At 29.5% G+C, this 142,162-nt stretch overlaps 1 protein-coding gene across 1 annotated transcript; it reads left to right on the forward strand.

The window, feature by feature from the left end:
* Positions 1–58,060: 58,060 nt before the first annotated feature.
* Positions 58,061–109,053, forward strand: LOC129963483 (microtubule-associated protein Jupiter-like). The gene is made up of 4 exons (XM_056077893.1): positions 58,061–58,263; positions 99,828–100,129; positions 102,098–102,235; positions 107,122–109,053. Exons 1-4 carry the CDS (start codon positions 58,205–58,207, stop codon positions 107,220–107,222), a joined length of 600 nt encoding a protein of 199 aa, XP_055933868.1. The 5' UTR covers positions 58,061–58,204; the 3' UTR covers positions 107,223–109,053.
* The last annotated feature ends 33,109 nt before the right edge of the window (positions 109,054–142,162 follow it).

Consider the following 142,162-nt stretch of genomic DNA (forward strand, 5'->3'; position numbering starts at 1 on the left):
AGGTAAGCTCCTCTCGATGACGGAATGTGCTTCCCACAGGATGGGTTGTACCCTAGCCGGTGATTATTAGCCTTATTATAAAATAGTTATACAAGCATAAAAAAGTTTATGAATTACAATTTTAAAATCTTCAAGGCCTCTAATATGGCATTATCATTATTATCTATTAAATAAATTCAAATTCAAGAGTCTGTTGAAGTTCTAACAAATTGAACAATTAATAGCGACTCTTAAAAATTTTCTTTACTACATTGTTTACTATTAATTATAGAATTATTAACATCATTGTTAACAACAGAAATATACACGCTGTAAAAATAAGTATCGCATAGAGATATTTGAAAAATCTTGGTCTATTAGACAAAACATTGTTTATAAGATTTCTAACAATTATAATATCATCTAATGAGTAAGAGAAATTTAATCTTTTAATGAGTATTTTTCCCGCAAAGCACAGTGATTTCTGCTTCAAAATAATTTATCTTTATGCCGGGTTTACACTCAGCTATAAGACAACTAGTAGGCAGCGCATGCGCAGAAAGGGACTGATTTATATTTGCTACAATTTCATAAAATAAATTCAGCCAATCCATATTTGGCTATAAATTGCCGTTTTGGCATCCCTGAAAATTTCTTTTTCACAGTGTATCGTATTAAAATGATGGATATTTACACAAAATAACATGGTAAAATAAAAAAAGGTCAATATACTTAAATTTGAAAAACTATAGAAAAGAAATGACAAATAAAAAGGGAAAAAAAACCCTCGTATCTGATCAAGGAGCAAAAAATGTTGGAATTAATCTATAATAAATAATTATTTTTTTCACACGAAAGAATCCTCCAAATTCTACAATAAAACATGGTAAAATTAAAAAAAAGGTCAAGTAATCGAAGCAATAAGAAAAAAATACGATTCTATGACATGTTATCTCGTAATTACTTGCCATCGATCGAACGGCATTTTTCAGCCTTTCTACACATGTGCTGCCTACTGGCCGAGTGTAAAACCGGCATTAATATATATCTTAAAATGGAAAAAAAATGTTTCAGAATGGCCACTAGCAAATTAAGTCAATAGAGATATAAAAAATTTGCGAGTGTTTAACATGACACATTTAATTTATCAGTAAAATATTCTATCATAAACATAATTTTTTTGTCTATAGGCTTATACGATAATCACCGAAAGTATTATCTTTAACTTTATTATCTAAGGTTTTTCTTATAAATTTTACTTCAGAGCCACAAATAATAATTATTTCCAGAAAATACTTTCACAAGAAAAAGCACACAACCGAAACAGAAATTATTGTCTGCAGCAAGAATTTTCACATTAAATAATATTCTCAGAAGACAATGGCAGTCATTAAAAATCAGCACACTTTAATAACCCATTATAGAAGAGTCTCATGCAATGTATTTCGTGAGAAAACAGAATTAAAAGTTCTTCTATCGGGATCAGTACAGAAAAAAAAAAAAAAAAAAAAAAATGGAATCGCACCATTGTTTTTTCGCGCCAAGGCCAGCGCCATTTTACTGATTTGTCATCATTCTTTTAATATGAGTCTAATTTAGAATCCCCCTTTCTTTATTTTTTTCTTTTCTTCACCACATTAAAAACAACAATTGAAGATAAGATATGCATTTTGTTACAATGACCTACAGATGCACATCAGCAGCATAAAAGGAGCCGTTAAGTTATGCGTCCAGTGTACATTGAATGCCATTTTAATTGGACTGCCGAGGCTGTAATAGATGTTTACTATCTTGATGTTGTGTACAGAAGAAATTCCTTTGAATAATAGCGTGAAATTTGGCGAAGAAAAAAAATTACTCAGAAAGGCTTGTTTAATTTTTTTTTTTGTGTGTGTGTTGTTATGAATAGCAAATGATCTGAAAAGGTATTCTCTTATTTAACTATTATTTAATTAGGTTAATGGACCGTTTATAAATGGTTGTAAGAAAAACCAAAAATAATAATAATAACAAGAATTGAAAGAAATCCATTTCATTGTTTAATGATAGGATTTCATTACTCATTTATCTGTACGAATATAAAAGAAATCAAACCAATCAAAGAAGAAATATTAATAAAAGATTTAAATACTGGGGCAGGGTAAGGTGGCAGGAATATTGAACGTTTACCGTGTAATACTTTGATTTTTGTCATAATTATTTGCGGTAAAGTCCTAATTAAATGAGAAAAAAAAATTCAAGTTATAAAGAAATACACGATTTGAATAAAAAAATATAAGTAGCTTATTTTTCCATTGAAAAAAATGACAAAAATAATACAATTTTTAGAAAATGTTTCAGAACTATTAGTTAAAGATTTCCTTATTTAAAAATAAAAACATTTAATTATCATGATTATGAGGAAAGTAGATAATAAGGAGATAAGATTATAAAAAATAATAATCTTCAAATAATTATAATATTAAGAATTAGATGGGTTACACTCAGCCAGTTATAAGATTCCAGTAAGTCACGCATGCGCAGAAGGAAGATTGGGCATACGCTGAAAGAACGAACAATAGCAATTCTTGTCCCGACGGTATTAGTACGTACTTGCTACTATATAGTTTCTGAGCATGCCTGGTGTTACTGGATAGATTGTAGCTGGCTGAGTGTAAACCTTACTTTATTATTTTTCAGAGTGTTGGATGTATTTGTAATTTTAATTATAATTGCATTTATTTTATTAGTTATGTCCTCGTGTGTTTTTGTTTTCTCTGTGTTGTCTTTGTGTCTTTTTATTATCATTTAAATGTATGACAATGTATCTGGCAGCCAATTTAATGCTCGATTTGTATTATGTTCTTGGCAACGGCTGTTATGTGTTATTATTGGCTTGAGCCGCACTCTGCTGCAGACGTTTCTGTAACACTTTATTCTAAATGTGAAATTAAACGTATTTGTATTTTTAGAAGCTTTATAATTTGATCTGTAACGATTACAGAGCTTGTCAAGTGGAACATAACATAGTCAATTTAATTAATAATAAATGTCCTAATACATTAGAAATCAGTAATTAACAATACTTTAATTTATTTAGTAGTGGTTTCAGCAATTCAAAATGAGCACCACGTATAATTCTTGAAATTCGTGCTTTTGACAAAAGTATCTAAGTGGTAACTAACCTAAAAAAATTTTTAATCGATTTGCCTGCAGTTTCCTATAGGTCAGTAGCCACTGTGGAGGCCGCATGTGTTAACGCGAAATTTCTCTACTTTTAAAATATTTTTTGAGAGAAAAAATTATTTCTATTTCAATAAAACTATGTAGTTGAAAAAAACATTCTGTATCATTTTTCTTGATTCTTCAAAGAGCACTGAATTGCTCTATATTATATAGTATATATACTACGTATACTATTCTTATATTTACTAAAAGCGAGACCGCTTTAAGTTCTTAAGAATTTAATTTATTTCAAATTAAATTTTGCTGCTTGGATTTAAATTTTGCATCTCCATGTAAAACTGTCTGCTCGAGAAAAAAAAAATCGTAAAGCTAAGAATAAAGCAGATTTTATCTCTTTCCTTTTTTTTTTAAGTCCAAAAATAAATGTGAGACAGTACCAAAAAGAAATGTGGAAGCTACCATTAAAAACTGATTATAATTTTCATTTTATCTGTCGTCTGTTGTAACGAAAAAAGTACTGCGGACAATTGTGGAAGAAAAGGTCTAAAGTGGATGAGACGTGCTGGTAGTCGGGTAAAGAAAATAATGTGGGAATAAAAATTGCTTTTCGTGACGCTCCGAAGCCTCTCTTATCGTTGGATTTGGGGTGAACTATGGGTTCACTTCTTTGAATAATCCTTTTAAAAGCCATTCATTTTGTTTTTCTCGTGAAGAAGCATTTAAATCGAAAGTCTTCTTTACTTCCATCGAGGCAAGCTCAGATCTGACATTGCTTTTCTAAGGAGCTGATAACAGAGTAGTGATAACAAAAGCACTTCTTATCTTTTTGTCGAGAAATAAAAGCACTCTTTCACACAGGAACCATGGCAGGGCTTCGCACACTTTAAATAAAAGAACACTGTTCGAAAGTGAATTTAAATTTCCTTGCTTGAGTTTATATGTCTACGCAAGATACCCTGAAGGTCAATCAAATTTAATGTGTCTATTATTGCTGGAATTTGTAATATATTTCCATGTAATTTATTACATCCAAGATAATATTTAATTAATTCTAATTGAATATTCCTTTCTCAACTTTTAATTTCGAATTTCATTCACTGAATTTTTTACATTTCATTCGGAAATAATGAACATCAGAAATCAGATTAACTTATATAATTGTAACTAATATTCCTTTTTAACATCTCTTTTTAACTTTAAGAATATTACACATTCTGTATATTATTATTGTATTACATTATATATTCTCTATTGTACATTGTATATTCTCTATTACATTGTATATTAAACTATGTAAAAGGATTTATTGCAATGAATCGAATGCTGTAAAATTAATTTGTCTAACGTGTGGGCCACTATTATATTACCAATTCCCTCAGTTATTGCGGCACTGAAAAAGTTACTTACAATCTTTAAACTTAAAGAAATAATCTGCGAAAAAGTGCTATTCTGACTTGCAAAATAATTCTTCCACGTTTAGTTTCTAAGTTATATTTTTTATAACTCATTATAATAGAATATTTAATAATATTTGAAATATAGCAATCATAAAATGTTTTTTTTCCTTTCTTAGAGTAATTTAACACTCACATTACGTTAGCACGTAGAAAAATTTAAAAAGAGAGGTAATGTGATTTTTAAATCCATTATATTTAATTTAAGTGATAAAGAATATGCAAATGTTCGTCAAATTAGCGTAGTTAGTTCTTAATAAAAATCTAATACTATATTACAAGATTATGAATTGCTATGTGATACAAACTACTCTGTGCACTAATGATAATTACTAATTTTGGTATACCTAATTGCTAAAGTTGTAAATTAAAAATTAAAAATAAATAAGTTTAATTCGTTCAATAATTAATGGATGTTTATATAAAAAGAAGCGTGCATTTTGCTGCTTTCCTCAAAATATTGCGGAGAGACACTTGAACAGAGCTTTGATGCCCATAGGAATAAGTTCTACTAATATAGATTGTATCTAAATGTGTTTTAATTTGTTATTAAGTATATAATTATTAAGTATGAGTCTGTTAAATATGTGAAATAAAATTAAAATACTTCCCCTCTTACGCCTCACAAATTAGTTATAATGCAAGAATTAAATTAGCTATAATGCAAGTATTTTTTATGCTATTTTGCAGAATCAGTGATTTCTCAAAATCTATATTTTGAAGATATTTCCATTTGCATAAACTTTCCATAATTAAGTGGAATGCAGAAAATTAATTCACCTCAATGAATTGTGATTCACAAGAAAAGTTATAAAAAAATCATACAAAAAAATTCATAATTTTAATAGCACCAGTACTGAAGCCGTTTAGAAAGAATTATATTAAGTGTTTGCATGTATTTTAATCAGCGACATCTGTTGGTAAATATGTGAAGTATCTATATAAACGACAATGATTTTGGATTTTACCAATTTACTATTACTTTATTGTTATCATTTTGAAAGTTTTCCATTTATTATTATTGAGTTATTCAGTGTATAAAGACTTAATTATGGAACGCTTTAAATTGCATTTTCGACATTCATTGCTTTTTTTGTTTGATTTGAGAATATCTGCTGCCGAAGCCTATCAAACACTTTTAGCAACTTATTGTGATGCCGATCCGTCATATCCCAATTGTCGGTTTGTAAGTAAAAGTGGTGATTTCATTGTCAATGACAAAGAACGGCCTGGAGGACCAAAAAAATTCGAAAGCAATCAGTTGCAAGACTTATTGGACGAAAATCGGAAAAAGTGGTAGAAAATGATGGAAAATGTTTTGATTGATATATATTGTACCGATTTTTCTCAATAAATGCCTTTTTAAAGTGAAAAAAATTATTCAAATACAAGCAAGCACCTAATATATTGTTTTTTTATTTCTAATTACTTCATTCGGAAGTAAGAAGGAAAAATCCGATTTCATTGTAGATTATTCACAATTTATTTATTATCCTGAAATTGATTTCAACCGGTCATATCTAGAACATTTTACATAGATGTAAACAAAACAACTGAAAGGTTATTTATTTAGAATAATACAACTCCAAAAAATGTATATATATAACTTAAAGAAATTTTTTGGAAGCCTGCCCTTGTCCAAAACATATGAGCTAGACTGAACACGGTTTCTGTATGAGGCCAAATCTTGTAGGCTTACAATGCAAAAGGAAGAAAGGTGCAGACAACATTCCTACATGCATCGGGGGTACATCCTCCTCGTGACCGGAAGCCCCTGTTGACAACCCCTTTCCGGTCAGCTGTCCGCAGTGAAAGTGCTGTCAGTTTCCCGGATGTACTCAGATGTCCACCGGTGCATTAACACAATTGCCGGGACACGCAGATTAAGGTCCATTGATGCACGGGATAATGCGTAATACCCTATACAAATGGGGTGTTAAGAGAGATAATTGTCGGTTAATGCTCTGGAAAGAGGGTGATATGTCAGATTAGAACATCATCCAGTTCATCGGGGTGGGTGACGATTATTATTATTATTATTTTATTAGGGATAGAAATAGTTGAAAGGCAATAGTTATAAATTTTTCCACAAAACTGATACAGAGAATGAAAAAAATTGAGTTATTTATTTTTATTGAAACATTCACAGAAACAGATGGATCAATAGAAACTTGGATTCAGCTGTCCAGCCTGTTAGAATACTTAATTTATTTTAGATTTCGCAGCAAACTGCATTCCTATAGAAAAAGTAGAACAGATTTCTGAGCGTATGGTAGCTATTTTTGGGAATTTCAAAAGCTTTTTTAATATCTTCATCATATAAATATCTTTATTAGATTTCTAAAAACATCAATAGGATAAATTAAGAATGAATAAAATAAATCTAAATAATCAATTACAATTTGCAACATATATGTATAAGAAAAATAAAAAAATAACTCGAATTTTCATTCTCAATTGCAAGTAACTTCCCATTATCTGCGATCTTCCGTGATCAAAATCCTGTTAAAAGGCTTCAACTACAAATAAAAAAGAAGTATTTTTAACACCAAAAATACAAATGATTAACTCGTATTTCTGTAAAAATAAAAATAAAGGTGAAATAACGAATTTATAAATACAAGAATATACGGTTTATTAATAAATAAGCACAAATTTAAAAGATGGCTAAAGTTTCAACAACAAATAAAGAAGAAGTGCTTTAACAGCAAAAATAAAAATGATTAATTCATGTTTCTGTAAAAAAAAAAAAAAAAAGTGAAATAACGAATTTATAAATACAAAAATATACAGTTTAATAAGGTAAATAACAAATAATAATAATATACATTTTTTTATTATTATTTGTATGTATCTGCTCTCTACCGTAAATAAAAATTGTTCAGAAGTCTATTTTGCTAATTTTAGTACTCATTTTATTTATTTATTTATGGCCATTTTCGAATTCTTCGCGATTGAAGTTTGCTCAGTTGCACAGATAAACAACAATTAACTGTATTCTGCTCGTGTAAACAATTTTAATATTTAAATATTTTTTGAGATTTGATTGGTTAATAGTTCATTTTGAAGCCACGCGATAGCAATTTGAAATACATTTCTAAATTTTGAATTTCACTTTTAAGATGAGGGCGGTGCTTCATTTAACATCTTATTTTCAAACTTTCACAATACAATTCAAAGGTCAGGAAAATCATCTCATTAACATAGATCTTTATAAATCAGATCAAAGCTTAACGAATTTCATTTTATTGATTACAACAATTTTATACATTTCTGCCTATTGTTACGGAACTTCCTCTACTTAGTCCGTAAAGTCAACTGGTTCGATTATAGTGGGTGTATGGTGTAACACAGTCAGCAGGCCTCAATATCATATAACGACTAACATGAATTCGTGTCATCAATACTAAGACACGAATACACAAACGACAAAACACAGCCGAGACGTACTCAAACAACACACAGCAGCACACAGAACAAACAACATCCCACAAGTAGTAATCGGTAGTAAAATATATCCACAGTACACAAATCAGCCAGACAGAATACAGGAAGAGGAGAAACTCTACGTAACTATCCCCTACGGTCTCCACAAACGCCTGCTATTCTCTGCTGTCTCCTCGTTTTAGCTGTATCCTACTGCCGACTCACTATTATGCGATTGGCTATTCCACACTCGACTCGATTGCTAAAATATTTGTCTCCAAAACTTGGAGGCGTATGGTACCGATTCTGAATCCACTAATTGCTGGAGCTCCACTCAACGCTTGCGCTTCGCTGGACTGATCCAACTAATTCGTTGATGACTCACTATACGACTAAATGCACGAAGAGTGTCCGCGGCTTAGACTGCCAGCCTTTTATAGTTTCCGGAGCAGGGTGGAGAAGGTTCTCGCACAATAAAACATACCTCGGCTCCTATTGGTCCTATCGCCAAAATTCTTAATAAGTTCTAGTATCATCCATTTTGTCGCCAAATTCGTCGCCAAATAATTGACAAGGTTGTCGCCAAGCCCGGGTGTCACTGATCCGGATGTGATCGCAAAACGGTCTTTCCTACGATGACACTAAACCTGCTGGGAAACAATATTACAGATTCGTAACAATAGTATATACATTAGCATCTTCATTCATATAGGTTTTCAAAATCACCGTTTCACTAATTTCCATAAGTGCTGTTCCGAATCTGCTAATACTGAGTTCAGTTTACTTTAGCCATATTGAAGTTACATATTCATTCAACATGACAGCTATTCAGAAACTGACTTTTTAACTTTGAATCACGGGCGAATAAAATGGATATGTACCTAATGAAGCAATCTTTATTTTCAAATGGAAATTCCATATTTGTAAAAAGATGCTTCACCTTAACAGATTTGTTCTGTATCAAATTTGTATATATGGTAGATCTCGCGGTAGAGTCACCAGTCTATTATCATCAGTGTCGAAATTCATCCTATTGCAACGCCCATGATGATAAATCCTAGAGGCAGAGGCAAAAGTAAATATTTTGCGATCATAGGCAGTAGGCTTTATGAAGTCTTTCTTTTAACAAGATGGTAAATTTCGCTTCACATTTTAACACGATTAATTTATAATTTTTAAAATTTATTCGATTTTAATAACATGTGCTTGTTTTTATTCATCTATTATGTCTATAGACGGTCCATTGTCCACTTTTATAATCAATATTATTGTAGCAAATGTTCAATGTTTACAAACGCTGTAATAATGAGACATGTAAGAACCTGACCAATTATACTTGATAAAGTCTTAATATTACCCTAATATTTGATATTTCATAAAAAGGTATATTTTTTACAAATTTATTTATTTGGCAACATGGACAATAAATTTTTTTAAATCGGGATGCTTGTGGCCCTAGGAAGCTGCCTAATCTGCCTACTTGGAAATCCGTCGCTAATTAAGGGCGTAAAAAAAGTATTCACAAAAGAAAATAAGTTTGATAACTGCTTTAAAAAATGAATAATAAGCCTTGAAAGTGTGATATTGATTAGTTTGAGAAATGGAATTAAAAAAAAATCTTATATGGCGATCTTTTAAGAATTCCTGTTCTAGAACATTCTACGAAATTGCCTTTATCATTCATCCGAGGTTGCAATGCACTAAATTTTTAGTTTTACCCAATGCAATTTTCTCACAATAAGAAAAGAATCCGAGGCGTACGTTTCAGCACTCGCTCATGCAGCTGGCCTCAACGGCTCGAAAAACCTTAAATGAAGTGTGAAGTTAGAAGTATTTCGCCATCTTCTGAATGCAGTCTTCCTTTAACTAAAAAGAAATAACTCTCTGCAGGGAACAATGAAATATGAAGCGCTAATAGTAAAGTAAATGAGGCCACTGGAATTCAACGTGTCACTTCCTTCATCGGACGCATGTTGAGGAAATTTCAGAAACATCAACACGTTATACATATCATAAATCCTAAAAAAGGCAATTTCAAACCTGAAACATACTGTTTTCTTGCTAAATTTGGGCATTTGATTAAAAACGCTGCTTGAAAAAAGCAGTCGGTTAATCTCCCATTTTAATAAATTCGATATTTTTATAATCTAGTCACTTGTAAAATGCCTAGAGATTTTTATTTTTGGAATGGTATTTATTTAAACTTATGGAAGAAAGAGAAAAGAAAGGGAGAAAGAGATGAGAATATTTTATACGGTACTCTTATTATTAATATATAAATTCAAAATTACTTTATTTGTAAGATATCACAGAGAAAAATTAAAGATATTGTATATTTATTTTATATAAAAAATTTCCACTTAATATTTTCATCACAGCTATATCAAGTTTGCTAAAATACCGGTCAAAAAAGTCTTTTGTAATGATTAACAAATTATAGTTTAAAAATTCTTTTAATGAAGGTTCTGATATTTTCTAAGCTTAAATTGACAAGAAAGCTCTTTATTAACCAGACAAAATAGCAAAACACTGAATTTCTTGCTTTTTTGAACTTTAATTACTGATTTACAATATAAATAAAATTATGATTAAATTGTATATGAGACAGCAAATTTTCAGCTACATATTTGCACAACAGTTTTGTCTAGTTAAATTTGAACTTAAGATTTCTTTCTGAACCTTTTAACATCAGTGTCCAAGAATAATTAGATAACTGAGCTAGTTAATGGAGATAAATGTCATTCTGAATAGATCTGATTTGGTTTTTCTATATTTAAATTCTACTTTAAATTACAATGTCCTTCTATTCATTTCTGTCGGTTCTAGACATTTTAAAACAAGGTCGACATTTGATCCCATCTCTCCATTGTCCAAGAAGGAAGTCCGAGGGAAGTTTGATCCACGACGGCTATTTGCACGTATATATATGATGGCATCACAAATTATATCCTACGATCCTCAGACCTGGAAATCAAGATACTACCACCAGGCCACCAAAATTCTGTAAAATTAAATGGAAGAAATAGTGCATTTTTTATGGGTCCCATAAAATTTTCTTTTCATCCATTTGAAAATTCAACAAGGAAAATTCTTATATGACGAAATTGCTTATTAAATTAATAGATTGTGGCTTCAAATTAAATAAGGAGTGTCCCAAAATTAAATCAAGATTTTAATTTGCCACCATTCGTGCATTGAAGTGTTGGCAATCCTATCAAACAAGCCATTCGACTGTTAATAATTTAGGGTTAGTAAAAATTGAGAGTCACACGATAGAACAATGTGTTAAAGCAAAATTTGAATTAAAAAACGCAATTTTTTTCTTTAAATTGTAATATTTTTGTTGAATCGCAAAGTACACAGCATAGAGTTATAACACGTAGGGCAAATGGCCACCACGGATTTTCTGGTACATACGCACTCTTTTGTCTAAATTTTGCATGACCATTTTGAATAAATGTGGCTGAATTTCATTGATGCACGGTTGAATTCCCTCCTTCAGTGCACGCGAGCTTGTTGGCACAGACCTTTGACTTCAAATACTATAAAAAGAAATACAATAGTATTGAATCACACGATCTAAGGGACCAATTCCCAAATATTCGAATTGTGACCTCCAGAGTTTCAGAATTTTTGAAATATTGTTCAACAATGAAAATGTTCTATCATGTGATTTCATGCTGATGTTCTTCATGAAAATATTCTATCGTGACCAACATTTTACTGGAATGGAGGCAAATTCAAATCTTGCGTGAATTTTAGGACATTCTTTAGAACGTGTCTTAGTAACTTTTATTACCAATCAAATGTTGAACTCAGAATAATAGTATATAAAATTTCGCAATAATTAACTGAAGATCTATAGATATGGGTATGTAAGCAAATAGCACTATCATTAGAAGCTTAATTCTTAGAAAGAAATTCTAAATAAGTTGCGCAGATAAGGACATTTGAAGCCTATTTTCTATTTTTCATATTTTGAGCTATGAAATACAATAAATGTTGCTTTAATTCTTATTTGCTGCACTCCATAAAATTGCCGATGCTGCATATGAAAAGAAGAGAATCAGTATAGAAAATTTATAAGTAAATGTTCTAATACTATAGAAAAGTGTTTTAAGTTTTTGATGGCAATTATTGATAGTGATGGAAGAAAAAAATCAAGACCTTTATAGATCTTCTAAGCTTGTGCATGTTCTAGAAATATTGCAGTTTCGTTAAATCCTTGCATTAATCTATTTAATATTAAATACTAAACGTCGAATCAAACTCACATTTAGATGGGAAATTAAGCACGTTTCGTTTTCATAAAACGTACTTAGTTTCATGTTTTTAAAACGAATCGGAGTGCGTTGGTCTTCACATTAGTAAGTTTGGACTTTGGGGTTGGAGGGCTTCATTTAAAATCCATCGAAGAATTGCTGCGTAGGCGGGCCTGGTGCAGCCAAATGCCCTACTACTGGCTTGGATCAGAAGTTTGGACAGGGTGCTTGTTCATTTGTCGTTCTTAATATCTGAGCACGATCCAATGGAATGAGGTCTGTACCAAAATAGCCCTTGAATTTCTTCAAGAATGAGTCTAAATATAAGTAAAATTAAATTAGAGCAGAGTTGGAAAAAATAGTTTAACTTAAAAAAAATAATCTGCGTAAAAAATATTATTGTATCTTCTCTGAACCACGAATAAAGATTATGAAATAATCCACAAATGAGAGATTTCTCTTTTAACACCTCCATTGCCAGATCCTCAACTTCTTTCCTAATCTGGACACGATCATCAATGAGGAAATGAAAATTCCAAATCATCACTTCTTGACCGTTGAAAAACGATGCACCAAAACAAACAAACAAAAGACTACAACAAAAACGAAAGAAAAGAACCGCAGCGAAAGATGGTGATCGAAAAGATTATAATCTCTTCTCTATAGTCTACTTTATTGAGTCTAGAGAAGGATTAAGTGCCTTGATTAATATCCTTTTGGAGGAAAACCGATAGTTCAAGGTCACGGAGCCAAAGACTTGCGGGTTTCTTTAATCCTGTCCAAATAAAGTGTTCCTTGCAGAAGAAACATGCGACCTCCAGTGCTAGCTGAAGGATCATTAGTTCTGTAGAAACATGGAGTAACTAGAAGTTGTGTCCACCACTTCCGCAAACAGTTTTTCAAATTACTGGCTGTTGGAGAGAGAAGAAATAATTGAATAGAGAAACCTTTATTTATAGATAAAAGAATTTGATAAAGGTTTTTGAGAAACTATTCAAATTTATTGACGAAAAAAGAAAAATAATGATGGGTATTTCTTATTATTCCTTAAAAAGCTGATTGTTTAAAGAAACTTTGAAACGATCCGTGGAAATATTGATAGAAAAAACAGTCTTAAAGTTAACTTTGAAAGATTTTTTTTATTACAAAACAGTATTGTTAAAACTATAAACTATTGTTTTAAATGCCTTTTTAAGTTTAAAAAAACTTTCCAATATCAGAAAATAGTTTTTTATTGTTGCTTGTTTAATACTCTATGCTAACATAGTCGGACTACTTGATAGTAATCTTTTGAAGTTAGTTACTTAAACCAGTTCTTATTCTCGAACGAATAAGCTGTAAAATTGCAGGTAGTTACAACGAGTCTTAAATACTTTAAAGGGTGAAATTTTGTCTCGATTTCAATATTTGTAAGAATACTCTGTCGTTAAGCGGTTAATAGAAAAATATAAATTGTGTTATATTTTTTGCAGAAAACCGATGAGTGTCAATTTTAACGGTTTTTAAAATAATCCATTCTCTATCAAATCAAACCGGTAATCAAAGGAATCCATTTCGTCTTTTTTTCAATGAATATAAATTTAAATGTATAAATAATATGGTAGAATGATATGTATTATTTTAATATGATATATAGGGTGGTTATAATTAAACTTCCCCTATAAACAGCATCCTACAACGCAAACGGATGAACGGATTGCAAAGAAATTTGATGTATAGATAGACTATACGCGAAATGCGTTCACGGAATTTCGGAAAACATAAAAATTGCAAAAATGTCCTCCAGAGGGCACCTTTTTGGGAAAAAACATTAAATTTAACACAATAACGACCAAAACGAAATACAGAAACAATATTAACAATCCAGAACATTTTTTATTATGTTTATCGTTGTAATGATGACGGTGTCCTTTTGTGACGTTGAATGATTTAAAGAACTCCGTAACGCTTCATGTGTTAAGCATCACAACTGATCAGTTACGATCTACTGCTGAACACACTGTTCATCGATTTGAAATTTTGAAAATGAATGAGGGTGGTCACATTTAACACCTTTCCCTACATCATCCTGGACACGATTAACAAATGCTTTTCTTGTGCAATTTCGTCCTAATCTGTACTTGTTTCTGCAAACTGAAGTTTTTTTTTTTTCTTCTTTCCCGAACAGCTTACTGTTATTTCTTTCTTACCTTTACTTAATGTGGTTCGGTGACAAGGTGATCAGAAACTAGTCAATTAATGTTAATATTGACTTTGTATTCCGTTTTGGTCGTTTATTGTGTTAAAATTAGGGTTTTTCCGGAAAAAGCGCCCTCTGCTGGACATTTTAAAATATTTTTATTTATTTATTTTTCCGAAATTCCGTGAGCGCATCTCGTGTATAGTCTATATACAAAATTTCGTTTCAATCCGTTTATCCGTTCACATTGTAAGATGCTATTTATAGGGGAAGTTTAATTATAACTACCCTGTATACTTATCTGAGTTGCAGAGTAATTAATTCAATATATATCTCATAAAGATGTTTTTATGGAGTATTATATTTATTAAAACGTTTTTATTTTTATGGAATACTTTTACTTTACTAAATGAAAGTTTATCTTCAGAAAATCGATAGAATATGAAATTCGTTAGTATTCGTATTCAAGTTGTCCTCTCTAATCTTGACCAAATAGCTAATATCTTAACCTTTAAGAAACATGCATTTCCAATTGGAAATACGCTTTAAATAAAGCAAAAGATATATTTTAGGTTGCTTGAGACGACTGAAAAAATTACGAAGTCTAAATTTTAGTATAATTCCCCAATCATATTTAATCTTACATTTTGACATTATAAACAAAACAAAAAAAAAATTTCTACCACTAAAACTAACCAACTTATGAAGTTTTAAATTTTACTACTAAGCAATCGACATATCATATAATTGACATATATAAAATCATACAGTTGAGATTGAAACAAAGAACCATAGCCTCTTATAAACGGACGGCAATGCATTGTATAAGCAAAAGAGAATGCGTATAATGTGATAAATAGCACTAGTCTCTATTGATAATAAAAAAGAGTATGCGTGTATCTGAATGTCTGTTGGCCTTCTATAGGCCCAGTTTATAGAATGTTAACATATTTGATTTAGAACTATTAAATTTGTATATTGTTTGGGGGGATGAGATGCATTTCGAATAAGTATTTCAATAAATGAAAATTAGCTTTTGGTGTTTTTCTGTGATAACTTCTGACAATATTATTGCACAAAAATGAGTCTTGTTCATTTAAAATTCAACAATATACTGATTAATGTTCTTTATTGATATCAATTTCGTGTCATGAACCTTCCTCCTAAATTTTAAAATTCTCAATTTTTAATCTATTTTTTTTGCATATTATTCAGTTATATATTTCATTATTGCAATGAGATTCCATTCCTTTACATTATTTTATCGAATATTTAATTGTATAATTTGCTCCAATTGTTGGAATTAAGAATATTCTCTTTATTATCCGCTTAGTTTACTTGAAGAATAATTGGATTTTATGCTTAATAATATTTTGCTGGGTCAATCATGAACATGAAGTTATCCATCAGAGATTCAATTGAAATTAAATACAATTAATAATTCCATTGAAACAGCTGGTTGACAAAAATAGGTTAATCCTTAACAGGAAAAAATTGCACGAACCATTTATTTATTTATTTTCATCTGCAGCTTGAACTGTTTTTACATTTTTTGTAAATAAGCTTTCCAAATATTTCCATTTCCATTTTCAAAGTCTATTATGAGCTTTATGCTCATTATACCCGGATAGCAGAAATTTTCATCCCAGCCAATAGATAACAATCATTTATCATCCTATTTATTGGTCAGTTTCATTAATGAGTACACTAAACGCATTACATCCTGGAGCGCAGATTCCTTCCGAAGCCCTCAAGAAATCCATCGCGTTTTCATCATCATTTTGCCTCCGAACTCACTTCGACTATTTGTTTTTTTTGAAGTAAACATGCTGACGTGTGTGCGTTTTCGGTCCCAACTCGATACGTGAAGAAACCTGGAAACTGCGGTTAATCCTCCAGTTGTTGAAAGTCGATACCTCGCTCTTCTTTCGCGATAAGGCACGCAATGCCTCAGATGGCGAGGGTAACCCAATTAACTTACCCCGTTCATGCGGGCAGGATGTCCGCCTTGCTGAATCCCCGGGTCTTTGCACCGAAATGTACAGATTCTTAAAATCTGAAAAGTTTGCTCAGAGCTGTTTAGAAATGCTACTTCCCGTTTCCTTCGGTGATTCCACAGCAGAATTTCATTTCTTAACCACTCCGCAAAGTGCTCATAAAATAGTATGAGATAGTATGAGGTGTTTAAAACAAAATATTTTCTTTCAAATGAAAATTTGTCCTATCAAATTAAATTTATTCTATAAACTATTCTACTCGTGGGTTTTCGATTTATGCAAAAAAAAAAAAGAAAGAAAAGTAAAGAAAAGAAAGAAAGAAAGAAGTTTCAATTCACATTATCATCTGTACACTCTGGACGTAATGGGAGAAATGAATGAACCGAAAGAATTACAGGAATCTCAAATTGTACAATAAACTTTATGGGGAAATTATCTACGAATTTATGCTGCTTATACTCAGAACTGAGAAAAAGCTTGGGTAATTGTGATTGGAGTAATGAAATGCATTGCTAATTATCTGTTCCTATGTGGGCATAAAATAGTGTGAGGTGTTTCAAACAAAGTTTGTTCTATCAAATAAAAATTTGTCCTGCCAAATAAAATTTTTTCTATAAACTATTCTGTTGATGCGTTTTCGATTTATGTAAAAAGAGAGAGAGAGAGAGAGAGAGAGAGAAAGAATGGAGTTCTAATTTTCGTTATCAGTTGTATACTGTGGATGTAATGGAAGAAATGAATGAACCTACAGGATGACGGAAATCTCAATTTTACAATAAACTTTATGGGTAAATTATCTGTGGGTTTATGCCGTTTATATCCAGAACAGAGAAACATCGTGGACAACTAAAATTGGAGCAAAGAAATGCACTGCTAATTATCTATTCATATGTGGTCATGTGGTGTGAGGTATTTAAAGCAAAATTTGTTCTTTCAAATAAAAATTCGGCCTGTCATATAAAATTTATTCTCCAAATAAAATTTATACTATCCATTATTCTGATCGTGGGTTTTCGATTTATGAAAAAAATGAAGGAATTTCAATTTACATTACTATTTGTACACTCTGAACGTAATGGAAGAAATGAACGTGCAGAAAGAATTACAGAAATCTTAATTTGTACAACAAACATTATGGAGAGATTATGAATTTATACTAGATCTATAAAATAGATAAGGATATTATGGTGAGATTCTGAGTTTATACTACTTATATTCAGAACAGAGAAAGCAACGTGGTCAACGTGGATAATTGGAGTAGAAAAATGTACTGATAATTATTTGTTCATATTTAAAATGTAGCTTTAGAGTTTGTTCAGAAATGTTGATTAACAGGATGAGCTAATAATCATTTTTCACGCATATATCTGGATATTTTGAACAAATTTGTCTGAAATTTTATATATGAAAATTCCTTGTTATGCTGAATCTATTAAAAGGTGAAATATTGGATGTTGCAATTGGAAAATATGAAGATAATGGAAATATAAATTTGTCGATGACCATTGTGCGAATACAATTTACATATTTTTAAGGAAAACATTCTTTATGAATTGAATGACACTTTTTCTTTGAATTTAACTTTTATAAATTACGAGCAATTATAATAAGTTTCCGGATATTTTTTCGTCAGGCTTGAATAAAAACGTAGAGGATTGCGTAATCTTTTCAGCAAAGTAAAAATAAAAAATATTGATTCAAAAGTTAGGAAGCAACAAATTTTATAACCAGCGGGAGTGGTCTCTCTAAAACTTTCTCGCATTCTCTCTAATAAACTCGTCATGTTAGAGAACGCCTTGCATGGCACGGGAGTACAATAGTTACAAAATATTAACTTTTGGCTGGAATTTTGCATTTTTATTGGATCTATCGTGTCGTCCTTGGCGAGTTATTTGGCGATTAATCCCTGGCTTGCCGTTAATAGTATCCAAACATCGAATGTGTGCTTCAGACTCGTTTTTCTCAACCGATTTTAACTAAGACTTAACTCAAAACTGCACTTATAGTCACAAAATTTGATACCAAATTTGATATATTTAAGTCATTCTGTTGAGTTATCGTGCTTATATATTTCTGAAAATAGTAAAATCTAGAAAACAATTAATCCGTTTTTGGATTTAGCTCAAAATTTTTATAGTTGTCCACACAATAGATGTTAAATCTGTGTGTCAAATCTTAACTCTTCTCATTTTGTAGTTGTCACGTTAACGCATATTAGAATAGTCGGACAGATGAACTTCCTCTGAAGAGATTTTACTGAAAACTTGATAGAAATCTACAGATTTGATGTAAAGACCGTATAAGAAATTTCCTCCGTCTAGCTCAAAGCGTCTTTGAGTTATTTTTTCGTCACAGACAAACAGACAGACGGGCAATTTCCAAAAATGTTCCTTTTGAAATCAGGGAAGTCTAAAATCTGGAGATTCGTCAAAATAACCAGTTCGAATTTTTTGACGGTTTCTATACTTTCTCTATACTACATACACGAAAAAGTAAAAATGAGATACAAAAGAAGGCTTAAGAATGCTTTTCAGATGGGATACAGAATAAAATTAAAATCTGTGCACAAAGAAAATTGGTATGATTGTTCAAATCAGAGTAATTTTTTTCTTGTCATGAATTTAATGACATTTATGATACTTTTCCTTGATTGCAGATTGCAATTAAAGGCTCTAGTATTAGGATTAACCTCCTCCTGTGTTCCAAATAAAGTTCCTTTATAAAGCGGAGAATATAAACAACAGTTTTAGAGGCGACATGCACTCAAAATTCACACATTGTACTCTTTAAAACTAAATGTATTGACGTGTAGAAAAATGCTTACATATTCCGGTTTACCTTTCTTATGCTACCAGATTGATGATTGCATGCGAAAAATGTCTTTTTTATGGCGACATCACTACTTTTGCTCGCCACTGCTGTCACGAATCAAAATTATGAGCTGTGGCCTAAAATAGCCCTGGCATTGATTTAAAAACTACTTCAACTTAATTTATCTAAATTTATCGTAATTTATTTCGTCGATAAATATCAAAAAATTTCCTCTAAAGCAGATTCGTCGAAAATATTGATGACCTGAATATTATTATATGCCAAAGCTGGTAAGGTCGCGACTTTCAATTAAGGAACTTGTTCTGCATTTGGAATCACGGATAGAAATTTTTGTTTTGTTTATATCTCGTTATCCTCTATTCTTAACTCCCATACTATTGTATTCTTCCAGACTTATGACATTTGAAGATGAAAATTTTGCTTCTGAGCAACAGATAAGGGCTGAGATTGGTCCACAAATAAGCTTAGCTTAAAGCGTGGGACGTATACGTAAAATCGAATTAATTCGCGTTAATTTTGAGATGAAACTAAATATTCACAATTTGATTTCAGTATGTTTTGACAAATTTCCAACTCTATCATTTAAGATAAATCAAATATAAAATATCTATGAAAATGATGTGAAATCGCTGGAAAGTTGTATTACAACAAAATTTAATTTTGTAACTTGTGTATTCTTAACGGCTAGTTATTAGATAATTATTAATTAAATTTTGATTCCGCATCAGAGTAGCTATTATATTATGTAGAAGGCATTTTTATTACTTCTCCATAATTTCTTCTTAAAAACGATTATTTTTCAAATTTTTATTTCATTTTATTCTCAAGAAAAATTCTTGCTTATACATGCATTTATTATTAGCTATATGTCAACACTTAGAATATTATGCGGATCTCTTTAAAATTCTCGTGCTTCATTAGAAACAGCTAGAGATTTTTTTTTCTTCTTTTTGATGGAATAGAGAATTTTAGCATTTCTAAAAAACTATTTTTTATGTTATAAAGACTTTTCTCGTGTATTAGTGATTTGATATTCTATGTTTTCTGGGCCGCATTAAGCCCTAATGTGACCCTTATACCATACAAGCTTCGGGGCCATTCTTTCTCTTTGTTAACTTCCAAGACCAGATTTTTTTTTAAAAAATACAAACTAAATCTTTATAAAAATAATGTTTAAATATAAGTTAAAATAAAACATTTTAATTGCGTAACAACTTCAAGAGTGTCGAATCCTTCATGTATAAAAAAATATTTTAACGATATTTATGAACAAAAAAAGTTTGACATTTAAACCATCTTTGATTTTAATTTGGGCATATTCAAGTGAACTAGAAAATCTTCGGAATGCCCCGAAAGCACTCGAAGCCTCGGTCCCTCGAAACTTGTGAGGCCTCTATACAGTAATTTACTTCTTCTAGCTGATAATCCGATCTTGTATATTTTCCAATAAAAAATATTTGTTTAATATAATTATTCAGAATACAATTACTAATTAGATTTTTCTTAAATTTGAATTTCGGTTAAGAGAAAATAAGCAATCAAGATGAGATTCCTCCAAAGATAGTGGAAAATTGTTCTGAAAAAGGAAATGAACATTTTCCAAATATCTAAACTTTTTACTAGAAAACTGGGCAGAGCTGACTTTTATGATAAGAAATTAAAAATATTGTAAGGAGATATAATTAAAAATTTCTATTTCTAGAATAAAAATACAACTAAAATGAACAAGAATATTTAATATTTTTAAATGTAAATGCTTTTTTAAAAAAATATTCACTTTTATTAGAGTACTAAATCTATAGAATAATTTTTTAGATCCAAAATTCGGAAATTAAAACAGAAGATTGTAAAAACGTGAGGTACTGGAAACAACAGGAGATGTAAATTAAACTACAAAGTATATTATAAAAAAGAAATTTTCAGTCATATTCCTTGAGGAAAATTAATCAGATTATGAATATAAAATCATTTCAATTTACTTAGAGAATTTCTAGCTAGGTTCACTTTTTTAAAATTCTTGTTTTGATTGTTAAATTTTCGATGAAAAGGGAAAATATTCTTTCTTCTTTTTAGTACGCTATTTTTTTTAGGTTTTTATATTTAATAATCAAATCTACTGACAAGTTTTAGCAAAAGAAATCAAGAATTGATGGTTCCCTTAACGGTATTTATACGTATGAACTCCACATGAAATTTTCAGAACAGTTGAAAACGATTATAGTTTTAAATATTGATGAATCAAAAGGTTTTCTTTTTGAGTTATATTAGGCGACAATTATATTTTTAATGAAAACTGTTCTAAATCTTCAATATTTCTTCTCTGCTTAAATAGTATAGGCTAGAAATTAAATTAAATTGCATTAGATTAAACTAAATTTAATTTAGTAAAAAAAATCTGGCTAAATTGTTTTATATCCAAATTTAGCAACTTAAATTGCTCTACCAATTAAATTCATAGTAATTTTTTTAGCTTAAGAATCTATTTAACCTGCCCCAGAAAAGAATGTCCCTTAATAAAATTTTAATTTTTAAAAACACATTAAGAATTCTGTTTAAATAATATGCTATGTTTGAAGGGAACTAATGAACGATCTAAAAATAGAATAGTAGCTTTTTTTCGTAAACATTGACCTTTTTTAATGATATTAAAGTCTAAATCCGCTTCCTTTTCTTTCCCTCATATGTAAAATGGTAAACAGTGGATTCCATCTGCCATTGTTTTCTTAACTGTGATGCCAAACGGTAAATTTGAAAAAGAGTAATTGAATTTCGCGCACCTGCCCAGCCACGACTAAGATCGGCGTGCGCATGGCATTATCATGTGATTACAACTTGCTTTTTTAAGTCAAAAACCAATTTACAGATCTTTACTTGCCGCACAAAATCACGCTTTTCTATTGTAATCTGTATTTACGAAGTCGATGAGTCCACAGATATGTTTAAAAATAGAACAAATGGCGTTAGAAAAAAAAATAGCTATTTTGAGAAAGGGTCCATTATTATTTTTTTTTTTTTCGTGATAACTAGATCTCATCACAGATTAGAAAATCCCATTGTTGTTGAAAATGGAATCGGGGGGAAATATTCGATACAGAGTGGTGGAACTTTTCGGCTATTTTATTCTTTTTTTTATTTTGCTTATTATCTTGATGTTGCCGTTAGTACCATCAGCATAAATGGTCTTCAGTAATAGCATCATGGAAGTAATTGACATTAATTTTATGTGCATTTTCAATTCTATAAATATAAAATAATAGATGTTTTTCATTTTTATTCATCATGACAACAAGCTTAAAATAAGAAAATGAAGGTAAGTGCTAATTCGTGAATCGACCTACTGCATTGCTGGGTTTTGTTAAGTTTATATTTTCCTTAATGCTGTTTAACTTAAGCTTTGCAACTGACAGGTGATTTTACTACAGTCATTTCTGTTTAAATACTTTCCTATTCTGTCACAGCTATCTATTTAAATAATAAATATTTTAAATTTAGAAACTTTATGAGAAGAAAGATAAAATTGAACTTAAAACAGTGAATATTTATGTAAAATAAATTCTTATTTTAAAAATTTGTACTTAAAAAATATTAGCCAGTAACTATAAATAGCAAAAAAAAGTAATAATTTATATTATAAAACAACAATTTTGTTTATAAAATATGGCTAAATTGTATTTAGAATTATTGTATTTTTATCTTTTTCTTTATTTTCAGTCAGTTTTCTTAATTCTCAGTAATTTTTAATTAACAAAGCTATAACTTTATTTAAAAAAATGATTACACGAACGTTCATTTAACTCATTACGAAATACGATAATAATTGATATAAACAAGAATGAAATACATAAATAGCCATTAAAAACCCCAAATTACTCAATGAATCTTCTTTAAATTTTGTTTACAATTATTATGAATTCCAAGGTAAGTTTTAGACAAGTCTCCACGACAAATAATTAAATAGTTATTTTTTTATCGATTAAAAACTATGTTTCCATATATAAATTTTTTTTCTTCTTAGTAGTGCCCTTCTTAATGATTGAAAGTATTGACTCGAAGACAAATAAATAAATAATTAAAATCATTTTCAATAATTTATTTATTTGCTTTCTTCTCATCATGATCTGCTGTGCCACCAAAAAGTATATTCAGTGAATGGAAGGTAAATATAAATTGAATCAAGAAACAGGTGTCACACATAAAGCTTATTGAAAATAGGCTTAATATCATTGCCAGAGAAGTAGTAACTACAATGATTTACTAATGGAAATCGAAGCTCATATCTTTCAAAATAATTATCTTAAGACTCAAAAATAAGACTTTCTAATAATATCAATTCCATTTTCTACAATGTTCTTCTTAATTTTAATAATGTTTTTTAATTCAATTTGATGCATTATCAGTTACAGTACTTTTAATTATGATGTTAAAATTCAAACTCATCTCCATTAAAACATTCAGTTGCGTGATTTTGCCAATTATTAACTCCATAGTAGGATTTTTACATCTGTTTTTTATTTCGTAATATATAGTAGTAAACTAATTCAATTGAATTCATGCTTTTCAATCGTATCAAATATCAAAGTATTTTTTTTAAAAAAAAATGCATTCTGTATTAATTAGCAACCTAAAAAGTTGATAAGCTGAGCAAACAAACTGAAAGCTAAAAACGGTTGTAGCTAATAGTGAAAAGTGCAGGTCATAGAAATCGGTCTTAATACTTATTGTCGAATATGAACAGTCAAATGAAAACAAAGAGTCTTTCGAAAGTTTCAGAAGGCTTTGCAGAGAGCGTTTTTTTTTAGAGTTAATTTAACGCTTCGCTTGGCTAATTAATGGAACTGCAAAAAATTATTAGAAATTCTCGGGAAAGTATCCACATGTTACTGAAATTCAGTCTGCAGAAAGAATATGTAAAAGAAATAACGAGACAGAAATAATGTCAAACAAAACTTTTAATAAAGTTTGGACATTCACCAGATGGATGCTGGAATTTACTGTTGATATCTCTCGCAACTATTATTTCAAAAAAATGATTTTTGGATTAGCTAAAAACTCAAAAAATTACTTTTTTGGTACTACCAGTTTTATTTCCGTACAATAATTGTCGTTATTTTTGATAAAAATTCAGTTTGATGCACAATTTGTAACATTATTTTTAAAGTTATGATGAAATTCAAAGTCGTTTATCAAAACATTCGATCGCGTACTTTTGCTAATGTTAAAATTAGGATTAAAAAATCGCTCTCTTTGAACATTAACTCTAAATTAAGATTTTTATTTCATAATATTTATACTTTTTCATTTGCACGCTCAGTAATTAGTATATTGATTCAATTAAATTCATGTCTTACAGCCAGATCAAATAATAAGCGAAATTTTAAAAAAAATACATTCCGTATTAATCTTTTACTAACCTAAAAAGTTAATAATCCGAATGAAAAGCTGCTATTGAAAGACGGCTAAATATAATATATCGGATAACTTTCTAAAACTAATTGTTATGCTATTCTAAAAAATTTTTTTATCTCAAGATCAATTTAAAATCATTTTTAAGTAAAAATTTAAAAAAATTGGTAAAAAAAATGATAAAAATTTGTCTTTACGCCAGAATTTTATTAACTGACAACACTCAAGGAACCCCTCTTCAACTGTAAAATGTAGCAAATGCCGATTTCCTTCAAGCAAAGCAGAAAATGGGCATTAAAGAAGGAAAATTAAATAAGATACGAACATTGTATTAATTCTTCTATTTAACATCGTTGTACGATAATATATTGCTTTCGATTCATCTACCTTTATTTTATTTTTAAAATTTATTCATTTCATTTTTAAAATTAATTATGCAGTAGAGATGACTTGCACGCAAAAATGGAATTAAATGTGTGCGGGTATAAGCAAAATAAATGTTAAAATAAAATTGCGTAGAAATAAAATTGGTATTAGGGAAACTATTTTATTTTAATTTTTAATTCAGGTAAAAAAAAATTGTGTAATAATATGCTTGTAAATTATTCGCGAGAAATGTCCAATCTTTGATTAATTTTTAATTGAAATTCTAAAAAAAAAAACTTTTTTTGTGATTATGTTTGGTATAGTGGTGTGTTATAATATAAATTGTAATGATATTGATTACTTATCTATGAAATATTCAAATTGAAATTCGGAAGCTCATCTAACGATCTGCCATATACAGCATTTATAGCGAATTTTTTCATTACAAATGTCACAATTTATATATAGAACACTAACTTGTAAATGTCATCATGTTAAAACTATTTTACTAGATCAAAACTGAAATGAGGCAAGAATTTTCCATTAAAAAACTTATAAAGTGAATCAAAACCCGTAAATATTGTCTTCTATAATAATCTTAATATCATCGAAAGTTATTCCGAAGAATTTCCATCATTTACAATAGAAATTTGAAATAATTTGTCTTTGATATCCTTTTGAAAAATGTTGTCCTAAATGTTACTAAAATCTGTTTGCAACGCAGAGTAATTACAAACTTTAGCAGGAAAATAATAGCTGACAAAACTTTTTGACAGAAAAAAAATCTGAAAACAGATTTCGGTAAATTTCAAATTTTTTATATTTAATTTATTGCGATATTTAGTATATCTTTTCCTTAATTTTAAAAATCCAATATAATGTGAAATTCACCAGGCTGCTCAAATTAACTTCATCACTTCTGAGAGCTATGGAGGACATTTAATTCGACCAAATGGCATAACAATTGGGCAATAAGTACTTCAAATGACATACTTGCCATATATTAAATTAAAAAAAGAACGTTGAACATTTCACCGGCAAAAAAGGTTATACTGTAGGTAATGTGTAAATTTTCAAAAATGCAAATAAATATCTTTAATTCTTCAGCACAAGACTACGCATAAAAGAGTCAAATTACTCGTGCGAGATAAAAGAGAATGAAACGCAAAAGCTAACCTAAAAATAAATAAATAAAAAGCAGCGGGTTTTCCCCCTATATTGACAAGGTTTCATATGTGAGGATTGAAGTCTTTTCCACTGTAGGACATTGATTTTTATGACATGTTGAACAGTTTTGTGATTTTAGAAGAAAAATATGAATGCATGGTTCTTAAAAGATTAATTTATGCGCTTTTTTTTAAATTATTTTAATATCTAATTTCTTTTATTTCTTTCTTTTTCATCTAATAAATGGCTGCGAAATATTTGTTGTTCAAATTACGCTCATTCCGACAGATAAATGTTCCCCACAATCCTCTGAGTTTTTAGTGAATTGGAATAGCTCTGTATTTATGTGTCAAATGGTGAAACAGAAGTTCATCCTTGTGAATTCAAAAAAAAAAAAAAATCTGATTTACTGGTCAATATCTAAATGCCTTTCCCAAAACTCCATCCCACTGTTCAGTATCCTGAGACGATCACTTTTCGACGATTCTATCTCGCTAGGGGTAAAACGCAGAAGGATGTACGCTTTTCCAAAATTTACTTTATTGTTAAATGTAAACATATTTTCCTTTCATTTTTCCTATCACCCCTATTTTGTTGAGTTGAACCCATCTTAACGCATGCGCAAAAGCGCGGAGGGTTTTAGAATCCGTTGACAAATAATATTCATTTTTATTGCATTTAATTGTATCTGGCCTACATTAAAGGCGAGTTTTACACTGTGTATATGTGTATGTGTGTGTAATATTCCCCATGCTCACCATAGTCTTTTATTTGGGAGGGAGAGAGAGATGTTCCACATATTGAGGAATATGGGAATATTGTCAACACTTGTTTATGGAACTCTAATTATTCTTTTCTGAAGCAACAAACAAATGTACAGAAGTCATATAAAAGTTTTAATTTCTTGCCCAGCCTATTTGAATTTTTAGAAAAATGATGGGATGATGATGGTTATTTGCATCTTCTATCTCGGAGAAGCAATTTTGTAAATTCAGAATGCCTGCAATTTCTCAGCAAGATATCTGAGGAAAAAACATCCGAAAACTGTATTGTTTGTTTCTTTATTAGATTTAAATAACGATGTTTATTTCCGAGTTCATGATGGTTATTCAGTTCCAACAGAGATCACAATTTTACTCATTGTATCATCCGTAACACAGCATAAATTTCCTGAATTAAGAATGTCCCCGATTTCTCCATAGCAATCTGAGAAAAGATGAATCCGAAACATGAAATTTCAAAATGATGCTTCAAATGGAAGCCATTTTTCATCTTCGGACATGCCCACCATTTACGAGATCCAATTACGATTTCTCTTTGGAACCCTCCTCTTCCGTATATTCGAATCCCGATTCATCTTCCAAATGAGGTAATCGCATGAAAAGAGATAAATAGTTCCCTCGCCAAACGGTAATAACAGATATCTGAAAATGATCGGGAGCAAAGGGTTCTTTCTGAACAAAAGAGAAGAGACCGCCTGATTGAGATGGTCACCTGTATCGATAGTGGTCGGGTTACGGTTGGAACAAAAATCTGTGCTCCGGTCACCGCTTTCCATTGTTCGAATCACGTGCGCTTCCTTGTTGCAAATGCCTCCTCCTATTACAGTCGATCACGACGGCTCCCTTTGTTATCGGATACCTGTTGCGCTGATTACGTGGAGATTCATCTTTCACCGGAGGAAAAGGGTGGTCGGGGTGGGTGACTTCGAAATGGGGAGAACCCTTTGGAAATCCGATTCAATCATATCGTTGAGTCTGAATTCAAATTAATTGTCTTTGTTACCGAAATGGAATCATTATAATTAATAACATTTCAGGAAGCCGGTGAAATTATTCAGTTATAAGACAGAACTGATGAACAAGGTTGTCAAAATGCAAGAAGATTCAGGTTGGTTCAGACCATTTGAGGATTTATTCAAACAGGTGTTGATCAGCAATTTCTTGTTATGCTTGAAAATAGTTGTATGAAAAGATTATGATGTTGTTTTCCCTTATATATGATCAACATTTAAATTTACGATTAAAAAGTCCCAAAAAGTCTAAGGAGAGTTTTCAAGTAGGATGCTAATTTAAACTTTTTATCACAGGAACATGCAGATTTTTAGTAGCGAAAGAAAAACAGCAATAACAGTAAAAAATGTTGATGGGCTTTATTATAAAACTCAATAAAAATAATACTTTATTTAAGTATTTATTACTCATAACACTTAAGTAAAGTAATTAGTAAAGTAATTATTAGGAGTAATACTTTACTTAAAATACTACGCATAATATTTTAAGACCGATGAAATGAACAAAACTGTGATTCCATTTGCACGTGTTCCTCAGAATCCAATTCGAATCGCGATTACTAATTAATTATATTAAGGACTCCCAAATTTTAAATCGTGAGTCAATTTTTGGTGAGTCGTGATAAGCTCTAGAGTATTTTTGTATCTTCCTACAATTTACAAAAATATATGAGATTAAAATCTTGAGCAAAACCTCACATTAGAAACAATTTTTGTAAAATTAAATTTTTATGATAAAGTTTCTTTTCTTCACATAAGCTCCTTTTTGAACGATAATAAGTCTTTCAGGAAGAACATGCGCCGAAAATAAAGCACGTCGTTACAGAATTGGTTTCTAAAAAGTAGGGAGCAATATTTAAAAATTTGGGAATCTCTAGAGTATGCTATTATTTTAAATTATAATTACTATTATTTTAAAGTATGCGGTGAGGCGTATAGAATTCTTAATTGGGTCGTAATATATCTGTTACTAATTTAGCAGTTTGCGCCAGAACGTGCATTCCAGAACAACAAGATTCAGTTTAAACAATTGCTGTACGTTCCGATTCAAATGAATAAAAAACCTGTTTTTTTTGTTTTGTTTGTTTTTTCATGTTTATTCTATACTTGTCCAACTATGGAAGTTAAGAAGTGAATAAAAATATTTTTATGTTCGCATTATTCTGTTTATTATGTGTTTTATTTAGAAAAGTTGAAAGCTGAAAAATAAATACTGCCAAATTTATTGCAACCTATGAGTATTCCTTTTAAAAAAAATGTGTTTTAAAATCTTAATTAACTTGCAGGTTGATTCGTATAGAATTAGTTTACCAAATGTTTTACTGATTTCAATATCAATACGCTTAATTGTTTAAAGTCAAGGTTTGTTTATTAGTGGGCTCAAAATTAATGATGCATGACGCGACCCAGAATCGCCCCGTATGTTTAAACTTCATTTTTTATAGTAATGGAGCATTGTTTACCCATCGAATTATGTAAACTCACAATATATCAAGGTTTGGTCAGCTGGAAAAGCACACGAGATTGCAAAACTTTTATTATGAAAACAAAATGCGTGTGCTATCTTTGCTTCGTGATTTACGTTACGTAACTTATTCGCGACAGTGGATATAGTTAAGTAGCACAACTTTAGATTAGAACCACAGACTCGAGTACTATTCAACTAAATATATGCCATGTGTAGGTTCTAGTGTCATATTTTGGATCAAACGCCTTACTTTAGCTTCATCTTCAAGTTTGGAGAAAGAACGTCATCCTTATCAAGAGGCCATAACTCACAATTTCGCGATCCGTTGGCAAATAGTCAAAATTGGAGCCCTAATCTCATTATTAATCAATCTGGTTTTCCAATACTCTCTTTTTATTATTTTAAATGATATATGGAGATACAAAAATTGTTTTACTGGATTTAGGTTTTAAAAAACACCACTTAATTTAATTAAACTTCTCTTTTAAAAATTTGTGACATAATTTTTTAAAAGAAAAGTTTTGGTTTTCAAAATCTTTCTAGATGTTACATTTATTAATACAGTTTTTTTTCCCTGTTTGTTTTTATATGCTATGCCCAAAATAAAAGGACATTGCAGTTCTAAGGAATGCGAATATAAAGAATATTTTAAGCACAATTCGGATGTAATATGACACTTTTAGAAATGTGACGCTCATTAATGAGCCTCATTTTCCCACGCATAAGAAAGTAATTATAGTTTTAGTTGAAAGATTCCTGAGATACTGCAGGAATCAATTACGAATGCATAGTCAACGATTGAGGTGTGAAATTTAATCAAGCAATTCGCAGGAAACGTTTGGGATTGCTGTTGAAATTGTTTTGTCGTTTATTGCACAACGTCCTACTACAAAAGCTCTCGATTATACATAATTTGGTCCTGATGGAATTTATTAAAACACCCTTCCCACAGCTTGTGTCTCATACCAAGAGATTTTTCACTTTTCGTCTTCTTGGCAAGTCGCTATTTCAGAAGTAATACCGAAATTTAGGAAATCGTCGTTACATGGCTGCGCGACTTGAACCCTGTTTTCTTACATAATGGCATCGATGGATTAGTTTACCGATTGCACAAAACTTCAACAACCATGGAGACAATGTGGAAAAGCAATAAGTACCAGTACCTATCTACTTTTGATTCCGTGAATAAACCTTTTTTCTAACAAGGCTTTTTACTTATGTTTACTTTATGTTTTACCATCTTCTCACGAAGATGTGCAGAGGATGATTTAGTAGCTAGAAGACCATTATGATCATCACAAATGCGCATCACAAATGCGCTAACCTTGCCTTAGAGCATTGCTATCCCTTCTGAAAAAACTTGGGCCTATGCTTGCTTTAGATGGTATATTTAGACTTTAACAATATGTGGTAGTACTTTTAGCATTAATTACTGCTCCCTATATATGCTAAATTATATAAATTATTGTCAATTATAATTATATGAATGTGGAGCCATGTACCTCACTTCCCACTATTGAGTAACACCTATGGCGGAGAAGACGAGAGTTGATGTCAGTTGACTCCAAGACGGGGCGATATGAAGACGAACTATTACGACGTGTTGTTTAAAAGACGAGCTTTTATTTTAGATATATGAACCTGCTAATCGTAGTCTCATCCTGTAAATTTGTCATCTTCAATTTGTTCATAATAATTTGTGCATCATCATTAACGTAAATATATTGTCACTCATTAAATTCTCAAATATCAACTAACGCGAACTTGTTATTGCTTAGTCATCCCCCCCCTCCATAAATTATATAAATATAATAATTTATCATATAAACGATTATTATTATGCATTAGTTAACAAAGTACTTTCTTAGTCAATGCAGAAATTGTAGCTTATTTATTTATTATTATTTTTTATCTTTTTGATAGAGGGAAAGGGGAGCGGAATTCACCATTTCATGTTATGTCGTCAAACATCTATTCACAACTGCTGGACACGAAGCCACCAGAGCAAAGATCTTTTCGTTTGGACATACTTATATCAAACCTATGAATTAAAAAAAGGTAAATTTGTTGGTATTATAACCTTTACTACACCGCAAAATCTATTCAAAACAGTATAAAAAATTCTTACTATAAAAAATTCTGGAATGATAATTTTCCATTATATCAAACAGTTTCGAAATTAGGCCAAGGCAATAGTAAATCGGTAACCTGATCAAAATATATGTTTTATTGGGCAAGTGGCCAACTGGGTGACAACATTCTAGATTCTATGCCAAAAAAACTCATATACTCACTAAATGCTATTCTTCTTTTCAATGTGCGGTACCTGAATACTAAAATTGTTTCAATGTAATTTATTATTAACTAATACTGTTGCGAATATGGATTGCAACAGGGTCAATGCTATCAAATAGTGTCATTAATTTTATGAATTAATGGTGCTAAGAATTACAGTTTTCTTCAATTTTTTCAGTATGAAGAATACAAAGATAAAGTATTGTAGTCGTCGGAAAACGCCTTTTTTATCATCCTGAATTCGAATAAACCATATTTGGAATTATAATTGCATTTAATAAAAAAAAGAAAAACTAAATTAATGGAATTTAGCATATTGTCTTATTATGTAAATTGTAGAATTTTCAATAGTTAAAAGTAATTTTGTTTGCCTGTCCGTCAGTTTGCATGGAATTATCGTAATTGAACAACATCAGTTTTCATAATGCATGGCTTGATCAATTAATATAGGGATAATTTTCAAATGTTTGACCAAATCCATCTAATTGGTGTCTTTTTATTGACGTTTTTATTGGTAGAAATCTGGACGTGATGGCTGAAAAATGAAATAAACTAGATTACAAAGTTTAATATGACCATTTTCCATTAAATTTTAAGTCTATACCGAGTTTTAAACTTAATCAATCAAAGAAGAGAAGTTCAAAATATATATTTGATTTTTTTTTCCTCTACAAGAAAAAATATTGAAATTTAAGCTACAAGTCGTCTGCTTTTTCCTGTCAAAAGAAAGTTTCTACAAAATTATCTTGATAGAATAAAATATGATTTTGATAATTTTAATATAATCATACAGTTAATGACTCTTTAATATTGTTACTTCATAGCTTTTGCAAAATTAGTGAAATTTTCTTCCAGAAATTTTAATAATGATTGAGAAAAAGATTTCCAATAACTGTTTTTAAAGGGTTTAAAGAAGGAGATTGAAAATTGATCGGGAAATAATCGAGTTTTCCTTAATTAATATTTAGGAAGAATCTTAATTATTGTTTCTTTTTGTCTACCAGTCTGTAGCATTTTACAAGTAAACATCCGCCTTTTTTTCTTTTTTTTTCCCTTGCACAATTTTTTTCTAATAAGCTCTTTTAAAAAGCATATTTTAATAAATATGTAAACTTTTTTTTTGCATTTGTCCTCATTATTTTATTTATTAAATTGCGAAATTTTCTAGAACTCATATTTAGCTCGATGGGTTGCTTTCATATTCCCGTCTAGCGCTTCAAAAATCACAATAAATGATTTTCCTAAATATAGCGTTTATTATTGTAACCCAAAAGGAAGATTTTCTTTGATTCTATTTTAATAAATGACTGCCATATTCCACACCTGATTGCCTTTTTTTACATAACGTGAAAAAAAAAATCATTTTGAATTTTAAACTGCATAAGAAATCTTGTTTAGGGTTAACAGCATAAAAGTGAGTCATACGGATGTTATCAGCAGGAAGGACTAACGTACCGTAACTCTTTTCATAGCGAAACGTCACTCAAAGAAAACCGCTTCGAGGCCAACTGAGAAAAATGGCGCCATTTTCTTCCTTAAGAATTCAAAGTTCTAAATATGAAATTTCTTTACAAGCAGGAAAAGAACAAGTAAATAAATACAAGAACGAGAAAGAGAAAACATTTTTTTTTCTTGTCATTTGGATTGAAGATTATCTACAGAAAAGAATTTGATATTCGTTCTCCGCATAAAATTTAATGGCCGAGTTCGAATGCGCTAAAGGCCACGGGTTAATGCATAATGGACTTTAAAAAGATATAACTATGAACATAAACCAGCGAAATGTGACACGGATGTTTACTGAGTTAGAATGCAGGCGCAGGCACTAAGGAATGCATTTTGCTTTGATGCAAAACATATTTTTGATTTTGTAATTCTTATTGAAGAATTGAATTGAGTGTTCCACTTAGATATTCTAGAATTCTATACTCAGAATACATTAAAAATATATTAATTTTTTATAAATCATCTAAAGGCAACAATAATCCAGAATCATTTATAATATCTAAAGCTGTCATTTTTTTTTTTTAAATTTTGTTTCAAGCTAGTATAGCTTGTGTACGTTCAAGGTATTAATTCATTGCAGTTATACTAATCTGCAGCCATCTCCAAATGGAATCTTTTGAGACATATATATATTTTCAAAAAGCGTTTTTGAAAAATATAGAACTGCATTTTTCCAAAATTAATGACAAATGTCTGCACTTGAGTCTATATATCATGAAAATTATTATTAAAAAAACCGAATTGTATACTAAATCCAGTTGGTGCTTTTCCGGTTTGATATTTGAATAATCGAAAATAATATAATTCTTTTTAATTTCTTATCGTTAACTAATGTCTAGCCTGAAAATGCATGACAGAACAACTGTAATTAATGAAAAGCTTTATCATTCTTTGAGCCTATCTTTGAAATTTATTTATCGATACTTTAATATTTGAAATTATCTTTTAAGTTGATCTAAAGCAGAGAATGATTAAAAAGTAAAATTTAATCAGATCTATTCTGATGAGAAAAATTTTCCACAAAAGAATTGGTTTTTGTTTACTTTTTTAAGTGAAACATTTTAACCTAATCTGAATATGTACACCTTTTTCTTATCTCTTTTGGTCAGAGTACATAAACTCAAGGCATAATAACTTTCTTAAATGGTGAATCTAAATGTTTACAGACCATTGGTATTAGTTTGATTAATTGATGGACTCGATTCTTAGACATCGTTATATGCATATGCAGTTTAGTTTTGGGATACATAGTTCACTTTGCTGAAAAAAAGAAACGGAGAATCATAGCTTAAAGTAAGACCTGTTTACATGGGAGCAATAGTTAATCAAAATTTGAAATCATGTGATCAAAATAAAATATTGTCACCAGAAACGAAATCTCGTCGACAAGCGATAAAGATAAAAAAAAAAAAATTATAGGAACAAGTCTAAGTCCAAACTATATTCTCACTGTCCATTTTCCTAAAGATGTACGCATGCGTATGTTCTTGCTTTGAGACTGTGGATAGTTATGAAATTTCATTTGCGGTGACGAGATATTATTGAAATCGCATTTCATCCATTGTGGCTGTAAATTGCCCTCATGTAAAAGAGAATCTACACCAATATAAAGTAAAATTTAAATGAATTGAACTGTTACATTTATTCTGTGACTCTGATGTCACGTGAAGTCACTGCTATTGATTCTAGTGCAACAATAACAACAAAAAACAATAGCAAAACCTAGTTTAAGGAGACTAGCATAAATAGCAAAAAGTGTTACAAGATTAATAACAGCATTATTTACATTAATTGACTATACAGTGAGAGTCAAAAGAAAGTAAACATCCATGATTGATTTAGAAAATGTGTTATTACAAATATATTATTGACTTGTAATATAAAGTAGATATATGCATTTATTAACTTATTTAAGCAGAATCTAACAACTTCTAAACATTCAATTGAAATAAAATACATAAAAAGAAACTCAACTTGAACCTAAGATTATCCAATTTTATGCTTCAAAAAAAGAAAGAAAAAACTTATCATTCTTTCTTCAAATGTTTTAATTTATAGATATTGTCACTTTTTTCTTAGAAGATTTTGATATTAGTTAAAGTCCTATATTCTGATTTACTTTATGTAAATTTCTAGAAAAATCTGACAGATTTTGCGATGGGGAAACAAATAGCACTAGAAACCAGAAGATTGATAATAAAGTGTAGCGCTACATGTAAATTCTCTACCGGTAAGTTTTCAATTGAAATGGGAAAAATTGTTGAAAGTAACAACTGCACAATCAAGAAAATTCTTGCCAATATTCCAATATGTAATTTAGTATTGTCAAATACAGACAAATTAAAGAATTTCAGACAACAAGGACTTACAGAAGTGAGTGAAGAAGGACTTCAGACGTACAGAAGTGATATCAAAGCTAATCCAGTTGCAAGTGTTGTTAAAATATCTCAAGGCATCTCGCAAAGATTAGCGAAGGCAGTAAGTGCAAGCACTATAAGGAGGACTCTTCATGAGCATGGGTCACATGTCAGGATTCTACGTAAGAATCCATTTTTCATGAAATCGAACCAGAAAAAGCGTATTCTTTTTGCGTAAAAGAATCTTAATAAGGAATTAGAATTTTAGAATAATATTTTATTTAGTTATAAGGGAAAAAATGAATGGTTTGGCACACAAAAGCTCGCAAAAATGTGGAGACCAAAGAATGAAGAATCCAATAATAAGTATTCAGTTAAAATAATTAAGCATGGGTGTGGAGCTGTAAGGCGGCAGCAGAAGTCGGTAATTTAATATTTGTTGAATCTACAATGAACGAAATGGACTACTTAAATATGATACATGATACATGATAATATTGCGCCTAGTGTTGCGAATTTGGAATTGCCACGAAGTTGAATATTCCAACATGGTAACGATCAAAAAAAAAAAACATCAAAGATTACACTATCGTGTTGTAAAGACTTTGGACCATCCTCCACAGTCACCAGATCTATATCCCCTTCAAAATTTATGGACATATTTTGAGAAAACTGTACGAAAAAGAACCACTTCTAATAAGGAAGTGTTGAAACAACTTGTCATAGAAAAATGGCAAAAAATTCCTCCCGAAATAATAATAATAATAAAATGGTCACATCTATGCCTAGATGACTAAAGGCAATGATAAAATTTAAAAGATTGCAGACAAAATATTAATATTGCAGATTTCATTGTTTTGGGCGGTATCAATGTTCTCTGTCTACTTTGTTTTGACGCATGAAATATGATGCTTTTCTGTTTTAATTAAATAATTTCTTTTTATATTTTTATTTCATTAAAAGTTTACAAGTTCTTGCATCCTGTATAAATAAACTAATCGTATATAATCTGCATAAATAAACTAATCGTACATAAATCGTATATAGCTACTTTATATTATAAGTCAATAATATATTTGAAATAAAACATTTTCTATATCAATCAGGGATGTTTACTTTTCTTTTTACTCTCACTGTAAGTGTGATTGCAAAATCCTTAATCATTGGGTGAAACAATATTACTTTCTTTGAGAGTTGCAGTAAAATTAGGACAAATCACAATTTTTTTAAAATCAAAAGTCAATTAAATTTCTATTAAATTCTGCAGAATGCCAATATTTTTTCTAAAAAATAGAGCACTGAAATTGTTATGATTATTAGTACATGTTTTTGTATTCTGCAAAAATGAATCCACGGTTTTAAGTTTAAAGACACTACATTTGTTTTATTGACATATGGAGTGTTAATTTGGACTTGAAAGGGAACCGGTTATTAATTATGTACAGCCATTAAGAAAAATCATCATCTCTCGTTAGAAACTCTCTACTATCCTCCGCAAGAATAGTGATTAAATGAATATGGGAACCTACACTAGCTAGTCAATACTAAGTTCATGAAGTAAATCCTTATAAGAAGGTATGTTCCGCCATCCCCAGTGGACAGTTAAAGATACTCATCTAAAATAATATGCCTTCAGACGAACTGAACTTGTTTGTTAATAAGACAATATCTTGTCGTCGTACTCAAGGTGTTTAGACAAAAATAATATGATAATAAAGTCAGTATTTTTACGCTTAAAAGTTTAATCACGAGTAGATTAAACTTTTCACGATTTCTTAAGTCTTCGAGATATAGAATCTCGAAGACTTAAGAAAACTGATAAAATACTTTTAAAAAGTCATGAATTTGACTATTACGATTGATTGATTTGATGATTTATGAATAAAACAAAATTTGGTTTTACATAAATCTGTGCTATTCTCCAAATTTTGTGTTATCCTAAACAAGAAAATATTGCAATCGTTCAAAAATTTCGACTTTGAGATTTCAAGGAATCTCGCAGCTTTAGAGTTTCTAAAATCCGAAAAAGCAATTCTTGGAATTACATCTGTTTTCATGTCCGTATATCTGCTTCATAACGTGAGACTCATATATGCAAAGAAATAGATAAATGAAATTTTTCGTAAATTTTTACCGCCTCGATTAAGATATTACTCCAAATATCCACGTAATTTGACTAACTATTGATATTTCTTTTCGTGCACATGTAAATGAGATAATTAAAAAGAAACATAACGAATAATATAATTATAATTTGGTATGCCATTTCAACATTTAAATTTTAGATATGCATATAATTTTTACCTAATTAATCAGAAGGAAGAAGTAATGTTCTAAAATGTAAATTCGATAATAACAGAAGTTCTGTTATAATTGTGTACCTTAAAGCAAAACACAAAATATGTATTTTCATGGAAATATGCACGAAAACATTATGACTTTGATTTTTATAAAAGAATTCAAAGATCATTATTCTATTAAAAGACAAAAGTTTTTGTGAAAGTGTATCGTAAAATGGATGGAAATAGGAAATATTTTTCAAGAAACCTTTAGTACATTCATGACAATACATTCATTCTTCTGATTTAGTACATTCAGATCAAAGTAATTTATTAATAAATTTGAAAAATGATTCTGCTGTCGATCCTTATCAGGGAAATGTTATTCCATTCATTACTGAGTATTCCTCTTGTCGCGTCATCCGGAAGTGGTTAGCTCGAAAACCCCATCAACTGATTGCTTTTCATTTCACGAATATTTTTGAAAAAATGAGCCATGCAGTACTTCTTATCGTTCTCTTTAAAATGAAACCTCCCATTTGTCTAGACGAAGTTGTCATCCAGACTCATCTATAATGCTTATCATGCAACAACTTTTTGTGGAATGGCAGTTCTTTGAGAATTCTATGTAATAAATTCTTTATTACAAAGGCGAAGCCCTCTTTGTAGAGATCGAAGATTTCCAGCTTGGAATAAATGGATAGAGTTGAGAAATCGTGGACTGTTGTAAATCAAAATATTTTAACCTTTCTTTTTCTTTTTTTTTTTTTTTTTTTCTAATTTGACTTTTTTTAATATTATTATTCAAATCGAGGGAGTCAACTTCTAAAAAGGCTCGCATTTTTTCATGTAAATATGCATCTCTTCAAAATTGGACTATTCGCCCCAAGAAAAAAAATCTTGACGTATTATTTTACAAATTACGTATTATTTGACAAGAATACATTTTAAGAATAAAATGATCATTTTCACAGTCAGGGACAGAGTCAGATCTTTAATTCTGAATCTGCATAAAAAAATTAAGAAATTAAAAGTTGGTAATCGTAATTATGGAGAAATTTGGTTAAAAAAAACTCTTTTTGGAAATATTAGTAAAATCTTTTGAGATAGAGTTATTATACATGTGTGTATGATCATTTACACACATGTTATTAATTTAAATCCTAATTAATTTCCGTTTTGATTTTAAGTTAATCCATGCTACTTCATTCTAAAATTTATTTTCTGATCCAAATCCCACTTTCTTATTTAATTATGGCCAACACGCTGTATATATATGTGTGTGTGTGTGTGTGTGTGTGTGTGTGTGTGTGTGTGTGTGTGTGTGTGTGTGTGTGTGTGTGTGTGTGTGTGTGTGTGTGTGTGTGTGTGTGTGTGTGTGTGTGTGTGTGTGTGTGTGTGTGTGTGTGCGTGCGTGTGTGTGTGTGTTGTGTGTGTGTGTTCACATCTACACTTAGAGTAGCATTCTACAATTTAAAAAGTCCTGTTCTAGAAAAAATCTGAAATAATGAGTCATATGCACTCATGTAGAAATAGGCAGAGACATTTGATGAGTGAAATGTTTTTTTCATGTATCGTCGCCATTAGTAATATAAATGATTTAATAAGTTCTTTTAACTTCAAATATAAGATCTTAGGAGGGCATTTCAGAGCAAACATGCAAACAAACAAGTTAATTCCAAGAGAATGAATTTTATTTCTCTAAAATGATATTTATTAAAATGTTAGTCCCCATTTCAAATTCGGTAATTACAACTGTTTAACAATATTATTCTATCCAAGATTTTGTGGATTTTGCAAAGCCAACAGTAAAGAAAGAGAAGCGAGGAGGGAAGGGAAGTAAACAATAAAAGCTTAGAAAAGTTCTTTTCTTCAATCTGGATGGGACAAGGCTGAAAAAAAGTTTCTTTTCGGAACTGGAAGTGCATGTCTCCGCTACTCTGACAATGGAAGCGTGGAGCAAGTTGCCATAGCAACCACTCCAACCGCGGTCGCGCTCTGCAGCACACAACCTTGGCCTCTTATCGCCTCGATTGGCGCCGACGTTCTTTTCAATTATGCACGAGTTGAGAACAAACATCACGTCGAGGATGGCAAGGCGTTTTAAAAAGGAATACTTTTTTCTAAAACATATTTCTCGCGCTTTAAATTGATGTTCCCCATTCAATGTTGAGGACATAAATTCTTTTCGTTGATTGATGGAATAATGATTTTAAAGATGATAAAAATCCTTTTATTAAGTCCTTTATTATTTTATTTTTCTGTCCTTAGAACATATCTATTTTTTAAATAGGGTTTTTAGTGTCCGGCAATCATTTATTAGCCAAAAATTTAATTTGTGTTTTGTTAGTCTTATACAGAATTCTTAAATGAATTGAATAACAGAAGTTTATATTCCAGCATTTTAGTTTCGATTTTACTATTCTGTAAGCAAATTGTTTTTCGATGAATCTTGAAGTCAGAAGCTCTTGAATATTATTCAAATTTGATGGTTTTATGATTTGAAGAGACTATTGCCTGGTGTTTGCTGGGTCATCCTCGGCCAATCATATTAATAAGGAACTGACTTCAACGGCCATTCTAATTATGTCTTTTTATTACGTCCTATTCTTCAAGTATTGCTTCTGATGGTGTCGATTAAAAGCAAGGAAGACTTGAAACGTTTATTTATAATTAGCATTCTTGCTAAGATCTGTGAAAAATGTGGCCAGTGGCGTTGAGAAGATAAGTAGCACCCGGGGAATAATATAATATTTTCGCATTAGAGGCTTAAGGAAAGTCAAAGACCCCAGGAGGAAGAAATCCCCCTCCCTCTTGTTAGATTTGAAAAAGTGATCTCACTATACAAATAATTTGCCTCATAGGGGTCCTCCAAACTGATCGAAGGGAATATTTCTTTGCTAAGCCACTTACAGGAAATAACAAAAAGATTCTATTTATTTTATTTTACTTTATCAGTTGCATGATAGAAAATCAATTGGTATGACCTTTCAATTGCAGAATATTAACGTTATATTGTAAAGTAATATCTTGTTATTTCTTATTCTTTGACTGTTTAATCCTAGCATGATCATTTATTTCATATTCCTCAAACTGGAGTAGCTGCTTTAAGTAACTTAACTTTTAAATAAAGTCTATGTAATAAAAAAAAACACATATTTCTTCGTAGTTTTCATTTATTATTGAAAAGAACAAGAGCAAGTAAAATGTGTGGTTCTGAAATTTTTTTGAAGAATAATTTTTTCTAAGCATATTTGTTGTTGATTTAGAATAGTGTTAGAGATGTGAATTTTTTAGCAAAATTTATCTTGGTGATTAAAAATTGTGGATTTTTTTTTCCATCGTACAGAAATTATTCTTTCCTTTCTATGGGCACTTTAAAGCCAGATAGACAAAAAATGCAATAAACAATTATGTGACAGGTCGTTTGACTCAAATAATTGATGTGAAATTGTCTGAATCAATTATTTCCGATTAAAACTTCCTGTATCCCATTCTATCACTTTTGGCGGTTTAATTTAAATGTGAAGTGAGCGAATATTCAAAGAATTCTTTTGCATCTTGTTTGCAATTAATGAATTCTTACAGTTTTTATGTATTTTTTTTTTAATTTCGTTACTTTGGGTTGCTCTCTGAAGACGAGACATTTTGGTGGCTTGATGTCGTGTTTGAGGGTCAACGGCAGGGATTACATAAGAAAAAAAATGATTTTCATTCAAGTCAAAATGTATAATAAAATATAAACGCCCCCCTCTCCCTTTTTTCCAATTACAGTAGATGTTTAGTATGATAATTTCGTGACTTTTGTTATTAAATGATTGATAACAATAACCGAATTCGGTAAAATGAACTACAGTGGAACCTCTCTTAACGACCATTCTTTGTTCCAGAATCTTACTCGTAAAGTGAAACAATTTTTTATACAGAAATCCATGTAAAATGGGGCATTGAAAAAAGTATTCACATAAATTTATAATAATGCAATTGATTATTTATAATGGATTCTTTGTTTTTATAAGAAAGTTGTCTGAAGAGATTTGTTTTTGGCTACGCTGAAAAATTTGGAAAAAAATGATGCACAAAGTTAAATAAATTCCTAGCAACATTCCACAACATTAAATAAATTCCTAGCACGCATAGCTACAGCCTGGTTACGGTAATGTTTCTTAACATAAGGTGTAATAATTTCCAATACCTTCAGAATCATTTTAATTTCACTAGAAGATGGCTGAGTCTATTATTTCCTCCTCTTATGGTTAAATCTCCTCCGCAGCTTTTTGTTGTGACATAAAAGGCAGTAGTAGTTCTTCTATAATCCTGGATATGTTCATCTATCAGCTGATTGATGTCCTTGCTGTCCACTACCAGTCCCATTATGTTGTTAGAGAAACAATCAAGTCAACTAAGGCTCCACAGGCATTTCTTAAACTCTTCGTATTCACTTTCGGTAACGCTATCCAGCCAAAGCTTCTTCCATGTAGATGTAAAGGTTCTCTTCAAACAAGCGCTCAACACAGACAGACATTCTTGATGAAAACCAATCCAAAATGCGGCATCATGATGTCTCCATGTCACTCATTTTGTAAAACATTGCTCGTTAAGTGATTTTTTTTTAACATTTTGCTTTACTTCTTATGCAAACCACTCGTTATGTGAGGAGCTTGTTAAGGAGGTATGATTGCATATTTTCATCATATGAAAAAAAGGCATTCACCTCTGGTCTATCTATATTTTTTGTCAAAAATAACAATTAACTATCAATAATAATTGTATATAATTAAGTTAATTAGTTCATTATAATATAATAAACTAAAAATAATAATTATATTTTATAATTGTTGCCTATCGACAAGTCTTCTTTGATGATTCGTTTATAAATTTTGGTATTCGTATTGTTGTTGTTTTTTCTTCTAAATTTGTTGAACGATATTGAATATCGAGTTTCATATTACCAAACTTATAATTTATTCCGGCGTTTATTAGAGGGTTTCTCTTTGATACGTTCGTTAACGTTGGAATCATTAACGTTTATTATTTGATCTTGGTCACAAAAAGCTCAAGATTTTAAAAAAGAAAATTTAAAGAAGCGCGCATACTCAGTGAAGATTTTAACTTCATCACAGCTACAATAACTTATTTAAATGTCCATACTTGTTAAGAAGTTCAATTGTGTCTTAAAAACTCAAATCAGTTATTTTTGTCAATCTGTTTCGCTATAGTAATTCAATCGCTGGAGGCAGTTATTTATGCTGTTCAACAGATTTTAAGAAATATCTGGAAGCTTTTATTTAGAGACAAAAGACTGTGAACATCATCGCATGGACACAATACCTCTCACATCTCTTATAAGAGAGCAAGAAATTCCCTTGTCATTGTTCTAAGAATTTCAATCGTTAAAATGGTTGAAACTGAAAGATCGGTTAATTATCTACTTCGAAACTGATAAGAAATGTAGTGATCACATTAAACAAATATTTTTGTGTGCATTGAACACATCAGTTCTAGTAGATCAGAGTATTTTGATAATATAAAGCGAATGATAACATTAACTGCAATCACATTCAACGAATTACCAAAAATATGTGCAAATATTGTTGGTTTTCAATATAATTGCTGTGAAGATACAGGCATTGATCATATCGTTGGACTAAGTTTGAAATTTCCTACTCAAATAATGTTTACCACCAACAATGTGAAATCGACCTCAAAGTTCCTCTGAAGCTTCTAATTAATCTGGAAAATTTTGGCCTCTTAATCAGTCCTTCGTTTCAGTAAAGATATAAAAATCGAGATAGCTTTCTCTATAAATGGGCACTAAAATACAAATATGTCACCAAGAAAGGTCTTTTTCAATAAATTCATAAAATGGGTTAAAAAAAAGCGGAATCAAGCAGCGAGTTGGTCGACAAGCATGCCGGAATTATGAATTTGGAAGGTGAATGAATATTTAGGCATTCCTGTTCCATACGCTTTACTTAACAGAAAATTATAAGAACCTCCACACTATTGAGCAATTTCGATGGATCGTTAAGGCCCCTCTCACGTCAATGATGATATCACTTGTCAAAGAGAGAATCCTAGTCCATCAATATGACAAATGTCTATATCTTCATGGGGATTATGTAGAAAAGTAACCATGCTTGTTACCTTTCAACAACATTTCATTAAGACATTTCATTCTTCTTCTACATAACATTTAAGAAAAAAAAAATCAGTTTGTTTTCTATTCTTGTGCTTTTTTTTTTATAATTCTTCGAAACTTTCAAAAAAATGATCCACGGATTTCATTCCTCATGAAAATTTAAAAAAACTGTTAAGTTCGAATAATTTCATCAAGCAATCATTACAGAGCTCTAATGGGCCGCGGTGGCCTGGTGGTAAGGTCTCGGCTTCGGAACCGGAGGGTTTCAGGTTCGTGACCCGATTCCGCTGAAGAACCGTCCTGTAAGGGGGTCGGTTGCACGTTAAATCCGTCATGACCAAACGTCCTCCCGCTGGTGTGGTGTGGTGTGGAGAGGGGGGTGCCAGTTCAGGTGTCATCCTCGTCATCTGACCGTGGTTCAAAATGACGAGGTCCGTCCCAAAATAGCCCTAGTGTTGCTTCAAACGGGACGTTAATATAACCAAACCAAACCAACCAATACAGAGCTCTAATATTTAAATGTTGTACATTTTAAATCGAACATTAAGAAATCTAATACCATATTAATAATTAAGAATAGTGAAATAAGTTTTGTCTTTTCACATCAATCAATGCTGACAATGAAGACATCAATGCTGAATTACTCACTCTCAGACACAGTTTATGGTTTATGTAAAACAATCCCTGTAAGTGGAATATGAAATGAAATATTTTTTATTTTCCATTTACTTATTTATAACTACTAGGTACAGTTCACCTCAGATGCATCATTTAAACAAGTTGTGAAATGAGACGAATACAAATCGAAAGAAATTTATCTTCATCGATCAAAAGATTAAACATATCTGGAAGAGACACTCTTCAGAAGATGTGACGTGTTTTTAATTAAATCTCCTTTTATGAGGATTTACTTTACAGAAGTAAATCTCATTGTGAATCCAATCCATCATCCTTTCAACCCTACACGCCCAAATCATACTTTACAGTCTTCAGCATTAGAAGAACAACGCACTTACCTTTTTTTGGAGGGGGGGGGCAGTAGAGAATTCCAAATAATGTCGTTTCAGTCATATGTTAAAGACCTTTGCTAGTGAAGGAAGAACAAAAAATGTGAAGCGTTTATCAGTTATAAATATTAATAAGTTGAAAGCAGTGAATTATATTCTTTTTAGGAATAATTGAGGAATTATAAAATTATTTCGAATTAGTTTCAATTTTAAATGTTTCATTTTTAATAATTAAGTTTAAGCTATTAAGCCTAAATTATTAGCTTAGATTTAATTCCCTTTTCTCACTAATAAATAATTTTATGCATACTTTTTTTTGAAGTTTTAACTGTCCTTATAAAAAATTCCCTATTTTTAACTAATTAAATCTCTTTGATAAAAATATTAAAAAAGATTTTTTTAGCCATCCTTATAAGATCTTCTTAGTATTGCGCGTGTTTCTTGTTCATGGATATTTTTTTTTTTTTTTGCCAAATGACAACATATGTTTGTACCTTTTTACAGAGATGTAAAGAAATCTCTGAGTAATTTTTGAGAGTATCATGAATTCGCATACTAAGATTCGGAGTACTGGTTCAGAAATCCTTAGTATCTTTGAAGATTTTAATCTTACCAAATCCATGAGTCAAGGGATCGTAACTTACCATTCTTCCCATTTCGAATGTGTCATGAGTCAAGAATTAAGGGTAAACAAAACATGTGGCATCGTCTGTTGGTCAAAGCGTTCTGGAACACTTGAGGTAAATGCATCAATTAACTCCTATATATAACGATAAGTTACTTCTTTGGTGAATTTTTATAAGAAATCGATTCGCATTTTTGTTTCGCTTTGAAATCTCAAAATTCCTTTAATTACTATCATAACACTAAAATAAAATTCGTTAATAAAATGCACATAAGTATATAAATTTTTGAATAATTTTATTTAAAAGCAAAGAGAAAAGAGTAAGACCCATAATTTTCACACCTTTATTAATGTGGCTTCATTATATCATGCCTTTACCTATTCAGACATCGGTATGGACTTATTTTCATGGATATATCACGATTTGAAAGCAATAAGAATAGTTTATAAAGAAAGCATGTAATGCAATACTTGTGCTTGTTGTAATTTTTATTAAAAGGAAGTCAGTTTCGATAATGATGCAATTTTGTATCGGAGGGGGGGGGAGGCAGTGGTTGATGATTGCCTACAATAGAATGATCAATGTTAGATTCCTGGCCAATACAGTATATGTTCTGATTCAATGTGAATGCTTTAACATGGTAAAGTAACAGACGCATTCGAAGCAAAACTCAGAGGCTTCTGTGCATGCTTCTTACATTTCTTATGACTCATATCTGCGCGAGCAAACCTAATTATGAATATCAAACTCTTCAAGCCTGCGCATCTACAACTTTCCTCTTCCCCTGGGCATAGAAGGATCGTTAAATAATTACAACTATCTTAAATTTGACTATTTATAGAGTTAAAGATTCTGTCGTATTCCACAAATCATTGTTTGATCTTTTTGGAACTGTCATGATAAATGAACTCATTTTATGCATTTATACTGTTTATATTGTATCTAAAGCGCAATCACTCGCACATGATTAACTTATAGCAAATGCAGTGCAGGAAAAATAAATAATTACATTCATTAAATTCGTTTAAGTAATGAAGAATAGATGTCTGCAAGGATTAGAATGAAGACAACAATAACAAAAATGACTGATTCACTGAATCGATATTATTTCTGAATACATTAACAAGTCCAAGTGTATAGAATTGGTTAATTATTCGAACTGATAAAATATATCAATATAGGATATGACCTACATATAGTATGTTATAAACATCTTTTATGCTTTCCTTGGGATAAATAGATTTTCATTGATTTTAAAACTGACAAAACTTAATCTTAAACATACATGTATTAATTAAACTACCTTAACATACTTTCTCTTTTTTACTTTAAAGACCTACTTTTAACATCCATATTCTTTTTTTAGCTATAAATGAAAGGATTCACTATCACATTGAGCAATAAAACGTTTTTATAATTTCCTCAATACCACATTTTTCTCAGAAATTAGCGACTTTTTATACTTATTTTGAATAATGCTCGTTGAGTGTATTTATTCTGCGGAGTTGTGTGCGTAATGGACCGGATGCTATTACCGCAACTTCGTCAGATGTTGCAAATTATGAGTGTTAAAAAGGAATAATAAGCTAAACAGAATTTATTTTTCTATAATTAGAATATCAATCTCGAAATTGAATACTTCCGTCTACGATCACGACTAAAACAATAGCAATTTTGCAGTTCCAGCTTTCAGAATAATTTATTTTTATTTACGAAGATGGGTAATCAATTGATGATAATGGTTTTTCCGATTTAACGTATACCATTATGAGGATTGAAAAAACATTTTTTACGGCTCTAATGACTGTAAATTTATCATTTAGATGGATTTGAGTATAAAAATCTGATAAAAAATGACCGTCGTTTGAAACAAAAAAATTAAATCAATAATTTTCTTATCTATTGAAATTACAATTCTGGAGGATATAGATTTACGATATTCAATGTGTATTAAAATATTCATCGCAATTATAATTACATCAATGAAAACATAAAAAGAATAGAAAATACATAAAAAAATTTATATGAAATTTGATCTTTTACATTTGGTTGACTGCAATACCTTCAAATGGTGTCCATACGTGCTTTCACTATTGTGTAGCAAATCCTGCCATCATACATTTAACGAATTCAGAATTTAATTGCATTATCTCAATAAGAACTGATTATTTTGATATTTCTAGGATAAATTTTTTATCCATAACTTATTTGCACTTGAAAAGAAAGAAAAAAAAAGCATAATAAGGAAACAATAGAAAAATAAGTTATTAACTTTTTCAAACTATATCAATTATATCTGTTTCCTATTTAATCATCAATTTGAGCTTTTAGTTTGAAAACAAAATAGCAATTTTCCCGATATTAAACGGAATTGGACATTAGCGCTATATTTTCATATCGAGGTGGTACATATGCTCCTAGTCTTAGGGGGCTATATAGAAACAAAGTAATATTTCATATAATCTACTTTTCCAACTGTTTCAAGAATGATAATTCTTTTCGAAATCACCATTTTAAGAGGATTTTTTTATTTCTTGTCAGACGGTAATCTTTAGATAATTTATGAGAAAAATATGGTTTTAATATCTAATGAAAACTATAGATGGTAGAATAATTATTAAAAATAGAAAAAATAAGTTGTTCGTATCCCTCATCTAAATGTGATGAGAAAGCGAAAAATTTATTTCATAAAATATGCGCAGTTTTCCTTTTTTACCACATTGTGCAATTAAGTTATAAAAACTCAAACAAAGGAGCAAAAATTGTTTTCTCATGATAGAATTTTCATCCGTAGATGGTTTACCACTTCAATTTTTATTACATTAATACCCATTCGCATCCACTGTGTTGTGAGTTCGAACCCCGCTAGTCGGAGACTCTCCGTGTGTGTGGTGGCTGGTGCACATATAAATCTTGTCACAAAGTCCTCCATGTCGAGAGTAATACCACTGGCGGTACCGGTTCAGAGGTGATCGTTCTCTGATTCAGGTCTAAATTATGATCTGTGGATGAATGAATGAAATGTGTGAATGAAGTCCTCCCCGTAAAAAAATTATGACGCATGAGTAGCTAAGACGTACTCTTGGCCCTAGATGGCGCTACTGAAAAACAAGAGATGCTCTCTCGGCTTAAAATCGCTGTTTCGTCAGCGGGCTTGTCTATGACAAGTGCCAACAACTACAACAACATTATTATATTATGCAGTTTAATGCTGAAAATACTCATTTTTGTTTTATGCTTCACAAAAAAAAAAAAAAAAAAAAAAAAAAAAACTTTTATCTCTTCTTCAGTTATGTGAAGAAGAGATCTATTCATACAGTAAAATTATAGAACACTGTTCTCTTTATGTTATAAAAACTGATGCGTTGATTTTGTTTCCCTAATTGTAAATTAATTCGTAGCTTTTTATTATACCTAATTATGCCATAAAAAACAAATTATTTTAATGACGATTTGAAGGGGAAGATCGCGAACCAACAACTTAGTGTGTTTCTTTAAAGATGACTGTAATTTTTTTAACATGATAATGTTTATTAACTGGCATGTTATTTATAAACTGCGACATACTTTATGAGCAATGGATGAAAGTCCTTCAAAACATTCTAAGAGGAACACCGTTGGACTTGGAACTACCAGATTTGGCATGCAATTACTTTTTGAGTTGTGGTTGGATGCTATTAAAGAATTTTACAAAGATAAATTATATTTTAAATTACGAAAAATCAAATTCTCCCTCAATAACTTCAAAGCAAGTGCCTGTTTAATATTGTTTTAAAACGAAATAAATAATTAAATATGCTCTTCTGTAATTTTATCTCCGTCCATTTTTTTCTCTCATTTTGCACTTTTTTTTAAATGTATGATTTTTTTCATTGTTTTGGGTTACTGTTTTATTACTGGTTTTATTGTTTTGGTTTGGGTATTGCATTTTAGAATAATATTAAATGAATTTATATGTGAAAATGTTGCTATCGAAATAAAGATAGATGAATCAAGCTAAAAACGTTATGATGCTATGATATTTTGAACTAGAACAGTAGCGGATTGAGGTACTTTGAGGACTTAAGCACTACACATTAAGAGGCTTCACTTTTAATAACGTGTTTAATTTAATTTCACATTTCAATACATTTTCAACATGCTAATGATTTATTTTAGGATAATCTTTTTTTTTTATTTTATCAAAATAAATTAGTATTTAATTATCCACTATGACTCTGGCCTGGCACCCAACTCTGTGTGCATTGTGTAGATGCTCCATTTTATAAATATTCTAATAAATGAAATATTGAAATTATGAAACAGGATTCTGACCAATTATATTCTATAAAGTGTTAATATTATCTTGATGTTTTATAATTCATAGAAAGAGATTCTATATTTTTTTTACAAACTTATTCTTTTAAGAATTAGGAAAATAAAGTTTTTTAATCGGCCTATTGCCACTTTCTCCCAACCTAGCGGCTCTAGGTAGCTAGCTGCCTAATCAAAAATTTACCACCGACTTTATCCATTACCTATGCTTATCAGCTCAGAAAGGATGGTTTTTGATATCTTCCATCATTGGATAGTTTCCAATGCAGAGATGCTTTGAAGTTTCTGCGAATAACATTGAGACCTAGTGCTTCTGTCTCAACGGAAACTGTCATCAATAATCAATAAATACATCGAATAAATCCATTGATTAAATGTCACAATAATTTTCCCGCAAGGTATTGCCTTTTTTTCGCACTTGTATTTACTACCACCGACTCTGAATTAAAAAAAAAAAAACGATTGAATAATTGGATGAGAAGATGGTCTGAATCGGAATCTCATCTCTGGAAAACGCAATTACCGGCGGAAAAACGCAACATACGAGGCCTCTAATAGATTTCCTTCTCATAACAGTTGTTTGCCTGCAGCCCCTTATTACGGAAATCATCGCTACCATTAAGACAAGCCTGTGATTATGGCTATAAGGTAATGGAATGCCGTGCCTTATCGGATTGAAAGGCCTTTTTAATGTGTTTCCATACGAATAATTAGCAGCAAATTGGTCGCTTATATGTTTGTTTGATATATCAGTGAGATTGATAGGGATCTAATGAGTTCATTAGTTTTGAAGAACTTTCTGTTCCTTTCAAATGTAGAGAGTTAAATACGAAATGGCATTTATTTTAATAAGGAAATAGAATAACGTTGTAAGATAAATTGAAGATTTTCCATTTAGAGTTGCCTATTCTTTTTTCTGATGCAGGCAAACTTCGCATAGCACGGTTGTTCAATATTTAAAAAATTACTAATCAGATTGATTCATGTCATATAATATAAAATATTTGCTCAATAAAAAGCGTTATGTACCAAAAATTTGGAAAACTTGATTTTCAAGTATTATCAATAGACAAGCATCTTTAATAAAGCAGTATTTACTGATAATATTAATATATATCGAATAATGCATTTTGCGATATGACTGCAAAAATGACTAACAGAAAGCGTTTTCTTTCCGACAAGATATATCTGATTCCTTTGAGCTCTCTTTTGTAACATCTTGGTCTTTTTTTCTGTAGTTTTGTTTAAAAAATTGCTGTTATAGATTTCTTTCTTTCTTTCTTTTTTTTTTTTTTTTTTTTTTTTTTTTTTTTGTTACGACATTTTTATAAGATTTTTGAAATGGCAATCAGTGCTTGTGAAATTTTATCTTGAAGTTCATATCCACTTAGTAGAATGACAACTTTTTAGCTACGCTTAGGGCTTTTCTTTTTTAGAGTAAAGGGCATAACTTCTTCATTTCCAGCTATGCTATTGTGCACTGAATTACAATGACATATTTAAAATATAATTTCCTTCTGGAATTTCTTCCATTGAAGTTCGGAAGTTGATTTTTTAAAAATCTTCATTTGATTTGCATGTTTATTTTAGGTGAAGTTTGGTTTTATCTCAACTGTTCATATGAAATGTGCTTTTTTCTTCTTCTGATATTAGCAAAGAGTTTTAACATAAATTTCAATAAAGAAAGATGCTTTTTCATACCATACCAAACTCCATTCCCAATTTATTTTCCTTGAATATATCACCATTTAAAAACTGTATATATATATATGGGGGAGAAGGCAACGACCAGCATTAATATGTGAATTATATTTATTAAGATTAAAGGATAAAACATTACTATACTAACATAAAACACATAAAAAAATGCATGAGCGTGAGCGGCACGTCTTACCGTCTCATTGCCAAGCTCTCGCCTGCCACTAATGGCGGGAAAGCATCATGTGATCAATGACGCAACATGGCGCTATACAAGATATGAGATCTGTTAGCAGTTCCCATATATATATATAGTTAGGTCTTCTTATTTTTCTTTTGATAATTATTTTTGGAAATTCTTTTTTCATTAATTATCCACCGCTATTATGTCTCAACCTCTTTAGGCCAGGTATTCATTGGGACAAGGGGATATATTGATGCCATTATGCTTCAGGTAGCGTCGTAAAAACTAAATAATAATGTTTTACTATTACTATAACGGAGCATACTGCAATAGAGTGAAAAGTTACCTCTTCTCCGAGACCATTTATATTTACTGTTTGCGTATTTTATCATCCAGATGCGAATCATAGATTTAAAAAAACCAAATTTATATTAAAAAAACGTTTAATTAATTAAAGATTTACTTACATAAATTTGAGAATCTGTAATTTGAATTAGTAAAAAAAAAGAGAGAGAGAGAGAGAGAGAGAGAAATTTATGTAGAAATTGTATCAAGAAACAATCATAGAAGAAATGGCGAGAGAATAAAAAGAACTGGCACACATTTTATATTGATGGAAATATTTTTTATCGAATGGCCATAAAAGAAAGAAAATTTCTGTAAAAAATATCTAAATAAAATAGAAGTCGAGACACTCATTTCTGCTGGCGGCCATTTCAAAAGCATGCCGTTTAATTGGCCTCTCTCGTTAAGATGCGGTTAGTAACTGGAAACGAAAATTCGATACTCTGTAACAAAGTAGCCCTGACTCACATCAGTCAACCAATGCGGGGCAAAAAAAAGTGTTTGTTTGGATTTGCACGTCGAATTTCTTATGCTCATCTGATAGCTTCCGAAGTCATGGGTTATCTATTGACTTCCTGTCATCGCTCGGCTCTGACTTCTTGATGAGAAGCTCATCATCGCACACATAAGGTGGTTTGTTTGGGAGCAGATGACCCCGATAGTAAATAGAATGGAAACTATTCCATGCAAATCATATGATGAATAACAGCTATTAATTACACCGTGGGTAGTTCTGCTGATAAGTGAATCTTCTTAGAAACGTTCCATCGACGCAAATTTATTTCCTACAAATTGTAATAGATAAGTTGTGGAAGTGTCAAATCTTTTCATCGTGTTGGGGGATTTTTAAAGCGATGATAGTTGGAGAAGTGAAAGATCATCAATAATCTGTTGAAAGATGGTTCTTGGAAAGTTGTTGCCAAACTCTTCTATCATTTTTGCTTCATTATACTGTGATGGTTCATGCAACGAGGCAAATTATTCACTAAATTGTATTAATTTGTTAAAATATTTATTTTAGAATTGTGTTTTGTTAAAAGAATGATTTGAAAAGGATAATATTATGTGCAATCAGCGATTATCAATCATAAATGCTTTTCATCAACAATTACAATACACAGATTTAGTATGATCCATCATCATAGTTTGATAATTATCGCTAAATATCTGATTTTTATCTATAATTTCAAAGAACTATCAAATGAAACAATAAAGGAACTGTGTTCTAAAAATCTAATTTATAAAGATTGATCTGCATTCGCTTGGGCATTAAACTCAAAAATTGGTTAATCAAATTTAAGAGCAATTTAAAAAAAAATCAAAAAATCATCTGAAAAGTGTTGATTAGTTTGATAACGTTGGAAACTTTTGTAACATTATTGTCTTCATTAAAAACTATGTAATGAGGCATAGGAAAATTACTCAAAGATGAATTTTATTAGAATTATTATATCAAATTGAGGAATATAAAGCAATTAACAAAGGAAGTCCATCTTTGTTTCTTTTAAAATTAAATCATGCATTCAATAATTTTGTTTCGTTATTTAATTATTTTTAAGTCTGCAAATACATAGAAGAAACATTCACCCTAGCCGTCACACATTCGAAAATCGTTTGCAACTGATTTATTAAAATTTTGTCGCTCCAAGCAGTATTCATGAATTTAATTTAAGGATTGTAATATCATCTTTAAGATCTGGAAACATAAATATGATAAAGGATTTGTTTTTAAGAATTACATAAATTTCGTATTTATTATTAATTTCTGTATGTTTGTTTCAGCTTATTTGTGTTTTCCCTGAATAATGCAGATTTTTACAATCCATTACAATGCAGTTTCTTCTCTGAATAAAATTTTTTTTGATAAATTTATAATAAAAACAAAATGCATTTATTGTGAATGCATTATACATCACAATCATCCTCCACACAGAAGATTTATTTCAATGATTGGACAAAAGTTTTTGTATTACAAACGTCAACGTTTTACTCTTTAATAAATATGCAATTTATAAAAATGAGGAGATTTTCAAAATCAGAATTTCCATACGCAACAAATTACTTCAATGATTGACATAACTCTCATTTTTTCTTCTTATTTCTATTTTAACCTTTATTACATACGTCTTGTTTTTTCCTCCTAAAATGTACTATGGATATTTCCTTTTTTTTTTTTTTTCTTTCTTTTTTTAACTAAGTTTTACGATTTCGGTTTTTAAAGTTCTGACAACTCTTGTTCTTCTGTACTTGTATTGAACTTATATATGTTTATATATTTTATTTTTTGTTAAATTTGCTACTTGCTTATATATTTATTATATTTCTATACTATATTCTTTTCTATATACATTTTTATTTATGATTTTAGGTAAATATGTTTTATTACTTAATTTACTTCCATCAAAATGGATGTAGTATATATCATTTGAAAATTCTGTCGACTTTACACTCTCTGAATGAGGTGAATCGGTATAGTAAATGAAAAAAAAAAGTTGCGAATGTGCTTAATCTTCAATAAATGCAGACAATTTGAAAAATATTAAACTAATGTATCACATAATATTAAAATTCTGTAAAATAATAACGCATGACATTATGAACTTAGCTTATATACTCGGTTATAAAATAAAAATTAGTAATGGACAATATTCAATTCAAAAGGCATGCAAGTTCTGTTTACCATCAAGGAATTGTTCTTTAAAATTAACAGGTTACGAATTAATTTAAACTTCAATGACAATAAAATTCTCCATAACAAAAGCGTCCTACTAATTTTTTTATCTGTAGTTATTCACTATAGGAAGTGGTAGATAGTGTAAATACAATTAAAGGAATAAAATTCACACTTATATAGGCCACCATGTCTCCTTCTAAGAAAAAAAATGGAAGGAAAGGAAATTGCATATTGTCATTTGCAATTGTGAAAGTGGGTTTATGCGAATATCACGATTTCTTCATCCAGTATATTCACTTATATAGATTTAATCTTTTTCTTTTGGTTAGTCATAAAACTGTAGATAATGGAATAGTGAAACTTATCTCTTGAATCTGTTGTTTTATAATATCTCATTAATCGTTCTTTTACTATTTTTAGATCTTGCATAACAATTTATTTTATTATTATTATTATTGCCAGGAAAGTTATAATTTGGATTTTTTTTAAACTGTGCTTCGATAAATAAAAGCATACAGGAAATATTAAATTAATGGGATACACCTTAATGAAGACAGATAGAAAAAAAATTGAGTGTAAATTGTACATTATTTTCCATAGAAGAATTTGAATCGGAGATTCAAAATATTTTATTAAATATAAGGCATCATTTTTAATAATGTAATAGTTTTTTTAGAGATTTCAAAGTTTTCTTTGTTTATCGGTATTCAAAATAGTGTTCTTTGAGCACCGGTTGTAAAGAATGTTAGAAAATGTGAAAAACTGTGTGGTTTCCAAAACGAACGTAGATAAAATGTTGATGATGATGCAATAAATATCATGGCTAATTAATGTTTAGCATAGATTTGCCGCTTTTTTCTTTAATTTCCTGGCTCATAGATATTTTTGAAACATTTTTAACTTAAAGAACTATTAATTTTTCAGAAGAACAATAACTAAAAAAAAATTTTTTGGACTTAAATATATTTGAAGAATGAATGATGTATGAATAAAATTTTAATTATGCAAGAAATCAATAGAGCAACAACTCCAACAACTCAAATTAGAGTAATGCGAGCTCAGTTATCCATTAGAAAAATGAATTTTCAAAAACAAGAATCAGGAGATTATAATTTCAATTTGTTGGCTTTTTGAAGTGATCCATCGGTATTTTTACCACTAGGTATAAGTAAGTAATTACATAATAGATCTCTTTAAAATAGATATTACTTATTAGATAAAAAAAAACATTAGAATATTTTTTTTTAATTTAATTTGTACGGTATACCTGTAAATCGTTTTAGATGTGACCATATATATTTTGTATATTTTCCATCTTTGTAACAAATTATATTAATAGAATCGAAGAATGGTATGCTAACCATGTTTAAGTAAGATTATTCCTTTGAAATAAAGTTAGATAATATAACTTATTAACAAATATTTTCATTAGAAAATTATATCGAATATTCAAATTGTAATAAATTAATAAATTTTTGATAAAATTTAGGTGCTTTATAACCAACTCAATAGTATTCTTCCAATTTCATTTTGCAACTTTTATGTCGACGCCGTAAGTAATTGCAGAAAGTTTTTTATATCCAGGTATCGAAAATTCCAACAATTGTAATGTGAATTTCCCATCAATTAATGTTTTTAGATAATAATCTCGATTTGTGCCACTAACATTTTTAAAATATTTAAAAAAATTATAAAATAAATAAAAATATATAAAAAATGCAAAATAAGTGAAATTACATAAATATAAAAGTTTAAAAAATTATTAAAAAATGAAAAATTTATTTTTAGACTTCGAAAAAAATATTTTTTTAAGGATCAGTTTAACCCTTTCATTACGAAGATCATTCTTATTCAAATACATTAAAATACGGGAATGTTCCTTTCTTTTTCAAAGATAAGAAAAATCCTCTTAACCTGCAAAAATCCCAATGGCAGTTCGTGTTTTTAAAGTTGCCACCACCAAAAGATACCCTAATTAGGTTATGGCTCTACAGAAAATGTATACTTGGATAATTTCCAAAAGATTTTAGAAAAAATTAATTTAGAAAAACTAACTCCTAAATTAATTTGGACGAGCGTCTCTAATGAACAAATTAAACTCAAAGGATGTTCAATAAATCATACTTAACAAGAAGGTTAGGAAATTTTTCAATGATAGCCAGGAGATTCAGGAGCCTGCTGTGTTTTTATTGAAAGGCCCTTTGGCCCTTATCGATATTGATAAAGTTTATAAAAAAAATTATTGAAAAATTATAACATCATATAAGACAATTTGTTTCCTAATACTTATTTTATCAAACAAATTTTTTAAAAAAGAGTCATTGTCTTCTTTATATTAAAATAAAACATTTTTTTTCCAATTATAAAAACTAGAATCCTAACATATGATTGTCATTAATCCTAATAAATCTGACTTATCGAGAATACGTAAGCTATAAGATCATTTATGATTCTTTTATTTAATAATAATATATTTACTATTAATATGTTGCCAGATTCAAAATACAAAACCTACTAAAGCCTGATGCTGAAAATTTTTCGTTTTTGTCTGCCTAAATTATTCCTAATTTTGAATTTTCATAAATTTTAAAAATTACTAGAATTTCCAATTTCAAATAATTTTATTAAATTATGGAACAGAATTCAATAACGAGTGAACAGAGAATTTGAAGATAAATTTTTATTTTAAATTTTTGTGTCCATTATTTATGATATAATTGATTCCTTTTTGGAAGTTTATAAAAAAATAACACAATGCCAGACAAATATTTAATTAAAGATAGGATTACGAAAAAAGCTATAATAGAAAAGTCAACTAAACTACCGTTTCATCATTTCAAAAGTTTAACAACAAAGTATCAAATTAAAATTCATTCACTTTTAATATTTTTTCTCAAATACTTTAAATGATATTCATAAGCAAAATATCTGACCCAGTTGTTAACGAGTGAATCTAAATTCGTAAGAACATGCATGCAACTTTGTGTTTGGCGACGAGTTTGGCGATTGATCTGGCAACCCTGAGATCGCTGTCTGGGACAGCTTCGGAGGGTAAAGCAACTGCATAGAGATATTAGCCAATCACGTTACGGCCCGGAAGTGACGTCAACTGGATGAATGACTGGCCTTTTAAGGGTGAGTCTCATTGTAGCCGGCTCCAGGTGGTGAAGTGCTGTAGCAGTCTTCAAACGTTGGTTAGGTGCGTCCCATAACAAAGCCGTCATCTCGAAGAAAACAGCTGTGTGGATTGTACGAAGCGTATTATACATTTTTTATAAACGAAGAATATGGCACCTGTATATGATTTCAGACATGTTGAGCTGGATAAGATAGGAAGGGGGAAAAGGTAGGTTATAACTGTTTGCATTTTTTTAAATAAAATTTTCATTGTAATTAATTTTACGAAAAGAAATGATTGAATTTAAGATAAAATTTGTACTGCTTTTCTTGGAATGCATATAAATATCCTGTACATTTTCAATTAAATTTTTTATGATTAACAGGGATTATTTTAGATTTAAAAATAATCTTACCTTTATTCATCTGAATTTTCACATTATTGTGATATTGATACTGGAACTATTACCTCTTTATGAAATTTTCTTATCTTTGAATCTCTCATTTTTATTTATAAATGTACATATAAAATAAGCATTTTTTTCGAATATTTTGTTATTAATGTCACCATAATTTTTTTGTTGTGACTGTTTCTTTTAATTTGATTTAGAGTTTTAAATTACATGAAATTTATTATTTTATATCGAATTTTCTTTTTTTAAGGTTAGGTTTTTTTCTTTCTAAAATTATTTTGAAGTTTTGCATTATCCAATAAATATCTTTGAATTTATAAATGTTGCATTATATGCTGGATTACATTAGAAACAAAATTGAACATAAAAAATAAATTCAATCGTTCTTTTTAATTGAATAGTTCTTATAATGGGGATTATTATATCGATTCCCGATATGATTAACTTTTTTCTAAGATTCCATAATTATAAAATTATACTTATTATTTGGCTTTATTTTTGAATTTTCTTTATAAAAGTATTTTGTAGACGACCATTCTGCTGTCAATTTGCAGAGAATTGTCGTTAAAAATGTTACGAATTTACGGATTACGTATAGTATTTAGTATTAAATTGCATTTACTACTCTTAAGTAAATGTAAAGGTAAAAAAGTATAAGTTTAATACATCAGTGATTTTTTTTTCTCCTTGGCAAATTGATGTAAATAAAGTGAAATCAATGTTTAATTTATCAAGAGATAATTAACTTGTAACAATAAAAATATTTTTTTCTACGATTCAATAAATACTTCATTTGCTGAAGTTTTTTTCATCGTGCATTTTCAAAGGTTTTCAAAAAATATTTTAACTTGTGCATTATTCTCAATGCTGGATTCTTTTACTTATTGCCTATCTCATGAAACCAAACATGTTTTAGTAATGAAGTATTTTTTCCCCCAACTGTTTTTTTAAGGCAAATTCTAATAAATCTTAACAAATGATTTCTATTATTTTTCTGCGTATTCACGTTATCTATTCACCCTTATTTTCTGTTTACATTTCTACCTAATATAAATATCGTTGAAATTATTTTTCTATGCTGACTGTTCTGTCGTCTTTTGTTCATAAGCTAGTACAATCTGTCAGTGGATTGTATGCAGTGCTGTTATAATGAATAAAGTTGATTTGAAATCATTTTTGTATTTAACAGTTTAGAAAAAAGAATTGTCAGCGAAATCTAGAATAATTTCACGAAGTAGAATATTCTAGAAAAGAATTAAACGGATTTTTATAGTTAGAAGAATAACGTTACTTTTCTAATATATTTATTCCATTTCAATAAAATTCTTTTAAATTAAAAACAAAAGAGTGAATAAAAAATGTCACACAAAATTCGAAGATGATTTTATTTATTTATTTATTTAATACTAGTAGAACCGTCATGCCGTCGCTCGTGATTTAATGAATGTCGACTATTTCGAAACCACAATAACATAAAATAAGCCTATGAAAACAAAGTAAAAAAAAATTGATTTTTTACATTTATTTTCAGCGAAACAATAATATCGTCTGGTGAAATACAAACGATAAAAATTGAAAATAGAGGCGCTTTTAAAAGAATCAAGAGAGGAAATAAAATTAGAAAGTTTTGAAAACGATGCTGCTATGATATAAAGATATTTCTTAATTTACTGATTTCCCTTCTTGTCAAATCAGTGAAATAGTAAAACTTCTCCCCGTGGATCCACGTTTTCTTTCTTAGGTCAACGAAGAAAAAAAAAAAAAATATTTGAATTCACATGGAAAGCAGCGCATTAAAATTGAATATGGAAAAAAAGCCTTTTGATCGCTTTAGTTTTAAATTAGAAATAAATGTTCTAATATTGACTTCTAAAAATTTGGAAAAGATAACGAAATTAGAATAGCGCATGCAGGAATTTTAATTTTTACATTTTTTTTCGGAAAAAGTATTTATTTTTCTAAAAATTCTCAAAATTCAGCAAATTATGCCGGTGGTGCGAAACAAACTTCTTTTTTTCTCTTCGAGAATGGACCGTTCCCTCCCCCCAACTATCATTAGAAACAATACAATAGTGAAATATCGGAGGAAAATCATCCAACACAATACAAAATATTAAATTTAAAAAGATATATTAAATTCTAAAATTTAAGGGTTTAGTGCATTGATTCAGCATTACTATTTCCTGTGTGCCAAAATTCATAACTGTAAGAGCAATAGATTAATCTGGACATCTCAGACGCACTAAAAAAAACATCTTTTTATAAATATAGCAAAATGTTTTTTTTTTATTTAATAGTGCTATCGTTGTTTTCTTCCATCATTTTAAAAAGAAATTTGCAAGAATTACGCCTTAAAAATAACAATTAAGTTGCTCACGGGTATATCAGCTGAATCGCACGAGTGCATCATCTTATATTTCATCAGCATTCCTATGTAGTAGATAAAGAAGAGAAATAAATTTTTGCTTCGTCGCAGAATAGATGTAGATAAGAGTGTAGTTTGTTGCATTTTCAAGTAGATATGATTCTTGAATGTTGTTACTACTTTATTATTCGTTGTATAAATCATAATTTCTTATATATGTTCAAAATAACCGACAAGAATTGTTTCATTTAAAGGCTATTTAATATTTTAAGCTATGTACATTCAAGATAATGGCAACGAAATATTTCACATCTGTTCCGAATTCTTTAAGAATAATTTCTTTTAAAGAATTTTATAATGTTCTAGATGCTATCTAAATTCTTAATTATGGTTTCGCGTTAAACATTTTTAAACTTATAGCCCAAATTTATAAATCTTATGCGATTCGTGTAAAGACTTAGTAAAAGTATGTCGTCTATTGTTCTCGTTTAAGATAAATTTCTAAACGAAAAAATGTAGCGTTTTTAATTTAGAGGATGTATTTTGAAATGCATTAATTTTAATTTTCTTTTTTTTTACGAATAATAAAAATAATTTCTTGCATATGTTGAAACTGCGTTTGTAAACAAGTTCTACTATTCGGGTTTTGTGATTTTTTTTTTTTTGCCATATTTACGTGGAAAGGTTTTAGTGTAAAATAAAAACGAGCATTATAGCTTGCATATTTTATTCCGATTTTATATTCTTTAATACCATTTCTCTGTGCATATTGTCTGTTAGAAATTTTATTATTATTTCTTATCCAGTTCAGAATAAAATCGTGCTAATTATTTGCAAATTGATTTTTGGTGAATTAATGATAATCTTAGCTGTTTCGTTCAACTCTTTTTTTGTTCCTGTTTAGCTACGGTTTTGCGTTTTGACCAAAACATATTGGTTGAGGGTCTTTAAACTTCTGTGTTCCTTCAATTTCTGTCAGTTCCGCCAAAGTTCATGCCCTCAAAATGCTCGCCTGGAAATCATTGTTTCTGAGAAAAATCGCAACCGTGTCCGTCTTCTTGTCAGAAACAGCAAAGATTTATGGGCGCGCGTTCTTGCATTTCTTGAACGTGTGTTCAGCAAGGTGGAAAAATTGCAGAATTTGATGAGGCTTGCCCGATGATACTGTCTGCACGCTGCCGGAAGCATCTTTAGCTGTGTCCCTTTGCTTTAACAAGTATAAGCTTTGTTCTTTGAGTGCAAGCACACTTGTCATTACAGATATTAAATCCGTGTTTGATTCGGAGTAAATCTGAATATTCCGGCATTTTTATTCGCTGTCAAACCATGGGCCACTGAGCTTAATCTTGCTTTGTTTCCAGGCTTCACGTGTGATTTTCTGTTGTTAATCATAAGCAAAAGTGTTAAAGTGGAAATAATTTTATTAGTGTCCTTAGCATTTTTGCAGTCATTTTTTTTATGATGGCTATTGTTTGTCTTTTATCTTAATGGTAAATTCTATAGAGTGAAACTTAATTGTTATTTCTGATGATTATTGAAGAATGTTACATTAGGAGAAAATTATGAATGAAATAATATAGTATTTAATAGACGATTTATTTACAAAATTCAGAATGGATTAATAGTTGAAAACGAATTTCACCACGCGTTTCAAAACATTTGATTGCATACTAGTTTTTCTCTCTCCTTTTTATATATATGAATTTATCTTCATCATTATAATTAGCTTAAATAAATATTTATATTTTTTTAGAAACTAAAGTTTTTAATTGATATGGTTCAGGTTTATATTAAATACAGAATTAATTTCATGGCTGAGTATAAATAATGTCGTTTTATTGTAGCAAAATTTATAGACATTTGATTCCACACATGTTTTTTAGTCATTGTTGGTAATATGTGGCTCATAATTTTATTTCCAGTTTCGACGACAAACAATAACAAATACTTGTTTTATGTTCAGAAGTTTTCTATTCTAGTATCCATCATGCATACACTTGCCAGTGACGTCTAAATTGCGTGAATATGTCAAGTATAAAATTAAAAGTTTTTCTCTCCCCCCCCTCAAAAAAAAAGAAGGAAAAAAAGCTCTTCTTTATTTCACTTGCTTTCCATACCAGGATATTTAGTTCATACATTTATTCTTTGGCAAACATTCACCTGTAGATTATTTTTCTTCATATCAGCCGATTTTTGAGACGTTTTTTCCCAACCCTTTGGGACACTGATATCTTATCAGACAAAATCCGCGGTTTGAATATATTCCACTATCATCTGTTACATCAGAAAAGGAACATGCAAACCCCCTATGCTGGTGGGTGCAAATATGACAGCCATTACTTTACGATATAAATGATTATGTACTGCCTGGCACCTGGTTCTTGGAAAATAATTTTTTTTTCTCCCTGCTACTTCTGTTGCCTTTTACCCTCTATCATGGTTAGGGGTGTGCTTTTTTTTTTTTTTTTTTTTTTGGAGAGGTATGTAGTTTTTTTTTCTGTGGGATGCGGCTGGGACTTTTTTTTCCAGTTTGGTGAGTAATGTTATTGTGTTGCTCACCATTGCTGCCTGTAATGGATCTGCTGGTGGGATAGCTTTATGTGCATCTTAAATGCACTGGGTCTCTTGCGGGTACCTTAACTCACAAAGTTGTTCTGCTCTTCTGCATATAGATAAAAGAAATACGCTTTTATGCTTTTATACAGTAGGGAAGCATAATCAAAATCGATGCGTTTCATAAAAATGGATGATTTCTATTTATTACATTACAAAATAAGATTACCGTAAATAATTCAAAATACACTAATAACAGCTGTAATTATTAAGTGTGTTATCTAATAACAATTATAGTCAATCTTCAAGAAATCATCAGCATTTTTTTGTTAGATTTTCTCACGCACTTTTACAAGACAATATATATAATGCGATGAAAATTTTTTGTATTAACAAGTAATGAAATAAACGTTATCTGTTTGCACCCATAATTGTTTTCTGAAAATATTCAAATATGCTTGTCATTGTTGCACATAATTTCAAACAAACGTTTTTTCCAATTTTCTTAGGACAAAATTCAATCCAAATATCTAGATCGAACTTTTGACGCTATATTTCTCTCTCCGAATTTAGTTCGTATTATAGAAACAAAAATTGCCATCTAGATATCGGCTAATACTTTTCGAAAAAAATATTTCTTCATCGGGCATTTTTATTTTCCTTATTATTTTCTGCCATTGGTAATATTTTTTTAAAAATTGTTTCTAAACATTAAGAAATCAAATACTATATACAAGCTGAGAATACTAACAAACAAAAATAACTATTTCCTGACTATCCCATTACTATTTAAAATATTGTTTTACCTTATACCTAAAACAAGTCTTTTTATTCGTGTTATTATTTATAAAGCATAGTATTTTTAGAAATGTTGGCAAATTCATAAATGAAAGTTTTCACGCAACATAAATCCATAAAACAATTGCCTGAATTACATATTTTACTCTAACATTTCATCCAGAACCGGACACTGCAACACGGGCCTTCTTTGTTTCCAATTCTACTTATCACGATGAACATCTTTTCTCTTACTTCCGCCTCTAAGGCATTAATCCGCAAAAAAAGTTAATCCCATAATGCTCCCTGCTGCTCCATTAACAGAAAAACATCAGCATCATCATTTCTGATGGCATCATTTTTTGTTTTTCGCCAACCATCCGCGTACCATCTTTTATTATAAACACAAAACTCTCATTTATTATTTTCTCCCTTTACCCTTACTCCTGCCGAAAAAATTATACCTTGGACTGCAACAGAAAGTCATTTAGATAAAGTTCTCGAAAGAACATCTTCAGTGAGCGCAGTTACAGTTATTACGACGAATCATTTTTGTTTTGCATTTATTAGAGCATTTCTAATGGCGCTTTCATAAATTTCGGCGTTTTGGCAGATGTAATCCGAGGCCATTGTTGTCTTTCAACTCTTCTGGCAAGCCCCGTTCCGTCTTCCGCTAAACAGGTGCCATTGTTAACTCTGGTTATTCTTTTTATTCACCACGTTGTCGTGTTAGCTTCCGATTATCTTCCGAGTGCATAAAATATCGTGTTAGCGAACCTTGGGCTAGGTCGTGTTGCTACTACGTGATCTTGCGCAATGTCATTCGCATCGGAGGTGGTTGGCATCGCTTGTGGACTGACTGGCAAGAATTTTATAGCCGGTTTCCTTCATTTCGCTTATATTTTTGATTTTCCTTTTCATTTTACCTAGTTTTGTGGAAACAAAGTTCAAATATATAGATTGTGATAAATGTTAATTGTATAATAAGTGTTGTAAAATTGGCAACATTTCAACTAGCCAATAACAATTAATGATTACTGAAAAACCGCAGATTCAAAGAGTTGATTGAATTAAAAATTCATATTCTAAAGCTATTAGATATGTAATTCATTAAACTTGAAAAATCGAGTTGGATTAGAATCTTGTATAATATTGAAGTGATTAGATGTTCTGGATTAATCAAATCAATCCTGAATTACGTTCTTTGCCTCAAAATTTTCTAATTTCTAAATAATTTATTTTGAAAAAAAAATTAATTAAGTGTAACCTTTTAAATAAGTTAACTTCTGAAGAATTCTACTTGTCATCTTTTATTGTGTATAGAATTTTATTACTCTAATTTGTTCAAAGTGGATGGCCTGAATGAAAAATTGTAAAAGTAATTGCAAACACGATTTCTTTTGAAAAGGTTTTAATTCTTAATTGTATTTTTGTTTCATACGTTTTATTTAAAATTATATTTATTAATTCGTTAGATTTTGTCCAATTTTCTCACCCTGTCTCCATCTAACTTTGTGCATATATATTCTAAAACATCCCATTTTAAATTCAGAAAGACTTCAATATTATTTGATTTAAGAACAATATCTTCTTCTAGGAAATAACAACAATGAAACATGAAATAAATAAAAATGTGTGACATATCACCCCATCGGCATTTTTTTCACAATTATATCGTTATTATCTCTGAATTTCATGCAGCAAGAATCCAGCCCTTCAGTAGATGCAATTTCTTCCCCAACTGATATTTTCCGTATCGCCAATCTTTTGGAGCAGGAGACATATGGTTAATGGCAAACGCGGAGCGGCGAGATAAAGCATCGTTTATTGTGCGTGTGTCAAAGATCAACTTCCATTATCGAGACGATAATCTCCAAGTGGTTGTGTCTCTGTCGCATGGCTCAGTTTCTAGGCACACCTCCCACGAACCGACACTGATCTTTGCACGTGGAGCAATCTTGACAATAATGCTTCTGTTTATGTGGCGCCACCACAATATCAGAAGTTGATTTAATATCTTGAATTGAATTTGATTTAATAATTGAACTAAATAAATATCTTGAAATTTCAATTTTAAAATCTAAGTAGTGAATTATTCAAAAAAATTCGATTTCGTTATCTTTAAAAAATTATAGAAACGAGAGCATTACTGTTTTCCCATTAATTACCAAATAGTATTCAAAAAATAAAACTTTTATAAAATTAAGTATTATTGTGGGGTTATTAAGAGGTTTTCAGTAAAATGTCTGAATTAGTATAACAGTTATTTATTTACAGGTTACGTTTCACACAAACAATTTACATACAATAATATGGAATAATTTTAAGATATATATAAGAGCATGGATCAAAGCATTTAGCACACGCCATCATTAGATCTGAACTGAATTATAGCGCCACAAGGCATTAGAGGGCGCTGTCTATTACGTCATCATAGTCGGCTATGGTTTGGGTTACAAGAGCGACTATAACATTTATGTCGCGAACGACAAAGGAATATAAACTTATCAATAAACATACACCTAGATAACATTGCCATTTCGTGTGCAGAATTTACTTTTCCGTTGTGGACGTACGAATTTTTGATGCAATCTCTTTCAGAAATGCGGATTTATAATATAATAATAAAAATTATAGTAATATATAGTCTAGATTTGGCAAACAAAAAAATAAAATTCTATTTTGACTTTAACATTTTTTTGAAATATTTCCTCTTAATAAAAGGGATGTTCTATAAACTCATGAATTCTGAATAGCATTTGAAATCTTTGCAAAAGATAGGGAAATATTAAATAAACTCTTTGATATCAGTCAAGAGCGTTAAAAAAATCCTAGCTCTTTCATTCCAAGATTTGCAGCAATGACAGGGGCATCTTGAGGTGTTGTTGACAAGCTTTATCAACATCAGCGATGAGCTGATTAATTTGACATTGTGAACCCGATAACACTGCCTTCTGTATTCAGATGCCAACACGACCAACCTCGTGGCAATCAAACAATAAAAAGATAATAAAGGAAAAAAAATAATAACACATGAATATCTTCTGCTTCGAATGATAGAATAAAAAGTCAGTCAGTTAATCTTGGAAGGTTATCTACAACTGGCATGCGAGATCGTGTTGAAGGAACCTTCTGTTTGGCCGTGCTTTTGAAAATGATACCATCTCCTTTAAGTGGCTGTGTATTGCTCAGAAATTATTTATATTTTGCTGATCGAACTTCTTTGTAAAGCGCTCAAACCTGACTGCATAACGAACGAATTTCAAACGGTTGCCGAACTAGAGGTCGTTTCGGAACATTGCACCCAAAATTACTTTACTCATTTTCACGATGAGTCACACTGATGTTTATTCATCGGTAAATCGCATTATTGTACAGTCACCTTTCCTGTCTCAAGGTTAGAATAGTTAGAGAGCCTTCCAAGAAATCCGGATTAAAAATCTAATTTATAATGTAATTTCAATTGAAATTAAACGACTTTATATCTGCTTAGTTCAGATTTTCTTTTTAGTGCTTCCAGTAATTTTGTTAAGAAGACCGAAAATATTTTACGCTTATTTTTTATTGTAAAATATTCAATTTCAGAATTTTGAAAAGCAAATGATTTAACACCCAAATTCATGTGTAAAGTATGATATAATTCTTCACAAGCTTTCTGAAATATCCGCTACAGCTTTGTAATATATTATTATTATTGATTAAGAAGATAGTTGGAATATCTTCTTTTGCTGGAACGTACTGAACTTCCGGAAAATATTGTTCCAAAAACTGATATAACAATTTAGCACACTATAATTTAACTAAATGATTTATATGATTTAATTCATTATTTATATTTTGAGTTCTTTTGCCATAAATTGATGCACAATTATATAATTTAGAATCAGAATGGGCTAACACGATTTTTTGGTTTGTATATACACTACACTGACTGACAGTGTAAGCTACCGGTTTATCGGCTCACTATCCATTAAAACCACGATTTTTGCTATGAAATATTACCTTTTAGTCAGACAAGAACATGTGTAAACAGAAAGCTTATTTTGAAATAATTCTTTCCCATTTTGAACCGTTTTATAAGAAAGGCACATCCGTAACTGAGTAGTAACCATTCTGCATTTTGGGTAATCAATTCCCATTGCTTTATCCTCGAATTTTTAACAGATCAATATGAATACCTTAACTGAAAAACATTTTCACCACATAACATTGATTTAAATCAATTAAAGAAATTAGATGACCTCAAATGATATTGAAGAACTTTTAAGGACTCCTTTAAGTGAAAACAGGGTAGCTAAAAATTTATCCTTTTAACCTTCTGAATCTAGATTAATTTTACAAAAAAAGGTACATTTTTAGTACAAAAATGTGACTTAATAGGTGTCTTATTTTATAAAACAGATTCATCACTGTCTAGAATTTAAACATACCTCTTCCTAACATCTTAAAATATACAGATACTTATCATCCACGTCGGAAATTAAAACATGTAACTTACTGCTTAGTATCATGTTTCTCGAGAGAGTGTTTAAGGCTGAAGGAAGGAATGCTGCAGTTATTTTATTTTCCCTTGCCTCTACTATTTTAAGGATTATTTCGGGTTTTTACGATTCCTCTCACGTTCTGTCTTCGGAGTTCATACCATGTCGAAAGGCAGCCCTGCTGGGGTTCCATCTCCTTTTTTAGAAAAATCGAAGCAAGAAAAGGGCGTATCACTTCTTTCACCAGATTTCGTGACTTTGACATTGCGAGGAATGTAGTTTTTAGAAAACTAACTGCTCAAGTGAAAAGGAGGTATTTGAAGATGTTTTTTTTTTTTTAATAGATCGTGTGTTTATTCCGATGGGCTTTTATTTTCTGCACGTAATCACTCCTCTTTCATTATGAAGCACTTCTTGAAGATGTTTCCCTCTTGATAGATTGACTTTTTTATTTTTAGTTACGCTTGTAATTTAGTAAGATATCGGTTTTCAGCCTTTATCTATTTATTATGTTAATTGCTGAAATTTGATATAAAAGTCATCTGATGCAAAGGCCTTGAAATATCGATTTCATGCTAATCATTAATATTAAATTAATTCAGTCAACTTTCCTTATATACATATTTCAATAAGAGTGTTATTCTCTCTTTAAACTCCATTTGCCACACTTATAAACCTGCTGTGTGAAGCTCCTCTGACAAATCTTTTTAATTTTCTTATTGTATATTGAATTTCATATTCAGTTTGAATTATTTTTAATGTATTTTAATACTTTATGAATATTAAAGAGGTATTTTAATATCACAGCTTGACTAATACCAAGCAAATAACATTATATAACAGCTCTAAAATTTCAAAAATAGTTTAATGTGTAATCATTTGCTTGATGTAACATTGTTCCTTGCGTCGTAAGACCTTGAATACTTCTTTACTTAATGCTTCAATCATTTCATTGCACTTGTACAGAATACCGTTTACAACGGTTTAGTGGGAAAAAAAAAAACTCTTTTTAAACATTCATTTACTCCTTTCATTTTGGAAATTTTTTTAGTCTATAATTTGTTGTTTATTGTTTTATAAGCAACAAATATTTATGATAGGTATCGAGTAGTACAGAGTTTTCGAGCTATTACGAACTTTAATGCTTAAACTACTGTCAACACTCATATTGAAATGGATGAAAATATTTGAATATATGAATTTCTGCTATAAGTTATATGACTAGATTATGATTTTTTTTCTTATACAGCGAATTATTTTAAAATATAATATCTGAATTTCAATAAGTTAAATTTAATCTCAGAACTTTCTTATGATTAAATCTGCTAAATATATGTTAGCATTCACTTAAAAGTTTTAAGTTTATTTACTCTGCGCATTTATATACGCATATATATATATATATATATATATATATATATATATATATATATATATATATATATATATATATATATATATATATATATATATATATATATATATATATATATATATATATATATATATATATATATATATATATATATATATATATATATATACATATTAAAAAATAACTTTCTCTCTTTTTTCCTCATTAAAGTAATATAATTTTGGTGTTAATATTTTATCTTTTTTTATTAATAAATATATAAAAAGAATGTTAATATCAAGAGTGAAAGCAAAATTTTTAATCAAATATAATACAATGAGATTGCTTTCTTAATTATGAGAACTAAATTGTAGAAGCTGTTGTTATACAAATTATTAATTTATTTCTCCTGTAGTCCTTTTCTTTTCATTATAGGAATATTTGTTTGTTTTAAAAAGCATATTTGTAATGTTAATAAATTCAAAATAAAAGGAACATTTTATTTAATTATTTTTTTCTTATGTAATAATTAAGTAATGCGAATTTTTTACTCTTTATCGGACGTTTAAATAATAGAACGTAGTTAATTAATGATGACACTCTCAGTGTTCGGACAGGAACTTGATTATTTTTCCAGAATCTTTCGAAAGAACTAAAAAAGAAAAAATTGTTTACGTTGTCGTTATTTTGTTGCGTTTCCGGCGAGCTTCCGCATACGTGCTAACAAAATGTCATTTAAGATAACAAAGGCCCGAATGTCAACTCATCATTAAGACGCCAGTTGAGTCCTCTCTCCACTTGACCCGATGCGCGGCTCAAATCAGCATCAGAACACCGATCACGGCCACGCCACACGAACAATCACGATTCTTCTACAAATTCCTTGCGGAATTCTTCGCTTCAAGAATAAGGTCTGCTGCGATAATCAAAAAAGAAAAAAATTCTGATTCCGATTATGATTTGGCTTTTCTGCATGTGCTGCGGACACGCGGAGCAGGTCAAGTTTGTACAAATACTAGAAGGTTTATTTTATCAGCTCAAAAACTTCCTCGCTTTGCTAAAGAGGTTTAGATGATATTTTTTTTTATCTATCTTTTTAGAGAAATCTTCTATGGTTTTGCATTAAAGCGATAAGGCTTACCAGGGGTCAAAAACCTGAGTTTTAAATTTGAGGCACAACTTTCCAATGGTCGTGGAACGGAAGATTAGTTTTTATGTTGATGTTTTTATCCGTCACTTTTTTGGATGATAGAAGCTGTAATAAAATTTTGATCCTTAAATTGTATTAAATCCCTCATATTCTGTTTAAATTGCTTTATTTATCAGATGGAAAAAGTAACCTTCCAGCCGAATGAATGGATTCTTCGAACCACTAATCTTTTTTCTTTGACAGTGGAAATTTCTTGGATTGAGACTTTAGATAAACATATTAAAATATTAAAGTAAAAGCATAATAAAAAATATCTTACCTCGTGTTAGAATTTTCTTCCGATTGGAATTGTAACTGAACAATAGCATTATTTAGATTTGAAAAAGATGTTGATCATATCAGATTTCAAATGAGAAAAACAAAATAAAATTGTTTGTAATATAATATTTTTACATGCGCAGGAAGTTTCGAAGAAGTAATATGAAACTCGAAAAAAATATAATGATTAGAAATTTTGTTCTCTTTGTTTATATTATATGATTTTAAATCATTTTTTAAAAAAAATCGATGCTGCCTTGTCAAATAAAATTTGATATTGTAAATTTGATTCAGTTTTATTTTTAATTAATATTTTTAGTTTCTTAAAATATTCAGATAAAAATCCATGTACATTTTTATTTGAATTTCTTAACTAATAATCAATAGTTTGCATTATTTTAAGCTATTATTATATTAATAAATAAATATACATTTAATGTATTTCATTGATTGTATTTTTGATAGATTTTCCTTCATGTTTGTTAGTTTTTGTCAATTATCTAAAATTTAATTTTTTTTTTTTTGTAGTTTTTAGTCATTTGTACCATTAATGTTTAGTAACGCACACAAACTAGACATTTTATCAAAAAAGGAAAACTACAACTCAGTTTTTTCGTGCTTGAATTTATATCTAGTAATCTAACAATTGTTTGAATAAACAGACTAGCAAATATACTTTAGAATATTCAGTTATATTCATTTTTTTTTTCTTCCGATAGCGTATCCTCGTTTACTTGAAAACGGGCTGATATAAATATTTTTTGGTTTTCCAATTCATTTAGTTTCTTTATATTTAGTTTTTATAAAGCCTTTCGATCCCATTCCAACAGAAATGAGACCAATCCATTAGCTTTCAGCTTTCTTTCTTTCTTATTTTTTACCGGGTATAGAAGGGGAAAATATATACGTCCTAATACAATTTTATTGCATCTTTCAAAGTGCTGCAGTAAAATTTGCTTTCAGAGTTACTAAATAATAATTTTTAAAAAAAGCTTTCGTTCTGGCTGTTCTGTTCAGTTTCAACCTTCCTCACATTTTATCTGCATTTTATAAAAAAGTTTCGTTTTGCTCTTTTCCTGAAAGATAATTTATTCACCGAATCTGCATGGCTTTTTGTATACTGCGTTTTTTTTTCTCTCAAATCTTTTACTTTTTTTCAAATAATGTAAACTGTTTTACTTCTTACCGGCGCTAACATAATGAGTTTAATACACCTTTAGACTATAAAGATAATAATAAAATTGTGAGATCAACGAGCCATCATAAACTGAGATTAGACAGTTACTCAAGCCTCAGTTTTGAAGCACTTCCATTCTGTTGCAAGTACAGAAAACATGAAGAGAAACCTGAATCATAAAATTTAATTAAATAGCGTTTTACAAACTTTGCTTAGGAAGTTGCACCATAGCTCAGAAACGACAGCTTGCATTGTAACTGGTCAATGACCTAATCTTAAGTTACAAAATAATGAATTAGAAACATTTATTTATTTGTCACATTTCTATTAATTACATAATCGAGAAGAAATTGTTCTTTTTTTATTTTATTATTTGGCAGTGAATGCTAATTATACATCAAATGTTGAAATGCATTAATTTATTCCATAGATAATGAATCGCTAAGACGGGAATTGCGCAATTTGAGGTCAAAAACTTGCTGGAAATGATTCACTTTTTTTCAAAATCAATGTCTTGTATATTTTGTTAGTATCTACCATTATAATGGTTCATTCCTTTTCTTCACTATTTTTGATATATGCGTATTATCCGTGAATTTTCTAAATTGTTTTTGTTGAAAATAGGAACAAATTATTACTTGAATTTTAGTTTGGTTTCACTCCCTTTTTTGTTTATCTTCTTTCTACATTTGGTTTCCTGTTTTGCCACTTCATTTTGACATTCATTTTTTCAAACTAAATTGAGTAATTTTAAAGAATATGTGAGAATACATGTTTGTCACACGAAGAATGTGGTTAACCTAAATTATAGGCATTCATCTAAGGAAGATTCATGAGTGTAAACATATTTACCCCGACGAAGTAAATATTTGTCGGTATATACCCGCTCTGTACTCGTGACCTTGAAGGTGACAACAAGCATTTCTTACATTGTGTGTCACTAGGATATCGGGACATCCTCTACCCACGTACAAAAGATAGCGCATAAATTCGGTGGGCAGCCCTGTTTTTCTCGATTGCGATCTATGTCTTCGGGACGTGGGTCTACGTGCAACAGGTGGGCGTTCTTTTTCACACAGTGCATCTCGATCATGGTCATTGGCAGCAAAACGTGGACGAAGGGAAATCAAATATGGTTCTCCCAAGGATACTGCTATCGAACGCCCTCAATTCGGGTTGTATAAATTGTTCAAGTTGGATACAAAGTATCGTTGAAAACACAATCAGTTGATTCCACATTATTGTTATTGCTGTTTTTACCTCTTTATTAGAGAAAGAATATGTCTATAATCCTTTCATTATAAATTATGCGTTACATACATTACTTGCAGATAATTCATAAGACAAATTCTGTTATTTCTAAATCAAGTTGACTGCTTCAGGACTTCAGATGATAGCAACAAATCTTCGTTAGTTAGAGCTTTATGTCTGATTCTTAAAAGGGTATATTTTTTTAAAAAGTATGACGCGTGCTTATTTACAAACGCTTTTATACGCATCGAACCATTGTGCCGATTTTATTTTGAAATATATTGCGTGTTTTGAAGATAAAGAAAATCTTCTCAGAGTAAAACAATCAGATGTTAAATAATACGCAGTTACTAAAATCAATGAAATGCCATTCAATGTGTAATATTCAATAAAAAGCTCCTCGTTTTATATAAAACATATTACAATTAATCATATAAATGGATTAAATATCTATATTTGTTTGCCATATATAATTTTTTTAGTTATATTAGTGTATACGTAAAGTATGAAGTAAGCATTTATTTAATTACATTTACGTAAGTGGATATATAAGAATTTTTTTGCTGTCGAATAAGAGAAAGTAGTTCAAAATAATAAAAATATTAATAATAAACTCTGCTGTAGAAATATAATATATATATATATATATATATATATATATATATATATATATATATATATATATATATATATATATATATATATATATATATATATATATATATATATATATATATATATATATATAATATGATATATGAATATATATATATATATATATATATATATATATATATATATATATAATATGATATATGAATATATATATATATATGAAAAGCAGAAAATCCCATTTTTCTGTTACTCAAAAAATACGTTATATATATAATTGAATTCTCACCTTTGAAATCATTTATTTGCAGTCGCGAATTACAATTTAATAGAATTCCAATCTACTAAATTTCAACATTCAAAATCTTTGATTCTGCACAATGTGGCAATGCAATTTGTAAAAAGAGGAAAGATTACTCCTGCTACAAATTGGATTTAATTGCCCTTTTTTCTGTAACATTCAAACACTTTAAGAGTTAATTATTATAACTATGCATCAATTCATGCGTAAAGATTAATATAATAATCTTCATATTTCTAAGACTTTGCATATTATTATTTCTTCTTATAGTAATTTACATAATTTCACTTGCTTCCAGCTCCCCTCCCTTACAAAGAAAGCTGATTGTTCTGGATGAAGAAAAATGTTTCATTAGTTTTAATTGAGATTGTTAGTGTTCTATCTCTGTTATGTATGTCGAGTAACTTATTCATGTTTCAACGAATCCAACGGAAGAACAATGGGCAACTAATTTTCAGACATTAATTAGTGAACTAACTTATCAACACTTTTTGTTTACGCTTATTATTAATTTGCTGATTTGTGGTAAGTTGCTAAAAGTTCAAAATGAATGTCAGTGATTAATAATTTCCTGAAACGTTTCTTTCTCTTTTGCATAATCATTTTTGAGACGAAATAAATTATTTACGAAGATTTCTCCTAATGTCCACTGTAAATAAATGACAGTAGTTTTGCTGTTGCATACCTTATTACTTGAGATATGTGTCATTACTCGAAAAATCTTTCCTGGTTATTCTCATTCTATGCAGCATTTGAAAAGGATATAACTTAGACACATTGTTTACAAAGCTCTCATCCAACCTTTCTGTTGAGGTGATCTTGAAACTCCATTTTAAAAATTAGTGGTTTCAAAATAGATTCTTTTTTTGTTTAATTTTCGGAAACGGTACTTATCTGCTATTCTTTTTTCAAAAAATGGTTTGTATGTATCGGGAATCATCCACATTTATACAAGTCTTCCTGAGTTTTACAAGGCGCATCAAGTTCTTAGTAAACCAAATCATTGAACACCAACAAGTTTTTTCAGTCTTGCATTTCGGTACATCTCATTGTTGTAAAGCACAATATATAACGGATCTGATGTTTCTCGAAATCCGCATAACACTGGAACAATCACATTCCTCAATTTTGATGTACAATTCCTAAATCGTATCGACCCAACATCTTCATGCCAAGAAAAACCCATTATATTTTTCTTTTGTTGAAGAAACCATTCCTCCCCAACATCTAACTATGATTCCGACCATCCAAAAGCTATTTTCTCTTTTGTAAAGAAGTGACCCGACATGCCCGCGGCCATTTATTACTTCTATGTATCATTGTTTAAGGGTGCCGTTATTAAATTACATTCATTTTTTTGTGTTTGTCTAACCTCAGTGGCAGCAGAATGATAATCAAAGGTCGTTGGCCAACTCGAACACAATTAGTGGCAACAACTGATTGAAAAACTAATGCTTCTGCGTGGGCGATTGTTAACAGGAAATTGGAATGGACGCTGCACAATGAAACACTGTTTACGCATCTGACCACTGACCTACTCTAGTTTACCTCCTCAATTTTTTTTAATAATTTCGCTTTTATTGTGACCACGAATTTCGAGGCCTCTCTTTTGCCATTGAAAATAAACGAGATTTTTTTTGAAAAATTCATTTTAAACTTGTATGATCTGATTTCTTCATCTAAACTTAAAATACTGTACACTTCATTTATAAACAAAATATATACCTCCCCCCCCTTCTCCAGGACTCACCTCTTATATTTATAACAAATCCAAGCAATCTTTAAAAATTCTGTATTGTCAGTTTAATTGGAAAATAATGCCTTGATTAATGAAAAATGTTGCAATTTCAAAGAAATTTTGGATTTATATATAAAAAAAAACACAATTGCATTAGTTAAAACTCAGTTGCCTTGATTTATTTCTTTTATTAATATGGAACTCGTGTTATGTATGTAGATTTTTCGCCATATGGTTTACTAGTCGAGTAATTTTGATTATGTACATGTGCATTTTGTTATTTAAACGCTTTTTGGGGGATTTTGATTATCATTTGGAATATATCCATTTAGGTCCCCGAATGCTTTTCAGAATTGCAAAATTATATATCGTAGAAGAATCTAAATAAGCTTCGCATGTGCACTAAAATCGGGCTACTCTCCAAACTCGTGTCCGATGTTTTAGTTTTTTTTTTTTTTCTTTTCCTAATGCTCTTTTGTGATATTGATGTATAACTTCCTTCATCTTAAATGAGCGGAAATTTCACAACACGAGTCAGAACAACACTTTTTCGAACTCCCCCTCCCTCCTTCAGTTCTTTTTCTCCTCCTCACTCCCCCCCCATGCGCGAGGCCAAACGTCCGCCCAGAGGAGGTGGTTTTAGAAGAATAACAAAAACAAATCTTCCGAAATCAGTATATTTCGGACAAGTTTCAATCATTTTTTCAATATGTCATCCATTTTTTACTAGAACCATTACAATGATGTTGTAAGGGTAGTCAGGGTCTTCCTTCCTGCACATAAGATGTTTGATTTTTTTAAAATTGGGGTGGATTTATTTAGAATTTTACGATTCCACAAACATTGGCATTGGATTTTTTAAATCCAGGAAGGAAGAGGGCAGAATCGAAAATGAAAGCAAAATTCTTCATAATTCCTCAAGTTGGAAGTGATTTTCATAATATTTATTGGATTAACTCAATTTCTCCCATGTTTGAATCTAATTAATATTTATGCTATTGTGAATTGGATTTTTTTATTATTAATTGATGAAATTTTTGTATAATAATTAAAAGCAGCTTGTTAAATAAGTCAGAGAAAATTGTCTACGTTTAAAAAAAGACTTAGCTTCCATTCAATTCTCTGTGAAAACTTTTATATATATATATATATATATATATAAGACGATTAAATCGATCTGAAAATAGCTTGAAAATGGTGACTGGATGTGATGACTTGATATAAAAACTGTTTTTACATAACTTTGATGCAATTCTATTAATAATACGAGTATAAATATATTTAGAAACAGTTGAAATAGCATTTCTGTATTTTCATAATTTGTAAAAATAATTAGATAATCATAAATAAAAGAATGTTTCCTTAAACACCAAACCATATGCCAATTAATTTATTAATTTACCTAAAAGAGGTAGTTAATGAACTGTTAATTTTTTACATTTGTGTAGTAGAAGCTACTTCTTACAGAGACTTAAATTCTTTCTAACTAAAAATTCCACTATGTTCCCATTTCCAGTTTTTTTCCTTCAATTTTTTGATTATAAAACAATTTCTTCATTAAATGCAAGCACTTGAATTAAATAAGAACGAGGGGTTTTCCCGCCCCTCCTAGAATAATTCTGTGTTATGTCAATACAAAAAGCATCACTAATTTTAAAATTCCTATATCCATTTTTCGAATTAAAAAAAATATATATCATGAATATATCACCTGCAGATTATCTGTGGAAGTTATAGTTCCATTTATCTAAAATCTCGACCGTTTTAGGCTTAGTCAAGTGTAAAATATTCTATTAGCGTACGTTCTAAGAATCGGTTCAATAACCCCCAAATTATTCCTACACTATTTAATTTTAATGATATACCCTCTCCAATGCGATCAATTACTTTAATAAGTTGTTTGATTTTAAATTCTCTACACCTTCCTTCCATTCTTATAATGATACCAATTTAAGACTGCTTAAGAACAATTCAATATGTAAATCGTTCGACATCTTGTGTGGCATTATAAATACAGTCATTTTGGTGCGAGGTTAATTGTTGACTGTCTCCTGATTAGATTTTTTGTGTAAATAATTTTAAATTGCTGTATTCATCAAAGAAAATGTTTCACAAAGACCTCTGTTCCTGCTTTTTATTTCACTTCCTTTCTTTCCTGGTTCTTAGAAACTTGATTCGACAGGATGTTGCAAGCATTCATTGACTCAAAACTTTTCACCAGAATTTTATCTGAAATGACTCTTTTTTTTTCCTCACCGCACGACTCAACTAGTGATAACTTCGTGAACGTCAGCAGCCTTGTTCTGTTTCTTTGTTTTGTGTTTATTTGTTCTTTCCATGAAGAGTCCCTTTTCTAAGTAAAATTAACATCATTTTTTTTTAAGTAATGAAAAAAATGACATTACAGTTCTTTGTTGGCCTTAATTTTCTTTCTTTTTTCTTTGGTTGCAAAACATCGTGTAATTTTCATTCTTGAAGATAGTATGTTTTTCTGAAAATATGAAGTTTCTTAATTTTTTTTCCAGCTTAATTAGATGACCGTTCTTTTAATATTGTTGATGGTTTGTGAACCAAAATGATTCACTCTGAATGTTGCGGTCAATTAAAGATACTGTTATTTGATTTAATTGGACTGACTCATTTCTCTCTTTTGTTCTATTGTTCTTTTTGAAGTTTCACACAGAAATATATTTTCGTAGAAAGAAACGACCTTATGTGAATTAAAGTCTATCCCCAATTATCTTTTAACCCCCATTTGTCAGAATTTGGAAAAAAGATGTATGATTTAAAAAAAAGATGTATTGGTGGTTTGTAACCTAAATTTAATCATGATTATTTTAAGATAAAATTTTGTTTACAAAATTACTTACATCAATTTGCACTTGCAAAATTACTTACGTCACTTTTTCATCATGCTTTTGGATTATATAAGTTAATGCCGAATTCCGCAAAAATTTAAAGTATACTTTTAACTAGATTAAATGAGCTTAGTGCATTTGTAGCAATAATAATTTAAGTTTCAGTGGGAGAGAATTCTGAAAATTGTAATTTTCTTACTAACCCATCTTGAAAGAATCGGAAACAAATCAGAAATTTGATTCGGTAAAGTATTCATCACTATTGTCTTGAACTATAGAAGGTTATGATATTGTAATTTTTATACATATATAATTTTGGTTGAAAAAAGCACTCAGATTTGCAATCATTCTAAAATTATTTGTAGAAATTTATGGTATTATTCATTTTATATCCCTCATATATTGTAATATATATTATTAAACATACATATCTATATATGAGATAAAATGACCTTAAACATACATTTTCACATATCAAATTACATTTATCATATTTCCAAATTTTATATACACTTATTATAAAACATTATGATAGCCTTAGATCTTAATCGAACGTATTGTATCCATGCAAATATTTGAATTGACAAAATAAAGCTACTTAAGAACAAATTTTTAAATAAGAAAAATATTTGGCTGTTGATTTGGGATTTAAATGATACAGTTTGAATATTTTCACATATCAAATTACATTTATCATATTTCCAAATTTTATATACACTTATTATAAAACATTATGATAGCCTTAGATCTTAATCGAACGTATTGTATCCATGCAAATATTTGAATTGATAAAATAAAGCTACTTAAGAACAGATTTTTAAATAAGAAAAATATTTGGCTGTTGATTTGGGATTTAAATGATACAGTTTGAAATATTTGGAATTATATGCCAGTCTTCTCTTTCGGCAACAAATAAGAAAATTGGAAAAAGTAAGCGAAAAGAAATCATTTAATTACTACGCCCTAAAAATTTTTTTAGTTAGTATAAAAAGGGTTTTAAGCAAATATCAATAAACGGTTACTCAGACATTTCCACTTCCCCTTCTCATTAATATTTGATTTTTCTTGTTTGTAATATTTCCTATTGTATTTCCATGCTCTCCTTGAGGTTATTTTTCAATAAATTATTAGATTAACGAATTACATTTGTGAGTCAAATTATGAAAATGATTTGAATGCATCAATTATGAAAAGATCACATTTCAACTGTTGCAAGATACTGCAACATCATCAATTCTACAAACGACTAACGACGTTATATTCGATCATAATCTTTTGTCTATTGCCTATATAATCAAAAAGGTATCAGATTATGTTACTAGAAAGCAAATTCCATATTTTTTGCTCTTAATGCACAATCTATCACAGCTAACTACACATTTCAATCACTGGTTACATCCATCCAACGCACGCAGCTCACTTTTCAATATATAAATTGATTTTTTATCGTTTATCCGATTTTCTTATACTTTACGGGAAGGCTTAATCTTTTGGACGCTCTGTCATGCCCCATTTCTTTGTGCATTTATTTTTGAACGATGGTAACCTTGTCAGAGCGCAACTGAAGCAGCACTGACAGGAAGACAGATATTATCACCCTGCTTTGGATTCAGGATGATCGATTTGGATTTTGATTATCTCATCCAATTCAAAGGAATTCTTTTTCAGGGGCATTAACGTATTTTTATATAGGTGAATTGTTGCAAACAGATAACAAAGTGTGTGAAAAATCTGGGTTAAAATTATTTTTTTTACTTAAGCAATTGGGACGAGATGAAAAAAAAAATTGAAAATTCTCTGAAAGTAATTTGAAAATAATGTTTGTTAAAATATTTAGGGGTCGCCAAGATTTTAAAATTATAGATCATTTATAATCTTTTATAGATATTTTTTTTCAATTTGAGAAGCAAGTTTTGAAAATATGTTTTTATTTAGCAAATTATATAAGTATTATTTTCACTTTTAAAAAATATTAAAGGTAACTGTGTTTGATTAACTAAATGCTACTAAAAATACTCTACTTTAAAGAAACCTTTATATAACTTTAATACATAATCATAATCTGTTGTTGTTTCTAATGGTACTTGCCATGGACAAGCTCGCTGACGAAGCCACCGATTTTAAGCCAAGGAAGCGGCTCTTATTTTTTAGTAGCGCCACCTAGGAGCAAGAGTACGGTCTTAGCTACCCACGCATGACGTTCGCTTGCACAACCCCTTTTCACAGGGGATACATTCGCACATCTCACTGATATAAAAAATGAAGAACAACCATGCCCATCGGGACTCGAACCCAGGACGCCCAGATCACGGGGAAGGCGCGCTACCCCTATTCCAGGACGCCGGCTGCATGATCATAATTACAATGTATCTAGTATATCATTATCATCATCCACTATTTAAGTTGTAACATTCGTGGCAAACGAGAATTTTGCTATTTCCTTTCATTCTTTCTTGGTTATATTATGTTATTATATGTAAAGATTTTTTATAGATTTCTTAGAAAACAAATTCCTGTTTGGCATGATTATAGAGTTTATAAATGCATTAAAACTTAAGCACGGATTTAATGCTTTTAAATAAATTTCTCATAAAAAATACCCAATTAAAAGAAAAATTTTAGAATAAATTTTCTGAACAATTCTTTCTCCCTTTCCTTTTTTTCATGCTCATCTTTTCAACGATGTATTTCCAAAAAGCTTCTAAGGTATGTAAAAAGGCAATTAAATAATTAATATACGTGAACTTTTATAATTTGTATCGAAACGTCATCTGGATGCTTATTGTTTTTGGGGGATAGCGTAGTTTACAAAAAAGCAAATAGTGATTCCCCCCCCCCCGACAACAATAAAAATGAAAATAATTTTAAAATCTTTAAAACAGAAACTAAAGATTTTTAACTCTTATTTTTACATTTCCTATTATAAAATTTATCCACATTTATTGAGTTCATAGCACAATTTTTTGAACTCGCTAGAAATATACAATTTGTTTCAAGATGTCTTATTTCTATAAAATAAAATTAAGATTTTCTGCTTTTCATATAAAAAAGTTTGTGAAAATAATTGCACAGAGACTGATTTTTTTTAGTCTGATAAATACATCTTTAAAAGTGTTTTAATAATAATTATATACTTAATAGAATGCTTTATGATTCGATACAAATTGTTACAAACTGGGACTGGCCTGATTTCCTGCCATGCACCCTTTTTGTGATTTTTCCATCTGTCATTTATAAGAAGTCAATAACTCCATTCTGTCTTTATTCATTGTATCAAATTTTTATTTTCCGGGTCAGAAATAGAACTATTAATATTGTCTGAGGTAAGACTACTATAATCTTCAACAAGACATCTTCAGTTGTTCTACTCTAGAAGTGTTCTGATCTAGATTTTCCCTGCAGCAATTTATCATCGGTTACACTCTTCATGTGATTTATCTCACATCATTTGTCTTCTATTTGGCAACCATTAATAAATTTATCTTCCGGCAAAAGAAGCATACTTCTTCCACGCAAACTGTAAATCATTGCGTCTCTAAATTTCATCATTAATTTTTAATTCTTTTCCTTGTTTTGAATCAGTTTTCGAACGTACAAGATGGCAAAAGCCTTCACAAAGGCATCGATTACAAGAGGGAAAATTAATGATGATTTGTTCACTTATTCTTTAACTGGTGATCTATCTTTAAACGTTTCAGTTTTTCTACTTTGAAAATTCTTTTTGAAATTTCAACATATTTAATTCCGGCTTATTGTTTATTTCAAAATGCTTTCAACATTTTAAAATGTATACAAAAAACTCTTAATTTCATCATTGAATCATACCAGAATTCTGAATTTTGAATTTAAATAAGAAATGAATCATTGATTAATAATTAGTGGAAATAAATTAGATTTAAGACAAATATTGAAATGTTTTAAGTCAAGGTGGTTTTCTAAATATTTTTTGTTTGTAAATATTAAAGTATCGAATGAAGTCTTATTCTACATTGTTTGTTAAAACTAACAGTATTTAAAGATACAGATTAATTTTCTTTTTAACTTTTAAGATTTGAAAACTGCTTTCATTGCTAGAAAAAAAAATTCTGAATATCTTCGTTTTATTTTAATTTACTTTTTTTTAGATGTATGAAAATAAGGTCGAAACATGACATGCTCCCCATATTTAATTACCGCATAGCATGTATCTGATAAAGTGTTCAGCTCACAACTGCAATATTTCAAATGTTAATTATGAATGATTCAAAAACTCAAAGGTCCAAACAAGTCTGAAGGAAAAATATCGCAACTTTTTTTTTAAATTCTGATATAAAAACACAAACATTAAAAAAGTTTTATCGCTTTCACACTTAATATATAACTCTGTCAGTCTTCTGTCATTATCACAGTGATCCTAACTGTAAAGAGACAAAAAACGAATCACTGCTTCATGCGATCGCTTTTGCTTTGAAAAGATTAAAAAAAAAGTTCACACACGCACGTGGGGCACTCAAACAAGCAGTCACTTATCTCACCAACTTTAAGAGCCCTGTGCGGTCACGAATCGAGAGTTGAGCTGTTTGCCAACCGCACACTTCTTTACCCCACAAACAGAAAACCACGAACATTCATCAACCTTCGTGACGCACCATTCCTATCAACCTGTCGTTAGGCACGTTAATGTAACTGATCCCTCAGCGTAAATAGCTTCCTTTCTCTAAAAAGTCCAAAACGCCCGTCTGCAGCAGTCCCAGCTGTTGGATGACGGCTGACTCATTCCAAGCACGTATATCGCACGAGCACACAGGTACAAGTGCGCATGTGCAGTAAAGGGGAGGGGGTGATATTTCCCATGGGACAGATGTCATTGAGCGATTTTACTACACGCCCAGTGATTAAAAAGTATTAAAGCAGCTCGATTTGCAGTTGATGGTGTTTAGATAAATGATACATTGTGGGAAATGAGAGATTTTATCAATTGACTGACGTGGATCATTAGTTGATGTCATATGGTAGTCGACTATATTTGATTTAAATGATAATTTAAAGACTTCCGTAAAGCATCCATCTAAGGCTTGTATTTAATTTTCAATTTCTGGCGGAATATTAAATAAGGATGAATCATCCAAATCGATTTATCGTTGGAAGAAGAATTATTATTTTGTCTTAAGACTGAAAAGTTTTTACTGCTCTGTAAAACTATTTTCCCTGCTTTGTTATTATTGTTTTGGAAAAGAACCATGTGTAGGCGTATTTGAATATTTTTACTTTCTGTTTTTTTTTTCTATGAAAGCCATAACTCATTAATGCATGAACGAAAGAAGTATCCTGAAGGTTTAGTTGCAGGATTAAAATAAATAAATAAAAATACCTGTTTATTTCATATGGCGAACTCTCAATTTTTCTTTTATTTTTTCTTTTTTTCATCTAATAGTCTAATCAACTATCCATATTTTCTATAGAAAAACTAATTTAAGATTTTAATAGGCGCATGTTAAATCTTGCCACATCTTGTAATAATTCTATAAAAAGTATTTGCTTTCATGAATTTCTTCCAATTGTTCATTTTTTCTCTGTTGAAAGTAATTCAGTCCCTTCCTTTGTTAATGGTTTTTAAAAATTATTATTATTATTCTGTTTTGTTAAGGATAAAATCTCTTCAGTTCGACTATTGACTTTTCAAATAAAGGTATATAAATTAAACTAGAATTGAATGAGTTATTTTCAGTTATGAATTATTTCATAATATATGTCTAGACATTCGTCCTGGATGCAGTGACCCAAGTACAGCTTAATTAGATGATTCACAAATTGCTTTAATAAACAACGTTTCAGCAATTATTAAAAACGGGCCTTTAGTCTAATGAACCTTTTATAAACGTTCATTGTTAGCTGCAGCAAATTTTTTTTGTGAAAGAAAAAGAAGACAAAAGAGAATTCTTCCTCTTCTTGATATCGTTCTCATGTTCTGAGAGTCTTCTGTATCATTAATTCCGAATCGTGCCGGAGTGAGTCTGTTTCAGCAAAACTGTCAGCGTGGCTCAAACTTCAGTTTTTTTTTTTTTTTTTTTTTTTTTTTTTTTTGAGAATAATGAAATGTCTAAACCAGATCAGAATCAGGATGATCTGTTGTTGATTGTCATGCATCCATTTAAAATATTTTCTATTCTCTCTGGTATATCTATTTCTTAGAAGGCGTGTTCCTAACTTGACTTTTTGTTCGTTGGTGAACTTGTCACTGTTTGATTACTGGTTTCGGTGGGTGGATTCGTCGTTTCGAATCAAAACATTTGTTGGGGGAAAAAGAGGAACAAAGGCATGAAATTTTTGAAATCTCATATTGTGAAGTTTAACATTTCAAATTGTTGAAAAAAATTTTTTTTTCCTGAACAGTTCGTTGGCCCAGCGCCACTGCCCCACCCCCGCCCCTCATCTTCCGTCCATTGTGCTTTCTTTTTCTTGGTAAACAAAGACTGCAATGGTGGATGAATGTTTTTTTTAAGTATGGAACTGCAGGTGCAGAACGTTCGTTGATACCCGGAATTGTTGTTTTAGTTCGGTTTTCCTTATTTTTAAACGCATGTATGTTTGCATTGTTCAAGAGGGGAGGAAGTTAGTTTTCAGAAAAAAAAATATTCGCGGAAACATTCAAATCTAGCATCCGTGTTTGAGCTCTAACAACTGTAATTGAAAGATAGTCATGCTATAAGATAACGGATTCTTGGAACATAGTTTCAAACTCTGATGTATTAAAATATTTTTAAAGACATTTTCTTTTTTTTCTCGTGACATTTTAATTATATTATTTTATTTTCATTTTAATCTTTTTAGTTCCTTTTTTTTTTCCTATGTTGAATATTGCTATCCTGTATTTCTGGGTTAAAAACATTATTATTAGTTTAAAGTATTTCAATCTTATGTATCAGTTTTAAGAATTGAATGTTGTAAGCAAAAAGATATTCGTTTGAAATTTCATCAGAAATCTCCTATATTGTAAACAATTTAACATTAATTAGAACTTCTTTATCTATCGTAATTGTTTAATTTATGTAGAATCCAGCTTACCCTTTAGTTTGTGTAGAATTACTTACTTATAGAATCAGCATTGTAGAAATATCTTGGAAAAAATTCAAAATGCAGCTATTGCTGCAGTAAAACTTATTTGGATTTTTTTCTCCAAATATAATTATTAATGATTGTTGATTCTTATTGATAATCTACGTTTTAATATTAATCCTATTTCCGAAGAAAATATTGCCAAAATGCTGAAAAATTAGATTTTCTTCATCAAATTTTGATTTCTGTATGAATATTAATTCCGTGTTTTGAAAAACCAAGATATATGATTTTAAAAACAAAACAATTCTTATTTCTCATGAATTTTTTTCTTTAATTCGTAAATATATAGAAATACAGAATACAAATTCATGGAACTTTAGTCTTAAGACTTAAAAAACTTTAGTGATTAAATTATTTCTAATGTGTGGCAATATTGCATTTTAATGACTTTAATTAATAGTTTCTGTCCATTTTTTTAAATTTGAATTTAGTCATAGTTTTTATTTAAGCTGCTCAGGTTTAGTTTTCTACCTCTTTCTTACATTATACTGACATTTTAAATATATTTGATATCCACAAGAGATGATGAACAAATGATTGAACAAAATTCCGGAAGAAAAACCATTAAATATCTCTTTTACTCTGAATGATGAACCCTGGAGTGTTTTTAATGATGCTTGAGAAGGAAAAAAAAAATCATTGTAAGGAAGAATCATTTTTTTTCATAACCGCAGAGATGAGACAACGCCTATAATGATGCATGGTGTTTGTGCGCTTTCTTTGTGCGTCTTCCATGACATAGCCACTCGTTGATTAAGTGCCTCTTCAGTAATTTTCTTTCAATCCTGACGGCTTTTCATGCCGGCATTTCCGTTTTTATATTAACCAAAACAAGGCTTCACCACGTGCCACCACTACCACCCCATTCTTTTATTTTCCTAAGAAAAGGTTAATAGCACTGTTTACTCATGCTTTTTGTTTCTTCAGTAGTTTTATGTTTATTCGGTTTATGAGCATTTTTTTTTCTTAAGAAAAAGTTGCATTAAGAAATTTGGATTTCTTACGGAAACACGGTTTTATTCGTCAAATTATTTGGCTACTGCAAATACTTCTCAACGAAATATAGGAATACCAGCTTACCGAAAAATGAAAAAAAAAGTAAAAAAGAAACTTGAACAGTGCATAACTCTGTCTGTAAAAAATAGTACCCGAACCTATACGATATGCACAAGAATTCTATAATATGGAAAATTTAAAGGAAGTTTAGCATAGAATGCAAATATTATATGGCTCATGAGCAGGTTCAAACTTTTTTAATGTTCTTTTTAAATATAAATCAGCAACTCTTTTCAAAGACATAAGAATATAAGTTCGAAATTCTTCATAAAATTAAAGTAGTAAGTTATGTAGAAAATAACTATGTAATACTATGCTGAAAATAACCGATGTAAATTAAATTCTTTATCAGTCAGTGAACTTAACGACCTGAAATGAGATTAGAGCAAACTTATATAAACAACTTTGAAAGGAAAAAAAAGAAAAAGAAATCATGTTGAATGCATTACCTTTAGTGATCTTCATTTTTGAAGTTCAGCTCAAATACATTTTTTAAAAAATGTTTTAGCTTGTCAATAAATTGCTGATGCATTTTTCGTCGGTAATGGTTAGAAAATGTATTTAGAACTAGGATGCTTTAAAATTTAATTAAAGCACTCTGCAGTCTCAAAATAGACCTGAACAATGGCAAGTCAGAAGGAACACACCTTTCCACTATCAATTTAAGACGTTTTTCTAATCCGGAATTCTCAGGTCGAAAACGTTGAATGTGTTTCTGATTGCAACCTTCATTCAAACTGATATATTTCCCTCTCACGCCCATTTTTCGAAAATTCCCGTGAAAAAAGAGAGAGAAAGAGAAGGAGGGGGGGGGGAGAAAATAGGTGAGTTTTAACTGTTATTTCGTAATCGAATATAACTGACAAGATGATACCGGTTTGGGATCGTTGTTATCTGACCTCCTATCACTTCTGCGTGTTAAAAATTAATCGATGTTATTTCAGTAAGGGCAATAATGCTTTTACCTAGGGATTATATAGGAGATGCAGAAGCTGATAAGACGAATGTTGTAGTACACATTAAATTATTTTTTAAAAAAAAATTATTGATTGAAAATGTTTCATTTGGAAATTTCTTCCTCTTTTGATTGTTATATAGAATAGGTCACTATGTTCAGATTAATCTGTGTTAAGACATGTCAATGGTTGGAAAGTTCAGATTGGACTTGAGTCTGTTAAATAATAATAAAACAAATCGTTCTATTTATTTATCTTTATTCTATTTTACTCGAATATATATCATTTCACATTTTCTCTTTCATTTCTTCTTATTTAAAATTTACGGTTTGAAGTTAACAAGCCATTGATTTAAAAGTAATTAAATCTTTTCAAAGGATAAATGACATCAATATTTCTGTCATCCATTTCAATGATACTGATCTGTTGAATATTTCATTATTCTTATTCATAGCTCTGTATTGTTTTCTTTATGGTTTATTTACTGATTCGTGATGAAAGTTACAATATTATCATATCCACGTTGTTTAGAATCAAAATAGCTTTAATTAGAATAATATAAAAGGAAAAAACGCTATAATAAAATATCTAATGCATTTATTTTGAAAAATAAATGACTAAAATTTGGCATTCTACTACTATCACTAGGTATTTGTCCGGAGTTCTTTGACAATAAATACTGTCAGCCAGTATACTAGGTATGAAAAATGTACTTAAAAATATCTTTATGTATCAAAAGTTTTAATCAAATGGATTCAAAACACATAAAAGAAATAAATATTAATGCATAAGACCTGGAGTTCAACCGTTCGTAAGCCGTTTGTTATTTTTTTTTATCCTTACGTGGGATGGAATCGAAACTAGATCCCTCAAACTAACTGCAGACCGAAGCACATTCAAACTCCTTTGGTGCAAAAGAAAATGAAATTACCTTCACGAATTGATTTTGAGATTAAATTTCCAGAAATCAGCTTCACCCCTGCTGACGGTGCCATGAAATTTTAATAAACGACTCCCTGGAGCGATTATCGTTAATTCAAATCGTTCCCTTGTCCTCCCTATGCAAGGGGTAGAGACTGCCATTTTGCCTTGTCAGCAGACGTCGATCTCAATTTCCTGTTTCACCTACAAGTTCCGCTACTTGCGAGGGGAATTACCTGTCAGTCACCCCCTCCCCTGGCTGCCTGCAATTTCTCATTTTGCTGATTTTTTTTTCGACCCCCATTTTGTTCCTTAATATATATTCCACCCTCTAACAGCCTTATGAATACAAAGCATGATTGAGCTCCATTTTTCTTTAAATAATCATTGACAATATTGTAGTTATATTAGATTGTGTATGCTAGCCGTCAAATGATAAGTTGAAAGAGGCTGAGAATTGTATCATGCCTTGCAATAAATACAGCGACAGTAACATATTATAGTTGTTTGAAACATAGATTCGTCATATTTTATTTCAGTAGAAACCGACCGTGAATATAATTCATTACCTTGCATCAATACACAATCGTGGCTCACTAGCTAATTTCTAAACCATTCGAGAGGAATATATGTCTAAATGAAAAAAATGTTTTAAATGGCATGAAAGTTTTGTGTGTGTGTCATATTTTTAGCATGACTAATATTTGAAAAAAAAAGTTCCGCTCTTTTGCGACCAAAACTAACCGAATAAGAAGAATATCACTAATTTAAGTCATTTCAATAGCAATTTACAGGATGATCCATCCATAAATGCATAAAATTCATCAAGGAAATATTCATCTAAAATTATGAAATTTGAAGCATCATAACTCGGACATATTTTACATCTTAAATATTGACTTATATAGTGGTTGTTTAAAAATTTTGACTTCATAATCCTTTAGTAGAACACTTGCTGACTCACACAACATAAAACTCCGTTATCTATATATTTAAAACATTTTTCCAATTAAAAATATATGCCTATCTCGAACTGAGAGATATATCAGTTGACCTATATCAATTGCGATGCGATTAGAATAAATACCTTGTATAGTAATATTTGTGTGTGTGTGTGTGTGTGTGTGTGTGTGTGTGTGTGTGTGTGTGTGTGTGTGTGTGTGTGTGTGTGTGTGTAAGTGAATATTATCTTTTATTGATTCGAGAAATGCACTTCAATTTTGATTTAGAATTTTTTAACAAATAAAACTGGTGCAGACATGTCGAAACTCTGACTTTTTCGCTACTATTTTAGCATGTATGATAACCATGCCACTGTTGCAAACATATGCCCTGTCAGTTAACATTTGATGCCAATTTTTTCGTTTGTGAAATTCTGAAAAGGAAACTTTTCAAAATCTGATTTTTTTAAATTAAACTTTGTGCGTATTAAAAAAAAGAAAGGTGGTGGCAAGGATGAAAGATCAAGCAGGAAAAAGATTGCAGCACTGACATATATGTCATTTGAAATTGGGAAAACCGTCCGTAAACTATTATCTTATCAGAAAAATAACAAAGTTTACTAACAAAGACTATGACAAAAAACTTTAAATTCCAACCGGTTCTTAATAACTGATAAAAACATTCAAACGCAAGAGCTTTTTTTTTAAATTTCTTTATTTAGCTTATACATCGAAATAATTATTATCTCGAAATTATCATTATCAATTGATGTTCGTACTTTCCAAACTGCTACAAGCAAAAAAAACTGAAAAAACGAAACTCTTTTTCTAATTTCGAAGTCAATCGTTAAGCAACAACAATAATGACTTCAGAAAAATACAAATTAGACATATGGGGTTATTAGAATATAATGAAGAATGAATGACGCACATCATTCATGTTTGTATTATTAATTTATTCACCCATCTGTCAACTTTAAATGGAACGCGGAACGAACATATTTTTTCCAGTTACTCTGCAATCAAAGAAACTTTTCCAGACGAAACGCATTCCAGTTTAGAAAGATGAAAAACAGTACTGACATGAAACATTAAGAGTTTAAAAAAATGCGAATGAAAACAATGCATAAATTCCTTTCATACAGAAATACTGTAGCTGTGGTGCCAAATGATAGAGAGCCGCAGGTGGCAATTTGGCACCAACGTATCCGCATACAAATTCTGAAAAGTCGTCGATACATTCTTTGTTCCATTTTTCGAACACTTGTTCGTCACCTTTGCTGTTTATATGTCAACCAATCAGTAGTCCTTCATTGAGGAATATTTTTTCTCCTATAAAAAATCTCAAAGGTGGTTGAATTTAAAATGATGGCAATAACATATCTTCATCATATTTGATTTAGAATAATAAATAATCTATATAAAAGAAAGAAAAAAGCACCAAATAATAGTTAATTTTCTTTTCTTACTTTTTTATTATTCTTATTTTATTTCCTCATTTATTTTACATTGGTGAATTTTTCAATTAACTTTATGCGTAAAAAATTTAAAAAGAAACAGTAAAGGTATTTACATGGAAAACATGTATTAATGGATCATTTTTAAATCTTGTTATTTAAAATAAACAATGTATACTATTTGTTTACCTCTGTGTCTCTGCACATGCACCAATAGGTTTTGATTTCCCCAAAATAAGAATTGGGTGACGGAGAAGGAAATATTTACTTTTTGCTGAACAATGTATAGAAATATAATACAATTTGAATTAAAATAAACAGTACTATTGATAAACAACTATAAAATAACATTGCAAGTGAAAAACTAATCTGTTGAAGAATTCTGGAAAAATGCTATTCTAACTCATTGTGTATTATCTGTTTGTGGAAAATTCGTCCAAAAATATAAAACACTTCATTCTGAAGTGAACACCATTTCTGTTTTTTGAATCAAGATATTGAGAATGCAATCAATCGTAAATAAGAATTGTCATATTTATTCAATACTTATCAGACATAACGCATTGCTGCTTTTTTAAAAGTAAAACATATATAAAGTTTTAACTTTATTTGGCTTTGGAAAGGTCATCGACAACCGGAAATCCTGTTAATGTTTCTCACTTTAATTATCAACAAGTGCAATAATTCGTTGTTTCAGAAAAAAAAAAAAAAAAAAAAAAAAAAAGAGTAGTTGAAAGTGTAGTGACTATATAAACAAATTATGACTCGTATTTAAATTGGAGTTTTTAATTCGCTTTTGTAGGTGTTAATTAACCATTTCTTTCAGTGGCCAGTTCTATATTTTTCATTTTGATTCATTAAAAATTGTCTTTTTTTTTACTACTTGTGGTGCCTACGCAATTGTACGTAGGTGAGATAATGAAAGTGTCCTATAACTGGCTTGGATTTTTTTTTACGTGTATGATTTTATTATATTCGAACTCATGAAGAATTATGACTGTAAAATAAAGCAACAAATAGACGTGGAAATATTTATTTTTTAATTTCAAACCAGAAATGCGCAGCAATCCTATCCATTGTTAAAAGTCCGATTTTGATTAAAAAATTGTTTTTAAACGAAAAAAATTGTCAGCTTTAAAAATATCCAATAATTTTTATTTTATTGATTTGTCGGTATGTAAAAAAAAGTTGGAAAATAAAAATTTAAATCCTTGTTTGAATTTCACGATGTATAACAATATACTTTTCGATGTCGAAAGCATGGTGGTTGTATTTCAAATAGAAAGTTACATTATTTTTTTTTAATATCTCAAATAATATCTTTTTGGATTGCAATCGAAATATACTTATTTTTCTAAACATAAAAATACAACAGTTAAGACTCCTTTTTTTATATTATTAAAAATATTACATTACTGGAAAACTTTCCTTGCTATCGACGAATGAACTTCCAAAATGAAATACACACAAAAAAATAAAACATATGACTGAAACTTCGAGACAGTGCAAAATCATTCTATCCGTAGTTCTTTCTCGATTGCACTGACTGCATTTTTGATTTATACGCTTTTGACAACGCTCGTTATATGATGTTTATGCAATGCTTGACTTTAAAATAATGAATACTTCAACTTTTCCATCTTCACTCTTATATAGGATCTACATAAATAAAATAATGGTACCGTTATATGACTACCATGTCTACAGTCCCTTTTAAAATAAGAAGGCAAATGAATCAAAATCGAGTGATTTGTCCTTGGACTGGTAGAAGATCCTTAATTTTCTGATTTAAGCTATGCCCATATTGGCTTTTTACAGCTGCAATCCATTCTTAGATTAAGCACGGGTTCATTTGCCGCTAGCAGGGGAGTTCTGGAGTAAATGATCCGGATTTATGAGTCTCCAGGGATCTCTGTGGAAGTGGGAGAACGGATCTATATTGATCGAAGAACATCTCCATCCCGCGAGCGAAAGCAGAAATTCTGACTGATCGGTCAGCGATTGAAAAGGAAGATCTTTTGCATAATGTCAGCTGCATCCCGGGACAGAATGAAATATGTTTGCAGCTGTTTCTGATAAAGTTAAATTAAATGAGATAGATGTCTCTGGATTGCGTTTGATATGCCTCAGAGATTTTAAATGCTTCGTCTGTATTAATTTCTATTGCTGTCATTTCCTCGTGTTTTCGGATAGATGAAGCATTCAAGTGGTGGTATATAAAGTGGTATTCAAAAGGTACAGTGGTATTCAAAATTCTTCCGAAATATGTACGGAGGAATTGTGATATCCAAATTACAAGTAAATTTTTATTTTAATATTAATTAAAACAAAAAAATTTTTGGTGGTATTGTTGATTATCAGCGATTTCATTTGCATTCTGTTATTGAAATTTGTATATAGCATTTATGTTAAATAAAATATTTCAAAATTCTAATGCAAGATCTTAATGAATACCTTACACCTTACTTTAAATATTTGCTTATCATTATAAATCTTATGCATTCAATAATAGTAATCTTTGGCGACTAACTGGTTCTCTAAAGGTATTGGTTACCTTTAATTACTTTTAATAGCTTAGGTATGTATAACTTTTTATCTACAATATCGTGAAATTTACAGACGTTCAAATTATGTTACTTTAATTGTCTTACATGTGCTCTACTCATTGTGTACATGAAACTTTCTAACGGACAACAGTCCCATGGCCTCATGGGACTACTACAATGTAAATGTGTGGTTCATTTATCTTATAAATATCGCAGCACTATAAATTCACAATTTTTTCCATCTTGTAAACTACACAGATACTAATAAAATTCTTAATCGTGAAATTTCAATAATGGAAGAAAATTACACGATTAAGTAGTTGATGAAACAATGAAAACGATTTGAACTTCAGGGCAACAATGTAATCTATTCTTGGAAATAAGATTTTTAAAAAAAAATTTTCTTTAAACAAATATGAGTGGTCTTCACAAAACTTTCTGGTATACTCTCTTATAAAAATGTAATTCCAGAAATGCATAAACACTGGCGTACGATAGTTGCGTGATCTTTGGTTTAAATTTAGCATTGTTATTGAATCTATCGTGTGATACTTTTTTTTCCGGTTAATTCCTGACGTACGGATAATTGTATCCGAAAACCGAATTTGAGTTTTAGATGCTTTTTCCCTGACCGATTGAAACCAAAATGAACTATCATAATTCATTGACGACTATAATACTTTCTTTATATGAAAAAGTAAAAAGTGCCCAAATTTATAAGACTGTTAAATTAGTATAATTAAAAAGATAATTTTTTAAATTTTAAAACGTTGTAGAATTAATTTTTAGGCAATAATATTTTCTGAGGTTATCGCGGGGAAAGGAAAAAATTCAGCTTAACTTTTAATTTAAATTTCAAAAGAATTACCCCGAGATTCACATTTCTACCTTCTAATGTATACATGTGCCAAATTTGGAAACTGTAGGTCAAATGGTACTTCCTGTATAGCACCAACACTCACACTTTCATTTTTATTATTAATAGAAATTTCATGCACATTTCTTATATAATTTGCTCCATTACTTTTAAGAGCATTTCTTAACATTTCATAAAATAGACAAAACAATCTTTTTTCGAAAAAAATTAATAAATTATTATGCAGTCCTTAAAGTAATAAATTTTTAATTTAATGAATGCTAGAAATATTCTTAACTTATTCTTTATTTTAAATTATTAGAATTTTCTGCACATTTATGTTACATGAATAAGCCAAAATAATGATATTTATTTATTATCCTTTTTGAAAATTAAATGAATGTTCTGAATTAGACAAATAGTTTTAAAGAATAACCTATTTTCGTAAAAGTATTTCTATTTTATTTCTCACATGGACCTTTCCACCAATAATTTGCAGAAAATTTCATGATTTCATTTTGATTTGACCTTTCTGTGAATCTACTTTTCTATTCATGTGGTAGTAAGTTATATCCCAGATTATCATCGACGTTATTTTTCTTTTAAATTCTTAAGCTGTTCTTCTTCATAGCATAGAATTACCCTTGTTACATTTGAGACTATCCTTCATTTCGGTTTCAGCCAGTTCGTTTCACTTCTAATTGTGTCTGATTATCGCCAGTTGTGAAGGGAAAATTATAGTATAGAGGGCCTCTTTCAAGCACAGGATTAGTAAGGGCAACCTTAAACAGTTCCTAAGTTCAACTACAAACTTTCATCATCAACATGTCTGAGAGGAATGTAAAAAGATATAATAAACTTCAAGGCATTATATTATTTAAAGCCACGGAGCCAACGACCGCAAAAAAAACGAAAAAACATTGCCTCCGGCAAGACGATTTTTCTTTTGCTTTTGCTGAACGATCTCTCAACTCGTTCTTTGGCCCACGCGCTGTCTAAAACTTTGACTGTTGAACTTGACCCAAAAAACAGCGGGGAAAATATGTCCATGGGAATTTTTTTTCATTGTTTTGTTGAGTATCTCAAGTGCAGATCTTTGTCTGAGACTACCTAAATATTCATAAGAACCGGAAATTTTGAGATTATATAATTTGTTATTCAGTAGAAAAAAAATGAATGTATGGTTACTTTATTCACCATGTTGGGTGATTATTGCGAAATTACTGTTATTTGTATATTTAGAGGATAATGTATGTATATATATTTTAACTTTTATATTCCAAGATCACATTTTTGGGTGGCATGAAAGGAGATCTGATTTAAAAGTTTTAATACTTTTTTTCTGCCTTTTATAATTTTTGAATAATAAATTTTAGTGGAATTCAACAAATATTTTCGTGTAAGTACAGTTGATGCCTTACCGATTTAAATAGTTTAGTGATTTCTTTAGAAATTGATTAACAATTTTTCTAATGTTGCAGGTATCTACTGCACATAATCCGTATCACAACAGCGTGCAGTCTTCCAAAAACATATATAACCAAAAGCATTGTTAAAAATAAGTTTCTGTTGCAACAGCAAGGTACCAATTCACAGCACTCAGCTTCTTTGTAAAGACTCAGGATAAACAACTTTTAAGACCTAACGCTTATCACCAACCCACCCTGCACTGTTATTTTGTCACTCCACATCCTTTCGTTTTCACTGTCACCCCTCTCAAACTGTTCCCAAACGATTATTCTCCATCTTCCATGCCTGCACCTGCTCTGTGGGGAAGGGGATTAGGACCTAGTTACCCCTCAGAGATTCCCTGGGAAAATCATTTCCCTTTCGCCCAAGGAAGGGGAACCTCAAATCACTTCTCATTCACCCCACCCAGGGTCAGGCGACTTTTCTGCTGCAAAGTCATCTCGAGTGGAAAAGGAAGGCGGGGAGGGAAATGGAAAAAAAAAAAAAGTACCAAACGATATGGAAAATTTTACGATGTAAGGAAAGTGAGTCAGACAGAGATGGGTGCCTGATAAGGGGTTCCTGCATAAAGTGACATCACCGCCCCTCTTTAATTGCAACGCTGAGCGATGTTCGAAGTGTTGTCGGAGTGCCCTGGAAATGATTCAACGTGCCTTTTCTTGATGATGTGGCGGAATGTCCGAAAGCAATTAGAAAGGGGGAGAATTTCTCCATTCGGTTTTGTTTAGCTGTTACCAGCAAATTCAACACGAAGCGCTCTTCAAAAGAAAGTTGTTTTAACAAGAGTCCACATTGTTTAGCGACACTTGAAGTTTTTGTTCCCCGGTCTTCTATTGATTTTAAGTGAAGGCATATGGATCGGTGAATACCAACAAACAATGAAATAGAAGAAATTTTTGCTAAGAGTTTGCAGAAGTTCTTTGACCTGCAAATTAATGAAAGGGATTGTAAGTTGACAATTGCATGTTCTTTATGCGAGGAATTTATTTAAATTAAGAAGTTCCTGTTCATCGGCTTTACATTCGAGTTAGTACTGAATCTTGAATTAATGAATGTCTATAGATTGCTACAAAATATTTTACTAGTGCAGGTTTTGCTAAGTTCTTTATAACGCATTGGTCTTAAATTTCTGAAGTATTTTTGTGAATATATTTTTAAATATTTAGTATTTTGTTTCAATTTTAAAAGATAATTTTTACTTACTTTCATGCCATTGTGTCATCAGATAGATTGTTCCATTACCAAAGAATTTAGAAAGTTTGTTCATTTTTAATCTACGAATTTTTAAAGCACTTTTAAGTGTATTAAATTTCTTGTCGTTTAAATTGGATAGAAAGAATGCATACTATTTTATTAAATTTTATATTTTATAAACAAATAAATTTAGACTTTTCATTCTTTGCCTTAACCACTCTTTCTTTCGTTTGTGCTATATGCTGTAGGCTGTTATTATATTTTAACAGCCCATACAATTTGTTATGTGATTCTAAAGATTAAGTGACTTGGATTATTTTTAATGATTTTAAAGCATTTAAAATATTAGATACTTATGATGAAAAATGTCAAATATTTTAATATTACATATATATTCTTATTATTCTTTACATATATATTCTTATATAATTTACATAAGTAATATTTATAATTTCCACTCCACAAAGATAGATATTTTCCATCCATATCAGTATTAGGAATGCAAACGTTTAAGTATTACATAATCAAGTCGATTGTAAAACTCAGTGCTCTTTTCAGTCATGTATGTCCATCTAAAAGACTTGTCTTTGATTCTTTCTATCCACAAATCTGATCTTTGGGACATCTTTGATCATATGATTAACATAATAAGGATAATTATTCTATTGATGAACCGATGGATGAAATAAATGAATCAAATCTAAGCCTTATTGTCAAACAATCATACCAGCCCAGTTTCAGGAACACGAAAGCCTTTGGCCTATCGTGCACAAAAGAAAGTGATCTGTCCGTGATAGATTCATCTCTGTCCCTGTGGCCACTTATCATTTTCCAAATGGAAAGTGAATAAGAAAAGAAACGGTTGATTTAATAAGCGTCGTCGTTGTTTTAAGAGCTGGCGGGTCGACAGAGAGCGGCCGTTGTCGCTGCAATCAATAAGAAGCACGTGCTTCCTTTTGGAGGTCTTTTGGAAGCGAGTGAGGTAGCTGACCGATGAAAACAAGCAGCGTTTTTGAAGAAGCCTTGCTCTTTCATTCATTGATTCATACTTCTTTGAGCTGTAGGATTAAATGCTGTGCAGAAATAATGATGCCTTAGATTAATTCATTTTAAAATGAACTATTAATGAGACACTTATCCGAAACTGGATAGATATTGCACCGAATTGTTGGATTATCTTTTAGCTAGTTTTATTCCAAAAAGTGAAGAAATAGGCTTTATTCCATATGATCATTATTTTTGACTAAATTAATTAATGTAATTAATCGCATATTTTTGTTGACTTCATTGGATTATATATACAGTATGGGTTTACAGCTATTGTTTCATTCTTACTATAGGCTTCTGCTCTGTTTCTCAAACCTGCAATATGGTTGGTTAATAGAATAAAACTGAAAGAAAAATATGCTATATAAAATTATCCTCCATTTAAATGGAAATAATGTTTCTGAATTTTTAATCTGCAGAAGGAAATACTTCCTAGTTACATTTTTTCTAATTTATTATTATTAAACAATGATTAATTTATATATTCTTAATTAATTTTCGTTAGTGCGAACATTAAAGAACTTACATGATTTCTAAATATATTCTATAAAACTGTTAAATGCTTCTTCTCTGTATATTTAATTATCTTCATTTCGAAAAAGCTGTTTTTTTTTAATTCCTACTAAATGAATTCATTATTTAAACCATAACATTAACTATTGTCGAATATTGCACTGTAGCGATACATTGACTTATCCTTTAAGAATGGAATATGCCAAGATTGTTTGAACTGTTTCTGAAGAAGAAGAATTGTAGTGTCTTTATATAGAATATCTATATAAAGTCTTTATATAGAATTTTTGATATAACAAGTTCTAATATTCAACATTTTGACCGAAAAACTATTGTCTTAATCCATTCACTTTATATTCTCATTGACAATCATATTTCTGTTCTTTTCAGAATCGTGAAACCACCTGGTGGCGAGTGCAGTGACATCTTCAGCCCTGGCAGAACCGCTGCTGACCAAATCACCCCACGCAAGACCAAGAACTACATGCAGTCTACCATTTTCAGCCCCGACTCTCCCCAGAATGGCCACTCTCATAGTCCGACCACCCCTTCCAAACTTCTCGACACCCAAAGCCGTCTCTTCGGATCTGACTCGGAAGAGCATACCCCTAGGAGGGTGGTCAACAGGCAGAGATCGTCCATTTTTGAGGATGAAGTCGATTCCAAGCCACATGTTCAGAAAACGACACCTGGTGAGTAGCGGTTTTTCTTGTTTGCAGAATTTGAGAAACATTAGCATGCCTGATCTTAGACTGAACATTTTCTGTTTGCGATAAGTTGTAATTTTGCTGTATGGCATTGATATTGGCCCTTTTTTCTCTGCATTCGTATGCGAGTTAAGTATGAGAACATTTCAAAGTCGCTAGTCTGCCACATTCGAATGTTTTGGGAACTTAATTATGCAAAAAAAAAAAAAAAAGAAGAAGAAGAAAAAGAAGGAAAAAAAAATGGAACTAAAAAAAATCTGTATTGATTTTTTGTTCTACCATTAAGAGAAAATAAAAACTTCTTTTATAATCACAATCTGTAAATTATTTAACCGAAAACGTGGGCATTCCATAACAATAGAGTAAAAGAAAAATAATATCGATTGGATTTGGACGCGTTGAGTGCCTGTACTCAAATGCATCCAACTCATCTGTGCATAAGATACACAGATATATTCATCTGTTCGTATTTAACTGCTGAAATTTTAATGTACTTAAAATTAAAATGGAAACTGAACACATTTATAACTAACAAAATGTAGCCTGATGTAATTGTAACCAAGGTAGTCAGTCCATTAGGGAAAACGGGAACTTTCTAGACAACGCAAGTCGGCCAGCGATTTTTTTTTTTTTTTTGTGTGTGTGTGTGTGTGTGTGCAAGTTTTATATTTAATGTAAAACTTAGTATATATGGAAAAAAATTAACCGTTTTCATTATTAAATAGTAAAAGACTGTTTATTCTTTAACTTATTCATTTTCTAATAGTAAACGGAATATATTGTGATGCGATGATCTTCAAGTCGATTAATTCAAAAAAAAAGTATTCGGAATTAAATCACTCCAGTTATTACAATAAATTTATTTTCATTTTAGTATACATTCAATATTTTTTTTAAAAAAATAATGAATATCATATAATTTGAAGCTTTAAAATATACTTGCTACTATTTAATTATAAATAATCTCTTAAAATAATACTACCGCCAAGATGTAAATAAAAATTGCTTTCACAGATGCAGGGTTTTGAAAATTTTGTAGTATAAGATTTTATACGATTGCAATGAAAATGATTTTTTTCATGCATATTATCAGAATTAGGAAAGAAGAAAATAACCCTATTTTGAGCAAAAGGCAAAACTGTTTCATTCTAGCATAGAGCACATTCAAACCTACTATTTTAAAATTAATGAACTTTCGATTTTTTAAAATTACGCAATGTCCATTTCTGTTATCCATAAAATATTCCATATTTTATGAGCTTAAAACTGAAAATTCGATTTTTTGAAAGTATGCCTTAACCAGCATAGCTATGGTTAAAGTGATTTCTAATCATTTTCTTCTTCCAACGTAAACTATTGGATAGGTGATCATAATAATTAAGTGATGATACGCCTAAAGTTCATTTTCGGAAATAGTTCTGAAATTTCAATAAAGTAAATATTTCTGTAGTATTGTTATTTTGATACTTTTACTACTTATGGATACATTTCATTTGTATAGAAGTGCATCTTGAAAAACGTGATTGCCTTTGAATTTTCTGAACTCCTTTATTTTTTTTTAATTCGCATTTTCTAAAGACTGAGCATGGAATGTTGCTTTGGCATTTATGCTTATACAAAGGGATTCAATTAATGAAATAGACGATAGATATATTTTTATTTGAATATTTGTAAAAAATATGTTGTGTCAATTAGGTTTATATTGAATTATTTTCAGTTAATTTACATTAGAAATGCTTTTGTATAATTTCTTTAATTGAACACAATAGGATTTTGTAAATTTAAATAAACTTCTCAAGATATACGAATATTTAGTGAATAAATTCACCTATGTAACCTAAAACTGACTCTATACTTGACTATTATTATAATCATTTGTAATTTTCATCAATGATGATTTTTTTTTCAAGTGACTGATTTGAGTGTTTTATTCTGTTCTTTTTTATTTTTAAGTCCGCCGACCCGTCATCAACCCCATCACAGGAGAACCTTTCCTAGAGAATGGCACCCCTAATGGTAGCTCAAACGGCGGAACTCCCAATGGAAGCTCAAACGGAGGAACCCCCACCAATGGCCACTCCAATGGATACAGTGAGTGCCTTAATTGAACACATTTTCTTGTCTTGTGCATTAATAGAGAAATGCTCTGAAACTTAATAACATGGTTACACACTTAATTTTGTATTTAATTAATCGTAAAAATTTATTAGTTTCTTTTAATATTCTGATTACCGTAAGTCATGTGCTCATGATTCCGAAAAAACAAAAAAGACAAAGAAATTTTAAAAATAAATAGATCAGTTATTGCCTCAGTGTTATGGAGTTACATTTAAAATCAGTAACGGCAATCCAAAGTAACGTTTTTTTTTAAAGAATTATTATTATTATTGTTAGGTTTCTTAAAACCGAAAATTTGTCCATAGGGTGAAAATAATTGTAAATTCACTCCCAAACTGAACAGCTTTAAGAGGAATAGTGTACGCTCTCTTTTTTCAATATATATGTATATAAAAGATGATAATCGAGGCTTGAGGGCTGCAGTAAACCAAACCACAATTTTTGTAGATTATTGAAATAGATACATTTGTTTCAATCAGAATCAGAACAGACGAAAAGCAGTCCTTTAAATATGAACTTTTTGATACAGGCACTGTATTTCACTGCTTACATTGTGATACTGGTCAAATTGTTCGCTTTCTGTGTTTATTGAATACAGTTTGCTCACAGTTTAGCAAAAATTGCACATCGGTCTATTCTGATTTTGAGCGTATCAATGATTAACATATAAAAAGTAAGAGGCAAAGTAACTCCATCTGAAAGTAAGAATACCCAGTATCTGTCATTAAATAAACTTATCGGGTGAACTTCTAAAATTGTTGGTCGCTGTAAAATTTGCAGCTGATTCACCTTATAACAGGAAATAATTAATAACGCATGTATAAATGTAAAATCGATATCATTCATGATATAAACCCATAATTTTAAAATTACGAAATATTGTTATTAAATTTGAGGATTTTAGATAGGCTTAGGAGGATTTGATGAGAAATTATGAAAGTTGGCGCGAGTTGCGGTCGCATCTTTGTTGATATTGCATTTCCTGAACGCTTAATTCTGGATAATTGTGACTACAGTCTTCTTCCATCTATAATTATTTTCAAAATGCCTGCATGCAAAGAATTAACAACTAATTAATTAGAATTCATCCCAAAATAGGACAAATACTGAGACGATTTCAAGTTCTGTCCATCAGTAAATCAAGAGCAGAGTTAAGAGTGCCAAACACCGAATCAATGTAATGCGGAGAAATTCACTGCAGTGAAAATTCCTGCGATTAAGTACCGAATAGTTTCTACGTCACAGATCGATGTGGATAACTATGTCAGACAGTTCTGCTGTCTCGTTTCGCATCCTTAGTCATTAGAATCAAAATCAGACTGTCCTTTCATATGAAAGAATTTAATGTTTTTAATGGGAGATTTGAAGAAGTTTCTAAATTCAAACTAAATCAAATAATTACTTGTTACAAGCTACACAAGAAGTTTAAAATATATCAGATTCTGTTTGTTAAATAATCACATGATCTAAAATATATATATGGATTTATAATCATATGATTTCTGAAAACAAAGTTGTGCTGGCGAAACGGGAATTAGTTGTGATCGAAAACTTTATTGAAATAAACCAACACACTTTTAATAATAAAAAAATTTAATTATAACTGAAAAGTGTAATATATTATTTTTTAATCTTTTAATTTACGATTTCTTTTATCTGTGAATACCGAATGGAGTATGTGGTATAATTTTGTTATGAAAGAATGACAAGCCGTATCTTTTTTCTATTATAGAAAATCGTTTAAAAAAACAATAATTAAAAATCATCTAATATTAGACAATTTATTAAAATTTTTATATCTATATTTTTTATCATCATTAATTAATGTTGCATTTTCTAATTTTATTTTAATACACAAATGTTGCCTGGTACAAAATAAGAGACATCGAGATTGGTGAACATTTTAAAATACGTTTTAAATAAAAATAAAGTTTAAAAAAATTTGTTTTGAAGAATTTTTTTGTAAAAGATATGTGATTTATGTTAAACATATATAAAAAATGACGTAAAATATTTAATGTCATTTTTTTTAAAATTGATGGAAAAGTAAAGCTTTTAAGTATATAAAACACTGACAGAACTAACTGAAAGAGCATCTGTGAGGCTGGGATGGGAGAACTGTTTACAATAAACAATGGGATGCTGTAACTGCAGACGTCCGGCGCTGCCCTTTCGGAACGAAGTAGGTCGCTGGAATTGAGTTTCGTAATGCAAAAAGAAAAGGGTGACGCAAGCCCCGAAAAATCGATTGGTGCGGAGGAAGATGCCATGGGACTCCGCGCATCCGGCGTGCGGGGTTAAAATAATTCAATAGACTGAGTGCGTGTGTTTGCAAGTAATTTTTTTTAAAACTGTTATGATAACTTTTCTTACTTCCTCAAATAGGAAGTTGCAATCCCCAAAAAATTCGAAATTGAGATTTTGACGATTCTCTAGGCTTCACACTTTTCCGAGTTCGAAAAATACAGTTTTGGAATAATTCCTATTTGTTTGCCTGTGAGCACGATTATTCAGAAACATTTTGAGCTACATGGATGAAATTTAGTATAAGACCAAATTTGTAGGTTTCTGTCAAATTCGTTCACAGGAAATCAGTCTTGTGTAGCTGTTTGATTACAAGTGAACTCGATTATGCAAAGTGTTAATTGAATAAAATTTGATGCTTAGGCTTGGCATCTAAAATATAGGTGCTTATCCAATTTTAACCCAAATTCGTCAAACATTGATTGTCTGTAGGTCTGTCATTTTGCATGCATGCAAACGCAATAACTTAAATCAGTAAAATTCGGTACGTTGTTTTATAACTACAATTGTAGTTCCGTCTCGAATTTTATTTTTAAAAAAGGACATTCAAAATAATATTCGCATAATAAATTCAGTAAAATGTTAATTTCATAACAAATATCTTTATTTCGTATCTATTATTCGCTAATACCACACAAGATATTTGCAACCTTAACCCAAGGTCTATAATCTTATGGGCGAGGAAGGGGATGAGACACTAAGCGGAGAATTCGAAAAAGTTTCGGTAGGCCATTCCTGCTGGCTTAGATGAAATATTTAGCTTTATACAGCTCAGCCATTCTGCTGTTTCCTCCAAAATATTTGAAACGCAGATGTAATGGGAAACCCCCTCCCAAAAAAATAACAATCATGATAGGTTAATTCAGGCTGTAAATTTTGTTTTGTAACATTCTAACCAGATTTTACGATTAAATATAAATCACGATTCGAATTAATTTAAAAATTGACTAATTTCCATAGCTGCGATTAATTAATTCACAGTGCTGCGATCGCTGCTGCTTAAATATGATTTGTACGTAAAAGTATCAATGTTCTATTAATATAAGAAATTTCTTATCAAAATTAGTTCATTTAAAGGGGAGGACCTATTTTATCATTTTCTATCAATTCGAGTATTTTTAAATTTTTGTATTGAATTTTATTTGCTGCGATTCTACTAATAAATATGTTATATAATTAAAATGTATCAATCTTATACTAATATGATAAATTTGCAATAAAAGTTGTTTTATGCGTGAAAAAAAAAGAACAATAATGATTTTTGTTTTCTGATTTTAAATATGATACCACTTCAAATTTTTGCGAACCATATTTCATTTACCAGAAGTTTAATTTTTTCAAAACATTATCTTATAATTTTTGGATAAAATGTCTTATTGCTCATTAATGCAAATATATTTTAAATTCGTAAATACATATGCAAATCATTCATATATACTTCTTAATCATTTGAAGGTTTTAGATTAATCTGTTCCCCTATTATGATGCAGTGACATTTCTGTGAACCGTTATTCAAAGGGGCATCTATGATAATATAAAGGATGTACCAAAATTAACGCAAGATTTGAAATTGCAACCATTCGTGCAGTAAAGTGTTGGCAAATCTATTAAACACCCAATTGGCAGCTGATAGTTTAAGATTAGTAAAAAGTGGCGCATTGCACGATAGAACAACGCATTAACGCAAAATTTGAATTAAATAAAATAAAAATAAAAAAACATATATATATTTTTTTTTGCTTTAAATTGTTATATATTTATTGAATTATAAAGTACACAATATAGGGTTTTGTATGGAATGACACATAGGGCAGATGGCCTCCACAGCTTTACTAGCACATACGTACTTTTTTGCGGAAATTTCCCCTTACCATTTTGCATAAATGTGGCTGAATTTCACTGATGCATCATTGAATTTCTGCCTTCAATGCACGCGTGATTATGGGCTGGTTGGCATAGACATTTGACTTCTAATAACCCCATAAAAAGAAATCCAATGGTGATAAATCACGCGATCTAAGGTGTCAATTCTCATATTTTTGAACTGTGGCAGCCAGACTTTCATTATTTTCAAATGAACTTTCATTATTTTGACAGCAATGAAAGCACATAGCTCTATCGTGTAACATTCCATTTTTACTTATTCAAATGTTTTCTAATAGGGTTTCCAGCATTTTAATGTATGAATGGTGGCAAATTCAAATCGTTCGTTTATTTTTCGCCACACTTTATAAAATAATTAAAACTAATTTTAATTAACTTTCACTAAATTTAAAATATTATTTTGAATTTAGTGAAATTGCTTAACTCTCTGAATTAATAACTCTGAATGTGATTTCAATGAGAGATATTTCAATGGAATTTATTATTTATTCTAATGAATTTCAGCACTTTCTGTAATGAATTGCTTATATGATCGATATTGTAAGTAACGTTCTTCACAAGAGAACTACGAGTTTCATATTTCTTTCAAAGACTAAATATAAAAATGATTATTGGAAAATAAATATCTATAAAATTTTCCTACATTGTTATTAAATTTTATTCTTTTACAGCTAATGGCCATTCTTCTCCAATGAATGGCGACAGTCCAATGAACGGCGAAGTAAGAAGAAATCGCATCCCTCCTGGTGGAAAATCATCCGGAATTTTCTAGAAGACTGATGGAAATGATTGCAGTTTGGATTTTTGCTAAAAAGAAATCCTCTCTTTGTTTTTTTTATTAATTTTTTTTTCTTCTCCTATGTCTTCCATTGATTGGATAAACAGAAGATAACAGAAGCTCTGGTGGCAACAAGGAAAAATTCATTTGCAAGATTTTTTATGAATCTAAATTTTTCTCGGTGTGACTTTAGACTGGAGATATTCCTTTAAAGGTTTCAAGTTATGTAAATTTCAAAAATCTCAATTTTTCTCTTGCGGTATAAAGTTTTTATGTTTTCTTAATGATTTTCTTAGTAAAATCTTTCACAGATCGCATCTTATATCGCAGAACAAAATCTGCATATCGAACAAATTGTAGTTCAGAGTTTGAAACATTTGTGCTTATATGTAGTTTATGATAAACTATAAAATGTGTAGATTTTGAAGTAGCATATACTCCTTCTTCTTTAATTATTTTTTATAAAGAATTACATGGAAATCATTGCGAACCTCTGACTAACTGACGTCCATTGTTGCCAAGCACCTGTATACTTACTGAAAAATTTTTTAATAATCTAAATCTTATTTGATAAATTCCGATTAAAAACGATTAATTGTATAGGGAACAAAATATATGGCATTCCATCTATTTAAAATTTTGGTTTAGCTTTTGAGATCAAATTTTGTACGAATCAACCGTATTAGTTCTTTTGTCCTATTTGTATGTCGATTTGTTTTGTATTTGATTTATTTTACATTTTTTTAAATAAATAAGAAAAGGGAGAGCAAGTGACGACCGGTGAATATTGTTTTATTCTCTCTGTTTCTTTTTTCTACATTATGAGAAATATTTTTGTTTCTGAATATTCCATATTTTGTAGAAAACACGTTCGATTTTTTTGTCGAGGTATTCCTTTAAATCAGATCGCTGTAATTTAAATATTTTTTAAGGAAATCCATAATCGTTTGCGGCTGTAAATATTTTGAAACTTATAAAATAATCGTTTGCAGTCGTAAATATCTTAAAACTTCGAAACCGTATTAAAAAAAAACGTCTAACCGCTGAATATCATAAACCGTCTTTGTTAAAAAATGGCTGGACCATTTATTTTACTATTTTTGCAATCTTTTTATTGCACGAATTTTATGAAATATTTCGAATTCAATTATTTTATTGATTTGTTTGAAGTGAAATACAATCACAACCGAAACTGTACCTTTGAGATGCCAATCGAATTATTTGAACATTTCCTTTTTGTCAAAGCCACCAGTGAATTTTTGTGATATTTCTCTTCAGCAAACCGAAATGCCTTTTGTTTGTTGAATCTGCTTTTTGTAACTTCGAAAAAGCTGCTTTTTTTTTATTTACTTTGGACCACTCGCCATTTTTATTTGAATTTAAAAAATGTTACGTGTGTATGTTTTTTTTTTTTTTCTTACATTGCAATTTATATTATGAAAGCATTTTTTGCGTACTTTTAAGCTCTTACACCTTGTCTTTTTTTTATATCAAATGTGTAATGCATGTTATTATGCTTGAGAGTATGTTGTAGTGATAATGATGATTATTATCAATGTGTTATTACTTCCCAGCTTGAAATTTATTATTTTGTGTCTTGTGTTTATGTATTTAGTTCCTAAATATTCTGTACCGATTTAGTTAAAGCAAACTGTAGGGAATTTTCCATGCAGTATTATGATGTAGTTCTTGTAGTCAACACTTTCTGTAATGAATTGCTTGTATGATCGATATTGTAAGTAACGTTCTTCACAAGAGAACTAGAATGTGGGTTTTTTATATATTGTAACTTGGCTTCTTTAAATAAATATTTTACAAAAATCAATGTCTATTTCTTTGTGGTATACTTTTCTTTACTCTTTACTTTGTGATATACTTTACTTTACGGAAATTATTTTTTCCCATTTATTATTAAGGGACCAAAAAGCCAGTTTGTTTCAAAGATTTATATTGCAGCATTTAATATTGAAACAATGGAAATCTAATAAGAACTTGTGTATTCAAACAATATTTATGTGGTATTTGAAAATAAATTTTTTTCTGAAATAATTAGGATAAAGAGAGACCCATGGGAAGAAATATCTCTTTTTAAATGAAAGCACAAACTAATAATAAATGGTAGAAAAGCAATTTAATGCTTTTATATCAATGTATTATTCATCACTGTTATAAACTAAATTCAAGAATCTTTAATAAGTAGATCATATACTTTAAACAGAATAAACAAAAAAGATTACTTTTATGTGAAATTAAATGGAGAAATTATTTTCCTAATATTAAATTTCTGAATTAAAAATCTACTTTTCGCATAGAACTCTTGGTTTTGGTTTTAATAATATATATATATATATATATATATATATATATATGTGTCCTCTTAATTTCTTGCTAAATTTATTCTTCAACTCTGCATCAATATTATTTAAACTGAGGAGTTTTTAATACCCTTGGTTTTAGTTTTAATAACCATGACGCTTATGTTATTGTTAAAAAGTGTTAATTCTTTCATTTATGATTCTACATGGTTATTTTACTGAAGATTATATATATATATATATATATATATATATATATATATATATATATATATATATATATATATATATATATATATATTTGTCCTCTTAATTTCTTACTAAATTTATTCTCCCAACACTGCATCAATATTATCTGAGGAGTTCTTAATAGCCTTTTATTGTTTTCAGCATTAACTGTTCGACAATAAATTATCAAAAGAAAGAAAAACAAAATTTTTTGAGTGCCATTTAATATTATCATAAGCATTTTAGTTATTTTTAAAAGTTAAAAAAAAAAACTATTCAGTTGGTTTCAAACTTAATTGGAATAAAATACAATAAGATGCAGCAAGTTCATGTTTAAAGTTAAGCCAATTATTCTCATTTCCTCGTAATTTTCTGACTCATACAACCTTCAGATGTCTCAATCAGAAGATTCAACTATTTTTAAAACTAGGAAACAAAATAACACATTGTCTGTTCCGATTCAAGTTACTGGTCTCAGCCGGTGCCCGGTGTCTTTACCTTATCATCTTGTCAGACATGACCCGAGGCTGTCGTTGTCACTTTCTTCATTTCTTCTTGGTGTCAGATCATTCGCATCACTTCCTCAACAAGTGTCAGTCACTCCTTTTCTCATTTATCGAAGCGTTGCCAGTTTTGTGGTTGCAATCTTTTCTCGAGTGAGTGGTATCTTTTTGAGAGATGCGCCTAGACCCCCTCCCGCATGGGGTGGCCGTTGCATCTTTTCTCTCACACAAAGCGTGGGAAAAGTCTGCCGTGCGGCAAATTTCTCAGTGGCGTAACTAAATACTTGGAACTGTGTTCGGCAGCCGAAACCAAACACACCCATTTTAAAACCATCGCTACAGCACCTAGCTGTACCAAATAGACTGATGAGGAGAATCGTGAGTAAAGTCATGAATCTGATTGCATTAACTAATCACTTTCCAGTCGTTGATGGATCGCTTGTATCCGTAATACAGTACTCGTGTTTAGGTTTGATATAGAGTTTAATGTCCCCTTTAGAAGTCATACAAGGATCATCACTCAAGTATCAAGCCGGAGTTTCTTTTTTCTTAGTAGTTTCTAATGTTCATAGCATTTTTAGTAAGATTTTTCATTTCATTAGATAGTATGTCTAAGTAGAAAAATCTAAATCCACCATTTATGCTTTCATTGCCGGCGTCCTGGCATAGGGGTAGCGCGTCCTCCCCGTGATCTGGTTTAGACATGGTTGTTCTTCCGTTGTTCTATCTGTGAGATGTGTGAATGTGCCCTCCTGTAAAAAGGGGTTGTGCAAGCGAATGAGTGATGCATAAGTAGCAAAGTCGTACTCTTGGCCCTAGTTAGCGCTACTATAAAAACAAGAGACGCTCCCCCACCGGCTTAAATCGCTTCTTTGTAACAGCGGGCTTGTGCATGGCAAGTGCCATAAGAAACAATAACATACTTTAATTGCCATAGACAGGATTCTAGTTTTTTAATGCAATGAATTTGATGTTGATTTTCCCATTTTACATGCCTCCATATGCTTGAGTCCTGGATTCGTGATAACGGGAAAGTGACAGTTTTGATCCAGTCAGACTGTCACTATTGACTGTTTGTCAAAATCGGACTTAGTTAGTTCCAGGTAGAACAAAGCAAACTGGGTGTAACTGAAATCTGATTTTGACAAATTTTAACTTCGTAGAAAAATGATAATCCGCTATTACTGCTTTGGACGTAGACAGGAATTGAGTATTTTGCGCAATGAATCTGACGCTGACATATCCTTTTTGGTCTGAAACAACTATCCAAATTCGTGTGCTGTGGGCACACGACAATATTTCTGTTCATTGAAAGTGATAGATGGTGATATAATAATTAATATAGAAGTCTGATTTCGACACATTTTTTATGTATAAAAATAGTTTCATAGAAAAATTCAAACCCATTATTTGTTAACGTCTTCTTAGCCACAGACGGGAATCGAGTATTTAACACAATCGACCCGATATTATTATATCCCTCTTGGTCTAGCATAACTATGCAAATGCATCATGAACCATGAACTTATTGTACCGGGAACACGACAATTTCTTTTAACCAAAACGGCCTTAAAACATTTGAAATATGATTTTCACATTTTTTTTTCTGTCACTGTTTTGTAATAGGAGCATTTGTTTTGAGTGACCTTATATACTGTTTCATCTCGGATTCCAGAACTCTCCGAGCTTTTGCACATGTATTCAGGATGTGTTTATTTGATCAAAGTAAGGGTGAAAGGGATGATAAAATGAAGAGATTTTTAAGGACATTTAACAATAAAGTGAATTTGGATTACCCTCGAACTTGGGAGGCGTAAAAACTGCAAATGATTTGTAATATTGTCGGCAAAAGTACTAATTCACAACGAAATACTTATGTGCAATTTTTATTTAATGTAAGAAGTCTAAGCATTAAATTATGATAAATAATGGGAGATTTCTGTTCTTAAAATCTGATAATTTGTTCTTTTTACAAAATAATAATTATTATTTTATTTTAAAACACATTCTTGTTATTGAATTTTTCATGAAATTTTGAAATTGATAGCAGCAGAAAATCTCGGTCACATTTTATGATATTATATAAAATATTTTTCGTATTTCTGCTGAAAACCTTTTTTCGTCTTGAACTGGCCATATAAGCAATAAATACAAAATTTTTAGTAAAAATAAACACTACAGTAAGAAATAACACAATATTCAGACACGTGTAAAAGAAAACTGAAAAATAAAAGTATCTCGGAAAAGCAGAAATTCAGATCGACTAATTCCGGAAATGCGTTCGTCCTTTCGCATCTCATTCCTTAGCGAGGTAGAATCATCGAAAAGTGGTAGTCTTGGAATACTGAAAGTTTTCTTGCGATTTGAAGTAGCCATATAAGTAAATAATATGCAATTTTGAGATAAAATAATATATTACGGTGTGAATTGACACAAACACCACAATACGTGGAGAAAAACTGAACAAAAAAGTATCTAATGAAGCGGAAATCTTGATCGAAGAATTCTGGAAATGCGCTCATATTTTCGTATCTCACCCCTTAGTGATGTAGAATCGTCGAAAAGTGATAGTCTTGGGATATGAAACGAACAGTTTAGTATAGTTGTCTGGAGAATTTTCTGAGGAAACTAATCCCCAATTGTGTTTCCGTTCGGAGAAAAACCTCTAGCAATCAACCCGACAACATCAAGCAATTAGTTGTTGCTGCACACATCGTTGCATTAGTTTGAACGGAGTTAGTTAAGAGTGCAACCAAGTTATAGTCTGTGATCTTCCTTGGCTTGTTAGGAGTGAGTTGCAAAGACGTTTGAATCTTTTTAGTCAACAAGTATATGTTAGCATACCTACTAATTTTTAAATCCAAAATGCTATTAATATAATTTTTTTTCTTAAATTTCCTTGATTGAATATACTAAAAGATATTTTTAAAAAAAACCCTGAAATGATTCAAAAAATCGCATTCCCTACAAATATCCCCTTTTTTTTTCAAAGCATCACATCTTAGTAATTTTTCTACACTACACACATATTTATTCAAAATTTTTCTTTCGAAAAGAATTTTTGATTAAAAACGTTTAAAAAAATTAATTTTAAATGAAATTATTTCTGCTACATGACGTAATAGGGAATTTGAACAGTAAAAAATGAGAAAACGTAAAATGTATATATAGTCTTGTATATTTATGTAATAAAAATTAGCCTCTAGTAAATTTAATGAAATCTATTAATCTCTAGTAAATTTAATCTAAACAGCATTTTTAAAACACACATTCCTTAGTTTCTAAAAAGAATATTTTGTTTTTAAATTATTGTTTTACTTTTTAGTCTTTAATACATAATTGTTCTTAGAATCAATTTCTTTTAAATTTATTACTAATGTAGTATAGTTCAATACTAGTATATTTATTACTAGTATTGAAAAAAAAATGATTAAATTAAGTGATTAACTAATAACTAAATTCTGGAAATATTAGAATAGATTGTTGTCATAAAGAATGTACAAGTCTAGAATTTTAATACTTCAGCAAATCAGAAGGTAAGAATAAAATGGATTACTATGTTCCGTCTTTACAAACATAGAGCAAATCATGTTGCATGAAAATGAATAAGAATACCCATATCTATAGTTTTACGGATGAAATAAGTCTATAAATGACGAGATAGAATGTTAGATTTTAATAAAAACATGCGAAAGAAAGTACCAATCTTCTATATAAATCTGGTTCTGAGAATTTTTAGTTTATATATAAAATAGATACATGAAATCAAAAATAGAAAACAACCGAATCTTGAGGTTTATAAAATCTTTTTATTGAAAAAGAAAAAAACTCCCATGGAACAAACAACATGATTATTGAGCGATTTGTTTATTTCTAACGAAGGAAATAATATCAGTAATTTAAAATTTCCCTACAAATATAATTCCAGGAGGAAAAAAAGAAAGACGTTTGAATTTGAAGAAATTGGCTAAATTAAAGTGAAATATTATTGTCATTATTTTTAATTAATTTATTTATTTTTGGAAGAATAAACAGAAAGGATTTTTAAGGTTATCTATATCTATACTTATAATAAAGCCCAATGTGTGTGTGTGTGTGTGTGTGTGTGTGTGTGTTGGCGCTCTACAGGCCAGGTCATTTGACATACAGCTATCAAATTTGGTACATGTATACCTTAGAGGTCGGGAATGTGCACCTGGGGTCCCTTTTTTAGAAATTTTAATTATTAATTAAAAACTAACTTTCCCGCCAAAAAAATCTTCCATTTTCCCCACCGCCAAATTTTCCGCCAAAATAATCTTCCATTTTCCCCACCGCCAAATGAGTAAGGCTCCAGTATTTTTTTTCTCCCAACAGTAATGAGGCTAGGGTTAATATTTTTCGGCGGATTATTTCAAACGATTCTGTTTATTTTCTTAATGTTTGATACATTTAAAATGAAACATTGTTAATTAATCCATGTTTCAGATTCATTCTGAAGTACTTTTGAATTAAAATAACACAGAATAAAGGAAATTAAAAATGTATAATCTGCATAGCGTTACCCCAACTGGCGTAGAAAAATTCACGCATTTGCGTTACCTAACTGGTGAAGAAAATTCGCGCATGCGCATTGTTCTGATTGTTGTCATGACAACCACTATCAACGGATGATTTAAATTATTTTTAGGTTAGTTGCATGCTTTTGTAAGTAAATTGTATTTATGTTAGTTATATATTTTTTGTATATGCTTATAGTTTTTACATCGTTTTTTAAGTAGTTTTTTAATCTGTTTTCAATGATTTAAATTATTTTTAGGTTAGTTGCATGCTTTTGTAATTAAATTATATTTATGTTAGTTATATATTTTTTTGTATATGCTTATAGTTTTAAGTACATCGTTTTTTAAGTAGTCTTTTTAAACCTGTTTTAGACCGATTATTTTAAACGATTCATTTTATTTTCTTAGTGTTTGATGCATTTAAAATTAAACATTGTTAATGAATCGATCTGTTCATGATGAATCTGAGAAATTTTTGTTGACAAATTCTTGAGATATTACATAACTTAAGAAAGATATTCTTTAGTGCCCATAAAGTTTAAACGCTCAGTGACTCTATTATCAGTAATCATATTATTAAAAAAAATGCTTTGTTTCAGTAAAAAATATTATTATATTAATTGTAGATTAATCCTTTACACTTTAATTTAAAGCATAAATTCGACGAGGGGTAACAGAAAATTAGAGAGCTACATATCACGTTATGACTGAAGGCCTTTATAATATTATGAGTGAATTATATGACTATAAAAGTTTGAAGTTTTAAAATATTTTGCTGAAGAATCTATTAAAGTTGGAATTGCATAAAATATTTAATTATTAAAATTTTAACGAACATTAAGATTGGCGAACCGGCTGGTCGCCAAAGTCGGCTAGTTTTTAATAAGGCGATAAAGAAAAGAATTGATAATTCTTTAATACCGAGAATTAATAAATTTTTACAAATGTATAAATGTAAAAAAAATTGATATTTTTTTTCCTCCAATAATTAAAATATCACTAGGATTTATTTTTGAAAATAATGTTAAATTAATAAATTTTTACAAATCTATAAATGTAAAAAAATTGGTATTTTTTTTCCCTCCATTATTTAAAATATCGTTAGGATTTATTTTTGAAAATAATTTTTGGTTTCTTGAAAAAAAAAAAAAAAAGCTCTGTAATTTGATTTTTTAAAAAATCTATGTGAACACATTTTTTATTTATTAAATTAAATAGATCGCACACATTAGATATTTAAACCTAATACTGAAAAGAATTTTTTTTTTCGTATTTTTCTGATGAAATAACAAATTGCGCTAAACTTTCCCTAAGAAGTGTATTCTAATTTGAATTAAATTAATTGACTTCTCACAAAGGATATTATTAAAATGAGTCAAAATAAATCGAATTGTTTGTAACTTAATATAATTAAAATATTTTCAAAAAAATCGTATATATCTGTCATTTAAAATCTATAAGTTCCATCTTAAAAAGCATGAGGCAAATCAACAAATTATTGAAAAACGTGTAAAAAGAACAAATTTCACGATTATATGCAAATATTTTTAGCAAAGATTGCACATGATTCTTTTTTAAAAGTATGGAATCTCATTATAGGCTATCTATTTTTGTTATCAACATTCCCATACGAAAATATACATTTCCAACTCAAACTGTTTGTATCGTCTTTCTTACTTGATAGCTAGCTATAAATAGCTTCTGTTTGAGAAAGCTGAATAATTAATAGTAAAAAAAATAGTCAGGTCACCATCTTTGTTATGACATCATCTGTCGTTAACCTATACGCATGCCTTCTGAGCAACAGAATGGAAAGAAATGGAGATTTTTTAAGTTTAGATAAAGTGCTGGGAAAGGTGTTTGAATGACTCAGGCGAAAAATTCGATTTTCAATGAAAACATCCTGTTTTCTATGAAGAAAAAAATACTATTATTAGTCAGTTAATAAAAAAAAATATTGCAACTTACACTGAAATAAGTCCCCCTTTTCCAATAGAGAATGGAAATGGGAGCATCTATGATAAGTATTCTTAAAGATATATTTTTTATGAAAACGATTAATGTTATTGAAATTTTTAATAATATTTTATAGCTTTGCGAAGCATCTGTTAATTCTGAACTTTTCACACTTTAAATGATAAGGGGTTATTAATACGTTTCGATGCTATTCAAAGATACAGAATTAGTGCTAATATATATATATATATATATATATATATATATATATATATATATATATATATATATATATATTTAATGATCACGATTTCCTCAAAAAGTATTTTTAAGCATCAAATTATAAGAGGCATTAAAGTCGTATTATTTTAAAAGTTTTGCTCTTGTTGGACATAAACCTTCCTCATAGAATTGTCTTATACCATATAGCTATTGAAAACGTAACTGTTCAGTTCACTTACCTTCTAATTGCCTGTTTGTTTTCTCTTCTATTTTTTTTTTTTTTTTTATTATTAGTCGTATTTGATAGTGGCTGATTTACGACTTGGCTACTATCTAGGACCACTAGGCTGAGAGAAAAGCACTCAGGTGAATTAAAATTTTTTTTATTTTATTTGCAGTTAAACAGATAAATTTATGAGAAAAAATACATTCAATGAATTATAAAATATTAGTTTAATATTAATACTTTATCAAGTATAATTGATTAGGATGTTAGGTGATTAATTAAGTTTAATTAGTCATTATAGTATTTATAAAAATCGAATTTCTGCTACAATCATATTGTATTGAAATCCTAACCCTGGCAGTCGCCAATGATAATAGATAAAAAAAAAAAAAGCTAATGCATTTTCATAAATTTCGTAAAATAAAAAATATTTACTTGAATTAAATCATTAAGATGTTAAAAATGTGTTGGAATGTGGAATTAAATTGACCATTAAGAGAAAGACCATTGCCTAAGGTCACAAAATGCATAAATCCGTATGTAGTCTTTGGCGAGCAGTTGATTCACCAGTTTGACCCGCTATTAACAGTTGCTAAAAATTTCAAGTAAAAATATCATAATTTGATAGATATGTAGGGCGTATTATTTTAGAAACTTTACACGATTATATTCAATATGTTTCCTTCATTTTTCATCATCTCATCTAAAATTTAAGCTTTGACTTTTTTGGAAAAAATGAGAAATAATTTAAATTTAGCTAATTCAATAACTTTATTGATGAATCAGAACGCGCTCATTAAAAATTTAAGGATGGAATGTCGAATCCTTCTACCCTGAAACATTTTGTATTGTGAAATGTTTTTTGATAAAATGTTTCTGAATTGACAAAAAAAGACAGAGAACTACAATAAGAAACCAAAACTTCAAGTTAAAAAAAGCACTAATACATATTTATAAATCTAATTTCGTTTCTGAAAAAAAAGTAAAAAAGATTAAAAAATTTTCATCATTGCTTGCCTCCAAGTTTAAATGTTCATAATTACTTATTAACTTATAATTCAAAAATGTTATTAAAAGAATACGTAAAATAGAAACCTACTCAATAAGGAAGCACAATTTGAATTTTTATTACCTCGCTTATTAGGAAGCGATATCAGGATATCAGCTTATTAGGAAGCGATATCAGGATATCAGCTTATTAGGAATGATCTATATTGCGAAGAAATAATTTTATTCTGGAGTACTTTCGATAGCTACGGCGGAAATTCATTAACATTTAGCTTAATTTTTAGATAAAATCCCAACCGAATTTTTTTAAATTTGAACCAAGGTGAATATTTCTGTTCTCTAAATTAAATGTATGCCAAATCTAATAGATCCGGGTCGAATGATCTTTTCAACATGGAGAGAGACAAAATACACATAGGAGATAACTTATTCTTTATTACTTTTAGAATTGAAGCATAAATACTGCTGGCGTAATATATAGAGAAGAGTCTGCGTTTACTGGATGTACATTTGCCACTTGTGCCATTTGCTTCTTTAGAGTTATAGTATGCTCGCAATTATTCGGAATAGAGACAGAGTAATGGTGAAGAGAAATGGAATCTAAGAAAAATAATGCGATATTATTCTGATTTTTAAAATAATCCGGCTAAAGAGGGTCACTATTAGTAGAATAAGATAATTTTAGAGATTCAACATCGTATATATTGAACAGTTCCAAAATAATTCTACCTTGATGGGCAGACATTTTGATAGAAGAGAACTCATCACAAGTAGCATAAAGATAAAACATTTTTTTTAAATTGTAAGCCATACAATGAAACTATTTTAGAGATATATGTATTTTGGTAAACAAAGAGGTCAATATTGATCACCAAAACGCATTAAAGACTTTAATAGCCACTTAAAATTATTTCAAACAGAATTTAAATCATGAACACTTATACATTTCAAAAAATCTGGTTACTAAGCTTGTCTGGTTAATATCTTGTTCGTAAAGAGTTTCATTTTTAATCATGGAGCTTGTCAACACATTTTGCATGCTTATGAGAATTCTGAGTAACCTGAATAATGAAGAAAATTCGGATAAAGAAATTAATATGTCTTTCACCATTATCTTGTTTAGAATTTGATGTATATTATATTAATTAAATTTGCTGAATTCCCTTGTATTACAAAAAAAGACCATGAAATGATCTTTTAGATTCGTTTAACACCTTTGGTTGGTGTAAAAATATTTCTTTATCGATAAAATATTTTTTTTTTACTTTCGTTTAAATAAAAATTTGATTTTCTTATTACTATATCGAATTCATAAAACGATTTGAAATTTCTTCCGTTAAAATTAATGCATAAATTTTGCCTTAAAAGGTTTTTACTTATAGCTTTTCTGATGTTAAAGATATAAATGATATTAGTATTATTTCTACCTTTGAGTTTGTTCATTTAAAAAGTTATGAGACTAGATAATTTTATCTTCTAAGGAATATACAAAAAGACAAGCCTTCTAATAAAATATAAATCTCCTAATAAATGCTTCTAATAATACATAACAAGATTTTTTCAAAAAATGAAGTAATTGTGAAGGGTTCTTACCAGATACAATGGTTGATTAAAATTAAAATATCTCTTTACAATACACTGAAGGGGAAAATAAAGATAAGGAATGAATATTTTATGTATTTTAGAACATATGAAAGCGAAACGAAGCAAAAAAAGATGTATCTAGCAAAAATAATTATTTCTTCCTAAGATTTTTTTCCACAATTTAGTCTCATGAAAAGAGATTGAGCTACTATGCGAATGATAAGGACAAAGACTGAATTATGTCTGCATTATACATCAGAAGTTTTCAAATTTTCAAATTTTATACCATAAAATCAAAAAATGTATATATATCATCATGTGCACCAAATATATGTGTATTCATCAAAAATACTATAAAATAAAATGTTATAGGAGGTGCCTCTTTGCTTTCATTTTGAACATTAAAAGAACCTTTCCAGTAAATATTGTACCACCATAAATAATGTAATACACCTTCGGTGCGCATTTACTATAGTTTTAGAAACTTAGTTATACACTATCATTTATTTTTTAGGTCCCATATTCTGATACACATACCACTGAGCAATGACGTTTAAAAAACATCTAGACGTTTCTTCCTTTCTTTTTTACATTGCTCTGTTTAAGAATTATTTTAATTCTAGCCATTAATATGTTTCACGCCGAAGTAAAATTCCTCATTTTATCAAAACAGAGTATTTCAAATTCGAATATCCTTCCTTGCACTGATTATTCCTGCCTCTCTTGATAGACAACACTATTACTTTCCTTTTTTTCCAAAATACAATCAAGGTATTCATTTAAGGCAGTAAGAGAAATTATTTAGCACATTAAAACTTGTATTTTTTTTTAATGAAATTCCTTTCTGAGAAGTCATTAAGTCTCGTAATCTACCAAACATACTTTTCTTCTTCAAAAAAATCTTTATATATTTCCAAAATATATGCAGAACTTTGAAATATTTCACGCTTCGCGACACGCATAATCTTTACGAGCTTTCCAAAACACAGATTTCGATTGCTTAAATGAATTCTACACCATCCATTATGCTTCGAATGTAGGTGGGTGTTTCAGGAATGCTTCGAAGATTCAAAGATCATATCACACTTTAGTGGCTTCGGGCAACGATGGTCTGGTGACTTTTATGACTTTAATGTTTATAAAATGGATTATAAATGCCGATGAGGATGTACTGCAGTCTAATAGTGATGCGTGCAGTAAAATTCTGTGTCACTGTGGCTCTCTTGATGAGTTTGGTCAGATTTGGAAATGCCATCGGTTCATGTGCTTCGTTCTTGTGTTGGTTTTTATGTTTTGTTCTGATAGTAGCACGGATAGCCTAAATCCAAATTTAAAAACGTTGTTGTTGTTGGCCTACCATGTTCGAATTGAGATAAAGGAGCAGATTTGACTAAGTTAATGCAAAGTCCAATTGAAAAGTTTTTTTGCGTTTTTCTTCAGAACACAAAGACATACACAAGCAACACATCCATTTACAGATAATTTATATATTTAGCTTTAAGATGACAGTCTTTGCTTCTTACAGTTTAGTTATATTTATGTCTTGTTTTGAAAAAAAAAACCGAGATCTTTCTGGAAACGGTCTAATTAATTTCTAATCACTATCAGATGACATAGACATCGCTTATGCCAAAGGTATATGTTAGTGCGGAGCAGAAGTTTGGAGCTCCTTTTCCAAACTTTTGCGCCGCACTGACAGATTTAACTTGCACCATATCCGCTTACTAAGAGATTTTCGGCATGAATTAGTAATTTTCTGTAATTTATTTATTATTATTATTATTATTATTTTTTGGTATTCGAGTATATTCTCACTGTATAGGTAAAAAAAAATAATCCTTTATCTCCTTTCTAAAAATTTTCATTATCGGGTTTCTTTTAGTTGTATGCACTCGTTCATTGTACTATTTAGTTCCTTAATTTTCTGTCTGTAACATTATACATTCAAATATATTATAAGATAGAGCAGCAATATTTAAAAATTTTCACCATTGTTTGATTCTGTGGTTAATCCTTAATTGTAAGAACAACAAGATTAAAAAATAATAAAGTATATATTGTGTTGAAGCCTATTCAATATGAGAAAATAAGCTGAATTTTTAAACCTTGATCATCAACAAAGAAAAAAAAAGTTGGCTTGAAATATTAGCAGCAACAATGTAAAAGATTTCAATTTCACTTCAACAATGCAATAGAATGCAGCTAAAATATTTTTTTAATTACTAAAACTTTTAAAAAAATGCATCAAAAATATTTATTTCATTGAAAAGATAATTTTTTGAACTTTAACATGATGTAAAAGTAATTTTTGTACTATAATATTTTCGCAAATTATTCCAAAAAAATACTAAATTTCGAGATATTTCATTTTTTTAATTAATTAAAGAATTAATTAAGAATTTAATTATTTTTTTTTTTAATTTTTGAAAAAAAATCCCTCCGAAAAACACATTTTCCTTATTTAAAGCATATATGTGCAAAATTTGATAACTCTATGTTAAACGATCTATAGAGAGTTAAAACATGCGCACGATATGCATGCACTTTCTAATTATTAGTAATAGAAAGAGAAACTGCACTAAAATAGGCTTTTAATATCGTTTTCAGTAATTAAACGCAATGAATAAAAAGCATCCTATATCTTTTCAGGTTCCAAATCATTTTTTTAATGTGACGCGAATTCTGAGCTTAAATCATAAATTTGGCTTCGCTTGGTTAACTTGATTCTTTGTCGAAATTTGCATGATTCTTCAATCACAATAACAAGTTTAAATTCAGCTTCCATCGCTCTGTTTTGAAATGATAGTGAAATTACTTTTGCTTCTTCGTCTTTAGAATACAAAGTTTGAGCTTTAGTTAATGGAAATCTTGCTGAAAACTATCACTAAAATTCAGTGCACACTTCTTTCATTCCTTTGAGAATTTTCTTTCCGTCTTAAAATTGTAAAGAAAACAATGTATATATAAAAGTGCATTTTATTATGTACAGACTGTTTTTGAATTGATGCTCGACGAAAAAATCAAATAATAGATACTTACTATTTGCACCATTTTTGACAGCTTAATTTTATAAATATTATCTAAAACTTACTTATTCATGTGTTTCCTCTAGAAACCTGGAATATTCCCAAAGGCAGGCCATTTTCGTATCTTTTTTTTTTTCATTCCCTTAAAAATATGGTGGAAATTATTTCTTTATAAATTTTATACGTTTAGACGAAAAAAGAAAATTCATCTCAAAGTTTTATTGATTTATGTTATTGTTACAGATCACATTTATCTCATTGTATTAAACATTCCTATTATTAATATCCGAAAGAATTAGTATCCGAAAACTTTAAATTGCTGTTTCATCATTTTATATTTTTTGTTCATATACATTTTTTTTTTTTTTTTTTTTGAATTCCTAAAGACTTTTTAACATATGAAGTGAAAGTGTGAAATTTTTTTAGTAATATGTTCTATTGTATTAGCTCCAAGATGAATAGTAGATTATTTTTTTTTTAAGTTTAATATGAAAATTGGTTTACTTTTGAGATTTTTTTTTAGTCTAACAGTAAAAGAAAAATCATAAATTAAATATCAGAAGCAGAAAGTAAACCATACTCACAATTTTTTGTAGTATGTTATGAGTTAATTTATAAAAATTTAAACATTTTCCAAAATTTAAATTTTAGGAACACTTAACAATAAACTGCAAATATTTTCTGTAGTATTGTTATAGAGAATTAGCTTACATAAAATACAATTAAAAGCTAAATATTAAAAAGAATGAAAATTACTTAGAATGTCATCTTAAAATGATGATATCCTCGGCTAAAAAATATATCTGAATGTTATTATTACAACCACAAACGATTCTAGTTATTATTGCAATATATGTTTCATTTAGCTCATTGAAAAGTGCATATTTCACCAATTCTCTATTCTTTTATCTGTTATTGATATATAAATGATCTGTTAATAATATATAAATGAATATAGAATTTACTATCGAGGGTGAATAAATTAAGTCAAAATTCAACCTCAAATCGATCAGGGAAATTTTTTTTTTATTCTAAAGATATTCTGATAGTTTCTGAATACGACAAATAAATGTAGAATTTTTTATTTTATTTTATTTTATTTATTTATTTATTTATTTTTGTTATTTTTTTTAATTTTTCAGAAATAAAGACTTTTGGTAATAAGAGGAAGTAAAGGAAAAAGTGGCGTGGTAAGGGTAACTGAATTACCAATTTCAGTTATTTTTCTTCCATTTTTGAATCAGCTTAGTTGAAACATTACTTCCAACAGCGGCTAACAATTATACGATAATGCTTAAGAAATGATTACTTAATATCTTTATGATATTAATTGAAATAATATTTTATAATTTAACGACTTGTGTATAAAAAAGTAATTTGTAATTTATAGTTCTAGACAAATTATTTTTATTCATTATTGCCATTTTAAATCTTCATTTTTTTTTGTATGAAAGTGATAAATATTATTTCTGGCAATAAATTACATTTTGCTATTTTAAGATTATTTATTCATATTATTAACAATTCTATCGTTGCAAGATGCAATAAACTTATTAATAATCCTTTCCCTACATTTTTACCGATAAATATTTATGCAGCTTTACGACATTTTTATTCCCATTACAAATGTTTTTCAAATGCAATGCTAGATAGCAGCATATGCAGATCAGCATTTTAAGGCAAACATAATTTCGGTTTGTTGGTATGAATTTATTAATAAACATATGTCAAAAATCACTGGTTGCTATCTATTCTTAAATTTATCTATTCTTAATTTTTAATCATATTTAATTAAAGTATTTAATTATCTTACTCTAATAATCTCTTTGTTTTTGGAAAAACATTGAAATAATATTACACTTGATTAAAAAATGTGATTTTATTAAAATGTTTACATAATACTATGATAACAATAATTTCATTAATATTAATTAAAATTTTATAAATTTTATTATTAATGCCAAATAATAATATTCACAATTTATTTGTTAAAATCATAATACGAACTATAAAGCTGCTTCGAAATTATATTAAGAAGTTTTTTTTTTCTTTCTATTTTTTGCAAGTGTTTCCGAGGAAGATATCATGCTGCTTTTGGCAATAGAAAAGCATGTAATACAGTGATTATTCTGGACTAAAACTCTTATTTTTAATGCAAATCTTTAATAAATATATATCTGTAGTAAATTTTATTTTTCTCAAACACCACTAGATGGCAGTTGCTACATACAGGGTAAATATCTACTTATAGTTTGTTTTAAACCTTTGTTATACATTGTAACAATACTTAGTTAAAGTATAATATCGTTACCTTACTCAGATAATCATTATATTTACGAATAAACATTGAATAAATATTTAATTTCTGATTTGGTCTAAAAGTGACGATTAATGGTCCACACTGTGTTTTACAATTTTTGCCTTCTTTTATATCTGTTATCATGACAGTTTGCTAGATTTTTCACTTCCTCCGCCTTCATTTTTTCATATTTTTTAATTATCGTACCAGCGATTTAAAAAAAATAGCGGGAACGATATCGACTTACAATTAGGGTGACAATTTTCAATTCTTATCTGATCAGAAAGGACGCTTTAAAATTCTTCATGTCTGTTTTGAATTATTACACATAAGTGAACAAACAAACATAGTACTTAAAAAAAATAGAGAAAAATTTATTTTTCAAATATAAAGTAAAAGTGAATTATCCTTCTAAATTTTGCATATACTTTTCCCTTGTTAGACGAAAGAAACAAAACTTGTTACCATTAAGATGAAAGATTTTCAATTTTTTAAATACAGATTTTAAGAATTAAGAACAAACAATCCATATTTAATTCATGAAAAAGTTATTTTAGAAGACAAGATTTATTATTAAAAAGAATAATGTAACAAAAATTTGAAAAAAAAATAAAAAAATAAAATAAAATAAAAACATCTTAAAGTGTTGCATGCTTGAGAAGTAATACTTTAGGGGAGGGAATCTTCTATAGGGTAGCAAAAAATAGTAAAAATAAAATTTTAAAAATTTATATTGTTCTCATTCAATATCATGTATGTATAATCAGTTGTAAAGTTTACGATTTACTTCCATTATTTTTTACAAGTACGATTATAAAATTTTGAATCATTTAACTCATTAACACTTCATAGTTTGTTTGTTTTTTCATACTATACGCAGTTCTTTGAAATTCATTTGATTTTGATGAACGTTTCTGTCACAATTGGAATAATTCTAGTTTGAGCTAAGAATATCTTTTTGACAAATTGTGAACTGTTATGAAAACCTCCATCATGGGAACAAAAAGAAAAAAAGAAATCTGCTTTTTCTGCAACTGTCAGTATATTACAGAACAAGCAAAAAAAAAGTCTGAAATATTAATAACAAACCCTATGAAACTTGTCATGAGGATTAAAAAATTAAATTAAAATTGTAGTATAATATTCATTATTGAGTTTCCAAAGAATCACCAGATGTCTCTACGAGCGAAATAATTCTAATTTAAAGTTTAAAACAACTTTCAAACGTTGCCTCAAGACGCAGGCATAGTCGAGTGGTTACTTCGATCTTAATAAATATGTATTTCAAACTGGACTACACGTTGACGACCTGGACTGCCCCTAGGCGCCACTGACGCTGTCCTGCGTTTTTGTATTTCTTGATGATTCATTTTTTTAAAATTAAAATCGATTCGAACTTTTGTTCTTTTTCTTTTTAAACATTCACATAAATATCAATTTAATAAAAGCCGAAGGTCAAGGGCGTATTTAGAGCGAGAGGTCGCGGGTTCGAATACAGTACTTTTAGCCTTATTTATTAATACTTCCTAAGGCTGAGAATAGAAAATGCGATTCATCTAAAAATAGAGAGATTTTAAATTGGGAGACTCAGAAATAATTTTTAAACTCAATTAATATCTTGTTGAATCATTATTTTTTTATATATGTATTTAGTAGGTATGTAGATCTAAAATCGTCTTCATAGCCAACTAATCTAATCCCGCAGTATTTTACAAGACTGAAAAAAAAAAAAATTCAAGAGCGGTGTTTTATTATGGTACAAATGAATTTAAAACCAGAGGTTAATATTTGTTGATGGTTTTTAAATTTTAAAATTGGAGATATTTAGTTAAAGCCAGATTTGATATTTGTGAATCAAAAATATTGAATCCTTCAACATTTGTCTGATTTTTTGTGAAATTCCTGTTTTGCAGTTTATCCCTCATCTTTCCTTTGTTTAAAAAAACAATCACAAGTCAAATTTTTGCATAAAATATGGTGTAAAATAAAATTTATTTTTAGTTTTCTCACTAAAAAAAAAATGCTAAACAATTTTATTTATTTTTAATTAATCGAATTTCTAGATTATTTCGAAGTAAATTGTAGCACAAAAACCATTATCAAACCACTTTAAAGATTTTTAAAATTAGCTTTTCAGTGATATTAATTTTATTTTCGCACACTTTCTTTCCTAATTTTAATAAGTTCTTCAATATATTTTAAAACAATAATTTTTAACAAGTGTATTTATAGATATGCGTGTTAAAATGACATTAAATTTTTTTATGTGTATGTTATTGTTGATATATAATCAAGAGCAAATTTAAAAAAGCAAAATAAGTTACTCATATCAAATCTAAAAACAAACATAAATTAGACTTTATGTTTAAGTTGCGATAAAACAAATTGAACAGTTTCTTAGAGAAATGAGAAAGTAAATTATTTCTAAGAGTATGAGAAAATTATATTGCTTGAGGTAAAAAGGATTTTTTTTCAGCAAAATTTTTATGAGAAATTCTCATAAAAATGTTTTGAATGCGTTTCAAATATGTTTTCCGAAGATCTGAATTCTTTAGTAATCTATGAATCTGTATTCTTTAGCTTTCTGGTCGTATGTGTTTTATAAAGTTAGTTTTTAACTATTTGAAGCAATGCACTTTTATTAAAAATCGATATTACTTACATTATTTCATAGTTTTGCATTTCATTGGGTAAGTATTGTATTAACACTAATAGGTTAATAAACAAATTAAAGGCCCATGTTTATTTTGTGTTTAAAACAAAACTTCTAAAAATGTTTTTCTTTTCTTGATCATTTGGCGCATGATAAAAAAATTTATCATTCAAAAAATTAGAATATATATTTAAAAATGCAAATAAAATAAAATTTTCTAAATTTCAAATATTAACTGTCCAAAATCTAGGAAAATAATATAACCTTCTAAACTGTTTCTGACTAACAATATTGAAGAAAACGGCAGATATAAAAGTACCTGCTTGAAATTATTCTTCGTATTTTTGCACCCTATGGGATCGAGCTTCATTTTGCTGTAAAAACCAAGAAGAGAAATTCGTAGTTATTTTTGAAGTAGTTAACGTAAAGTAGCGATCTTGATAATAGCACAAAATAGTTCTTGAAATAACCATGTTAATACAGCAACTGCACATCTTCTTTCTATTTCCTTTCATCTGAGAATATCTTTTAATTTAAATTTATTGTGATATTTTTTCCTTTACATTTTTTTTTTTTTTTTCATATTTTGGGGGCAATTTAAAAATTTTGCTAGATAATTTTATAATAAATTATTCCAAACTTACGATGCAATTTATTTTTGACAGATATTTTTCTAAATTCCCGCTAGATAGCAGCACATGTGTAGACTTATTTATGAAGTTCTTAAAAAGGTAATTTTATCACCGCCTGTCATGGCAGGCTTTGTCATGTGGTTACTTCGATAGTATTTGCAGAACTCGTACCTTTGACCACCGACGCTGTCCTGCTTTTTGAAAATTCATTTACACAGAACAACGCGGGAGCTGCTTCAGTTTTTTAAATGAATGTTTTGATCATAAAAAAAAATGCATTAAACAGCTGCTTTTTTTTTGTGCTTTCGGTTTGTATGTTTCTTGAAACGGTTGCATTAGTAGGGAGTGAAGCGGGAGATCATGAGTTCGAATACAGAAAATACTTAATAGCCCCTACTCGATAAAAACTGAAAAAGGAGGGGGGGAAAAAAGACTTACATGCGCGAATTTATCATTTACACGTTACCAACATAAAGTGCAATATTTTTTTTAATAAAATTAAATCTAAGCTTCCGAATGTAAATATGACAGAAAAATACCATTAGACGATAAAGCTAAAAAAAATGCAATTATTGACTAACTCACATTTCGGAATTTTGGATTATAATCAATCGAGGTTCCGTTTAATTTCAGAACTCAAAAAAAAATTTAATTGCTAATTCGGATGGAAATAATAATTAAAGTAATTGCATCCTTTGAAACGGTATATTTTAGGAAATAGAAAGAAAAAAAATCACCAGAAATGAATTTATGTCATAGTACATACTATACAGAAAGACTTATATATTATTAATTAATCTATAATTAAAAATTTTCGACAATCGACATAAATGAATATTGTCGTTAAGTTAAACTAACATAAAGAGATTGTAATAATAATAATCTATTTATAAAAACTGTAAAATTTATAATATAATAAAAATTGCTCTTCTACAATGGCAGTTAAAAAAACACTTAGAATTTCTAATTTGATTTATGGTATAGTGGGAAATACATTCCGATTCCCAATGTCACAGTAATGACAGTTTCAAAGGCGAAAATCACAAACGCTTTATAAGTTTCCCACAAATACCAATAGATGGCAGCCCATACGGAAGATTGCAGGAGTGGTAACGCTCTGGCTTGATCTCGACATAACTTTCATATAGTTCTTATCTTTTGAATTTTATCTTTGAAATTCGTCCTGTGCTTTTGTGCCTTTTAATCAAAGAAAGAACATACGTTCTTTTTATCAGAATACAATTTTCACAACTGCTTTTCCTTATAATCTCAAACGTTACCTTCTTTTTCAACAACAATTCGTTGTTAAAAAAGTTCGCAGGCATAGATAGACAAGTGCGAATTTTATTCCTTTTCTGTTCAGAATTTTTTTTATAATGCTGTTTTATTAATCTTTGTAAGATTTCTTAATTTTAAACTTTTTTTAAGCATTAAATCTTTAGTTTAATTTTAAAGAAATCATTTATGTTTATTTGAAATAATATTCATACTTTTGGATCAGATTTATGTGAATTAATGAATAAAAGTAGTATTTTCTTTGAATGTATAGAAACAGGGATAATAATAAATAAGTAAATAAAAGGGAGAGTTTTCTCAATGAAGAGCAACAGAATACAGTGGTTTTAAATGAAATTGTTATGCTGAAACTTTTTATTTCTAGAAATGCGTTTGATATGTTTGTTGCTGTTTATAAGTTCTTTGTCTTGATTTAATTTTGATTTTTTTTTTCACATTTTTTCTCGGTAATTCATGATTAATAAAAATATTTCGTACATTTTTGATTACCGAATTTATTTTGCTGTATATTGTTATTCACAACCAAAAGAAAGTTAAAGTAGATTTTTAAGTAATTCATATTCGCTTTAATAAATATTCAGACAAACTTTGATTGTTGTATATAAAGTTATAAAATATAACAAACAAAGTCTTGTTAAATATAATTTTAAGTTATTCATATTAAAGATTTTTAATTTATTTATATTAAATTTATTTATATTATTTATATTGAATTATATTATATATATATATATATATATATATATATATATATATATATATATATATATATATATATATATATATATATATATATATATATATATATATATATATATATATATATATATATATATATATATATATATATTATAATATTTCAAAAACTAGATAATTATCACTTGCCTGAGATATTATGTTTGGATGTTATCCTTTGAAAATATCAGAAATAATGATCAGATTCTGATACTAAAAAAAATGTTGTTTAAAGATTTTTATTTCTAGTCTAGATATTTCTTTGCAAATAGGAGAATGGATTTTTAATTTAAGGTATCCAAACACTTTAAAAAGGTCGATTTTTGCAAAAAATGATATTATCTAAAAATTCTTTTATTGGATAGACCTGTCTTTGAGCTATCCAAAACAGGTTTACTTTTATCTGTACGTTAATTATAAATCAAGATATTAATATTTTCGTAATGATCGGTAAACCGGAAGTGGACATTTAAATAACCTGAAGTACTGATTTAAAGGGCCAAAAACATGTTACAAAATTGTATAAACACAAATTAGTTTTAAATACGCAAATACTGCAAAAAGAAAAATGCAAATGAGAGTTTTAACGCTGTTTTGTGGAAATTTGTACCTAAAGATGTCTTTGTTGAGCTCCGAACCTTCATATTAGGGGCATTTATGTCTGTAATACATTTTAACGATTGTTTTATAGAATTACTGAATGTTCTTAAGATTATTGGAGTGTATAATAGTGCAAATGCAGTTAGAGCATTTGCTGAGCTCGAAAAAAACAGAATATACGAATCTAGGCAGCATTTACTGCCAAACACAAAAATTGCTAGAAAAAAAAAGGATTAAAAAAGGGAAATTATTTAATACTGAAGTGGAGGAAGGTATAACCTATAAATGGGGGGAATTCTAAATATGTACACACATAATTTATTATTAAAACATGTTAGTGTATACTTTAAATGCATTTTTCTCAAAACGGATTTTTTCTTAGTTTTTGCTCACTTCAAATCAAATAACTCAAAATATAATTATCATATTACTATGAAATTCGGTGGACTTTGTCTTTATACTATTTTCTAGGAAATGAATTCAAAGAATTTAGATTGAGGAAATACTTTTTAATTTACAGCCTGTTGTTTGAGCAATAATATAAATTTACTAAAAATTTCATGGTAAATTCTTCGACTGGTTCTGAAATTTTTATTTATTATTATAACCATGCGATTGTAGTTCATTCCCTAGAGAAAACTATGAAGTTTAATTTGGTATAAGTTTTGTTCGGATGAGAGTAATAGTTTTTGGTGTAACCAATTTCAAGTTTTTTAAAGAATTTGCTTAAATTTATACTATTAAATGCCAATTTTCAAAAAGTTTTAATGTTTTTAAAGAATTTGCTTAAATTTATACTATTAAATGCCAATTTTGAAAAAGTTTTAATGCTTTTTTTTTCAAATAATGACATCCTATTACTACTTTTGAATAGTCTTAAACCCAGAAATATGGTTTAAGTATGTCTACACCATGTTTTTCTAAAAAAGTGCTCCGAACGTGTTCGGATACCTTAAATGTTTAATTATAATTTATCCGTTCTACGTTTCTTTTGATAATTATTTTTTATATTTTTACACCTTTAGCAAATCTAGATTAACTTCGAACTCTCAATTAATAATTTGTTCACCATAAGACCATCAGAACTTTTTAATTCAAAATATCACTTTATTTTTTCCAATTTTTATAATATTTTTTTCCGATACATATTACTAGTCTTCTTGATGATCAGATTTTTTGCTAAATTAACACTTGCTAAAAATTTCAATTAAATATCTATTGCATCTCTATCTAAATAAACTCCCAGGCAAGGCATTTTTAATTTTCAAATTTTGATAAACAGAAACTCGAACTATTTAAGAAGTCTTACACCCTTTTATCTATTGTGCTAAAAAAAGAGAAAAAGAATTATCTTTAATTTTCCGTCATCTTACCAAAAATTCGAGTTTTCATTTAGAATGGAACTTTTTCTGAAGATGCATTTTATTAGTAACAACGATAAAAATTCAATGATCTCATGATCAAGTGTATATGTGTTACTAGCAATGGCTGAAAGACATTTTATAGAATGGTTAAAACCAGCAGACAATGCATGAAACGAATAATATTTCATGCATTTCCCAAATTTTTTTATTGAATATTGAATTACTAACTGACAAATAATGGAATGTATCACCGATGCAAGAAAAAGATCCTATTCTCACGATGGAAAGTTAAATGAGTATGATGATGACCAAAGAAGAACTTGAATGCATAAAGTGTTGCCAAGGAATGTATACCATCTATGTCCATGCTAACAAAAAATAATATAATGAATATTTTGCGCCCTCATTATTTCAAAACTGAAAAGGCCATCGCTGTGAAATTAATTTTAAAATGAATCTGGAAATGCAAATCAAAAAAAGAAAATTAAAATGAATTCAGAAAGAAAAATTGAACTGCTTGCTGTGAGACATCCGAGTCCTAACATCGATAAGAGCCGAGGTGATTTTGTAAATTTCTATTAAATTTTGAATGTAATCCATTCACAGGAAGTTTATTTGTCAATCTATTCAAGTGCAAGTTGTGCGATAGCTACAACGTGTAAAGAGCAAGATAAATTTCGTTCATACATAATTTTAACACCTAAAGTGTAGATCCGTATTAATTTTGGAACTAAATTCGTCATGGTGCTGACTATCGTTGGTCTGCACATTCACATGCGTATAAGAGTAACATTACTACTCAAAAATGCACCGACATAGATAATTGAAATTTGGTGTGTAATGTTATTATTGAAATCCTAATAATATATCATATTTCGATTTTAATCGGCCTAAAATAGAGGCCCACAATACATACTTGATTTTCTTTACGTATTAAGAAGTGTAAAATGCTCATGATAGGACTTAGGAAAAACCTCGTATTACTCCTGATTTTCACGGCATTGCCCAATGTCTAGAATTTTAATACGGGAAGAAGGAGTGATAATATCTTTCTTAGAGAGAATGTGAGAAAATTTCGAAAAGACTACCCCCCATAAGAACAGAGAAATTCCCATTGGTGGAACAACTTTTTAAGGAAACAAATCAAATATCATAATTATCGTAACTGTTCAATAAAAAAATTTAGTTGTCCCTTTATGTCCATTCCACGTCCTATAAATGGAATGGCTGCAACCTACGCTCCATAAGCAACTGTCTGTAATACACTGCAGACCCCACTCACTCCCTTTTTACTCACCCTAGGCCTTCCCTTCATCAACCACATTCACTGAACAGCCATTCCACGGAAACGAAGCGTTGAAAATTAGAACGAAATGAATATTTGATATTCTATTATACGGCATGCCACGTCTGACCGAAAGCCCACACAGCAGATGTTACAGAAATGATAGTGTTATTTATCAATGTGCTTAAAAACTTATAACTTTACTGGAGGAACTGGTAAATATTAGTCGAAACACTTATTTCGAGAATAAGAAAAATTAAAACAATAGAAAGTTTGCAAAAACTAACTTATTTACGACTGGCTCAAAAATACAAATCCTACCACTGAAAAGATACGATTCACATGTCTTGTATAAAGAGTGAGATGAATTTATTTCATGGTAATTTGGAGAAAGAATCAGAACATTATTGTATTATTTGATCAAGGCTACAAATCCTACTACTGAATTATATAATTCATCCCAATTCGAAAAAAAATTAATTTATGCTGAGAGAAAGAAGTAAAACGACATTTCTAATTTTTTATATTTGCGTCCCCTTGACTATCACTGTTCCACTTGATAGTCAAGAGGTATTTTGTATAATTATTTATATCTACATGAACTTTGAAAGTAAGTTTGGAAGTAATTAAAAACAATATTATGTTGATAAAAATAGAAAAACAGTTCGGAAAATTCCCTTATAAACTAAATTTGTATAGGGAGATGTACATCACTTTGACAATTAATTGTTAGATGACAATGTGAGTAGTTTTCCTCATTGTAATTTTATGGTAATATACAGGGTACCTCAAAAAGATTGAAACACGGTTTAAATTCTTTACCTATTAGAGTGCCCATAAGTGGGCAAAGAAAATTGCAAAATAGTTCAAAATAAGACCACATTAATAAAAAAAATCGCGTTAATTTTTTTAATTATGCTTTTTTAAACTTTTATGCGACCCATGTGGACACATTCGGTAGATTAGAAAGTTTTTCTTTATCGTCCAAAAAGAACATTACGAAAAACCGTATAATTGTATCTTTAAAAACCAAAGGAATTATAATACAGAAAACAAATTGACATGTTATTTTTCGGATCATTTAAAACGCTGTTTCTTCGATGAAAATAGAGACCATATACAAAATGATAATGGAATTTTTTAGATAAAAAATGTTATACAATGTGTCAAAAAAAATACCCAAATGCCCTTAAATAAAGCTTTTACTTACATTTTGAATGTTAGTTCGAGGCTCGGCAGAAAAATATGCAGTAATGTACAATGCAGTGTACAATCGATTTTTCCTAGGGCCAGGTCTCGTATCAAATGAACCGGTGGTTCTTAATCGTCTCATCATCCGATAAACAAATGTGTGTGAAATTTCAGGCAAATTCGGATATCGCCTCTAAATTTCTTAGAAGTTTCTGTATTTATTTATTATTTCTGATAGAAGTTCTATTATTTCTATCACAACAGAATAAATCATTGCTAATTCAATTAGCTTGTTAATTGTTGAAAAATACTAAAGCACACAACCAGTTTTGCTATGTTCTTAATTCGCAATGTAAAACTAAGCATAGATGAATGTTTTTCCAAACTCTCTTTTGCCATGCGCAAGGAAAGTTTGGTTAAATTGTACTGAAAAGAAATAATTTTGAAAATAAATAAGTAAATTGAAAAAGAAAATCGTCTGCCTTTCATTATGCAATTAAAAAATATTTTAACATAAATATTTAAAGCGGCTAAATTACAGTGAAATGAAAGAAAATAAATCGTCTGCGAATTAATTGGTTAGAATGTCGTTTTGAAAAATTATGATAATTTTGACAATAAAATAATTGCATGTACTCATTTTGTATTTTAATTTTTGCTTATAAAGATGGCAATCTGAATATTAAAAAAAATAAATTTTAAAAACCTCTTAAAAGTACTTAACAGTATTGCAAATCTGTCCTAAACAGGCAAAAAGGATTTTAATGTAAATATTATCATACATTTTATCTATTTTTATAATAAGTCATAAATTTTATTTCTATTTTGGTATATGATCCCTATACAGAGTGTTCAATTTTCAATTAAGTATAACACACTCGTTTTAAAGATACGAGAATCCGGAGAGGGGGGGGATGTAATGATGCTTTTGTAAAAGAAATTAAAGCTTTCCAATAAATTGAATTTGCTTAGAAAAATCATATAAAAATTCAAAAAATGTAACTTTTGAAGAATTATTGGGAAATTTTTTTTAACATGGTCTTATTTCGTACCTTATTTTAAACTACTTGGCAATTTACATTGCCTACTTATCTCTAATAATAATAAAAAATTAAATCGTGTTTCAATCTTCTTGGGACACCTTGTGGTGGAATAACTAGTTTAACCATAATATGGTGTAACCCTAATGCGCATGCGTCTTTTGGTGACGCCAGGAAAAAATCCCATGATCCTACAGAAACGGAAGTAACGGTAACGGTAACGGAAGTAAGTTTATGTTTGTTAGTGAAGTGTAAGTACGGAACGAAAGATGGTTGTATGCCTGTTACGAAATCAGAATATTTAGAATTAGTGCATGTGAAATGAAATATGTAAACAATCTTTGTAACTAATTATTTGTATTTATGTCCTCGTCCAGGAAATAAAAAGATGATAAAATAGAGAATGCTCAACCATTATATGATTAACGATTTCGATGTTAATGTGGACAAATTCATTTTGTAATATCTGAATTCTTTTGATTTAGAAGTTCCCAGAAAGATAGGTAAAGGTAAATTCTCTCTTACATTTAGATATTTTTGAATTTGGGGCCTAGATATCCCAAAATCTGGCATCCTAGCTGGGATTAAAGTATATAAAATTTACGTAAATAGATTTAAGAATTCGAGGTATTTAGAATTAGAATTTAGGAATTATTGGAAATGGGTGTCGAAAGCATTAAAAATTAAAAATTCCTACGAAGAGTAATTTTACGAGAGCATTAAATAAAGTTCCTGAAATTTTGAAAGAGGAAATAAAGAGCATAGATATCTTGGCGGCACAGATAGTTCTTTTAGAGAAAAAGATAAAGAATTTAGAATATAAAGATTTTAGTTGTTTACCATAGCGATGCAAAAAAAATTTGAATCTGGAATATGAAGCGAATACTAATAATGAAGATAGATTTTTAGAAGCAAAAGTAAAATTGCAGAGGAGATTAAACGAGTTAAAAAAAAAAGATGTTATTGTAATAAAAGAATCGGTTGATAATACTAATCGCATATTTAAACTTCCAAAGTTAAAATTAAAATAATTTAGTAGAAACATTAATTAATGGCCCTAATAGTGGGGCCGGTTTAAAAAGATTCATAGATATTGTAGATGATGACAAATTTCAGTATTTGCTGCATTCAACACAAAAGTGTTCGCCAGTAAGGTAGTTAGGATTTTTCCACCTACAGGAAAAAATTATAAGAAAGCTGTCAAATGCTTAAAACAGCACTTCAGAAAAGATGATTTGCTGATCGAAATTTATATAAGAGAAATTGATCGAAATTTATATAAGAGAAATTCTAATGTGAATTTCGATTCTAATTACATATAAAGGAAAAGAGTTCAAAGAGGCAAACCGCGTTTTAAAATTTAATACCACAAAAGTGCGAAAATAAATCTATCTTTGCTAATCCACTGATAGATGAGAAAAATTGATAATATTTATCAATGGAAAATAAGTTTAAGATCAAACTTACTGACACTTTTTAGGACCGGTTTTCGAAATCATACATTTCAAAAAATGAAAAAGTGTTAATGGCGACAAACCGAGGAAAGAAAAAACTACTTTTGGGGATAAAAATTCAGAACGAAAACATCACTTTTGGAGAGGCAGTTGACATTTTTATAACCTAAGTTTGGAACAAAGCCTACGTCTCCATTTATGTATATCTAACTTCCTTTAAAGCTTACTTTTCCTTTTTAGCTCTTCACTTTTGAGATGTACTTCGTTGGTTCTTGCGTTCTATTTAGAAAACTTCAAATTAAGCATGTCATATGGAAGGAATAATTCCAACAAAAAATACTATCTTGTAAAGTTTGACAAATGTAATGAATAAAGGTATAAAAAATTATTAGTATAAAATTAATATATTTATGGAATTAAGAACTTTTTTCTTACAAATTGAATTTTTTTTTCTTCGCTGTTGAGTTGGACATCATTGTTTTGTATCCGTTAAGAATACATATTCATTCAACAGATATAACAATTACAGATAATTTCTAACTCACTGATTTATTATATTTGTTTAGGAAATAAATCATTAGGATAAAAACATAATTTAAATTTGGTAGTTTCAATAATTATTCTGAAAATTCCACTAGATGGCAGCTCGCGCAGAATGATTAAGATTTAAAGATTAAAATTCATAAGCATTTTTCAGACGCATACAACCGACGCAGGCTTAGTCGAGTGGTTACTTCGACAATATCAATCAAATGTGACTTCGTTGACGACTTGGACCGGACTTTGGCTGACCACTGACGCTGTCCTGCGTTTTTTATTATTTTTTTAGATAATTTCATTATAAATTAAAAATTGCTTCATGTTTCCTGCCCTTTTAAACATCCCCAAAAATGCTTGTTAAATAATGCCTTATAAGTTATCGATAAGATTGGAGCGAAAGATTACGGGTTCGAATGTGTATGCAAAGTCTTTTCTCTCTCTCTCGTGGATTTATTTATTTAAAAAAAAAAGCTCTGAGATAGAAAATAGAATACAAAATGTTTCTAAAATAAACAACATACTGTATGCTTTCAGTCTGCAATGAAAAAAAAGAAAAGAAAGAAATTTATATATTCCATTTCATATTCATTTCAGCCCAGAATCCATTTGCTATTGTAGGAATAAATTTGTTTTCACAGTTGATGATCTTGAACCCTTTAAACTCAGAGTAACTAAAATAAAATTTAATGTTATATCAAGGTCTAATTTATGTAATATTTGGTACAAAGTTTAGGTCAGTTTTGTCCAATGTGAACCAAACAAGGAAATACTTTCAAGTTTTTCCTTTCATAACAGATTTTTTTATTTTAAAAATTACATGTCATGTTTCAGGATTAAATATATAATAAATAAAATTGGCTTAAATCATTAAAATTAATGATAGGTTTCTTATATGAAAAATCGGTGGAAATGCCCGAATGAAACTTTCTCTAAATAAGGTATTCTCTAATAAATGTGCTATCCACTTTACTTCTGCTTTCTATCATAAAATTCTGGACCTTAAACAGTACTGTAAATGCTACGAGTGCTCAAATTTTTATTTTCAAAGTCCCGCACATAAGAGTTTTGTGGAATAAGTATTTTCAACGTCTTTTTTTTTCTTTCAATTGATTTAAACCAAAATTTAACGCATTACTATAATTTTAGTAGCAAGATAACATCCTACCTTTCATTTATCAAAATCGCTACGTTTTTTTAACACCCTCGTTTGCATGAGTGCGAAAGTGCAGATAGACGGTCAGCCAGTCAATTTAATTGGTTAAAATTTGATATGAACTTAAATTTAAATGCTAAAACTAAATACAATGTTTCATTTATTTAAAAAGAAGCTTTTTTTTTTTTTTTTTTTTTTTTTTTGACTATCGCGTTTACGTGCATGCGAACGTGCAGACCAACAAATGGACAACATTTTGCAGATATTGGTTCAAACTTTGATACAAATCTCTATAATAGATGCTAATTTTACAAATAGAATTTTTTTTTTTCATATAGCTCTTATTATTTTATAATTATCGTGTTCAATAACATTCAGAAAGCCAACAAGGTAGATTTCCTGGAAATAGATTTCATTCAAAATTTTATAGAAATATACAGATTTCTAGCTCAAAGCATTTTTTAGTTATCTGGCCAACAGATAGACGACATAATTCCGTTTTTTTTTTTTTTTCGGGGACATTTGAAAAGAGAAGATTTTTTAAAATCTCGAAGTCCCAATTTTTTGATAAATTCACTGATTTTTCTTTCTATTCTCCGTATAAGAGAAGACAAAAACGATTAAGAGGAAAAGAAAAAAATCTATTAAAATATTATTTCGGTCCTACTTATTAGAGCTATAGATAGTTTACCTTTCCTAAGTGAGCGGCATATCTAGGGTGGTGCAGGCAGGATGGGTGATTTGAATACCATTACAAGAAGCTCCTAACTATCAAGAATTTAATAAACATATCTTTTTTTATTCCAGAGCTCAAAATTCATAGAATATTTTTAAAAATCGGAAAAGGAAATGCAATCAAATTTTGTAGTCTTTTTTTACAGCCTTATTTATAATTAATCTTCCAGATGATCTATTTTCTACTTAAATTTATTTTCGCACCATTAATAGAGAAAGTCACAATTTTTTAAGACAAATATTACCTAAAAAAAAGTATGTTCTCATTAAAAAAAAGAATAATAATCAAATAAAATATTATTATTATTTATTTTTAATCCATTTTTATTTTTATTTTTCATTTATTTTTTTTTTTTTACTTTCATTTAAAAAGGGAGAAAAAAAAGGGAGGACGGTACCATTGCGATACAAGATTTAAGGAAATTAGGATGATTAATTTATAATTTTTCAAATGACGCCCGCGCCTCTTTTGGCCGGCTTTACTCTAGATACAAACATAACATTAGAAGTTTAGTTTCCTTCTAGTCGAGACTTTTTTACTTACAATGCTTGCGAACACTCAAATCCAAAAACTTATCTTAAATCGGAATGAAAGAAACAATCTGAGAAAATAAATCTCTAACAGAAAAAATGTAATGCCAACATGAAATAAAAATCCCGCCAAAAGAAAATATTAGCAATAATAATAGCATTGATGTATCAGCATAAATATAAAATTATAGAAACTGCAGACCTCAACTCATTGACCATCGCTGCAATCCAGAATAAAACAAATGCAAATAAAATGTGAAGTTTATGATCCTATAACTTATTTTTATAAATTCTTAGGTTTATAGTCACACCCATAAGTTAGACAATATAAACACTTAAAAACGCCAAAAGCAAGAACTGAGATTTGAGCATCCCATTCTCACACAGACCAAAGGATGTATTTTTAACTCCGTCATCATTCCCGGTTAAGCTGACCTATTCTATTATAGATGTGATTATGTGATTTTGAAACTTGTGAAGTGGAGAATTGTTTCAGAGAGATCATCTATTTGAATCATTGCACTTTCATTAAATTACAATGTTATTTGAACCAAGAGATTACTTTTTAATCGTTTTTTATTAAATATTGAATTAAAACTAATTTGTTAAAACAAATTAAAGTTGCACATTTATTTTGTATTTAAAGCAAAACCTTTTCTCCCTCGTGAACAGTTATCATATGGTCAAAACTTTCTGATTAAGAAACTGAAAAATAAACTAAAAAATATAAGTAAAATAAAATCTTTGGAATTTAAAATATTACTCGAAAAATTTTCTTCAAATATTTTTTAATTTATATGATATTATTAGGTTATTTGACAATTTTTTTTTCTCAGGAGATGACGGATGAAAAAATTGTAAAAGTACATGTGTTTGCAAAATTATTATAACTTATTGATCTGCTCTTAACAATTATCATCGTTTGGAGTTTATATTCACAAAATAGTCACTTAAAATATTGATTGATTGATTATTGAGTTAAATTTTTTCAAATAGCGTTAATTAATAATAATTACACCAGTTTTTTTCCCCCAATCTTCTTGCTTCAAACAGTATCTTTTTGAAATTTATTGGGATGTTTTTCTCCATTAAAATGAGTATCTCGAAAGTTTGAATATTTTCGTAATGAACTTTTTTAAAGATACGAGAATAAACTTTCAACTTCCGGAGCGAAAAAAACAATAACTTTAATTTTTATTAAATAAGCCATTTTCTTAAGATATTTTTCTCAAACGACGCTAGATGGCAGCAGATAGATCTTATCTATTTGCACACATCTTTAAAAAAGTATTTAAGCACTCTCGGTACGTGCAGGCCTAGTCTTGTGGTTACTTCGAGATCGGTGACTCATCTTCGTCCACTGACGCCGTCCTGCATTTTGTATCTACTTTTAAGTTTAATATTGTGGAGATAGATTTTTTTTTCCCTCGAATTTCTGTTAAAAAAAAAGAGACAGATTTTTTTTAATTGCCATTTTTTAAAACGTATGGTTGCATTCATTACAAACGAAGCGGGAGATCATAAGTTCGAGTATAGCGATTTAGCTAGAGTACTGTATGATGAAACTCACAATAAGACAAAAAAAAAAAAAATTTCTCACATTTTGTAGAAATTTATTCATAACACATTTAAAACTTATAAAATAATTTTCAAATAATTAAAATTAGCTATTAGAATGTAAATATAATAGGAAAAGATTTTCAACTGATAAAAGGAGAAAATTAGCAGATATTTTAAATGAAAATTTAATATGATAATATATGTAAATTGAATATAATAATATATAATTTTGGGTCTGTTCGGCGAATTCCGATAAT

This window comes from Argiope bruennichi, chromosome 3, assembly GCF_947563725.1.
Source record: "Argiope bruennichi chromosome 3, qqArgBrue1.1, whole genome shotgun sequence".
Taxonomy (NCBI): domain Eukaryota; kingdom Metazoa; phylum Arthropoda; class Arachnida; order Araneae; family Araneidae; genus Argiope; species Argiope bruennichi.

Coding starts and splice junctions, on each gene's coding strand:
- LOC129963483 (XM_056077893.1), top strand. CDS start 58,205: ATGGCACCTGTATATGATTTCAGACATGTTGAGCTGGATAAGATAGGA. Junction 58,264..99,827: donor AAGATAGGAAGGGGGAAAAG/GTAGGTTATAAC, acceptor TGTTCTTTTCAG/AATCGTGAAACCACCTGGTG. Junction 102,236..107,121: donor TGGCCACTCCAATGGATACA/GTGAGTGCCTTA, acceptor ATTCTTTTACAG/CTAATGGCCATTCTTCTCCA.